Source organism: Pyxicephalus adspersus, chromosome 3, assembly GCF_032062135.1.
Source record: "Pyxicephalus adspersus chromosome 3, UCB_Pads_2.0, whole genome shotgun sequence".
Lineage (NCBI taxonomy): Eukaryota > Metazoa > Chordata > Amphibia > Anura > Pyxicephalidae > Pyxicephalus > Pyxicephalus adspersus.
In genome coordinates, this window is record NC_092860.1 from 20,884,027 (window position 1) to 21,024,023 (window position 139,997).

Sequence of the window (139,997 nt, forward strand, 5' to 3'; positions counted from 1 at the left end):
ATGCTTTTTTAATGGCCTCTTTAAAATTAAAAAAATATATTTTTGTTTATAATTGTGCAGTATTTTATGTGCTATATTAATGTATGGTGCAGCATTAATTATGTATAGTGCCCTATCAGTAATTCATAATTTCATCAGTAATTCTTTACGTTTTTGTTCAGTGAATATTTACTGAGTATTTTTCCATTACAGTAATGCTAATAAGTAGAAGTATAGAACAATGAAGAGGTTATCTACAAGGCTGATATTTTTTTAACATTGTCAATTATACTGTAATGCGTAATACTATTTTTTTGTCTCATCATCTCATTCTGTCTCATTGTATCATCTGCTGCCCCTTCAGCACATTTATTTGGTTGTAGTGCAGCCATTCTCCAGATGGGTTCCTCAAAAGGTTCCCAAGAGTTCCTTAAACCCATTGACCTTCCATTTTTTAGTACGTGCATATTTTTAAGTCTACATGGCATTCAGAAGCTCACTGTAAGGGGCAGGTTCTTCCAAAAAACGAATAGGCTTTTTCCTGGCTTTAGCCGATAGTTACCAAGACCTGCAAATAATTTTAGGGTTCCTCTGGGGTAAAAAGGTTGAGAAAGGCCATTCTAGAGCTTTGTAGAAAAGCCCAGTTTTAAACTAGCCTTGGTAATTATATTGCTTGTAGATTTTCTTGTTAAATAGGAGGATATGTGGTTTTACTTGGCAGGATAAAATGGGATCTGCATACCCATTGTAAGTGTGTTTTGTGCCTTATTTATCCTGATGAGGCAGGGTGACTTGCTCCGATAACTAGAAATATGCATGAGAAATAAGCCAGCCGAGCTAGCAGGGATAAAAAGCATTCAGCTAATCTAGATGCAGATGTGCTGAAGGGGGAGGCCGCCACAGGCGCCGTAATTGGCATGTGTCCTTGAAGATCTTCAGTGAGGGTGGATGTCCCTTCTGCACCTCTCTGTTGGCGCATCACTTGGTTTCCATAGAAACATACTGGAGTCTCCATGCCTCCCCATCTCCCTTTCTACATGGGAATGTTCCCTGAGTACTCGTTCTGTCATTGTGTGCTCAGCACAGAGCAGGAGATAAATAACATAAAGCGTATTATAGCACCGAGCCATCAAAAATATGAGTGGGATTGTGAAATCTCAAAATTTACATTTCCATATATATGGATTTAAATATATTTTGACCTTGAAATATTCAATTTCCAAGACAGATATAGAGCCTGATTTAATAAAGCCCTCAAGGCTGGAGAAGATACACTTTCAACAGTGCAACTAGATGATCCAGCAAACCTGGAACACATCTGGTCCAGGATTAAAAACATTTGTTAACAAAAAGCAAATTACTTTTGGGAAATCCATTCCAGGTTTGCTGGATCATCCAGCTTCACTGATGAAAGTGTATCCTCGCCAGCCTTGGAGAGCATTAGTAAAACAGGTCCCAATTCCCCCATTCATAGGTCTGCAATATTAGAACTTTAGTAGCAAGTCCTGAGGTTAACAACTTCAGAGAAGGCTGATCTTTCAGAAATTTGGGGGCACATCCAAGGGCACCATGATTTATATGAATAAGTCTTGTTACAGGAAGAACATACTGACTATGCATAATTATTATTATCCAGTATTTATATAGTGCCAACATATTACACAACTCTTTACAAAGTCCTCCAAAGAGGCTCACAATCTAATATCCCAACCATAGTCATATGTTATTAACACATTCAAAATTTGGGGGGAAGCCAGTTAACGGCATGTTTGTGGAATGTGCGTGGAAACCAGAGTACCCAGAGGAAACCCACACAAACATGGGAAGAACCAGCAAACTCCATGGAGATAGTGTTCTGGTTAAAATTTGAACCTGGGACCCAGGAAAGGCCAGAGTGCTCATGTTTAATCCAGCATGCTGCTCCTATTACCTGAAGGTGGTATCCATGTGGGTAGGAATGCAGATGACCTAAATGCTAGGGGACTATTATCTGTCCAGCAGCATCACTGAGTGAGCTGTCACTATGTCACTATGTACTTGTATTTGAAAAATATAGTTGGGCTCAGCTAATCCGTGCCCATGCCTGGTTAATTATAAAAAAATTCTTGAGTGATCTAACCATATTATATCTCAGTGGTCACCAACCTTTTCGGACCTGGGGACTATTAAATGCATGGAATCCGGACCATGCATGCACGAGGAGCTGTGTATCACTCAAAGGGGAAGAAACTAGCTCCATAGTGACAGAAACACAACCCGCCCACCACCCTGAGCCTGCGATTCATATGGGGGACGTGGTCCGCGGCTCTGGCCGGTGCACCCTCCAGCGGGGTTTTTCTCCGGACCCTGCTGGAGGGGGGGTGTGCAGGCCAGGGCCCAGACCACCAAAAAACTGGTTGGTGCTGTATATCTGCTGTATATCTGAATGTTTTCATTCCAATCCTCTCTATCCATGACATGATGATCCTTCTCATCCTCCCCCACCTTCCTTCCTATCAACAGCAATGTGGTGGCAAGTTGTATGCACAACATTACCTAAGGCCTAGTAAATTGTGATCAGACAGGTCCTTTAATACAGAATAGATAGACAATATAAAAAGAAGGCAGCAAACAGGCAGGTAAGTATGTTTTGTTGCAGAAGGGACATTGTCTGTGTGCCTGACCTGCCTGATTGTCTTCTGCAAAGAAATAAACTATTTGATGGACTTGTTAGTACACAGGACTGTTGTACCACACAAACAAGAAGCAAAATTAGTCTCTGAGTCTCCTAATGTTGTCCCTATAAATTCTTTATTTTTTTTTAGTTCTTTAGTTTTATTTTTAAACTACAAAAAGGGAACATTTCCTCAAAGTAAGAAGCAAATGTCCTCTTAGATGTTTGTCAGCTGAACATGTGTCCTTATCAGAAGTTTTTCCTCATCTCTTTCTGTAAAAACAATTGTGGCCAAATGTATTGCGATAAAATATATGTGAGAAGTAGGAAAATTCAGTGACAAGTGTCATGAATATCGGCAATTTAGCCAAAGTGCAGTCTATAAATTAAAGGGTTACAGTGATAAAGTACAACTTTCCAGGCACATTATGGGGCGCATTTATCAAAGAGTAACTGATATTTTCCTGGTGAAAAAAGTGATATTTTTCCATGTAAGATTTAAGGTGTTCGTCCAGTATTTTCTGGCAGGATTTCTTCAATGGATGATAGAACATTCACTTGTTCAAATGTTATTAGTTTGAATCTTGCTAGGATTCCTTTTAATAATATAGTAGCAGTTACTGTTATATAGAAGAAATCGATTTTTCTTTTTTTTAATGAGAAAAGAACAGTGCAGGGAGTTTGGAGCCTTGGATTCTTATAGCAAGGGTGCAGCAAACATTCAGCTTATCCTACCTATGTTGATACATGCGCACATCCCCTTCAGCATTAGGGTTGCTTTGAAGGGGTCGCCCCAAAAACACCAAAGCAACCTGGTTCGATGTTAACAATATGGGCTCATTGGTCTCCTGATGACAATATGGGCTCATCGGTCTCCTGATGACAATATGGGCTCATTGGTCTCCTGATGACCAGGAAGGGGTCAAGGGTATTAGTCAGATTGGTGCAATGTGAGACATGAAATGTTGTAGGCTCACCTGGAATATTAGCCAGGCAAACACAATATGATATACAGGACAATCAAGCCTCCTAATATCAGTTAGGCTTATGGTGTCCCAGAGGTAATGACTGTAGATTTGATTAACAAATATAGGCGTCTCTTCTCTACTAATAATATAAACTAAAAGCTCAGTTGTTAGAAATGCTGGGGTATTCACAAAGAGGGATTGGGGTCCACTCCAAAATCCATCCAGGTTTAAAGAACAATTTCAAAACATTTGTAGTTCTTTCTCTGATTATAATGAATAAAATGCATAATAAAGCACAAAGTACTGCCAGCCATGGGGTACACGCATACACCCTGACATCTTTAACTTGTATTGCTATTCAAACAAGCTTATACTTGGTACTGATCGTTGATAAATACTAAATAGCTGGAGGAATTAAGGAAAGCCCCTCTTTCAGTCACTCTTTCAGAGTTACATCCGATGCTCGGCTAAATTATCAATCTAGTTTGCGAGCATTACAAGTTTACTTGCCATTGTATGTTGTATAGAGAAAAATATATAAATGCTACTGCAAAATGTCTACCCAGGATTCACACATTTTTTAATTGAATTAAATTAGAAAAATGTGTAAATCCTGGGTTAAAGCTGTAAATCATATGAAAAATCATTCTATTGCTCACCACAAGAAATGTTTTTTCTTTTTGTTGGGAAAAATTATGCTTAGCAACTAGGTTTTAGGTTCTATTACCTAACTTTTGTATATTATTTGTTTTCTCTATGTAAAAAAGGCTAATAAGGAAACCTTTGTGAAAGACCTTTGTGAAAGAACAATGGTTGAATGGAGCTACCAGGAGCCATTTACAGCACATTAATAAACTTGCTTAATTCTACCACCTTTATTAACTATATTAACTATATTGCAAGTTGTAAAAATTTCTCAATTCACTAAAAAAATGTTTTGCATAAAGAGGAAATTTTCTTTTCCCATACAATGGGTTAGTAAGACTCACACCAAAAAGAAACAATCCTTTAAAGCAGAACTATCTGTAAAAAAACACTTATCTTTATTGGCGGAAAGCCATCATTCCCTCTGCAATCGTAGTCTAATCGGCATTGTCCCATCTTCCTTCTAGCTCAAACTGGACACCATCTTCTTCTTCTTCTTATGGGTTCTTCTTTCGACGTCATCTAATTTCTGAAAATGTAAAAAGAAAGTGCTGATCTCACTGCGCATGCATGAGATCCGCCATTTTTTTTTTATATTAGTGGAAAGCCTCTTCTGTACATGCTCCCAACCTTCTGGGACAGTGGTCTCCAACCTTTTTGGTTCCGCGGACCACTAAAATCACCGGCTTCTGACCGTGCATGCGCAGGGAGCCTGGTGTCAATCAAAGGGGGAGAAACCTCCCCTATAGTGACGTCATCATTGCATACCCCCCCAGGCTGCGATGGGAGAGTGGGTTGTGTCCAGGGACACAGCCCACCCACTTCCTCGAGCCTGGGACTTGTGCGGGGACGTGTTCGGCCAGTGCGTCCTCCCAGTGGGGTCCTTCTCCTGACCCCTCTCGGGGGTGCACCTGCCAGAACCGCAGGACACCAAAATTTTCTCACAGACCACTGGTTGGCGACCACTGTTCTGGGATATGTAATGTATGTATCTCAGAGGGTTGTAGGTTTCCCATTCAGTATTTTCAGCGGCTGCAGTAATGTTTGAAGTGAAGAGGTCTCCCCTTCAAATTCCAAAAAACATTCCAAAATTTCTATATAAAAAAGGGTTATTCACCACTTCATATAAATTAAAAACAATAATAGGTCAGTTTAAAGTAGAAAATAACACACAGAAATCTGCACATTATATACAGTTAATATTTTTCACCACTAGCCAGCCTGGTTTTAATTATGATGAATCGCTAAGTGGCCTGGTTAAAATAATACAAAACTTTGGTAACCACATCAGTACTCATCAGTAATTAGGTCAGCATTTAGATGGATCTGTCATTGATTACAACGTTTGTCAGGGCTCTTTGCTATTTGCCAACATTCCCACTCCATCGTTTTCTCTTGAAGGCAAATACAATAATGAAGAAAACGATTGGGCCCAAATGGATTTGCTGCAGTTTCATCATTGCCCCCAAGAGACTTGCAGCCAGATTGTTCCCTAGCATTTTATTATATGTAAATCAGAACAACCAGCTCTTTCTATAGGAGGTCTGTGCTAACGATCTAATTTCCCAGATGGCTGATCCCATACATGTTAGAGAGTCAACAATAAAAAGAAACCTAAAATAGCTTACATGCTATTCTAAATTCTATTCTAAACATTACAGCAAATACAACTTCATTACAAAATGATACTGAACTTTTGTGTTTTCTCACAAACAGCATACTCCAAAACAGAAGTGGAGTTGTGATTATTAAAAATTATGACTTTAGGTAATAGAAAATAAATATCACAATTTATTTACTATTTTGCTTTTTTAGCACGCAGTCATCTAAATTTTTCTATGAAGTCAAATGTGACTCCCTCGTATCCAGACCAACCATAGCAGCCAAGACCATGGCCATTTCATTGACTTGTATCTCTTAGTTTTTCCTTAATTACAGCTCTGAGGAAGTAGAACAAACAGTTTCTTTATTTTTGTCTTTATGGGTTCCTTTTAAAGAAAACTGATGCTAAGTGAAATCTGTTGGATGCCACCGATGACCTAGATGACTGGCTGATTCAGTGGCCATGATACTTTTTGAACCATTGACTCAAATTAAGTATGCAGATCATATGTGTTAACTTCAAACTGACTTTATCAGCTGTATACTTGTTCTAGGATAGTGACTAAAAATTCCAAATCAAGGCACAGTAAAACAACCACCATTTGTAGGAAGATACCAGTAAAGTCATTTTATAAATATCTCTCAACACTGAATTTCCTAATAGCCCAACTGAACTAAAAAAATAATATTCAGTTAGATCTTGCATTATTAGCTTCTACTTTTATTGTCTTATTTCTGCTTTCCTTTTGTAGCAGTTGTTTAGCGTAACTAAAACGTGAAGTCCAATGTACTGACCCATTCAGACCCACTATGTGTGGTCAGGTACAAGTCTGTGTGAGGATAATTGTGATGAAGGCTATGGCTTGTTACTTATCTATGGCAGCATAGAGCACTGAGGATGTAGGGAAGGAAGCATAATAATAAGGCATCTCCAAATAATATAAAGTTAAAAAAAATCTAAAAATGTGACTTACATAGAGTCTACATAGAGGACAAATGATGCAATCATTGTATTGGGCTTTAAGGAACTCTTTAGAGGCAACACTCAGCCTTCAATAATTTTTTTTTCTAAGCAAATTATATGTAAATATATAATGTTTACCATTTTATAAAAAAATCTTTGCCCATGCTAGGTCCCTGGTTATCCGGCTGATCCAATAGTTTCAATGCTTTGTGAGTGACTAACCAAGAAGAAAAAAAGGCCAATGTACTAAAGTAAAACACTAGGTAGCTAGCAGTTACATACACTATCTGGCCATAAAAAAGTCCCCAAGCCTGTGGAGCTAATGATATGATCTGGGGTTGCTTTAGTTGGTCAGATTTAGGTTCAGCAATGGTATTGCCCCAAAAATTTGATCAACTGACCACCTAAATACTCTGAATGACCAGGTTTTTTTCATCAATGCTTTTTTTTTCTTCCCTGATATGGGCATATTCCAAGATGACAATGCCAGTGACAATGACAATGGAACATGAGACATCATTGTCACACAAAGATTGGCCAGCAAAGAGTCCAGACCTTATCCCAATTGAGCATCTTATGGATCTTTTGGAGAAGACTCCCCCATCATCAATACAAGATCTTGGATCTAAAAAAAATTAATTAAAATCCAGATTAAAATAAATGTTGAGATATAGCTTTTCGAAAAACGATACCATGGAGAATGCAAGCCATAACCAAAGCAAAAGATGATCCATTGAGATATTAGAGTGTGTGCCATGTTTTTGGCTAAGCAGTATATCATTTCTGAAAGGTCTAGTAGAATAAATAGATTATAGCTGCAAATTTTATGTTACATTGTTTTTAAACTTAAGTTTTACAATTTAACAAGAAAGCATAGCGGGTTTGTTGGTTTTGGTCAGGGTGAGGGCACCGCCTACCCTGTCATCTAAAGGAAAAGCTAATGGCGGTCCAACTAAATATTAGAGTCTGTGATTTGTTTTTAGGGCAGACAGTGTATTTAACATGACAAGTAGGCTTTACGTCCCCTTTATTTATTATTCATTTTCTTAAAGGACCAGTGCACTTAAATTGCAATTTAGCCTTTACAATGCATATAATAATATACACAGATGTATTAATGTACCCGGAGCTTCCATTTTTAATTGTGGAATTTCCTTACACATGGCTGGCTGAATTCATTATCCTCTATCGAACAGTTTCCTATTTCTGTCATGGGAAATTGTGTTTTAGTGGGCGATATAGCGACAAATGTAGGGACTCTTAATTATCTCTGTCCCTTCACAGCAGATAAAGTTGTCCCTACATAATTTTATAGCTATATTACTTGTATTTCCAGCTGGGTGCACAAAATATGGTGTCTCGTTCTCTGTGGCTCCCATGAAACAACTCGCAGCTCCTTGTTAATCTGTCGTAATTACCATTATCTGTGTGCGACAATGATTGAACAGCTAATTAGGCTCAATTTATTTGCCCATAAATCCAAGCCATCACCTAAATGATAGCACTTAAGAGGTTTCTAAATAATGACTTGAACCAGAAAAAAATATCAATTAACAATGTTAACTGAGTGCTGTCATGATTGGAACGTTGGACATTACCATTTTTTATGCAGAGGAAAGTTGTTTAATGGGTGTAAATCTTGGCTGGACATAACATATCGTCATGATTAGAATCATTTACAAAGAGCTTTTCACACTGTAGAGTGCTCACCTTCCATTTCATCCAATGCAGTGTCATATCATACGATTTACACTATGTTGGATTAAACATTTACAAGATAAAATTTAGGGAGTCAAGAGAGTCACTGCTAAATACTATCAGTGTTGGAGAAAGTGTGGCGTGACTAAACCAATACATGGCATGAATGCAAAGTTCTATCTGATGGTAATGATACTCAGCAACCTAGAAGCAACTTTCTAAACGTACTGTATGAGTTCATACATAGGGGCAGTTTCTCTATTAGTTTCTTAGGTAGATATAGAGAGAATTGTGGGGTGTATCGCTAGAATGATCACTAGCAGAATGAAGGAGGTCCTGATTATATACAGTATGTAGATAGAATTATGGGATTATTATTATTATTGTTAAACAGGATTTATATAGCACCAACATATTATGCAGCGTTGTACATTAAATAGGGGTTGCAAATGACAGACTAGTACAGACAGTGATACAGGAGGAGAGGACCCTGCCCCAAAGAGCTTACAATCTAGTAGATGTATCACTAGTGGGATCACCAACAGGACACAGAAGGAGAAAGTCCTGATTCCTCTACATAGATAAGATTGTGGGGTTTATAACCAGAGGGATCACCAAGAGGAAGAAGAGGATCCTTTATACCAGTGGTCCTCTACCTTTTGCAGCTAGCGGACCACTAAATTTAGGGACTCTAGGCCGTGCACGCAGCACCCAGAGTGACGTCATGATGCCAGAACCTGCCCACTCTCCACAGACACAACCGGCCCACCATCCTGAGACTTCAATCTGTACAGACATGGTCTGCGGCTCTGGCCAGTGCACCCCCACCAAGCAGTGTCCTTCTCCTGACCCCACTGAGGGTGCACCGGCCGGATCTATGGCCTACCTGTCAGACGGCCTGGGGATTGGTGACCCCTGCTCTATATGAATAGAATTCTGGGATGCATGACCAGAGAGTTTACAAGCAGGATGAAGGAAGTTATAAAACCCTTATTTAGACAGAATTAGGGTACCTATCACCAGCTGGAGCAAAAAGATCCTGATTCTTTATACAGATAGAATTCTAGGGAGTATTAATAGAAGGGCCACGAGCAGGAAGAAGAAGGTCCTCATTTCTCTATATAAATAATAGTGTGGGGAGTATCACTAAAAGGATTACCAGCAAGAAGGAGGGGGTCCTGATTCCTCTATATAGATAAAATTGTTGGGTTATTTCTAAAGGGATCACCAACAGGAAGAAGGAGATCCTCTATATAGATAGAATTATACTGAATTGATGGATCACAAACAGAACGAAGGAGGTCCTGATCCCCCTATATAGACAAAGTTCAGGGGGGAGTTTCTGTTTCCGAGTTTCTGGGATCACCAGCAAGTAGAAGGAGGTTCTGATTCCTTTATATAGATAACATTGTGGGGTTTATTACTAGAGGGATCACCAGCAAATGGAAGGAGGTTCTTATTCCTCTATACAGATAACATTGTGGGGTTTATTACTAGAGTGATCACCCACAAGATGAAGGTGGCCCTGATACTCCTCTTCAGATAGAATTATGGGGTTTATCATTAGAGGGACACCCAACCGAAATAAGGGGATCCTGATTCTCTATATAGAGAGAGTTGTGGGATTTATAACTAGAGGGATCATTAGCAAGATGAAGGGGGTCCTGATTGACCATATAGATAGAATTGTGGGGTTAATCATTAGAACAATACCCAAAATGAGGAAGGAGATCCTGATTCATATATATAGAATTGTGAGGTCTATCACTGGAGGGATCACCTGAAAGAGAAAAACCTTTTTTAGAAGACAAAACAACAACAATGGTGGATGTTCTGAGAGATTAAACATATCAGAAACACTGCAGGGAATTTAAATGGACACAACTAAATACATTATAATGTGATGATTAGGCTCAGGGTGCCAGTATTTTCAGTATGAACTAAGAACAAGAACACCAGAACGTGACCACCAACTGGCAGAAGGAATACCAAAAGCTAACCTTACAAAGTGTTATTTTAAAAAAATGTAGTTAAATCTTGAAACAGATAAAACAGACTTCTGTAAGAGACAGTGAGTTATTCAACAGTAAGTGACTTAACATGCTTCGGGGTAAAAAAACAACGGTTCAATGGACCTGTTGGAATAGACCTTTTTTGCTGTCATAGTTCTGTGGTTCTATTAGTAGTAGTTGGACTATTCCTGGATTGCTGGTATTTGGTATTCCCTTTAGCTTTTCAGTAATGATGTGCCAGATAATGGAACTGGGGTACACATACTACATTTGTACCCTACGTGTCATCAGGTAGTTCATTTGTGCATTGTTTCTATAAATGTATCCTCCTCACTGGCAAAAATGCTGATAGGTTTCATTTTTCTGTAATTTAGACTGCTTCAGAAAATAGAATCAGCCAATTATTTCTAAAAATAGACACTTTAGTGCACTGCTAAGTGAAAAAGTTAACACATTTTAAAACAGACAGGATTAGCTATAGAAACTTAGAATGCAATGGACCTGATTTATGAAAGCTCTCCAAGACTGCAGAAGATAGACTATCATAGGAGAACCTAAGTTATCCAGCAAACCTGGAATGGCCCTGGTCTAGGGCTGAAAGCATTTGCCAAATAATAGGAAATTATATTATAAAATCATATTATAAAATACCTGGTTTGCTGGATTACCCAGGTTCTCCCTATCATCTTTAATAATCAGGCCCAATGTAATAAACCATAATACGATAACCAAAAGCAGAATGATCAATTCTTTTCCACATTTATACATGTGATTGTTTCTTCTATCAATTAATGAAAAATTACAATATATTTTTAGATTCATTTGACAAGAAAAACATAATAAACAAATTAAGCAAATATGACTCATATACGACTAAAAAAAAGAATACACAAGATTCATATGCAAAAAGGAAGGGGGAGGAGGATTTAACCTGCCAAAGGAGTATCTACAGTATATGTACAAATTCTTGATGTCCTTTCTACATTCTAAGCTTACTGACTGGCCAATAAAAGATCAGCAGAATAGTGACTAGGTCATCTCTCTCTGCTACATCCACCTGTCATTTGGTTACACACACTTCTTCCAATCTGATTGCTGCCAGATGGGGGGCTGAAATGAACTCAAATTGATGTACCTGAACTAGCTACCATTAAAAAAATTAATGTAATTATCTATTGATGGATTCAGAGCTGAATTAACTGCCTATATATCGGTCTAGAGTTCATCTTGAAGGCAGGGGTCCCCAACCCCAACCAGCCGTCTGACAGCAGAGTCAGGAGAAGGACCCCGCTTGGTGGGGCGCACCGGCCAGAGCCGCAGACCTGTCTCCTATACGGATTGTAGGCTCAGGGCGGTGGGCAGGTTGTGTCTCAGGCTAAGACCTGCGATGGGAGAGTGTGAGGGTTCTGGCATCATGACGTCATTATCGGGAAAGTTTCTTCCCCTTTGAGTGACACACGGCTCCCAGCGCATGTGCGTTCCAGAGTCGGTGCATTTAGTGGTTTGTGAGCTCCAAAAGGTTGGGGACCACTGCTTTAAGATGTATGAATATTTTAGAAGAAGAAGGTGTTTATGTTATCATATTATTTCCTATTGACTGTCCATTGCCTGCAAAATAAAATAAGAATATGTTTTCCATTTTTCTGTACTGTCTACACTGCAAATGGCTGCTTAATAACTGTAAACCATTCTGTTGCATGTGTTCCCCTCTCCCTGCTCCTGAAATCCATATATTTTAGCTTACTTGTTTGCTAACTGAAGTTAAATCCCAAAGGATCACCTCCTGAAATATGACATATTTAAACTGTTCATTAATGGAAGGCTTCTGGACTTAAGCTCTTTTATTAAATTCTTGAGTAAACAGTTTCCTCTGCAGATGAAGACATTGAGAGAATTAATATCTGGTGACATTGGGAATATCATCCTGGATCTATGGCATCATCAACGTTAATCTTGTTTGGGACCAGATAACATATCACATACATATTCCATTCTAGTGAACGGTAATTATATCTACCTTTGGGATTCAACGGCCCTCCCTAAAATCAACAGAAATGGTTTCATTGCTTAGCACATAGTTGGTCTCTGTTGGGACCTAATTATTTTAACCTATTAAACTGGTGGAATAAATTTAGCCTTTATCGTAATGTAAAACCAGCTCAGCCAGTAGTGTTGATCGGTGGCTCTCTAGGGACAAGATGAAGCTTGAACGTTGAAACAACTGACTCCATCAATACAGAAAGGAGATAAATATATTGTGTGTTGTTGGTCATGCAACAGCTGGCCGTACACAAGGGAGAATGTAGGAGGATATGATGGCCTTTGACCATCATACTTTCTACTTTTTTTAGACATAGGAGGAGGGTTGTTGGCTAAGCAAGTGCAATTTGACCATTCAAGTTGGGTAAGTCAATCTTTATGGAGAGCCAAGGGCAACTTATCACGAAAAAAGGCTTTCCAACTCAACCACATATGGTTCCAAGACCTGAATCCATCTCCCAATCCAGCTAAAAATAGATAGATCAGATGATTGGCATCTCACAATGCTTACAAAAGGAAACCTCAGAAGGATAGCAATTTTTTCAAAAGGAAACAAATGCTGATTTACATTCCCTGTTGTACAAGCAGCTTTCAGTCTCCAGTAGTAGAGCTTTGTTTTTTAGTGTTTGAGTTGCATTTAAGAAAGCCTCCCATTTCAAGACATGACATTTATATTATAATGAACTATGAGTGGTGCTGATGGGTATTTAGAGGTGGCATTAAAAAATGTGCATTGTTTTTGGGAAGGCAGACTGTCCCATTGGAATTGAAATCAGTAGAAAGAACCCAACTAGAGGTGAAATTGTTTTACTTTTGTTTTTTGTTTTATTGTGTTAAATATTTTTTTTAGTTTTTAGTTTAGTTTTAGTTTTTTATACAGAACCTTCAATCAAATTTACTGATTTTATCTAATTTAATGTAACAATGTAGACCTGACTTGAATATTACGTGTCCGTGATGTGCTACCCCATTCATTTCAATAGACAGTGGAAAGCCATCAAAACACAATCTTGACATTTATTACTCTAGTAAGGAAAGTCTAAGAATTACTAAATGCATATGTGTTCAATACAACTATTTTGAGTTATTGGATTGTTTTTGTAGTCTGTTGGTTTCTGATCTTTATAAAGGTTTTTTGCCTAATTAGCTAGCTGTAATGTGTCAACATCTCAGCAAAAAATCAACAGGTAATTATTTCCCCATTAGGCAGTAATTGTAATTAATCATAAAATAATGTGTTGGCGGCTCTCTTGTTTTCGTGTTTGAAATTGTTTACTCCAAGTCATCTGTAAAGTTTTACATATTCACTATGTAATGAGTTTTTAGCGCCCCGTCTGTATGAATGCTTTTGGTTATGGCTGAGGGTGGCAAAAGATTTAAAAAGGACGGTCACAAATGCCGATGGTCATTTTTACTGGGATTAACATAACATAGTGGGTGGGAGGGAGCAGGGTGGAGAACAGTTGTAATTAGGGCCAGCAGTTCTATATAAGGGACCCATCTCTTGGATCATTGTGGTGCATATGTGGTTCAGATGGAATTTGTATGTGATCCAATAGGTTAGAAAAGCTGACAGTGAAAACAGATAACTTCATCATAACTTCATACCAATCATGTGCTTCAACATATTGGGTCTGATTTAATAAAGCTCTCCAAGACTGGAGAAGATTATTATGGGAGAACCTGGGTGATCCAGCAAATCTACAGGATTATTAGCATTTACAAACTAATGATAAAAAAATTAAGAAAGCTATTTGAGGTTTTGGTCCTTGACCCAATCCATTCCCGGTTTGCTTCATCTCCGTGGTTCACCCATGACAGTCTATTTTCTACCGCCTTGGAGAGCATTCTTGAAACAGACCCATTGGGCCAGATTTATTAAAGCTCTGCAAGGCTGGAAAGGATACACTTTCATCAGTGAAGCTGGGTGATACAGCAAACCTGAAATGGATTCTTTAAAAGTCATTTGCTATTTGTTAGCAAATGTTTTCAATCCTGGCCCAGATCCCATGCAGGTTTGCTGGATCACTCATCTTCACCGATAAAAGTGTATCCTCTCCAGCCCTGGAGAGCTTTTATAAATCACACCTATTGTTTCAAATTCACCCAAGTTTAGGGCACTGGGAATTGTGGTTAGCTTGTGAATGATAAAAAATTAGGGATAGGTTGCAGGAGAAAAAGCAACAGGTTCACTTTAGTGGTGGACCCGCCAACAGCTTTTATGTTTCAATGGTTTTTATTAGAGATTTAAAACATTTTCAGAAAAAATATAAAGAACAATCAAATGCAAAAAAAGCAATACGTTGCAGGAATAAACATAGTAAAATGGGTATCTGAAAAAAGAAATACATCGGTTACAACTGTGAAACTCATGCAAAGTTCTGCAGACACATTCACATTATAGAATTCAAAAGAAAAGAAAAGAGAGAGAGCAGAAAAATGGAGTAAAGGTAGGAGAGGGGAAAAGGTGTCCCAACCATCACCTTCTATTGGCCACCCTGCTCCATAATTTAGCCCTCTGGGAGTAATAATCATTACCATTATGTTCAATGAAAGATGTTCCAAGGATATTTATTGGAACATTTTAGCCCAAAGTGCAAACATTGGAACAAAATTAGGTTTCCATATCGGAGAAGTATTTATTAGTAATTAATATTAAAGAAAAATCTACCAGTCACGTCAGGGCAACCTTGGCCTTGTTACGTTTATTATACATATAGATTTTTTTATAGACTACATAAGTCACATATAAGACATATATATAAATTTCCTGTGTGCTTTTATTATATGACTTTACCTCTAGGAACAATATGCCATTTGATAAAGATAAAGATTAGTATAACTTCTTTGCATTTAAGTATAACTTCTAATGCATTATAAGAAAACAATTTTTGTTTAACCGGTTTGCATTAGGCACAGTTAACCTGATTTATTAGTTCTCCAAGGCTGGAGAGGATACACTTTCATCAGTGAAGCTGAGTGATCTAGCAAACCTGGAATGGGTCTGGTCCAGAAATCAAAACATTAGCTAGCAAATAGCAAATTACTCTGAAGAACTCTATTCCAGGTTTGCTGGATCACCCAGCTTCACTGATGAAAGTGTATCCTCTCCAGCCTTGGAGAACTTTACGAAATCAGGCCCAATGTGAGCATTTTATAAATATAATTTAGCTAAAATTGTGGATAGATAGAGCATTTTCAACCTTACTCAGGAGGTCCTTGATAACTGGACTTTTTTCGAGTAAGGATAAACCTCTATCTATCTATCTATCTCCAAGGCATACAGTACATTTTCATGTCCAAGTATTCTGATGGCCTCATTCCAAGGTGTGAAAATTCATACTGTAACAATATCTGCAAGTCATTCACATAACACATAGCTGCATCTGTCACTAAACTGTGAATTAGCATTGTGCAGACTGTGGGAGAATTCATATTTAGAATATCTAATTCCACTCAAACACAAAACAGGGATGTCAATGTGGAAGATAATTACTATATAATTTTAAAGCAAAGACAGAAATCAAGTAATACATTTTAAAACACCATGCTTCTCTTTATTTTTCATCTTACACCATTAGAATTCACATGTTCATACCTTTATGTATACAAATATGTAAATGAGCCATAATGGCGCACCATGTTCATTATTGGCCTGCCCATGCACAGGGCATGCTGTTCTCAGGTCACTGCAGAATGTTACATTACTATAAATATAATGGCTCCATTAGTAAACAAGTGATTTGACCTTGGTAAAGGGCTGATTTAGAGAAGGAAGGCATTTGATGTCTACTTGGGGACATATTACAATTTTACCAGTTTAGGTGGGTCTGGTGGTAGTTCTGGTGGGTAAAAATATAAAGCCAAAATACCACCCACAGACATTAAAGTGGCTGAATTAGGGGACTGTAATAGCACGTGGCTATCCAATGTTGTGTTCAGTTCTTTGGGGGGTTGTAAATGTATTGAGACCTTGGGCCTGATTTATTAAAGCTCCTCAAGGCTGGAGAGAATACACTTTCATCAGCAAAGCTGGGTGATACAGAAAACCTAGAATGCATTTCCTAGAAGTCATTAGCTATTTGTTAGCAAATGTTTTTAATTGTGGACCAGATCCATTCCAGGTTTGCTGGATCGCCCAGCTTCAATGATGAAAGTGTATTCTCTCCAGCCTTGGGGGGCTTTAATAAATCAGGGCCATTTGATCCAAAGCAGAATGACGTGTAATAAAGCAGTAAAGGAGAGAAAACAGAATTACAGGGCAACAACAATTTTCCAATCCAGTATAAATGATGATGTGAAGCGAAACAGTTAATGGGGTGGTTAAAGTAGATTCTAGAGCAAGTTGGTTCTAACTGCAAGGGTCTATTATCAGCCTTCAAGGCCACCCTGTGTTCAGCTTTCACGGTCATCCCATTGACAGTTTCTGCTGCACTCTAAAAATAATCAAACAAAGCAGTAACTATTCTCAACATTTAAAGCGTAAAACAACCCTTCATATAAAAAGTACCTTTTTTTTTTGAGGGGGGGGGTTTAAAAGAAGGGTGAAGCCCTTCCCCTGCTGTCTTTATCGCAGGGACAGACTGGGAGCGCAGAGCCTCTGTTATATATACACGTCATGCATCCCAGGAGGATTCTGGCTGCTTTTTGTTCAATGGGGAAAAAATGGTGCATTGGGATTAGCACTCTTTTTTCCCTATATACCGCAGGCTATGTCACCCAATCTCACGCCTGTGCAGACGGGTACAGATAACCAGGGAGCACGGGACCCAACCTAGGAAACCTCCGCAGGGAATGAGGGATCTATGTTTTTTTTTTAGTTTAGTTCCGACTTCAGTTTATAGCATTCTTTTAAAGCGATATATGGGACCTCTAAAATTACCTCCCAGTTGGTATACTTGGACCCAATAAATTTTATCACAGATCGGAAATGTGCATCCTCTATCAAAAAGTATTACGTATGGATGTTTCACAAGGAGACCCCTTTGAGCATCAGTGACCCAAGTTGACAAAAACTCATAACTATAATAATTAAAGCAAATCCCCAGGTGATGTGCATACACGTGTACAGTTATTTTTGCTCTTAGGACCTGACTTCGCCTGACTGTATGGATAAATGTTGGACACTTGCTCAGTAGACAGGTCAACGAATGTCAGGAGCCTTTAGGGACACACAATAGGCTCGTTTGGCTAAAAATGATAATAAAATCAATCTTAAAAGAAATCCATCTTAAAATGTCTGCTTTTAGGAAGGATGTTTGGTTTTAAAACATTAACAATGGAGTTCAGTTTCACTTTAACCTCCCTAGAGGTAACCCTGAGTGTGACTCTGGGTAGAAAAAAGTTGCTAAAAGTGGTAACCCCGGGTCACACTCGGGGTATGTAAACCTATGAGAAGGTTAGTAAATAGAGCCTTACCTGATCCGCCGGCGTCCCGCACTGTCCATCGCCGCAATCTCCATCTTCTTTCTTCTTCCCCTGGCTGGCTTCTGCAAATGAGTCACCAAGGAGTTCCCGGTGACGCCGGTGCATGTGTACGTTGCCGGCGGGGCGGGGCGGGAAATTCAAAATTAATTTGTATTGCATTCAATACAAAATAACTGTATTGAATGCAATACATTAGATGTATATGTGTAAAAGCAGTGCATTGTATTTCATGCACATTTATTTTACAGCATATATAATAGTATGAGTATATTGTGTATTTTTTTTAAATATATGGATTTTTTAATTTATTCAGTTTATTGTTTTTACATGATTTTGTGTTTCAAACTTTTTTATACTCATACTATTATATTATACTGTAAAAAAAATTTCATGAAAAACTAATGTACTGCTTTTAGACATTAAACCGGAAAGAAATGAACTGCTAGGGAGGTTAAACTGTTGCCAGTAACATCACAGACATGTTTGCTGAAATAATCAATTTTTACTAGACCAGTAATTATCCATCAGGGTTCTGTGACATCCCTAGGTTCCTACAAAAGGTTGCAAGGGGTTCCTAGACCAGAAGCTGATTTCTCTTTCACCTCTTTGGAGGCCAACACCGCATGGCAGTCGCATCTGCATGTCTCTAATTATGTTCTAATTATGTTTAGGTTTAAAGTGGGGCATTAAAAAGACTTTTATTTCTTACTGAGCCTCAAAAACTGTTATAAAGGGTTCCCCAAAACCTGAAAATTATTTCAATGGTTCTTCAGGGTTAAAGTTTGTGAGAGGCTGTATAGATCTGTGCATGTAGCTAGGAAAAGATAAATACAGTCAATACTGGCTGCACAGACAGACACGTTGCTTATAGGAGATCCATGCCTGGGTTTGTAGTAAAACCGATTCCCAAGGTTAGATCAATATAGATACTCCACTGAGTATGGGTGTATGAGGACTTACATATATTGTTCCACAGGGAATCTTTAAGTGAACCCATTACCAACATATGGCCCTGTTTTGTCTGTTGCATAGCTCCTTTAAAAAATGGGGAACATATAGTGAATTTGATCATGAGTCTTTCTACTTTATTTAGGTTCTTTTATCCAGGTGTAGGATCATTTTTTTACATTGACCAGAATAAACATAAGTGATCTGCTCAACAATATTTCTTACAGAATTAAATAGCTGCAGTTTAGATCACACATACAGTCAAAGGAGTGAAAGCTTCCTACCAACACACCGCTTTCCTCTTGTCTCCTCTGTTTAGATGGAACTACATGAACATCAAAATTCAGAAAAGCATTGATAGTGACAAAGGAAGGAACTAAAGCCAGCCCCATGGGTGTATTCATAATCAGATTTACTGTACAATATGAAAAAAGTATTAGAACAATTATAAATTTGTAAACCTTAGGCCTATCTAAATACATACTGCATGATGTTAAAGTAGCTTTAACTTTCTCCATGTTTTTTTCCTTTTTGGTTTTAACATTTGATCATCTGATTTTGAATTAATTTTGAATACTTCCAAGGTAATAATTCACCTTGGTAGATATACAGCCAAATCCACTTTTCTGATATTGAGTTTTGGGATATATTGGCATGTATAGTCGAGTATGTGTATGCTAGTGCTTTCTATGTGCTGTTTTGTTTGTAAAGAAGTATGTTGGCTGCAGGATGAACTGGACTTTATTGCTGATGCACAAGGTTTGATACACTACAGGAGGTTCCAGAGGAATGTGCAATATATGCAAAAATACAAACAGATTTGGAAGAGTTTCAGGAAAATAAAGTAAAATACATCTGTTACATAATATTACAGAACCATCTGCAGATTATGAGTTAGACATGTTTTGTGGCAAGTGTGTCATGTGCTTCCCATTTTTGGCATGGGTGGATGTACATACCTTACCTAATGTACTGTAGATGGCAGAGACAAGCAACACTGGTTGGGTTAAATTGGGGCTGGGACTACCTACAAAGAGGGAAGATGATGGTGAGATGTATATCAATGCTAACGTCATGCAATATTAGTAGATTAATGTATGCCATATATTTTTATGTGTAAGATTGAAAAAAGAATGCCTACCAACCTGGCCACCTGTATAAGATTCGTGAAAGATGTCCTAGTTCCTACTGAAGGACCGTTGAGCTTCTGTAAAAAAAATGATTTTCAACTAAACAAAAAATACATAGATAAACAATTTTATTGTAACCATTGAAATTCAGCCAGATTCTTGTCAATGCAAAAAAGATTTGAGTTACATAGGAAGGAGTAAGTACTGCGTAGAGCAGCCATTCTCACATTCTCAACCAGGGTTCCAAGGTACCCCAGGGTTTCTCTCAACCAGGGTTCTGTGGAACCCTAAGTTTTCTCCAGAGGTGGTATGATTATAGCAGGAGTTCCCTGAAGATTTAAAAGTTACTTCAAGAGGTTCCCCCATTTTAAAAAGATTGAGAAACATGCTCTAGAGTTTACCAGGGGTTCATTGTACTGTTGCTAAATGACCATTTAATTGTAGTATCTAGATTTTGGGGTCAGTGCTACTCGGTGGAGCTAGTTATATTGCAAACACATCCTTTAAGCTGTCTGCAAGGTGGTATTCTGCCCAATACTGTGAATGGGGCATTCTTCCTATTGTCCACCATAACGAAGGGCATTATCTTTCAATGAATTGGTTTTAACAGGGCTTCCCTAACAGCTAAAAATATTTCAAGTGTTCCTCTGGGGTAAAAAGTTTAAGAAAATCTGGTATTTGGTAATCTCGGATCAGATGTCAGGATCCTTTCCTCAGCCAAAATATAGGAATTTATTCCCTACTATCCTTCCTATCATCATCTTCTCTATTTGTAGATGTGCCATATGGTGAAATTTATCTCCAAGTAAGATGCATTTTGTTCATACCAACTCTACCTGGTTTGATTTTATTTCTACATTTTAGTGAGACTACTTACTTGTAAAACCTCAATGGTTTTTGCCAAAGTTCTCTGGATTATTTCAGTTTATTCTAAATGTTGGTTTGTTGCAATATTATCAACCCCCTTTGATTCTCCTAACGAGTTATCTCTTGTAATGTATAATGTGATGTAAGCACCAATATTAGGAACAGTTAGATTCATTTTTAAATCATTCTAGCACTAGATGGATCTGTTTTTTCTGATTACAGCTCAACAACTTTTGATATTAAATTAGCTATTTTAATGTTTATTTTACTATGAATTGTACAACTTTAATCTGTAGAGTTGAATATACGAATAATGTAGCCATTTTTTACTGGTGCACAAGATGCATATAAAATCTGATCTGCAAAATACACACCTTTATTGGTCCTAATAAATAAAAGCAAAGAATTTGGTGATTGTGAAAGAAATGGTTCCTCCAATATACATATTATTGGACATATCTTTGGGTATTCAGGGGTTCGTGGTAGTGCCTTACATTTAGATTAAAGTTCTGTTAAAGGTTTAGGTCATGGACTAACTTTTTATTTAAATGATTAATAAATCAATGGGAAAACTCATTTTCATATAGTGTAGCTTGTCTGGAAACATAGAGTACTGATAACGATAATAATTAATTCATTCATTTACTTTATCTATGTTGTTGTATCCGATGTGTCCCACATAATATTTTCCCACTGCTGCTCTGTTGCATAAACTCACAGCTGAAAGTATTTCACATAGCCATCCATCAAATTCTAATAGCGGAGTATGTCATGCTGGCAATTTTTCTCTAGCATTCAGCTGTCATGTGCTGTAGACAGCAGCTCAAACAAAAGACTGCTGCACAACGTAGTTCCTTTGATATCTTTTTCTCCCTACATCCCAGACAACATACCCTTGAAAAAAATCAAACCACTTTTTCAACACAGGTAGGACGGAAGTATAAAATCTGACCCTAACCATTCTTTTGCCATTTTTCCGTTCATTTGCCATTTTTGTTCCTCTGTATTTAAATTATCTTAAAATTAAAGAGTATCATTTGGCTGGTTTCCAAGTGGAACGGCATCTTATTTATATTATCTATAAGGCAGAACACATTTTAGGATAAACTATGTAGACAAAAGTCACCTCCCAGCCATACGCTTTAGTTTGAATACACTTAGAATGAATGACTTGTCAAAAATGACCACTCGGGCTATGTTTCATGACTCTTTTTAATTGATACTGGCAATTTTAAATAACAAATCCAATACAAAGGAAGTTGGGTACAGGTAGTCCCCGGTTTACGGGATAGAGACTGTAGGTTTGTTTTTTAAGTACATTATTTTAATAAATACAATTAGGACAGATGTTCTGTAAGTGATTTACAAACATAGCAAAAAAAAAATTTATGGAGCCTAGACATTCAATAACTTCTGGAGCAAGCTGTGCTTTGATATTCAAAAATAAACAACTGCAGAGTTTGGCTTTAAAGAGTCACAATATTTTGCAGAAAAGCTTATTGCTTATGGTCACCCACAACCTCAGCTGTGTTTAGCAAAAGATTTTTTCTGCAAGTCATGCAAACCGCCCCCTCCAAGCCTGCCTTTTGCACAGAAGGGATCGGGGAATCCCCGTTCGTATCTAGAAGTCGTCCGTATGTCGGATGTCCTTAACTACCTGTATATGGTTTACTATAGAACATATGGTAGGCAAATGTTACATTTTTATCTCTATCTTTATATTAGACCAAAAGAGGGACATTGGGGATCAAAGAGAAACAAAAACATTTGGTTCCAAAAGAGAGATATTCCTTCCAGACCAGGGAAAGTTGGAATTATGCTCTGATGAGTCTTGACTTTGAGGGCCTTTTTTTCACCTTTAAATGAGAAAATTAACATATGTTTTTCAAAATTTATAATTCATTCATAGCATATTGGGTTGAAACAAGGTGCAATGTAAAACACATATTGCATTTCACCATGTTTCAATGCAATATGCTATGAACGCATTATACATTTTGAAAAAAATATGTTAATTTTCTTCCTGGATACTCATTAGAAATTTGTGACTTGAACATGTTTACAAATAAAATAAATATTGCACTTTTATGTGGTTTCAGGGCAATTTTTATGCATTGCTATTGACTATAAGGACAAAAATTCAAAATGCTATGAACTACCCTATGGCACAATGGGCCTGTAAGTCCCTGGTCATCACCAGTCCTCACTAGACACCAGTCCCTCCAATATAATACCGTAGTATTCACCTTTAGTAAGCCCCCACTCAGCCTCGAGAGACGTCAGCCTCGGTTAGGTCTTCCAGCACTCGGTTTCCCCCAAGATTTGGTGTGTAAGGGATGGCGTCTGGGGATGGGCTGGCAGCAAGCCAGGAGCCCACAGATAAAGCAGTACCAAGATTCCAACAGGGACCAGAATACAGAGCAGAGGTCATACACAGAATATCCATCCACCAAACGAAAGTACACAAGGGCAAAATACAAGCAGAGTCCAGGTAACAGGCAAAGGTCAGTCCAGGCTGCATAAACTCACAAGGTCAGGAACAGGCAAGGCCAGCAACAATAAATCAGATGGAAACACCCTTCAGCACAGATTAGCCCAGCTATACGATAATACAGGCCTTGCTGACTGGGAGCAGAGAGGCTATAAAGTCAGCAGCCAATACCAGTGCAGAAGTCAGGAGCTGATCAGTCTCTAGTATCCCCTTCAGCTGTGCTCAGCCTAACAATGGATGCTGGGGATGCCATAAATCCATCAGGCTTTACTAATAAAGGGAAGCAGGGGCTACTGATATCTTACTTCTCCTGGCTGCTGCAAAAGAGATCGCTGGACAGAATAAACAGTCACCGGACAGATGAGCATCTCCTAATAGGGTCTTATTTATTATTATTATGTAAGTTCTCCAAGACTAGACTACCATGCGTGAACCTAAGTTCTTCAGCAAACCTGGAAAGGATCTGGTCAAGCATTGAAACATTTGCCAACTAATAAATAATGATTTTTAAGAAATCTATTTAAGGTTTGATGGATCTTCTAGGTTCTCCTATGATAGTCTATCATCTCCAGTCTTACTGATCTTTATTAAATTAAGCCCAATGCATTTATTAAAATAGCTTCATGGATTATAATGATAACTATTTTATGAACTTTTATTATGCTGTAATTGTGTGTTGTAGCACACATAAAATATGGAATTGTGAAAGGGGCCCAAAGAAACCTTCTTTCCCTCTAGCCTTGTGGTCTAATATAAAGCCAGACACAAAGTGGGAGGCAGTGTCCTTTCTATGATCAAAGAGCCCCGGTGGCCCTAGCCTTGGGGACTTTAACTATTATCTACAGTCATCGAATAAAGTAAATATAAAGCCAAGCCTTCTATAGATATAAATAGAGTTGGAAAGGGATAGAATCTATTACATATTCCGTAATATATCCAAAACTACCTACAGTAATATGTTGTTCCTTTCTTATGGTGGTGGAAGGAAAAAGGAGTTACCACTTAAATGGTGCCATGGCTTGGATACTAGTTTTGCTCAAAAATCAGTTTAACAGTAAAACTAATCTTTCATATAAAAGTTGAACAAACATACAGATTTTTTTGGATTTGTACTATTTCCCTAAATCAGATAAGCCCTTCAGGTTTTCAGTGAAAATTCAGTGAAAATTCTTGTTAGAATGATTGTACCTTTAGCCAGATTATAAAGCCAGATTATTATTATATGTAATTTAGCCAATTACAGAGTCCCTCCTGTAATTGCTTACAGTAATAAAAAATAAAATTGATGCCGATGCCTTCCTGCCCAGGGAGCAATCAACAGCAAGAAGAGATGAAGGGGAATATTTCATTGCCACTGCAAAAAGTTGCTCAATACGTCCTAAAACCATTAACTTTATCTCGGTTGTTGCTTGCTGGCACCTTATTCTCCGACAATCCCAGTACCTTGTATATTTTAATATGAAAAATAAAAGGCAAGTGAAACGTTTAAATCCTCATAAAAAAAAAGTTCTCTGATTACAGCCGACCTGGAATAACTCCCAAAAGCAAATTTGCTTATCAGCCAAAAACAGATGCAGTTTCTGTATTACCCTGCGATGCCCTGTGCTCTGCAGCTGCCTGCTGGTTAAATATGACAGTGGCTGTTTGGAAGTGAATAATCATTAACCCGCTTATAGCACATTGGATTGCACCAAACTGGCATATCAGAGCTAACAGATGGAGGGGCAAATAAACAATTTCAGGGCAATGTGATTTATGTATTTACATAGGGATTTTACTTATAATACTGAATTTAAGATATTGTAGCATGGACCTTCTTTAAACAAACCTCTGTAAGATAGATGTATATAAAGAAAGACTAAGGCTTTTTTCAGACCTGTGGAAGTCTGTTGCAGACTCAACCATGCACCTAACTGAATGCACCCAAATTCTACATGTGGTTGCAGGTGCTTGCGGTTGTGGTGCAGTTGCGGTGGATTGCAGCAATGGTTTCTGAACGCAACATGTTGCTTCTGGCTGCCCTTGAGTGCCCAGCCACTTTTATTATCTTGAATGCAACCATCTTAAAAAGCAGCTCGGAGCGTTTGGAAAGCAGTTCTAAGCAGTTGTAATTTCTACCTTTCATACATCGACTTTCTGAAAAAAAATTGAACCATGGCAAATGAAAACTACAACTGCACTTAACTGCATGACACAAAAGTTGAGCACAACAATCATGGAGTAAAATCACAAATATACTGATACAGTTTTTCATTATGTCAATGTTTGTGTAACATCTTGTTGCTCCTGCACTCTGTCTTCCATGTTTCCCTGTCCCATTCCTACCCTGTTCCAGAGCTGTTTGGTTGTGTCATCCGACATAGCCTCTATATCTCAATTCATACCTAGTTACTGTAGCATTTAAACTAACACATATATCAATTTTCATTGTTGCTCAACCCTGATGAAGGGGGCAAGGATCATTGAAATGTGTTGGATTTATCTATTTTGTGCAAGAAGATTTACAACCAGCAATGTTTTACCTTCTGAATTCCTGTTAAAAGGAAGACATATCTTGTAAAACATCCTTGGGTCTACCTCGATATTAAATACCAGACAACACGGTTAGATGAACTGCTTGCTCCTCATCATCAACACCTCAGTAGAACAGTATTCCTGCTAGGTGTTTCCCTTGAAACATTTTTAAACCCCTTTTTCTGTAGATTCTTCAACATTAGCTTCAGCAACACTGTTTTTGTTGTTTGTCTCAATATCATTAACCTAGACCTTAAAAGACAATGATTCTGCCTTGATTTATTTTAATAATACCCAGAACAGAAGCACTCTGACTAGGACAGGTGGGATTTAGCACTGCAAGTCAACCAGAAATGTATTTTCATGCATCGTATTGGCAATCAAACAATAAATATGTTTCTAAGGAAGAGCAGAGGGATGACTTCATCATTAATTTACTGCTCTTTCACTATAAAGTAATTGGAGCAGGTCTTGGATCTGGCACTGATGGTTGGCCCTGGTACCTGGACCCCACAAGTCAGGCTGGACATAGCAACATATCTTTTATCAGGTGATATAATTCAGATGCCTGTATTTCAACCATGCACGGTATTTGCTTCAAGTTCATCTTTCATTTCAAACAAAGGAATCCTCAATAGACAAGGCATAAAAAGCTGGCACGCTAAATGAAGCCGTATGCTCCCAAGAGTGCACAGTCTACAGACACGCTAGCACAGAGGAAGCATATAGAAGTCCATGTTTCTTCTATCTCACCAGACTGTGATATCAGGCAGACTAAATATATCATTCATAGAGGCGTTGATTTACTATGCAAAATAGATTGGTGGAAATGAAAGTTTCATGAAAAATACATATCCGTAGGCATCCTCTAGCCTGTATTATTAATGTGACCTTTCCAAGAGCTTTCCCCCTCCCTTCCCTGATATTCTGCCAGTGCATGTAATGAGGAGGTGTGGAACACAGCTGGACTGCACTTCCATGTAGTCTGCACAGACAGGAAGGCACGAGACTACCGCTTAGAGCCATATGACTGCACGCAAAGGTTGTCACTCTCAGAGGGCCAGTAATCCCATCACTGCCTTATGCAAAGGAGCTCCAAATCACATTTAAAAATATATAAATCATGAAAAAATGTGGTTTTAATTAAAAAATATAAAAGTGGGTGCTCAGCTATTAAAAAAAATAATATAGTGTGTATGTCTCAATATCTTAAATAATTGTATTAAATAGAATGTATGATAAAGTATTAAATTGCTTAAACTCTATAAAAAAAAAACTTTAACATGGTAATATAATTTTAAATCTACAGCTTCAAATTAAATCAATACCAGGTTATCCAGCAAATATTTATAGATGCTTGTACAGGATCTTCAGTGTTTCTCAACCTTATTAACCTTAAAATAACTTTCAGGTCTTCAGGAAACCACTACTATAAAATACAGCTTTTAATATTCACAGTATATTGGCTTTGTGGTCATTGGTAACAATGCCTCCTACATTTCTGGCCAATAGGACGGCTTACAACCTTACAGATAACCAAAAACAACACTGAAGAAATCTCTTGAGGATCACTAGGGTTCCCCGGATCCCTAGTTGGGAAACACGGTGTAAGAGAGTAGCAACCCTCTCTATCTCTGTCCAAAAAAAATTCAGCAAATTTGATGGCAGTGGTTGACAGGGATTTTCATGTACAGGTTGACAATCGAAAATCCAGCCATCGATAATCCGGTTCTTTCAGTTTCCCGGCATGAATTTCGGATCGTATTTTCAATACAGGGACAGCAGTACACTATTTTGGCCACTGATGTTTTGATGGCGCTGTTCTGCAGAAACAGCTGTTAGGACTTCTTGCTACACTAAATGCACGTTGAGACGTCCCTGCTCCCTGGAACTGTGCCAGACGTCCACGGGTGCTGCAAGAGGAAAGCTGGCTTGTGTGTGGAGGTAAGTATAAAAAAAAATCCAGAATTTTCCAAAATGCGGCGCACCTCAGGTCCGGAGGTTGCCGAATTTTTGATTGTCAACCTGTATTTTATTTGCAAATGTTGGGTTAGACTTTAATATATGCATGTTAGCATAGAAAAATGATAAAAATAAATAATTGAAAAAAATCTCAAAAATTGAGCACCCTCGATTTATACCGCAGTTACTGTAGCATTTATTCTTACACATGTCAGTTTACATTGTTGAACAGCCCTGATAAAGGGGGTACAGATTGTTGAAACGTGTCAGAATTCTCTCTTTTGCACAAATAGGTTCACAATCAGCAATGTTTTACCTCCTGAATTCTTATTATAGGAAGGAAATATCTTCAAAGGGTCTCCTTTAATGTCAAATATCAGGCAACACCCCCTTTCCCTTTCAATTTGTTAATTAGATTAGGTATACAGTACTTTCTTGATCTTAGGATCTACTGCCAATCACAATGAGCTGACACAACCTGCAAAAATCATCAGTAAGGGTGTTGGTACAATAGCATATGTATATAACTAAACATGGGGGGGATACACTTGCTGATCAAATGAAGAAGCCCTGAGTTGTCGTATAGGAGGGGATATAGGTAGCCATTTTCCCATGGAGCTTTGATCTAAACTCAGTCCTGGGGGGCTGCAAAAGGCATCAATCTTGGTGGTAAGGCACACATTTATTAGTTATGGTGTGCCAGAAGAGTCCCAGATGAGTTCATGCATGCAAACCAGGTTGGGTGAAATTCTGTAAGTATTTAGCTTGTTAGAAAAAAAAATTAGGTTAGGACTGCGGATTGCTTTATGTATGTGATCCCATTTCCATTTTAGTGAATTTCCTGCCAGAGATTGACAACCTTAATAGAAAAAACAGTATGAGAAACTGCCATGTTATAGGGTAGAGTAACTGCATGACAACCCCATATTATAAATGTATGGGATAAGTAGAGGCAAAGGTGGGCATAGAAAGGTGCAAATTGTGCCACTGTATAAGGGCCCCAGACCCTTGTCAGCCAACCAACGGTCCCCGGAGCAGCCAAGTTGTAATGGTGATGGTGGTGAGGCAAAGTCATTTCACACAGGGGCCCATTGATGTGTCCACCACTGCCTAGAAATACTGCCACTGCCTAGTAGAGCTTAATAAGTCATTAGAATTGAATCTATTAGTAGAATCAAAAAAACAAAAATTTATTTATTTATAACAACATGACAAATTTAACTTTTGTCCCTTCTTCAATTTTTTTTAATCTCTTACTTTACCCTATTCTCCTTATGAGCCTGATTTATTAAAGCTATTTAAGGCTGGAGAGGATTCATATTTATCAGTGAAGCTGGGTGATCCAGCAAACCTGGAAGTGATCTGATCCAGGATTCAAAACATTTGCTAGCAAACAGCAAATTACTTTGAATTATTCCAATCACGATTTGCTGGATCACCCAGCTTCATTGATGAAAGTGTATCCTCTTCAAGCCTTGGAGAGCTTTATTAAATCAGGCCCTATGGGTTTATTTCACACATTGTTCTAAACTCCATTTCTTTCATTTGTTTTAGAAATTGAGGCCGAGTGATTGGAGACCATTGCCTCCTGAATTAATCCATAGTGTGAAATTACACTATAATTATTTGGGCTCTTGGAAATGATTTAGAGATGTCCCAAACACATATTTCTTCTTCATGTACAAAGTTTCAATAAGACGCACTCGTATAAATGGGTCTAAATGCTCTATGGATGATTTACCAAAGCTTTTAAAAAGAAATTAGAAGTAAAATAATGACTACTTTAAAATAAATGTATGTTTCATGTGTATAGATAGTAATAAGAACAGAATGATGAGATATAAACTGGATAAGTTGAAATTTGAAAAAAAAGAAATATTGTAAATGGGCAAAAAAGTTATAATTTGAACTTTTTTTTTTGGTATCTTGTTTGTTGTAAAAAATATCCTCGGGGGAAGGATTGGCACTCTTAGTGGGAAATCATTTGAATATATTGCTGAGGACCATATTGGCCAGCTACTTTTTCAAAGTTCACAAAGATATTCCTTACTGAAGAAAAGCGTGCACCTGTATAGTGGGTGAGTGATACGACGGCAGCAAAAACTTTTACCTTTAACTGTGTCCAACACTGTAACTTGTACATATCAAAACTGCAAAACTCTAACAGTTTATATAAATTTGGATTTTATTGTATCATACATGAAGGTCAAAATATCACTATAATCAAAATCATTTTTTTATGTTCTGAATAGAGCAGGAAGAATTCAAAGCAGACTTAACATCAGAATGTCAACATTATTTAAAAGGCTGGCTAAAGGAAAAAGATTGTCCAAGTCACCTAGAGATTATCCAACAGTTTAGAAAATCTAACAGTGAACAGATAACTCAACAACCATCTACTTCCGGTCTGATTCCGGTCTGATTTATTAAAGCTCACCAAGATGGAGAAGATTATGAGAGTAGACTATCAAATGTGAACCTGGGTTATGGAGCAAACCTGGAATAGATCTGGTCCAGTATTAAAAACATTTGCCAAATAATAGCAAATTATTTTTAAAAATGTATTCCAGATTTGCTGGATCACCCAGGTTCTGTATTGATATTCTATCCTCCAGTTCAGAGCTTTAATAAAACAGGTCTATTGGGGATAAAATGAGAGGGTAAGGGTCCTCAAAGTGGACACATACAGAAATAAAGATTTCTGGTAAATGACTTCTGTTTAAATTAATCATCTTAGGACTGGAAGTTCCTGCTGTGTATGGTTCAATATACTCTGTATAGTGTAGTATTGTACATCAATGGTGTACCAAATAATATTAACAATCTATCACTGAAGTGGGGAGAGTAAGCTCCTCTAGGGCAGGAACTAAAGTGGATTGTTTATTTTTTTCTGTAGAATATGTCAGAGCTTTATGAGTAAAAATTACAGGAGAATGCATGACAGACTATGAGCTCCGATGGACTAAAGCAGATGTATGTTCACAGTAAAGAACAGAATATATCACAGCTATATGCATGAATAATAGCAGAGATAGCTCATTAAAAGAAATAAATGTAACAAAATACTCATAAAAGCCAATTACAAATTGTGAAATAAAAGGCAACGGCTGATTCGTTGTTACAACGCTTGTGTTGTTTTTTCTTTTATCAAGTTTCAATGAATCAACCCGTGTGAGTACAACTATAGCTAATGGAAGAGTTCAAATGATGTATTATTTTGTATAAATATTTTTTACAACTTCCCTATACCTCTCTATGGGGGCAACCAAGATTTAGGATTTTTTAGAATTAATTACATTCATTTATTGTTTATCTACTTTAAGTTAAATAATGCAGATCAAAAGAATTCACTATGACTATAAACTATAAAACATTATAGTGTTTTAATGAAAGAGCCATTAATGATGAGTAATATCCACATTAGCTAATATACGGCTAAGGCCAAACAACCAGAATAAGGAAAGAGGAATGAGGAAAGAAAATTGAATTTGTGTCTACTTTAACTACTGATGGGCTATTATGGGCTAAGGAAAAGAAGTTTCCATATATATATGTGACTGTTGTATCAAGGCAACTTTTCTATTTGGTGTCTGTATATGTTTTCACATAAGATTCAATTTACTCAACATTTTTAATGTAACCCAATTAAAAAAAGTTGTGTAAAACATTTTTAAATAGGCCCTTTGGTGTTTTCCCATTGGGGAATGTTATTGATTTGGAGAAAAAAGAAATAGACTTATTGGTCCAATGGTAAATGCTAATTCAAGAGACTGGACAGACTAGGGATCATTGCGTGTCTATTGAATGTATATGGGTAACTCTAGCCCACCTGTTACTTTCTCCCTGGTGTTATTTTGTAGAACTATGTGTGTCCTTTTTAGGGGGTAACTTGATATTAGTACACCCCAAGGTGATTGTACCCATTCACATAACTCCAGGACCTACACCCCCTCTTTTATCTTCAAAGGCTTCCTGACTTAGCCTCCCCAGAACACCAATGCAGATAGCGTATATATATATATAAAGGGATATATAAAAGAATAAGGAAGTTTATAGAAGCCTGCTCTGAATATATACTGAATTAGGCCTAACCCACAGGGGAAAAGAGACGCATGATTGCAAATTTTCAAAGTAGAACTTTAGTTTGCCTTTAAGCTCTCTGTTGCTGAATTAAAAACAAAATAATAATTGTACTTAAAAAGAATTCATGATACATTTAACCTCTCCTTCATTTCCCCTCACTCAGTGCTAAGTAGGAATCATTAAAACTCTGAAAGTCTAAAATAAACCAGAACTTTAGGGAGTATGGATCTTGTGTCCTCTGCTGTGCTCAGTGGTTCTTCCAAATGACCTCCATGTAAGAACTATGACAGCATGGTTGGCAGGAGGAACCACTGAGCACAGTGGACAACCAAAACAATCATTTCCGGTAGTGTTTGTTTCCTTGCAGACTTTGGAGATGAGTCAATGGAGTGGTGCTAGTGGTGTGGGCAGCAGGAGAGCAAAGTATTGACAGTCTCATAAGTAGGTAACAGCTTTATTTTAAATACTAGGGATTGTCTCAAGTGTTTCTTGATCTTTTTAACATAGGGAACCCTTGAAATAACTTTTAGGTCCTTGCTGTAATTGCTATATCCACAGCCCACAGAATTTGGAAGAATGTCACCCTTATAGATAGCCAAAAAGATCATTGGATCACTTAAACTGACCTGAGAGTCACAAATTGTTCATTGTTTAAGGAACCCCTAGAAACCTCTGGAGGAGCCCAAATTGAAAAACACTGCTTTAACCGAACCTTTAAAATTATGCCCCCAACCCCTTGATGTGAAGCCCAATCAAAGCCTAACCTATCTCTTCCCTAAAGCTAGATAACACTTAAATGTTTGTACTCAAGTTATCCCTGCCAAAACCAGTCTCATGCCGAGATGTACTACAGCCAACAATCTGACCACAGCAATTTCCAATAAGATGAATTAGTTCTTGTTTGTTTTGCGGAAAACATAGAACAATTTAAAAGTATTTCAACTTGGCACTAGGTATTGCACTTGGCAATAGGTGGGATACCGCAAAAATGCTGTGCAGTAATACACGTTTTATGAAATATGAAATAATTTCCCTACACTGAAAATCAGTGTAGCTTTCGTGAAATTTGAATACATAAAACTACTCTGCCAAGAAAACCTCATAAATAAAACTGTTACATACAGAGCCTAATTTGTGCAAATCCAGCGTGAGGAGCAATTTGTATTCAGCTGAACTTTTTACACATGGTAGCGTGCATTTGGATCTTGAGCATCCTGCTTATGAAAAATTTAAATAGGCTACAAGGTATTGCAATAGAGCAGTCGGAAGATCTTTCCTGATCCGCAAACCTTCATGGAGATATATATATATATATCACTTTGTTGTTCCGTAATTATGGGGTTCTTAGTGTAGATTATGGGGAAAAAAATAAACATTCGCAAAGAAGAAACCTTCATTTACAAGACCATCCTATCCTATATATCTATAACTATACTAATACTCTTAGGAGTGCATTTATTCTGTTTTGGCATACCATATGAGCGGTTGGAAATTCCAAATTTCTCCAATATTCCATAAAGAAGCTATTTACAAAACTAGGAATTTCAGATGATTCCAACCATGTTGCCACAGTTTGTCACCTAAATGGACTGATAGATATTTTGAAAATGTACAGTATTTATGTTGAATAAATCTCTTGACGTTTTTTGTATACTTGTATGTAAATGTGTTATTTTACCAAAAAAAAAAAAAACACTTTTTCATTAAGACCCGAGTCCGGGCATGGGTCTTTATTCTTTGCTGATGCCAATATATTGGGGTTTGGTTGTTGTAAAATGTTAAATAGCCAATCCTGCATCCTTTCTGCTGTGTAAAAAAAAAATTGAACAAATATACCATCAGGCTACAACATAACAAGATTGAAAAAGTGGAGGGGGTCTGGATACTTTCTGAAGACACTGCATATTTATATATATATATATATATATATATATGAATTAACTCATAGAAAACCCTGGTCTATAAGGGATTCGTAAATGTGAGAGCTAAATAGTTAAATACTTCCCTGCTACTAAACCTCCACATTTTTATCCCCATGAAACTCTATAAATGTATGCATCATTTAAAGCCATAATTAAAAGAGATTTAATTTGTGCCAAAGCAGTATTTACCCTTTTGACTTTTTGCGTTATTTTTTGTTTAATGCAATTTTAGCAATGCATTCCTATGGACGTGAGAGGATTAGTATTAATGTAATAATAATTGTGATAATGTATTTCATCACATTTATTAAAGAATATTATTTTTTTTTTTTTTGGATTTACATTGTTTGTTAAATTGATTGTTTGTTAGCATTATCCATTTAAAAGATAAGTACCCAAAATGTTCCTGGTTTCCTAACTCTTATAACTGTATATCTGCATTGTGAAATCATTTAAGGTGATAAAGACCTGTGCTTGTAAATTCCATGAGATTTGAAGTAAGGCTTGGTGGAATTATTATGGTACTATTCGCTGGAAGCTGAAGAGCCATGATTTCCCAGTTATTTGGCTTATTTCATTCTGCCAATCCTTGCTTTCTAAACCTCAGCTGATGCTGTTTGAATATTGCTCGATCATCAGATCACCAGTCATCAAGGGGTAGCTCTGACAATAGAAAGCAAAGCCATGCCTCTACCAATGTGTCCATTTCTACTTACAGACACAAGCATGGAAAGTCAGTATTGGAGATCAGTTTAGCTGTAGAGAAACCGCATGCAATACTGATGACTATCAAATTACATTCCGCCTTCCATTTTGGGAGCAAAACTTCCACAATTTTTATTAAGTTAAATGAATTTTTATGTAATCTATTTTACACTACCTAATAATTGGATTGTGGGCTTTACTCCATAGGAGCTATGGCTTTCATACAATGATGCCTATAAAAACTAAAACAGCTGTATGTAGTTTCAAATAAATGGCACAATAACAGTGTTTTTCAACCAGGGTTCCGTGCAACCCTAGGTATCCTCCAGTGATTGCTAGGGGTTCTTTGAGCCACAAACAATTTGGACCTCTCAGGTAAGTTACCAGATACCAATGATCTTTCTGGCTATCTGTAAGAGTGACATTCTTCCTCATGGCCAGCAATGTAAGTGATATACTTCCCACTGAACAATGTACTGTGAGCTGTGCATATACAGGTAGTCCCTGGGTTTTATACAAGATAGGGACTGTAGGTTTGTTCTTAGGTTGAATTTGTATGTAATTCAGAACGGGTACATTATTTTAATGATTGCAATTAAGATGTGTGCAGAAGAGATCACCCACAACTTCAGCTGAGTTTAGCAAAAGATTTCTTCTGCAAGTCATGCACACCCCCCCATCAAGCCTCTGTCCTGCACATGAGTGAGCAGGGAAGCCCCGTTCAAATCTAGGAGTGGTCCTTATGTCGGATGTCCTTACCTCAGGAACTACCTGTAGTAATTATAGAAGGGGTTTTCTAAGACCTGAACAGTATTTCATGGGTACCCTTATGTTAAAAAGGTCAAGAAAGGCTGCTCTATATGGTAGTGGTTTTGGAAATACATCTTGCTAATGAGGTATTAGGAAATAATTTCTCTCTAGAAATTAGGCATTATCCTCTAATTATTGGGTTCTGCTATGGAATGAGAAGTATGAAAAGCTTCTGTTTATTGAAGACTTTACTATGCTTTTCACAGTTGTTCAATGAAACTCTTTCTGCTTTCTTTTACCCCTTCACCAAAACTAATTTTTTTGTTCAGTATAGATAAGCACTTGATGTATAAAGCACTATGCCAACAGGATTCTGAATTACTCCTGGTATCTGAGTTTGTTGACCTAAGCCTCTTTTTTTGTTCTTTTTTTCTTTTGGTTTTTCTTTTTTTTTATTTTAGGAAATAAAAAATGTTTCCATATTGATTCTCAAATTTAAACCTCTGGGACTTGAGCTACATAGGAATAAAAAAACAAGTAAAAATGAATAGCCTGTAATCTACAGTCATTATAAAAAAACAGCAATACAAAATATTAGAAAACTGATGCTATTTATACTGATGGTTGGAATAAAAAATGCAATTAAAGAAAATAAATTGAGATCCCATTCTTTGTTATGCTCTGTACTGTCATGCCGCAAAGTGCTGCCATGTCTGGGAATTTGATGGGGTTAATAAGGTCTTTGTGCCCTTTTCTGCTAGTGACTCACCTTGTTGACCTTGCTGCTTGCATAAATGGTGTTTGGATAACAAGCACCATTTCTCATTACAGTTAGAGAATAGAATTGAGTTCCTGGGTTATCAACAGAAGATTGACTGAAATTCTCATTGCTCTAATCAGGATGAAAGTGTATAACATCCGTAATATTAAACTGCTTAACAATCAGAGGGGTCCAGGGGGAAGAGTTAATAAGTCAGTTCTCTAGGCATACAATTGTTAATGGGTGCCAAAAGGGCAATAAAAGGACAGGGAAGTTGTAAATTTACATGTTGTGGGGTTCTGGACAAAAGAACACAATCAGATTGGTATACTAGACAGACTGATAGAAAATTCAGGTTTTTATTTTTTAAAGGGGTGCATAAAGAAAATGTAAAGCATTTCAGAATGCCAATAATGTGTATCAGCATGTATAAAACTTAGAAGAACTTAGAAGAGTTGGGGGGGAGGGGGGAAAGTTTTGAAGTTGTACAACTGTAAAAGCAGAAAGAACAAGGTTGAACAAAGATGGTGATCCTTGTGTATTGATCATGTACAAACACCAAGCTTAGCCTCCACCGGAAACTTTAGTTCATCTCAGCACATGAACATAGATATGCATAGATGCTTTTTTATCCCACAAGCACACACTTCTAGTAATGCTGTACAAAACTTACAGATTCATACACAGTACAAACTTGTAAAGGCGTCTTATGTTGTTCTACACACTTGTATTGCTCATCACTTATTTATACAGTCATTAACATATATACATCTATACCAATGCCCAGCTCAGATCTGCTCACCTACAGCACAGTTCTCCATCCAGTATACAGAGTACTACAACTTCCCCCTGAACTAAAACAAAACTTATTACATTTATGCACTCCCACACACAGTGTGATCCCATACAGATCTTAATAGCTCCATCCACCTTCCCCATTCTGATCCTTGCTGCCTCAGTCCTGCCTAGGCACCCCTGAGATGGACTCTGCCTTTTCCCTCTTTCCTGGCACAGGTCAGTGGAGCAGTTGTGGATGGGCCCAGTTTGCTTTGGATGAACTTATTGGTATCTCAATACTTTAATGTATAGTATATTCCCAAGTTAGTTGGCATTATCCCATAAAAAGTTTACATCCAGAAATTTGACTACAAATGACCCTCCAAATTCAACCAATGGGAAGGTCAACCAACTGTAACCATGGAAGTAGACAGAACAATAGATGCCAGGCTTAAATTTCCCAGCAGTACTGCATTACAGTGGAAACCACGGGCTGGATTTATTAAAGCTCTCCAAAACTGGAGATGATAGACTATATGGGAAAACCTGGGTGATTTAGGAAACCTTGAATAGATTTGGTCCAGAATTAAAAACAATTGCTAACTAATAGCAAATGATTTGTAAAAAAAAATCAATTCCAGGTTCACCTATGATAATCTATCTTCTCCAAATCTTTAATAAATCAGGCTCTATAAACTATACAATGTCTTTGACAGGATCCCTTCCTAGTTTGCTGCTTCCCAGGTTCACTCATGATAGTCTATCTTCTCCAGTCTTGGGGAGCTATCAGGCCCAAAAAATGGAATATCATGAACATAGAACTATACAATACTATATTCGGAAGCTTAAACTTGCTAGAAATTGATCACCTTCCCCTTCACTTACACATAGGCTTTGAAATTGACTTTAAAAGTTGACATCCATAGACTTCCATCATTTTCAGACATGGAAAATCCCGCATTTTGGGACCAGTTCTGAAAAAAGGCAATTTCATTCAACAAAATTTTGTGAAACACTAACATATCATAACATATCTGTAGCAGTTTAAAACTACCAATAATCTCCAGATGGCAATCAGAGAAGCATATACAACCCCAACAACAATCAATCTTCAAAAAAAAAAAACACAAAAGATGTTGATATATGTATGTAACTTGTCATTGTGATACTTTTTTGTATTTTTACATTCCCCAATTCAAGCTAATATTGAACAAACCTTTTATTGTAACATAGTCATGTTGTTAATTGTAACTGATTTTCTTACTATTACTCAATTCTTTCTAAGTTATGGTAAATTTAAAATTACAGCTATCTGATTTCTTGCTACAATAGTATTGATTTTTAGAATGACCTATTTTCAAGTCAACAGTAAATGCATTCAATAATTTCAACTTGAGCTTTGAACACATGGTCATAAAAGCATCTCCAGAAAAAAAATTATAAATATATATTGGGCCAATATATTGGTGTGTTTGGTTTTATTTTCTATAGTTTTAAAGTTTAGAGTAGATATAACTAAGTTGCTACTATTAATTTACGCCACACCTTCTCCTTTGGTCCTATTGATTAAAATGTCTCATGAAAAAACTTTTCCTATAGCAATTAATTGTAGTCTTTAGTTTCTAAACTCTGTGCAGGAAATGCTCCAGACAATAGAAACTTGTCTTCTTTCGGTCACTTTTAGGATTAGCAACTAACAAGAAAATATCCTGCTGTTTACATCAACCAATTAGAGTTCTTTTATTTTCCATTACTCTACAGAAATTATTTGTACGGTGATCATTTACTATAGGCAGCCCCATTTGTTGGTCCCCTTGTTATTTGGGTTTTGGCGATATCCTGGTGAATAAATTGGCTAATAAAATATCATCGTTAGAGCATATGAATGTTTATTTTTATTTTTCCTAATTTAACTTGCTTCATTTGGGGACATGTCCTCATCCATATTCATTACTGATCTTGTCCAAAGGCAGCATTTTACATTTCATCATAGGTGAATGTGTAACGGAAAAAACACATGCATAAGAAGCCTTTGTGCATCATCTAGGAGCAGTCAGCAGGAGCAAATAGACATATTTATGTGTGCAGAGCTTAGCAATCTGCATATTCACAGAGAAGTAGAGAAGTGGAGGGGGGAGTGTGGCGGATGTGTATAAGAGAGACCTGGGGGTGGCATTATTCATGAGAGGAGAAATGTGACAGATTAGCATATTCAGTAATAGAAGAGGCAGAAGCTGGGTTTGTGAGGTGTGAGGAAGGGATGGAAAGAATGGAAACTTATGACAATATATTCATCCGCTGCCAGTTAAATCTTGCAGAAAAAGTAAATTTGTGCAGCATGCAGTATACACACACACACATAGACCTATTTATAAAAAGGGTGAAAATGTTGCTATTTTTGTAGCAGCCAAAGCTAATTACATTTAGTGGCATTTTACAGATCGGTGTTATTGTGGTAATGTGGTAATGCAACATCCATTTTCTTCAAGCTGAACTTCAAGTAGATGTTTATTAATTCATTCTCAGTCCTAACCTTCTTCACTGCGTCTTTCAGGATTCTGTGTGTTGGGGTTCTAAATGTTTGGTGCATCATTTGGTTCCAGTTTTTCCATTTTTTACACACCTAGACCAAAATAATTACATTTTCAAATCAATATTAACATGACATGATCATTTATTGTTTAATGTAACTTCAATACATTCTGTAATATTTCTACTGCATGTAAAAACTAAAATGTGAAGGAACTCTAAGGTTGGTCCTCATTTGACAGCTATCTGAGCAGGGACCCAAAATTGGGAGTACTAAAGGTTGATGTTTAAACCAAATCTTTTATGTTTGTTACCCTAATGTGTTTATTTATAAAAGCTACTTATAGAGGAACTAAAGCCAAAACTGCTTAAAACAAAAAAATACTATTGTATACTATAGTATATCCTCAATCCCACAGGGCAGTCCGATCCATCCGGAGGTCTCTTCTGTCGGGTCCTGCATCATCCCAGCATCCCAGCATCCGTGCGCGAGGCGGCACGACGAGTGCCGCCTTCTTTGTCTCTTTTTCCTGTTCTTTTTCCTACGTCACCCGACCAAGGCGTGAGATCGGGTGACGTAGTTTGGGAAAAAAAAACTTGCCGATCTTACTGCGCATGCGTGAGATTTGCAATTTTTGTTTTCCAAGAAAAGGCTACTTTTCCCAAGAGCACCCAAGAGCCTCCCGGGATGCCTGACGTAGGCTTTGTGCTCCCATTTATTCATTTTATCCATTTATTTATATTAGGGGGCAGTGCTGCACTCTTTTTTTTTAAAGGGTGTTGCACTTACAAAAATACAGAATTTTTACTTAACATAAAAGTGTTGTCTACCGTTTTATGTAAAGTGAAATTTTTAGGTACGCTTCAATGGTAAACAAAACTGCAATATTAGTATAGGCGATGCATTCCCAACCATTTCACCCCAAAGGAACCTTTGAAATATTTTTTAAGTTTCAGGAAACCCCTGCTAAAAGCAATTTATTGGTGGTAAGTTGGGAAAATACTCCTTCATTGGTGGTCAGTTGGAGAAATGTCCCTCCTTACAATGGTGGTCAGAATGCCACCTTTACTGACCTAAAACAAATGTTGGTGTCCTGCAGTGGCATTGACTTTGGAACTGGACAGGCACCATCAAATGGAAGGTAAACCAACTACAAGTCAAAGAATGCCTAGTATCCTCTGGAGGATATCTGGGATTCCACAAATCTAATATTTTAATGTTTTTTAATAAATATGTTTTAATTTTTACTACCATTACCCAGATTTTCTAAATAAGGAGTTAAGGTGAAAGATAATTAGTCAAACAGGGGGTGAAAGGTCCTTTTTTAATGCCAAATTTACTTTTAATATTATTAATTGTTTTGGGCTAAAACCAAACTTAAATACAAACCAAACTTTTTTGTTCAACATATTGGACCATATGGTACACCTACATTTCATTAAATAATGTACATTTTATTCTAGAGTACATGTTAAGGACAAAGGTGATCCAGTAAGATTAAATCTACGCTGAACTGTTATATATAATTGTATGATATATCTTCTTGTAGGAGTTCTAGTGAGGAAGTCAATATTCTGGATAGTCAGTTGTAATATTTTCACTGGAAGATGGTATAACTGCCAACACACTTCACGGGCAGCGTCCACTTCCTCAGTACTACCAATCACAATTCCCTGTTTATCTAGGAAAGGTAAAGCTGCATACACATGTCAGAGAATCTGATAGGAGTACAGTGGTCACCCAACAGTGTTCATCAATCTGTCCTGGCCGATCCATGGACAATGATCAGAACTGACCGCTTGAATTGGCCACTTTCTCGTCCTCCCCTCTCTATAGAACAGAATGAGCATTGTTTGTACACAGCTAGTTCATTTATCTGTCAATGGAAACCATCATGAAACATTTCCAGCAACAATATATCCCGTGTGTGTATGTCCCCTTATTGTTAGCAACAACTCCCCATCTCGTTATCTTCATTTATAAAAGGGGCATTGCTTAGTAGTTCAGACTTGCTGATAACACAGTTTGCAAATGTACAATTTTGTTGCAATTTACAAAGCAAGCATGATTCTATTTGACTTTACTGGTGAGCCTCCTGATCTACACATAGAGCTCCCTGAGTGCTCAGTATTTAATAACAATAATTCCTGCTGTGTCATTCCATTCTACAATGGAAACAAGGCAATGCTATAAGAATTATTTGTAAGTGCAAGAGATGCAGCATGGTACTAAGACAATACAGATGTGATAGCAAGAAACAGCTGCTTTCATAGCAACCATTTCTTTATAAAGCAACTCCTTCAACTTGTATGGAAAGACTTCATCTTGAACCTTGTATGTGTTATTTATAGAATGGCACTGATCAGCTCTGATGTTGCAGATACAAGCATGAATTTAAACCCATACTAAAAATTATTGACCTGGTAACAAGCTAGTGATACTTCATTAAACATTAATAAAAAAAAACTTTTCTCTGGATGCACCACTCCATTCTTTTTCCCTTCTTCTATCTAACTATTCAGTGAAGTACCAACACCCAAATACAAAATCTCATGATATATGACGGGACCATGGTCTTCTCTCTTCCTACAATATCAACAAAAGAAACCTGTAAGGGACATTTGAGGCAGCAAATCACTGTAATCAACTATTTCATTAAAATGAATCATCAAAAGATGAATTTTTAATTTAGACATTTAAAAACCATAAAAAAGGGGGATCACCAGCTTCAGTATGACATGATATACAAACACAGCTCTTTAGATTTTGTTATTCTCTATGCATTTTGCGGCGATTCAATCCACTTGTTTAGAAGATCTGGAAGTCTATAGTTTGTTTGTATTACTACCTCCTTTATCAGAACATACCAAAAGCATCCTCAGATTTGGCCCCAGAGCAAAAGGGAAGACAGAAACATGGGACAATCATTACTGGTAAGATAGCACTATTACCAAACATCATACAGCAGTTCTGGATGGAATCAACCACCCGTCCTTGGTATAGGGATTTACAAGTACTCTGCCACCATTGAGTGAGAGGATTCTTCTTTGGGTGTCCATGACACTACCTAGGCACTAGGTATCATCAGGGTCCCCCAGGCTCTAGAAGAATGAAGAGACTGTTTAATGCAGATATAGACTATAGTGGACACTGAGGGTACAGATAAGGGACCCATAACAGCTGACCCCATGAGCAAAAAGATGGTTCAAAAAGCAGTGAATATTTGGAAGGGAGGTGAATGAAGGATGTTTTTCATGCCTCCAGCTCAATGCTTTCCCATTAGATTAAAAAGGTTGGCTGTTTTGTTCAGAGTCGTCTCTCTTTGATTATTGGTATCCTAAAATGACATTAGTGTACTGATCCTGCCATTATCATGATAACTAATGGAGGTCCATCGTTGTGCTGGCAAAGTTATGGAGCTGCTACTGAAACTAATATTCCCACACATGCGCCGTTGTTCACAAGAATACATGGAGTAGTCTCTTTTAGCTTCCCCTATGCGCCCTTGCTCTCTTTCCAGAGCTCAGGGAGAGCTTCAGCATTAAAAGCAATCACAAATATCCAAAAAGGTGTTTTTTTAATGCCCAGGTAAACCCAAGTCAAATTCCGATAGCAATCAGGTTATTAAGTGAATGTAGTGTATAGAAGTGGTGGAAAGAATATCTGTTTTACGGCTATTTCCTTTTTTTAATCTGTATTCAGCTATAGGAGCAATAATAAGATGTAACTGCCAAAGTAGAGAAAACAAAAGGTGCCAGATTACATATTTCCCAGCATTCCTGCATTTATTATGATGAAATGAATTATGCTGGATGGAGAGCATAACATTTACAAGTCATTTAGGGCCCATTTACACTGAAGTGCTGTACTGGTGCCATGCTGTAAAGGACCACTGCCCTTTAAGTGACTTACCAAACCAGACCCTAATCTGGCCCATGGCAGTACTGCACGGCCATGCCCTAATTCACCTAGCTTGCTTTGCCTTATGCATTCATTCCCTACAGGTACTTGTTCCTTTGCCATCCTCCTCCCTATGAAATAAATAAAATTCCCTGTATTTCTGCATTTCTATCACACTGTGAATAATAAATATGTAAAAATGTGTTGTATATAAAAGCATAGAAGTGCTATGAATGGGCCTGTGCTGCAATCTGATTGGTTGAGCCTGCTTACAGCAGAGGCAGTCATGTCTAGTAATGGAAAGTAATGATTCTGTATCTAGCATTAATGGTGCACTCATCTCTCTACAAATAGCTTTTTAATGGCCTCACTCAGAGTACAGAGGGTGACAGGCAGCTGGGACCCGACTGATCAACGAAGACAGAAAGCAAAGGAATGGAGACTGACAGGGAGGGATTTTTGGGGTTTTTTTGCTGCTGTAAAATGCAGGAGAAGCTGTCACTAGATAGAAATGTTTCATATTTTTCATGTCACTTGTAGTCACGTTTAGGATGCTGCAACCCTTTGCTTTTTCTGGAACTGGAACTGAAAAACTGCTTGGCTGTAGAAGTCTGGTTTTTTTTCATATCACAGGAATTTTATATTGTGTTTTATTGACTTTTATAGCCCCAATATCTTCAACACTGTCATGATTACACACAGAGCCTGTAATAAAAGCATAGCACATACACAAAACATAAACTCAAAGAATTTAAAAGTAACATATGCTAATGCAAATGTCTTCATATTTTAGCCCTTGAATAAGGCTGCAGGTACAGTAAAATACCTGTTGATCCTGACAAAAATCTAGGGCCCTTCTTACTTTCTGTAGTAAGCTGACAACTCTACTTCTGTTGCACTGTAGTGATGTAGTCAGTCCTACTTGAGTCCTTCCCTGCAGACTTATGTTGAAAGGAGAGATGATCTGTAGTTTAGCAGAGAATAGGGCAACACAAGCTTGGTGTTTCAGTGCAGAAGGGTTCAGCTCAAACAGGAAGACCATCAGTGTCCTAGGATTTCAGGAGTAATCAACAGGCAATGTTTTGTACTTGTAATGTCCTCAAGAGATAAGGCACAGAGTAAAAGTGTTTCTGTCTCAGGGAGTCAGTTAGTCTGATTTAATAAAGCTCTCCAAGGCTGAAGAAGGATACACTTTCATCGGTGAAGCTGGGTGATCCAGCAAACCTGGAACGGATTTCTTCAAAGACATTTGCTAGCAAATGTTTTGAATCCAGGACCAGATCCATTCCAGGTTTGCTGGATCACTCAGCTTCACTGATAATGATGGTAGCCAGGTACTTTATGGCAGGTTATGAAGGAGGGAGGAGTGTGAAAAATACTTCTACACTGGTGGTCAGTGGGATGAATGTCCCTTTATACAGTGGTGGTTAGAATGCCACCTTCACTGACAGCTATAACAACCATTGATGTCTTGCAGCTGGTTCTGGCAAGTGGCATTGGCCCTGGAATTAGGCATGAACCATTTAATGGAAGGTCAGTCAGACTGAGGAAGCCCTAGCAACCTCTGGAGGAACCTTCTTTTGAGAATGGGTGCTAAATGGAGTCTATTTATTAAGCAGTGAATTTGACATTCACTAAATATTCTCTAGTGGACAATCGTCTAGGTCCATGTATTGTCAATGGCAGGAATTGATTCTCCTCCAGAAACTGCTTAATAAATGTCACTTTCACCATTTTATAAATTGTTCCCTATAGCTCTCTACCTAAAATATAGAAGATCAACAACTTAAAGATGTAAATGCGATGGCAAAAATAAAAGTAAATATTGCATTATTATTTCTAAATATACAAAACAGTATTTTTTCTTTTAATAATTCCTCATTCACTGGCCTGGAACAAAGACGCAAATCAAGAGCTTCAATTCACTTTGGCTTTACTATCTGCAATATTCTTCCAGGTCAGTTACTTAGAATGTATGGAAGCCATAGACAACCAGGCAACTACCACTCTGAAAAGTTAAAATGCAGCCCAGGGGCAATAAAATGTAAATTTCCGGGGGTGACATTAAATGCACTGAATTAGAAATACCCCAAAGCTGCAGGTGGGAAGGTGGTTGATAAAAATAGATCTTTGGGTAGCACACGCTCTATATTACACATAATAAACCATGTCAGAGACGTTGAACACTTGCAGAAGACAATGAGGTCGGTGTTTCAATATATGACATCTGGCTGATGTGAACAAAACCTTGTGCTGTTTATGGGGCACAATTTTGTCACTTATATACCCCATGACCCACATCTTAAGTAATGTTTCATCTCCAATTGATTTTCTCTTATTTAATATGAACCTGTTAAAAAGATAACAATATTGCTTAATACTGTTCTGTCTACATGTTCCCTTCCCAGCAATTCAGGCAATGGATGTACATTGTTTAGTATTTGGAGCCTATTTAAACTTTTGTGTGCATGCCAAGTCGCTGTGCCATTCAGTTTGAAACCCAACACTTCAGAATTGAAGCGTGCCACAACCCATTGGAATGTGTAGCAGTCTATTCCAATAACATATATGGATCTTGTGCTTTTTTGACATAGTAGGGTCATTGGCAGACAATTCATTATTAATGGACTGCCTTAATGCAATGCACACTAGCATATTACATAATGCATGCTACTGCACATGCATTACTGACCCAAGTTAAGTAAATGGGCTATAGGTGCACTCCCTAAAGAAACTAAGGTTTGGCAGGTGGTTGTAGGAAGGGCTAGCCAGGGTTAATGGACTGCAGCTCAGTAATGTTTGGGCAGAAGCTAAAAAAGATATTTGGTTCTTGTGCTATGTTCAGACTGGTGGTGAGGTTGCAGTGCGGTTACTGCTTCCTTACCCCAGTGAACCGCTGCCTTGGAGGAGATGTTACATGTAGAGTCCACCCATGGCAGTTCAACACAGAATAAATGGGGGTAGCAGTGAGTAGTTCAATCAGCTGACTTGGAGAGGTTACATGTAGTGTTCACCTGTGGCAGTTCAACAAATGAATGGGGGTAGCAGTGAGTAGTTCCGTGAGCTGCCTTGGAGGAGATGTTACATGTAGAGTCCACCTGTGACAGTTCAACAAATGAATGGGGGTAGCAGTGAGTAGTTCCGTGAGCTGCCTTGGAGATGTTACATGTAGAGTCCACCCGTGGCAGTTCAAAACAGAATGAATGGAGGTAGGTGTGAATAGTTCAGTGAGTAGCCTTGGAGGAGATGTTACAAGTAGTCTTCACCTGTGGCAGTCCAACACAGAATGAATGGGGGTAGCAGTGAGTAGTTCAAGACCGCTCATTGATGCTTACTGTCAAATCCGCAAAGGTGCTGTGGTGGGAGCAAAGTGCCAACCACCAGGGGCGGTGCAGGATCGCTTGCCTCTTAGCACAGGTCTGACCCTCCCCTTATATTATTTCAGCCTTTTCTTTTACCCATAAAGAACCTTTTAAGGTGCAGGGGAACCTAAAACCAATTCAGTAAATTGCTAAAACCAGGTCAGAGGATGTCAGTAAAAATAATGCCTAATATATTAGTGGTGTAGGTTTGAATGCCACCCTAAACTTAATAAATAATAAAATGATCTCTGGTTTTCTATTGCTGGCTCTGAAAAGTGGCTTTAGACCAAGAATTATTCAGATGCCAGCAAAATGGAGATCAACCATTCACAACGCAAGGAACCGCTGGCAACCTCTTTAAACCCCTAAGATAACCCCGGCTACAATTACTATATCCACAACAGTACTTTAGTTTGGTGGTCTTGGGGAAGAATGCTTCTTACATTGCTAGCCAGTGAGAAGAATGTCACAGAAAACCAAGATCATTTGTATCAGTTTAATTGACCTGAAAAGCACAAACTGTTCATTACTCAAGGACCCCCCAGTAATCCCCGGAGGAACCCTGGGGCTCCATGAAACCCTGGTTGGAAAACACTGCCCAGGAGTAACCCTAGGGTTGCACAGAACCCCTCTTGTGAACGTCTGTTCTAATCACATGATTATCCTAATGTTATATTAATATTAAAACATATCACTGGCATTAGTGTAGCTATATTATTCCCTTGCCAAAAAAAAACTCCCTGGGAATTGTTGGGAATACCATCATAAAAGCAACATGCTTTCTGTAAGAAGAAATGCAGTAAGGATATCTGGCGTTAACAGAGTACTGTTGCTAAAGAAACTTATCAAAAATCATAAAGGCTGCAATTTGAAATGTCAATGTATTCAACCATTGTTTTTCAACCCTGGCCCAGTTGAACCCTAGATTCCTCCAGGAATCCTGCAGAGGTCGTTAGGGGTTCCTTGAGCAATGAGATTGTCTCAGATCAGATTAAGTGACACTAACAATGTGTAAGGGTGACATTCTTCCCACCGGCCAGCAATGTAAGAGACATTCTTCCTACTGACCATCACACTAATGTACTGTGAGCCTTGGATATAGTAGTTATAGGAGGCGTTCCCTGAGTCCTGAAAGTTATTTCAAGTGTTCCCCCATGTTATAAAGGTTTAAAAAGATTTATTTAGCTAGTGGAATAATAAGATACGACATTAAAAATTCAGCAGACGTTTGTTTTATAAAGTTTGCAGCATGAATGCCGTATGTAAAGCTTAGACATTCTTCAAAAGGCTCCGAGCAATATGCAGCAGCAGCATCATCCTTCTGGAAAAAGGGTTGCTGGAAGAATGCGTTCTTTTATAAGCCAGAGGGAACGGAGCCACGAGCTCCACAAAGTATTTCATAGGAAGTAAAGAGACAGCTGGCAGAACACAAAGAGTATAAAGACAAAATAAAAAGTGCGCTGGGAGTGAGCAATCAGGCACAATGAGGAGCGCATAGAGGAATGCCGCGTGCAAGAACGTGGCGACAAAGAGGTCATCGTCCAATGAGAGAGAATGGAAGAGGATTTGCAGGAATCTGAGGTCGGCAGACGCTTATGGTTCAAAGGACGGGAACGCTTTAGAACGTCTGGCACTGGGTAGCGGCAACCTCCTGGCACAGCAGCCGGATCGGAATTTAAATCTGCTATACAAGAAGCAGGGAGGTGATGGAGCTTCTAAAGCTTTGAAATGCAGAGATGATGTGTTTTGCCGGGGCTGAAATTTCAGTGTTTGTAAATAGAAAAAAACCCAACTCCATATTTGATCCCGCCATGGGAATTTAACATCCATACCTTAAATTTTGATATAGATTACACATCATGGGCCAGTTCAAAGCCCCACTTTAGAGATCAGGCCGGTCATTATTGCAGAAAGAGACAATATCACTCCGGGAATATGTGAAAAAGCTGAGCTGCACATGTGTAACTTCACCTTCCGTTGCTGGGGGAACCGGAGATGAATGAATCCTGCGCGGGACTTATGTAACCCTGGCATTGCCAATCAAGATGGCCGAAGACTGTTGCTGGGCAGAAAAAGAAACAAAGATGGGGGCACCCGGCGAGGGAGAGTGGATAGGTAAGTGCTGCAAGGTTTAGTCCTGCTTTAAGCAGAGCTCAGACTGTGAAAGGATGAGGCAGTACCAGCACCAATACATTTATATGTTGACATAGGAGCATGCTAATAAGGTGAGACATAAGTTTCTCACTATGCTGCTTCTTTTTTCACTATCCAGTCATTGACAGTGGGCTAATGATGCTGGTGGCCAGCTCACCCAGAAGTAGGCTGACATCTAGTGGTGGAAAAAAGGTACTAAGGAGGGTAGCTCTTGTTTTAGGGTGAGATTTATTTTAGCTTTAAAAGTTGAATGTCAGGAATGAGGCAGGCTTTTACTTGTTGCAGCTTCTAATGCATGCTATGTACACGGTGATAGGTTTTCTTTAAAGATTCCCTAAACTCAGAAATTCACTTTACATAAAAGGGTAGACAACACTTTTATGTAAGGTAAAAATTGTTTGTTTAGGTTTTTGTGCTTTTTTTAAAAAAAGAGTGCAGCACTGCCCCCTAATTCTCGATTGCCAAGGTGATCAAGAATGAATGGGAGCACAAAGCCTCCCGGAATACCTACGTCAGGCATCCCAGGAGGCTCTTGGGTTCTCCTTCTGCACATGGCCGAGCATCTTCAGCATGCGCAGATTTTTCGGTAAAAGAAAAAAATTTGCCGATTTCACACATGCGCAGTGAGATCGGCAATTTTTTTTCCAACCGACATAGGTGCGAGATCGGGTGATGCAAGAAGAAGAACGCGGAAGAAGAGGCAAAGATGGCTCGGAGATGGATACCGAGACGACGCGAGACGCAATGAAAGACACCGCTGAACCAATCGACTCTAAAAGGTAAGTGGATTCTTTTTGTTTTAGGCACTTTTGAGTTTAGTTCCTCTTTAGGAAGCTAAGACAAGATCTAGTGTTTGATTTCAAAAGGAAATAACAAAACATACACAAGCACACTTTTCTAAAGCCTTCCTTACGTTTATAAACAATCATTTACAATGGAAACTAGTACAAAACCACAAACAGGTGCTCCCACCGCAACTAGAGCATGCGCGCATGCGCATTGGTCGAATGCATACTATCCAGCCCATCAAATATGTCAATCAAGGCAACCAAAAACAAGCCTTGCTCCGCCCACCGTCGCCAAGGCAACCCTTAGAGGCAGCTAAACCTTGCAGCGTTCTTGTTTGTGCTCCCGCTGCTCGGCTCCTCCCATTCCCTATGCCAATCACCCTGACACGCCCACTCGCGGTTCTCTAATCGGCTGGCATACTTTGCCATTTTCTCCCTTACTCCGCCCTGTTTTCCTGCCCAGCTAGAACTTGCTAGCCAATGCGCGCCTCGGAAAGCTTGGCAGCCCGTAAACTCATTTGCATGTCCGCGCCCCCTCCTTCGCTTCTTGTCAGTTAGCAACAAAATGGCCGCGGCTGCCTCTCTTCTGTCTCCTATCGGCGGTACGGCTGTAGCTTGCTGAAGGGAAGCAAAGAAACGACTGGTTACCCGAGCGGAGAGGAAGGCTTCCCCTCCCCCGCTCACCTCAGCGCCGCCAGGTCCCGCTTACGACGGAAAGAAGCGAGAGCCGCTCTGCGCAGGGAGCCTGGCCGTGTCTCGGGGGGAGAGGCGCCTTCATCTCCTGTCAGCGGCCGAGCGTCTTCTCTCGGTGCGAAACCGTGCGTGGTCCTGGCGCTAAACCTTCGTCACCCGGCCTCCCTGGATCCCCCCCGGGACCCTCGGAGCTCCCTCCTCTGCCTGTGGAGAGACCAGCGGCCGAGTCATAGGAGGGAACCGGCGCCTCCACTACGTACACTGCCACCGAGAGACTGGGGGAGAAGAGACCAGGTACCGGGGGAAGGGGGGAGGGGTGCACGGTGCTTCACACTCATAGGGATCCATTGCATCGCCCACCGTCACTGTCTGTGTCTCCTGGGGACAATGACGTCACAGTGTCAGGGTTCCCAGCTCCGCCCACCTGTGTCATGTTCTCCTCCTGTCATCCTGTTTATAAAGCCTTCAAATAATAATAATTATTAAACAGGATTTATATAGCGCCAACATATTCTGCAGCACTGTACATTAAATAATGAATAAATATCTTATATATGCATTATCATTCTATATAACATCTAGCACATTAGCAGTATATGCTGCTTATTAAGAGAAGAACATGCCTAAAAATAATGTGATTTATACACAAGACAATTTATGGGTCACAGCTGTCAGAGGTTCTGCATTCATATCCTAAAAATCTGAGATATGAGAGCAGAGGGATGGCCTCATCAGTGCTGCTCCTATATTGTCCAATCAGCAGGCTGAGGGGAGGGCCAATGTCATTGAAGCAAATGACACAAATCTAAGCATATAAATGTATTCTTCATCTGTAACTGTGTTGGGTTTTATATGATTTGTCAGTATTTTGGCTGTACTGTGCAGATCTGAGGAACAGATGGACAGAATGACATATTTATGGGCAGGTTAAGGGACTCGTTTGTATGTGTTTTAGATTTGTGCCCTTAATTAGCAGCTCGGGGGGGTTAGAGATGCCGGAAAACTATGGTTAGCTCTGTCCTTCCATAATGCAGCACTGTGGTGATGGGTTGTGCTCAGCAGGGGGTGGTAGGTACCTACCTCAGGGGTATTTGTATAGGATCTATGTAGGAAGTGCAAGAAATGAGCTCATGCCAGCCATCAGACATGGTGCCTGTGTTTGTTTTTGTTATCATTAGATTGTAAGCTCCTCGGGGCAGGGTCCTCTCTTCCTTCTGTGTTACTATTCCACTGTCTTTTGCAACCCCTATCTAATGTACAGCGCTATATAAATCCTGTTTATTAATAATAACAGTAATATCATGCAAATACCCTCTTCTTGCGCCTTTTTGTCAGTATTGCACTCTTTGTACCCATGTAGGGAGCTTTGGTTATTGTACAGGGTGCGTTCACACGATTGCCTTTGATCATCCCCAATCAATGCTGGGTAAATGTAGTTAACAAAAGTCTTTGCTGTCTTCCCAGCACACAGGAAGTGACAAGCACACAATGTTTCTGGCCGGACCAACTTGTATTTTCTGTACTTACTTAGCCAAAAAATATTGCAATGTATTACTTTATTAAAATTTCATATTCACCCGCAATTGACTCTGCAGTGCCCTTTATATAGGTTACATACGTGATAGGGACTGTAGGTTTGTTCTTAAGTTGAATTTGTATGCAAGTCGGTACATTATTTTAATAAATGCAATTAGGACAGATGTTTGTCTCAGCAGATTATTAGGCAGCATGGTGACAGTTACTGTAAAAATAACCTTACTGTAAGTTAATCACAAAAAAGAAAAAAAAACTTTATGGAGCCTAGACATTCAATAACTTCTGGAGCAAACTGTGCTTTGACATGCAAAAAGAAACAACTGCAGTGCAGTTTGTCTTGGTCATTAAAGCGTTACAGGAGCCTTGTCTTTAAAGTTTAGTCCTTAAGTTCACCCTCCACCTCAGCTGTGTTTAGCAAAAGATTTATTCTGCAAGTCATGCAAACTGCCCCCCTCCCCCCATCAAGCCTCTGTCCTGCACACAAGTGAGCAGGGAAACCCCGTAGCTATCTAGAAGTTGTGCATAAGTCGGATGTCCTTAACCCAGGGACTACCTGTACATAATTTAAATCCAGACATGCTATGAAATGGGGAGTGTATGACGTAAATTTTAGTGCACCCATAGATTACCAGAGTCATATGCTGATGTTGGGGCTGTCATCCCATTCCTGGTTGGAGCATATCGCTGAAAAAAGTCATATATTTACATGTAGTAGCAGTGAATATATGTTTCTGTAAACCTTGCTCCCTACTTGATTTTTCTGAGGAAGTAGAATTCTGTGAAACGTGTCGGACAAAATGAACCATGTGATCATGTCTTCCAGTTGTGTATGAAATGTATTCACTGAATAAAAGGCTTTGCAATTTTTAATAAATATTTGTTTCATAATGACCTTGTGTGAATAAAGAAATTCAGTTTCTTAAAAGTCCATAGGTTTTATTAGAAGGTTTGGTTATTATTACACAGTATTTATATAGTGCCAACATATTAAGCAGCGCTGTACCAAGCCCATAGTCATGTCACTAGCTGTCCCTCATAGACCTGAACCTGGGACCTAGCGCTGCAAAGGTCAAAGTGCTAACCTCTGAGCCAGCATGGTTATGGAATAATATGGACGTGGCACAAGTTCAGGTGACAACACAAAATTGTGACACCAGTCTCCAGGACAGAAAAGTCATTAAATCTTCTTAGCAGTGACACAGATGGCAATAAAAGCCTGTGAGGGGTTTAACACCTCGCTCTTCAAGTCATGGATGATGAATTAGAAAGGGGGCTGATTGCCTTTACCGGGGGTGATGATACTTCAGACTCCCTGCGGTGCAGATCCCACAGCAGTGCCAAAGGAGAAAACTTTTATATACTCCACAAAGTCCCCCGAGCAAGTGGCAATTACTGGAGGGAACCAGCATGTTCCTCAGTAATGGTGAGAGTTCAAACCCTCGTGCTTCTCTGTAATTATCTGTCCAAGGTAGGCTCTGTTCCCAAAGCCAGAATGTTTCTAGCATTGCTCTGAGTTCTAGGGATCTTTGCTATCTTTTCTCTCTGTTGTTTAATAGTTATACTATTTTAATATTTGAAACTTTTTGTTTAGTTTCTTAGCATTGGTGGGAAATTTTGCAAAATATTCCTTGTAAATATCTTTGTAATGCTAAATAAATCAAACAAATTTTATTAACTTTAACACATTTTTGTTTGTAACCAAAATTGGTAAAGAGTGCTTAGCAGTATAGAGTAACGTTAAAACTGTGCTGGTTCATGAGGGGGTTTATAGGAGCAAGAGCTGAAGTGTATGTATAGTCAAACTTGATGCAAACTAAATGCATCTTTAGTAAATCATAAAGTGGGTACCATGGGGCAGCACGGGCACTCAGTGGTTATCTCATTGGCCTAGACAGCTCTGGGTTCCAGGTTCCAATTTCGGTCAGGTCACTATCTGCATGGAGTTTGCAGGTTCTTCCTGTGTCTGCGTGTGTTTCCTCCGGGTACTCCGGTTTCCTCATACATCCCAAAATAAACATGGTTAGCTTAATTGGCTACCCCCAAAATTGACCTTAGACTGTAATAAAGACATATGACTATGCTAGGGACATTAGATTGTAAGCTCCTTAGAGAGACAGCTAATGACATGACAATGCACTTTGTACAGCGCTGCATAATATGTTTGCTCTATATAAGTACTGTATAATAATAATTTTAAACATTGGAAGGGCTAATAGGTTCTCCTAAAGCAGAGTTTTAGGCAGTTGGCTAAACACATACAAATACATGTAATCTGTTTTTTTTGGGGGGGCAATGAACTGGTGATTCTGTCAATGTCATAATTTGCTACTTTCCTACCATTTCGATATGTCCTTATTAAGCACATGCTTACCAATGTAGGGACAGTTGTAAACTAAATGGTAACATTGATGTAATACTAAGAGCTATCATTATCCTCTGGTGATTTATTTACAGCAATCCCTTTTTAGAAGCAAATTTGTCCTAAGGAAATCTTGGTCGGGGTCTATGAACTTGACAACTTTTTAATTTTTAGCAGTTTGTAGCTCACTCAGTGAATGCATTTTGAGCTGATTTCATTCACATGAAATGATTGCCAATGACTTGTGGCAAAACATACACACAGATTGTGTTGTCTTTTGATAATAATGTACAGTATACATTTACTTTATCAACACAAAGCTTCTGACACATGCCAATTACTATTTCTAATCTAGCTTCTTTGATAAGAAATAGTCAGAACTGTCACCCTTTGGCTGGCCTAAAGCAACTCAAATGTATGTTTAAGCTCAACAATTAAACATTTTTGGCTATTGACCAGTAATTTCTTATTGTGAAAGACATGTTTTTAGGATCCAGGACCCATTTTTTTGTCAGGTGGATTTCATCTTTTTGGACTCGCATTAGCAGTACAGTCTGTGGCCAAGCATGGCTTACAGGTCTCAGAGGTGCTGGTAAGGAAATGGCTGGCATGTTGTGACCACCACAAACCTCAGTTGTAAAACCAGACGGTGGAGATTGGATTCTGTAGACGCATGGTATAAATGGTATAAAAGTGATGTCGGTGTTCCTTTCCATCAGAGGCCATTGATGATCAATGCAGCCTTGCTGGGCTTGTCTGTACATCTCAGATAAGAGCCAGGAGAGCCGACTAATACCTAGATATTTTTAGATTTTAGTATGGATTGTTCTGAATCAGAGATTTCCTTTTTTCTTTTAATTCTTAGGTTTCTTAGTTGTAGGAGCTCCTAATATTGCTCTATTCTTGGGCTCTGCACTGTTATTTAAATGGTGGAAACCAGCTAAATTTTATATTGGTTTTGCAGCTAATTCAGGCTCTGCCAAAACATTACATTGTACTTGATTTGTGTCAGTTTTGAGGTGTTGAAATCTGTGTCCAAGTGGTTATTTCTTGGTGACTGTTTCATAATTATGAATTTGGTGCCAGGCCAGCTTTCCTTTGATCACATGGAAAATTTAACACATTTTACAAAGCAACCCTTCTCCTCAATTCTTAAGTTAAAAAGAAATCCAAAACTTTTCCTTTTTATTTTGAGCCAATGAATGATTAATGTGCCCCCATTTTTCCCTTTGCGGAGATTTCCTTTGACTTACCAGTGCGGGAAAATGTCATCTTGGATGTTTATCATTGGAACTGGTGACAACTTGGAAGAGCTGTGAGCCGGAGGTCAATTTTAATTGTTTCCCTGATGAAAGATGCATAGTGGAACTGAATAAACAAATCCTTAACAGAGGACTGTACCATCCTGACCTCTGCCTACAGCTGTGGTTGTCATGATGCTACATATGAGATAAATATACCTCCAGCTACATGATGGCTTGGAAGTATAATAGATGACAAAATGCAACTGCAACAGGTGTTACTGGAGACCTGCCTTGTATGTAACCCATCAGCAAAGTGTTAAATCAGTGGCTTCAGTTTTGCTGTAATCTCTTATTGGCAGTATCCTTGTTTGCAACAGCCTGAAATCCTTGTGCTAATAATTGTATAACTGTCAATAGGTAATAAATTATATCTCTTAGCACTTCAAAGATGTATATCCCGTATACCCCTAGCCTTATATTCTACAAGGTTATCATGGATTCAAGATTGAAAACCCTTACAGACAGTCAGCTGATGCAGGAGTCTACAATGAGAGTTCACCTTATCATACTAGGACATTGTATGAGGGGGTGCTGAGAAGTTCCTGGCTTTGTCCAGAAAGAGAGCCAGAGTTATGAAATAAAACATTTATTCAACATATTCCCCCTGAGACTGATGTATTTGGTACAGCGTAGTTGCAGCTTTGCTAGACTGTCCAAATAAAAGTCCTTTGGTTTGGCCGCAAACCAGTTCTCAGCAGCATCCTTGACTTCAGAAATGTCCTCAAAATGTTGCCCCTTCAGGTGTTTCTTCAAATTCAGGAAGAAATAGTAGTCCGAAGGGGCCAGGGCAGGTGAGTAGGGGGGATGGTGGACCAATTCGAAACCCAGGGTGTTCAATTTGGCAGCCACAACGTTGCACGTGTGCGCAGGTGCATTGTCGTGCAAAAAAATAATCCCTTTGGTCAACTTTCCGCAGCATTGTGTCTTAATTGCCTCCTTCAGCTGGTCCAGGAGGTTAGCATAATACAGTCCGGTGATACTAGAGCCCTGAGGTAGGTAGTCCACCAACAGAATACCGTCTTAGTCCCAGAAAACAAACACCATCACTTTTTTGGCCAATTTCTGGTTTTGGAACTTTTTTGGCCGCAGGGACCCGTTGTGGCACCATTCCTTTGACTGTTCCTTGGTTTCAGGATCATAGATGTGGAGTTAGGTTTCATCCTCAGTCACTAACCTAGCCAAAAAGTCCTGTGCAGCTTCAAAATGGGCCAAAGCGGCTTTGGATGCTTCAACACGTTCCTTCTTCTGATCCCTGTTCAAACATTTCAACCAGCTGGCATCTGCGGCCCTTGGTGTGTGAACTTGGGGATGCGAGGCAAGGGGACGCAGGTGTGCAGTCCGAGGGTGTGGCTGGGGGCCAGGACCAGGCGGGAAATTTAAAATGATAATTATGATAATATTTAAATGTACTGTTCTGACATTTAAAAATACTTATTATTCAGACCGCCAGGGAGGTTAAGCAGTGCAGGTTACAATTCAGAGACTGGTTTGACCTGTTTTGCGTTGTTGCACTGCATCTCTTTAGATGCAGCATGTCCTGTTAAGGTGTTTAAACACTTCCTTTTCTTGTTTGACATTCAAATGCAGCATTTTTGTTTTAACAGCTATTCAAACAAAAATGCGTTTTTGCAAATTAAATAGGTTGTAATGCAAAGACGCCTACCTAAAAAGTGGGTATAAGTGGAATTAACCATTCACAAAAGAGGAGTGGGATCAGGAGCTGTTTTGGACAAGTGGGAAAAAAAGACTCTACATTATGATCCCAATCAAATATTAAAACAGTAAATGGAACATCAAATACTTGTATGCAATTACAACAATTGGTTAGGTTGATCAAGAATACCAGAGAAAATTGCATTGTGTCTTCCTAGCTTGGTCACTTTAGGAAAGGAAATATGCAACTGGCAAAATCATTGGGTAGAAACTCCGCCTCACACGTGTGATTGTTTCTTTTATGGCTAGTGGTATATTACTGCCTGTCATGCTGGGAATTGTATAATTGTGATCCTTTATTCTGCTTGGATGGACTGAATAGCAAAACTGCTGACTGTCCATCAGCGTAAGAGATCTTTTTGGCTGTTGAATGGCATACATATTTATTGATGGATATTCCAGGAAAATGGCTGCAGAGACTAGTACAATTTTACTTGCAGCATGCTTCATCTATCTTTGTATTTACAATGAAGGATTGTAGTGAGGGATGGGATTAGGAGCCTTGGTTTTTTTGTGGTTTACAAGACTCAAGGGCTCTTGAGAACTGGAGAAAGCTATCTGAGCTGCTGCATGCCATTTTTATGGCTCTCTGCCCAGATTGGATTCCCCTTATACAGCACTGTAGTGTCTTCATTACGCTTGAGGGTTGCACGAGGTGCAGCATATTTCTTAACCTTTATCAGAAGGAAATAGAACAAACTAACTGCAAGCTGCCTGTGTCACATTTGTGCTTTGGTTTTGGGCTGGGTTTTTTTTTTTTTTTTTGAAGTCATAAAGACGTTACTCTCTTTTAATTAAATGTGTTGATTTTTGTATCTGTAGATATAATGTGGTCCATGTTAAATTATTTAAAAAGGTTTCAAATTACAAAAATTACCCAAACAAGGACATACCAGCGGTCTGCCATATTGAGTAAGTGCTTTATTCATATTCCAACTTGGGATTCAAATAGGCAAGATAAATTCCCAGTTATTTATTATTTTATGCAAGCTGTACTTGCTCGATGCATCTAGTTCTGTTTAATGTAATGATACAGGAGGCCAAGTGTTATCAGCTTTATGCAACTGCTGCTTTTTCTCCTGGAGATAAGATGGCTTTAGAGGTATCTGTCTATGCCACCTCTTCTTTGATCCATTCCTATAAACACATGAACTCGGCTGATTTCAGTAAATGTGTAGACATATGGCAGGCTTCCAATAGACAAGCCTTCAGCCGGCTGTGTTTCTAACAGAGCAATGGTATGGTGGACAGGACAGTTCCTCTAATTTGGCTGAGGATGTCAGGTAATTTTTATTGTTGACTGGAATGGTGATCCATTCATGGAGTACCCACATTTCTATTACCTTTGGTAGAGAAGGCCTTAGATTAATACTATTATTAAACAGGATTTATATAGGGTCAACATATTATGCGGACAATGACACAGGAGGAGAGAGCCCTGAGGCCCCGAAGAGTTTACTAGATTGTTTTTCTCTTCATTTACTAAACACACTTTTGTGTTGGGGAAGAGAGACCTGTTAATGGTAGAATAAATATCATGTAGATATACTCCCATAAATCTCCTTCCACCATGACTATCAGTTTAATTTTCTCTGGATCACAAGTCTGTGTGGTCAGAACACAAATCAATTCCTGACATCTGTAGTGATCTTCTAACTGCATCGTTTCCTTCTAATCGATTTTGATCTGTTCTATATTGGAATTCGTGACCTACTTTAACTAGGAAGCTGCTGGGCTTTTTGTCTCACTATATTATATTACACATTGACAGAAATATTTAGAATATTTATGGGTTTTTTTAGGATCCCAACATACTTGAATGTAGGAATAATAAAAGCTTAGAATGATGCTTCCATAGCAGGGCTGCTGCTTAACTGTAAAAAAAAACAAAATATTTTGAAAAGCAAAAAAGTATTTGATTTAAGGCTGATAAAGGGAGCCAGTTTGAAAGTTAGGGGCTAAGCAGACCCAGTTACCCAGCTATTTTTCCAACTTCTGCAGGATGTACTACCGACTATGCCATCCATACCTTAGCTGCTTTTGGTCTTTTCATCTTTATCTGCTAAAACTAAAGGCCCAAATCCTTATCAGGTTCTCAGTTCACTTTGGTGCAATCATAGGACCAGTTGCTGTGTTCTGATCCCACTAGCTGATTAGGGTTTCGGATTGCAGTCAAGAGACTGTGCATGGGAGACCTGTAACCTACACTAAAGAAATGTAATGCAGCTTTCATATATGTGTTTTTATGGCGATTACAATTGTCCGAGGTATTGAGGCAGTTTTTTTTTCTGTAGGCCTTGAACTTATAATTCAGTTATGGCCTCTTTTTTTTTTTTATCTGTCTGGGATTCCACCAACAAAGTGCAATTAAAGGGGTCATTCCGCCCTAATCAGGGATTGTATCTGTGGCTACTAGTCTGGGTCAGTCTGACTTCTGAGGTCTCTTCGGGGATTCCAGCAGCCAGATTTTCCTGTTGTATATTCACCCTTTCATCTTGGAGGCTCTGGTGATCCCAGCCCTGCTGTCACTTTCGTCATAATATAAAAATAGGTGAATAAATATAGTGGTGAGTGTGGGACCCCTTGTAATGACTGAAGCAGATGTGCAGATTGGAAAACACAAGCTAAGGAATTTTACCAGGCTTCCTGAGAGCGTTTTAGAGATATTCGAGCTGGTTTAGCTCTCAAGTATTCGTAAACTAAGGTGTAGGATATACCAAACTTTTCAAGAAGTGGTTTTAAACCCTAAATTAATAAAATGTAATTTGCTAAAGCAATGTCTATCGTAGACCATTGCCATTTCATTTTTAATTCCATTTTTACCTTTCTTGTAATCCTTGGTTGCATATTTCTGCTGGTAATCTTTCACAGTCTCTTTGCAGGCCCCTTCATGTCTACATGCAGCCTATTACTGTGCATGACCTATGTGTGCTTTTGTTTTTAGGGCTGGTTATTCTGATATTTAGTGATTTATGCTGAAGCTGACATTGGTGGTCTTTATTGGAAGCCGAAGTGACATGGGGAGATTCAGGGAAAATTCACTGTACAACTGGCCAGCACAAAGACCCTTGCGTCACGATCACCTGTAATTTTAGTCATAGCTGCTGATTTCAAGATATTGAATAATATATCTCAAAGCTTTATGTATTTTTATTGGGTGTGTGTGTGTATGTGTATATATATATATATATGTGTATATATATAAATTGTAATGACCATAAGAAGATACTTGGGGTACACAGACTTAGTAGCAGGAATAAAATATTGCGGTATTGTGGAATTTTGGGACATAGTATGAATGATTTTTTTTTGCTTTGTTTCTTTAGGGACATAGAGCCAGAGTCTCAAAAAGAGGAACATTTGATGGAAGAAAAGAAAAAGAAAAAGCAAGAAGAAAAGAAGAAGAAGGAAAGTACTCAGAAAAAGGTCAGTGCTCACTTCTTGTTTGCATTCTTTCTATTTGGCTAGATTTTCATCTCATTAAAACCCCAGATTAGCCCTTAGATGAATTAATTCCCACAAACATCCATGGGAAAGCTCTGGCATTGTTTCTTGTACGATACCTTGAACCTCTGAAGTTCTGAATACACAAAGTGGAATGGGGGCAATTAGTTGTAAAGTGGCTATTATATGCACTACATGGTAGGAGGTCTTTTTTTTTTTTTTCTTTAATAATTCCATTTTGTCTTATCACCTTTTAATTAAACCTGTTTCTTTTTTTTCCATTGCAGGCTGCTGAACAAAAAAACAAAGGTTAGTGAGAATCTGCTTTTTATATTATGCATTTTGAAGCTTTGCGAGTTCCCTAGCTGCTGGCTGTCAATCTTTACTGCTTGTGTCCGACACGGCTGAGGACAGGGTCCCTGTTCTCATTGAAATTCAGGACCTGTAGACAGTCGGTGAGGCTGCCTGCAGCCTTCATGCTTGTATGAATGCCATTTACTTGTGCATCAGGCCATCCATCTTCCTACATGTTTCATTCACAAAGAACTAGCAGTGTAACTAGACAAAAATGTTTTTTGCTTGTGCTTTATATTGACATGGAAAATAAATATTCCAACCATGGACTAAATCGACCTTAAGGAACCCTGAAAATATTTTAAAGATCTTGGAGAACCCCTGCTAAAAATATTTGTCTACAATTCCCAGTATATTAGCGTGACCACTGAAGTATAAAATAGAAATAATATAAAAACTTGTGACACACCAGACAGATTATTTTGATACTGCCCTGTGCTGTACAGCAGCATTTTAGTAACCATTTTGAAATGAAAAAAAATAATTAAACAATTTCAATAAAATTTTTTGCCATCATTGTAGTCATGACCACTTTCATTGGTAAGCAGTGTGTTAGAACATTGGTCCCTAACCTTTTGGGCGTCACGCACCACTAATTTTACAGACTCCGCACTGCGCATGCACAGGGAGCCGTGTGTCATTCAAAAGAGAAGAACCTTCCCCCCAGAGTGACATCATGATGCCAGAACCGGCCCACTCTCCAATCACAGGTCCAAACCTTCGATTGGAGAGTAGGGGGGGTTGTGTCCAGAGACTAAACCCGCCCACCGCTCTGAGCCTGTGATCCTTACGGGAGACTTGGTCCACGGCTCTGGCTAGTGCGCCCAAGCTGCAGACCACCAAAATTTTATTGCGGACCACCGGTTGGTGACCGCTGTATTAAAGAGATAAATTTGCCATTAGTCAAGGAGCCCATTGCAACTTTTAGGAAACACCAGGGTTTTACTGTGCTTTAAGTTTGATAAAGACTAAATTGTTTATTTTATGCTTTGTAGAAAATATTGGTTAAAATGCAGCCTGATCAGCGAGTGGTATTAGGATTTTACATTTAATTACTGTTAATGACCCTATGCAATTGAATTAAATAAGCATTTACTAATGTCCACAATATGCTTATATTACAGTGGGTTTTTTCTCTTATGTGAGCAGCTTTAGTTATACATTACAAAGGGATTAGCAAAGGGGGCTGTCAGATTTCCTATTAGCTGCTGAATTATTGACAGCAGTGTTTTCTCCTGCTATACTACTATATATATTTTATTATTTTGGCACACTCCGTTTCTGTAGACATTTCGACTGCATGTCAAGTGGATTCTGGAAGTGGAACATCCTAAATTACATACACTTTTACTGAATTAGTATGTGTCTCTTTTGTTGCAAAGGACTGATGATAAATGATGTTCAATACATTTTAGTAGCATTGACAGATGCTTGCACACACTAGATCATACCCAGGCCAATCCTAATAGAGTGACCATATCCATATGTGCTCTCTGTTACTCATACATACAAGCAATACAAGTCTAACAATTTTACTAGTTCATAGAATATTTTTGCCCAGAAATGCTTTTCATCAACCAAAGCATTTAAAGGTAAAATATTGGTCATTGCGGTGCTTGAAGGAGGTAAGCTTATCCAATCTAAATTGGAAGAAAAAAAGTTTACTGAAAGGGGAAAAAATAGGTGTTTGTTGGGGATAACCCACAGTTACAAATTGTAGTTATCTGCTTAGGATGTGGACTGGGAGGAGGAGGGGGACTGGATAGTCCAATATTCCTTGCTAACAGATGTGCGATAGTTTGTCAAATATTTGACAGGCTTAGAGTTGTACATATTGGCAGCATGTGAGCTTACGTGTTGATTTTCAGCCACTTGCATAAGACAGCCATAATTCAGAAGGAACATCTTCTGAATGTTGGTTCTGCTGTCAGATAGGTAGGGAAAGAGTGTGTTCTTTCTTAAACTTGAGTTTAGCTTCTTTCTTATTCTAAGAAAACAGGTAAAAGTAATTATTTGATGTCTTAAGTTTAGCATCTCCACTGGTTCTTTTTTTTATCTCTTTGGTTGTTTTAGAGTCAGTTTAGTAGCCAAAGATTAGTATTAGGTGAAGGACAGAAATAGGTGCTCCTTTTATTTTTCTAAACTGCAGATCTTTATAGGGCATCTTTGAGGGTGCTGAATGGATTATGTAAATCCAGTCCCTTTGTGGCATCTTTGGTGCTTGGCTGTAAACAGTTTCTGTACTGCTTTAGTACTCACTGTATGCACTGTATGGCCAGAATAGTCTCTTCTGCCTTTGTCATCATAGAATAATTATGTGTTTACTTTTGTATTATGAAATTGAACATTTCTCATTGATCACTGGATTTCAGCATTCTTCTGGTGCTAATAACCATTGAATTACAAATTAAATTAAAGAGTATTTGAAAAGAATGTTGGCTCTTCTGCTTTTGTGGACTGTTGCGATCAAGGTGTAGTGAATGATAGACTATTGTATTTTAGAATGAAAGATTCAAATGCATAAGAAAGACATGCAGAGTTTACAAATGTACAGTACAATACATAGCAGAAACAATAATTTAACATTGCTCTATATTATCCATATCAAATGTTCCAAAAGACATTTCAATTGAATGTCAGTTGTATGTACAGTATATGCACATGTTCCTAAACCCTGTAGAGAAACCCATCATTTCAGGTTTACGTTTTGGCACCGCCTGAAAAGTCTGATATCTTTGTCCAACCATTAACATTTTACATTCCAGTCTAATAGAGACACCCATTTTAATGAGAAATGTCCAAGGGTTTGTCACTCACTTTGAAATCTCTCCTAACTTAGTGATATGTCTACAGTACAGAAAATGAAGGTAATTGGTTAATTAGGATACAAATGGCTTTTTTTAACTATTCTTTACTCTTATTAAAAATAAAATGAGGATACATTTTAATTGTTCTGCTACAGACAGAAATGATAACTAAATGTCATTGGTATTCCAGTTCTGGTGTGAGTACTTATTAGGTGTTGTACAGCTTGCAAGGGTAACCTTTAAGATAAATGGTGGGTGCATTTATTGTTTTGCATAACTAGTCTGTGGTTTGATCTTGTTGTTGAACATGGATATAGTACAGACTGAACTAGGTGTTCTGACATATCAATGAAAAAGGTATTTATTATTGCAGTGGAGCAGAATAAATCAGGAACACAGGGAGTCTCGTGTCACGCATTCATTCCAGGAAGGTGATTGTACTAGTAATACACTTCCTGTACTTAGGGTGACAACACTCTCACGGCTGTAAGGAGAGGCAGTTTTGTTGGAACACTTATCCTCTTCTCAGTGACCTAGGCAGAAGTGTTAGATGTGAGAGCAATGTTAACTGATGAGTCTGCAAAGAGCAAAATAATCTATCATTTTTCTAAATTTCAGGAAAAAAAAACTTTTTTTTTTCAACTTAATAAATGCCAATGACAAAATTCATTGAATGGTATACCTGACAGGCTGTTGGAGGGAGAGGTTTGTTGGGGGTTAATGTACAGTTTGTTTCAAATTGTATTTTTTTTGTCTGAGCTGAAAGCAGGGAAGGGGGGGACTGGACAGTTGATATCACTTGCTAACAGATGTGCAATAATTTGTCAAATGTCTGACAGTCCTAATCATGCATATTGGCAACATGTAAGCTTGCGTGTTGATTTTCAGCCATTACTCCATGTGTAGCATAACAATAGAACCTCTGTGGTTTGAGTTTGGAAAAGGAAAAATCTCCTCAACTAAAAGAAGGCATAACTGGAAAATGGCTTACTATAAAATTATGTCATGGAAGACATGATATATTAGAACACGTCAAATACCCACCAAGCATCAGAAGCACCTATTGCAGACAAAAAGTGTCTGCCATATTGGAAAATTTCTGTTAACTAATCACCAATTACACTTTTTTCTCAAGATGAGGAAAAGAAACCTGTGAACCACAGTGATGTGCAGTTCAAACAGAAATAAACTCATTGGTGTTGGTGAGCGTTTGCTATAATGCCGAATGTAGTCCGGGATCCTGTAACCACTGCCATATTCGCTGCCGACTCTTCTGAGACCACCGCGATCCCTTTCAGCCATTGGGCAGCCATTGATAATTTAACTACTGTCTTTGCACAGAATAAAGCTGGGTTCCACATTGCATGGTGCATTTGCTGCATGCTTTCACCCAACAACAGAAAGCCACCAGAAGTGGGCAAAAAGTTTTTGTTTTTTTTTTAAAGTGACTTGGCACGTCTTTCTTTCAAAAAACTGATTTGAGTATACTTTCACTATCCACACAATAATAGGCTTACCCCTCAGTGTATGTTGAGTAAGATCTGGCCACTCCTATGATTAAAAAGATACAGAGGCAATTCTTCCATGATCTTACAATGTCCCAATTGAGCTGAGCATTCTATGAACAGGCTTAAGGTTCCTCAGATGTCTTCCTGTGCCATTCAATTTATGGGCATTGGATAAAGCAGCCCAAAATGCGTAGTCATATTTTCCAAGGAAACATAACTTAGGGCCTCACACTTTCGAGCTGAACCCAAGATAAACTTGTATCCTCTTTATGCAAACTATTTTAAAAACTTTTTTTTTCCCTTATATGTGTGGAATGCTGGATCTCAGATTAAACAGCTTATACTGCCAGGTTAAAAAGCTTATTACGGCCATTTAGATTCTCCTTTTCAATGTTTCAAGGGCAAGAAAAGGAGAATCCTAACAGAAAAAAAGCAACTCTTGTCCCATATCCCAAAATCACATGCAGGCCATGTTGTGTCACAAATAAAGGAATTATTATTATTAGTAATCTTTTCATGTCCATTTGCAGTTTTTTTTTTTTTTTTTTTTTTAAAGTCTGATTTTCTAGGAATTTTTTTTTTTTTTTTTTTTTTTTAATGGATTTCCTTTTTTAAAATTTTTTTTTTTTTTTTTTTTTTTTTACTGCAATTTATAGATGTCAGTCGGTTAGACGTTGGCACAGGCGAATTACCCTTGTGCAGTTTTTTCTCATTGGTGACACGCCATAGGTTCATTTAGCTTTTCTCCTGTGGAAGGATTTGTGATTGGTGGCTCAGAGGTTGCCATAGAGACGTCTGACGAACAAGCGCTGTCATGCAAAGCCTGAAAACGCTGAAGCTCTGCAGAGGGTTAGAAAGGCTGTCACCGACAGATGGCTCTTGTTTGTCTGATGTCTGTATGCTTGCTGGCCATTGCCATCTGAAGACTCTTTCATCAGTCTGGATAGCTGTGTGTTATTTAGCAGGAGGCCCTCACATTGACACAAGTATCCAAAGATCTTCCTTTTCCTGAGATGGTCTGTGCATCAGGCATTACTATTTCTCTGTGATGACCAAATTACTTCAACAAGGAAAACTTCACTTTTATAAAAAAAAGAAAAGTACTTTATAGGATCAACATCAGACAGAACAAATAAAGCGGTTTTCACTTGTCAATGTACCACTTCTAACATGAACAATGTACTGATGAGTATGGCAGTATGTTCTTGGTCATTATTAAGCTTGCAAACACATTTATTTTATCACTTTAATTTCCTGTAGAGAGTTTATTCTTAATAAATACGAACAGAAATGATGAAAAAAAATATATTCTATAAAACGGTTTGCTCTAGAACAAACAAAAAAAATGTTATTTGTTAAAAATTTGGGGGATATACCATATTAGATAGCAAAAGTAGTTCAGCGTTTTATGCTACACCATGCATATCATCAACCTATGTCTATCTTTGTACATCTAGTGTTGGGTGAATCAATGTAGTGTTGGGTGAATCAATTGATTGGAGTGTACCTGACATTTTAAGAGACTGCTTGGTTGCCTGAAAAACATACTTTTTTTGCAAATAAATGTTACTGATAATATATTATTGAGGGGTTTCAGTCGATTGTTAAATCTACAGTTTTGCTTGGGCATGGTGTTTTGTTTTTTACCTTCCTAGTGCACTAATATGGAATAAATCTTATGTTATCATTAATAGTTGGCCCATCTATACTTAGATATGAACTAGGTTATACTGATATATAAATATTATACTATATATTATAATTAATAATAAACCCTTTTTTTGATCTTTGTGTCAGTGTGGAAATAAGGAAGCGACTGGCCTACTTGGTAGCAGCAGTGCTTTGTTTACTCGTCAGATCGGTTTCCTCCACGATAACTGGTAGGGGGATATTCAAGAAGTCAGGAGATCGCAGGAAGCACAGTTTGAATAAAGTAGGGGCAGATAGATACTTGTGTTCTCAGATACAATTCCCTCTTCAAGGAGAATGGGAAATGGAGTAGTAGTGAGCAGTTTTCCTAAGACCAGCTGAAAGAGGCCACAGTGACTTTTCTGATCTTCTACTGCAGATATACAGCTGTGAAGCCCAAAGCACAGGAAGCTAAAGAACTTTGAGATCAATTACATTTTTTATACTATTTCTTGTAAATAGCTTCTAAAATCCAACTGTAGACTTTCCTTTTTATACATTTATGATGGTAAGAAAATGAAGAATGGTATGAGAAATGATAAATATCCAACAAACATCAGTTCTCTGGGTAAAAATGCCTTGTTAATGCCAGAGGTCAGAATAGAATCTTTAGGCTGGTTTGAGGTGATAGAAAATCATTAGTAATTCAAGATTAAAGGTATATATGGTATATTCTGTCCACCTCAACAGACACTTCTTTCCATTGAGCTTCATTGTTTGGTAATGGCCAGAGGTGCACCATCTCTTCAGTAAATACATCACTTCCTTCACTTGTGTATATGCACAACAGCTGGACCACTAAAGACTGCCATGAGTATGATTTACCCATAGGGTGATTAGGCCATGCGTTTGCAGTAACATACATACAAAGAACTTGCAACCTGCATTTGCAGCACTAGTCTTTTAGTCCCCGGCAGAAGCTCATATATAGGTGAAAAACACTTTTAATTACTCCAATGAATATTATTCTTCGATTGTAATATATATATACTTAGGGGATGGGATGTATAGCAAGATATTTATAGGTGCAGCATGTGTTTCTGCAATATCCCTGTACATGGCAGTAGATGTCCTTGTTTACATTAAAATGCATGAGCCTCTTCCAAGGACAAAAGAAAGCAATTTGACACATACCTTAAGGTAATATAACGCAATGGAATGGTGACTTGGAAAGGCAATAGTTGTCTGTGTCTCTAACCCCTATCTATAAAATAAATTTGCTACAATGTGCATTTTGTGAGCGGGATAAAGATCTGGTGCAATTTATTAATATGAATTAATTGATTTTGTGGTATGTGGCAAAACAATGAAAGGAGAAGAGAACCTATTCCTGCCTTTAAGTAATAACAAGATATTGTTTTTTTCCATAGATGCCTATATATTTTGTTAAGGGTAGAATATGTGTATTTCTGTTCTCAAGATGAGCCACATAAGGAATGGTTTGTAGTCCCACAGTCTAAGAAAACAATGTATTTGCCCCTAGTCATAGCAGATCATTCATGCATTATTGATTTCCTCGACTGTCTGCATGTCAGACTTGGCTGATGTAAAAGGTAATTGCAGAATTAATGCTCTGCAGACTTTTCCAAGGTTCGAGCTCCATACTTTTTATGTCCATAAATCATTTGCATTTGTGCTAAGTGTTTACATGTGTAAATATGTGTGTGTATTACAGGGGTACCTACCTTCCTACCCAGTTTCTGTGTACCCTGGTGTTTTTGTAGCACTTTTCAATAGACTGGACAAAGTGGTGACTGGGCATAGGTACTCAGACTTAAGTAGTTAAGTAGACACAAGAACTCACAATTGTATCTCAAAGTTTATATTGCCGATAAGCAAAAAATATTTCCACTTTATTAATGGCTTCCCTGATCAGTAATGAGCATGAATCCCCACTGGCAATTCACTTTTACAAGTGAAGGAAGGACATTTGAGTTCAGAGTAAGACCAACTTCATATTGGCAACTTTTGTGCCTCATGTTATTGGTTTTTCAGTTGTTCCTCTGAAAATTTATTGGGATTTTCTTAGACCGTTTAGGTATTGGTGTCTTCTGAATTTCTTCTTTATCTCCTGCTTTCTTGTTGGACTTAAGTATAATTTTAGAATCATTACCTGTTTTCTATGAAATAAAATAATGACTCCCAAGAACATTGATGGAACCTCCTTGGACAACCTGCTGACCCCAGAACAAAGTGCAGATTCAGTGGTTTTGAAAAATATTTTATAATTTATACTTCAGCTTTTCCTTTTTTGCTAATATTTCCTTTTAGAATACCCCGCTATAGCTGTTGGATATGTAGAGAACCTTTTGAATGCTTTAGTTAGCTTTTTTCTATATGCCTAGCTTGACAGAATTTTACCCATCGATGTAACACCTTGCTGGGAAACTAAAAGAAACAGGTCTATATCCAGAAATATGGAGGCTGCTGTTTCTGACTTCTATATGTTAAATAGTTAGTTGCCCTCTTCTTTCAGTACTTGATCAATGAGCTGAAACAAGTTTAACTTTTGTAGTTTCATGTGATAGTGGAGTGTAGTGAGAAAATGTTGAAGGGTACATAAATATCACCATTGTCACTCCTCATTATCAAACCTGTAGCTTCTGGCTACTGCCTCTGTTGCTGAAACCTTGCCACTGTGAGCTGCAGTGTCTGGGGAGGGAGGGAGTGAGGCAGAGATGAAGGACAACTTGGTTCATTCAAGGAAAGTGAAGTGTTTTGCTGACTTTTATAAGACTTGAACATCTTACAATAATTGTAGACTTCCATGAATGAGTTTTTAGTTTTTAGTTGTACTTTTATTTAAGAATACATTCACACCCTGAATTTTACAAGTTAGTAGCTAGTTTTGTTAACCCTCCTAGCGTTCTAATTCTGTCCATCTTTCCATGCAAAAAGTGTATTTTATTATGCATGGAAATTTATTTTACATTGTGGGCCCAAAATTCTTGGACATAACTTACCGAAATAGGTCCAATATTTATTATATATATTTAAAGATTTCTTTGTATTGAACTCAATACAGCTTTTTTGTATTGAGTCCACTACTAAATTATTTGAATTTCCTGCTGCTCCTCCCGCCCACACCGATGTCACCAGGAAACCCCGGAGATCGTCTCTGCAGTCGCCGGCTGGAGATCAGAGGAAAAAGACATGTCTCGAGGACCTGCAGGGAGCAGCAGGAGGCCGCGTGTGCGACCCCGAGTGTGACTTGGGATTACCGCTTTTTGCATGGAAAATCCACTCTGAGTCACACTCAGGATTACCGCTAGAGGGGTTAATGTTCTCTTCAGTTGTATATTCAACCTTCACTTGCTGTCCTGGGAAGCAGCACAAAAATAACTTGCAGCACTTGGTGGCAAACCATCTAGAAAGTCTAAATATAACCTGAACTGCCAGCGAAAGCCTTGGATTCTTAGTGGGTGCTTTTACCACCTATCCTTCATTAAAGCTTCATCGCAGCCACAGATTTATAAATGTTATCATTACCTATATCCAGTTAGCAGTGAACCCCAGAAAGTGATCACACCTCTGTTTCCCCACTTTCTGTTCTGAAGACATGATAGAAAGTAAGTAGGAAACTTCTCAAAGTGAGAACAAATAGCAAGAACAGGATTTGCCTTTGGAAGTTGGATTATGCTTATAATACCTTTTAAACGTTTTAGATTTTTTTATTGGAGGTATTTGTCTTGAACATATTACAAATATATTACTCATATGGCATAGTCTAAAATGTGACAATACAGAAAATGCTATTGTTCATTATTATCCAGTATTTGTAAAGTGCTGTGTAATATGTTGGCGCTAAATAAAGTCCATAGTCATATAACTAGCTGTCCCATAACTCACAATCTGATGTCCCTACCATAATCATATGTCTGTAATACAGTCTAAAGTCACAATTTTTGGGGGGCCATTTAACCTAACCTCATGTTACCGCAGACCATTTGAACAGTTGAGTGGATGAAATCTGTTACTCCAGGTGTATATGTAGAAGCTTTAAAATCTGTTTTTTTTCTTTTGGTTTTGCTAGTACTTTTGCATATATACATTTCGCAAAAAAATGAATAATACCTATGATCCATTAATAGACTCCTTGGGCATAATAAACCCTCCATCTTTACCTGCACCAAAATATTGTAGAGTCTCTAGTATCACTCAATTAAAATATATTTGAATATTCAGAATACTGATAATGTTTTTTTGTATCAATGTATGTTCACTTAAGTAAAAAAACATTTGTTCTGTTTTTATTTTAAAGTGCCAGATCCAGTCAAGATCAGTTCCAACCAGCCCCAAACTGCCACGCCCAGTACTTCCACCAGCACTGTCCCAAATAATGGCAAGCGTGCATCTGCCAACGGCCAGCAAGCAGCGGCCTCCCGTTATCTGCCACGTGAGGTGCCTCCACGTTTTCGCCAGCAAGAACAGAAGCAACTTCTGAAGAGAGGACAGCCACTGCCTTCTGGGACATTGACCAGTGCTAATACAGGACAAGATACTGGGCAAACTGGGGCAAGCCCACCTCCACAGCAAGGGGCTGGTGGAGCTCACCACCCCACAAAGACTCACTCTGGTAAGAAAATACTTTCTTTGAAGGCATTTGTGTAACCAGATAGGTGATAGGTTGGGCAGAGTTTTGATTTCTCTTTCTAGTCGAGCTATTACTCTGCCCCTTTCTGATTTAGTTAGATTTCTTACTAGAATTTGTCTTTTCCCAAATTTGATTACCAACCCCTATAGACTGCCATTTACCCGTCCATTTGGAGTGTGTTTCCTAGCCACTCTAATATGACACTAGGATGGCAGTTTTTTAGGTATTGGCCCCCAGACTTGGTAGTGGAGGCTTGTCTTCACACAAGTAGACCACTATGGTTTAGTAAAATAATGTAAAAGGACCCTGTTACTGAAAAAAAAAAGAAAAAAAAAACTCCTTGACACAACCCCTTAGGTTGTGTTGGGTCTGCTAACATCAAAGCCAGGATAGTGACATCCAACAGCAGGACTTTTGACAGTCCAGGATTTAATTAAATAACATAACCTACGTTAAATGCACCAATGTTCATATGAGAAGATATTTGTAGCAATGAATATTGGGGTGACGGGGTGCTTGATCTTTCAGTAGTAGGTACATTGTAATGTTTGCAGCTATTAGAAAAGATCGGAACCATAAACATTTTTTTTATTGTAGCATAACGTGTTAAATTCTGTGGTTTTACATACTGTGCTTTGAATTGAAACTGTTTGCATTGCATGTATTAAATATTAAATACTCTAAATTCTGTTCTGTTTTTGTATTTAAAATAGATGTACAAAGTGCTGATGTGTTTTGCTGTTTTGTTAGTATTTAATTTCATCTGCTGACATGGTCATGACTTAATGCATGGCGGTTAATATGGTAGGAAGATGAGGGGGAGGGCTGTGCGGCTTGTATAGTCTTACTAACTGCTGATGCTGGTGAAATTGAAATCTGTAACTAGGGAAGGCTGTAAGCTTGGCCAGAATGCAGAGCCATGGTTATTTAAAAAGTTACAGCCTCCAATTTGGAACCTTTGTCCTCTTTTATACGGAACAGAGGATTGCTGTGACTATTCTTTCTAGTATTCTTAGCTTTTATATATAACCCAGGACTTTCCTAGTTACATCTGTAAAAACTAATTTGTTATTTTGGATTCAATTTCTCTCCCACTCCCCAGAACCTGTTTACATACATCCAATACTAAACTAGTTGTAATAAACCTGATATGGTTATGAATAGTTTGATTGAAAAATAAGACGTTGATGGCAGGCATCTGGACAGAACCTTTTCACTCTACTTTAAGCTTTACTTTAGATGATATTTAAACATTTGACAGCAGTTTTGTGTTTAAAAAAAAAAAGGAATGAAATTCTAAAAAGCTACCAGCATGATTTAACTTTATTCTTTATTCTTTATTTAATTTTATTCTCTTATCCCGCATACAGCAGCATTCCTACTAGCAGGTGGGGATAGCACTGGGAGTTATTCAAATGTCTTTTACTTACATATAGCGGCTAGGAAGTTGGTGACAGCAAAAAGCAGAAGGATGACTTCATCAGTAGGTTGCTGCCTCCTCACCTTCAGGTTGTAGACCAATGGCTGATCCAGTGCTAATGATCCAGCAAAGAAAAGATGGGTCCCTAGGTTAGCTGTGGTGTCTGGCAGTGTGGGTATTTTAGATAAGAGCAGAAGTGCCAATCCTAGGCAAGCTAGACAACTCCAACGTATGTGTTTTTACTGTGTATACATAGTACCTAGAGTTTATCCAAAAAGCTGCTAAAATACATAGAACTATTTTGTAATTGGATTGAGCCAGTCTAATCTTTTAGATTTAGCAGACAACATAGCCAGGTTAGCAACCCTTCCTTTTCTACACTTTAGTTAAACCATACAGGAAAGCAAGGGAAAAGAAGTGGCACACACATAGGTCATCACTCTGCTCTCTATAAATATATTTTCAACATGGGGGTGGGGATACTTCAAATAACTTTAAAAGTTCCATCTATAATTACTATATTCACAGTGCTTTGGTTTCGGTCGTAAGTGGATAAAATGGGGCTTATGTTGCTGGCCAGTAGGAAGAGTGTCACCCTTATAGATTGCCAAAAAGAATGAATGTTGTCAGTTAAACTAACCTGAAAGGTTCATTGCTCTAGGAAGCCCTCTGCATGAACCCTGGTGGAGAAACACTGTATCATTTTGCTTTACTGCTGGTTTCAACAGCTTTAAAACAAACCCTGACCCCTGTAGCTGCAAGCATTGTAAAGCAATTCTCAAAGTTCAGCAGAAGTCTTGAAGCTGTTCATGTTCTTCAGTCAGCAACTTAGCTTACCCTGCTCCCTTTGGCTGTGCCTGCTTAAATATAACTGTGAAAGTAGGCTTAAAATATTTACCTTCGCTTTTCTTAGCATGTGCTGCCTAAATAAAAACTTATTTCAGACCAAAACTTGACAATCTTCACTTCACACTAATATATATTTTTTTTGTTTTTTTATATATATGTTTTAGTTATAATTAAGCTATTTGATCCCAGGCCTCGTTTAGACCTGTGCCCTAGGGGTATGCTAAAAATGTATACAAGGATGTCAATGTTAAATGGAATCTGGGTACACATTAAAAGCATGCTACAAGTCTTAATGCAGTTTGACCTTTTATACTATAGACCTAGGAAGTACTAAACTTGTAAAAAGGCATTTTGAGCAGCACAGCCACTCACGCACAAACAAATTTTATTTAAACGTCACAGATTCCTTGACATACATACACAGAGGCTCAATAAAAATAAATTATTTTGTGTCCATTAGGAGACCCAGGAATCTGATGCCTTTGAATTATACTGCCACCTTCAGGATGTTTGGACACTGGCAACTGAATGACTTGTAAACCAGCCTAGTTTACCACCACTGACCTCAATCATGCTTCCATTTTTTCCCTTTTTATCTCCTATTTCTGTGCAATAGTTTGCTCTAAAGAAGTATTTTTTGAAGCTTTGTGCTGTGAAAACTGGTCTGTTCTTGCAGCTTTCTGAACAACCATCAACTACAACTTACAATCACGGTATCCAGGCCCTGCTGGACTAGACTGCATAATAACCTAGGCTCACGCTACAACCTAGATATTACCCTTGGGTATTGGGCTCTGTATATAGGAATTGGCAAAACCTTGCTTAGGCCTGAGTGCTTCCCAGGTCCAGAGCAATTTGGTATTGTTGCTGCATTTGCCCTGTATCTAAAGACTCATTTAGCTAAAGAAAAAAAGCTACCTTGTTTGGCTGTAGCTTTGAGAGCTACTTTAAGTTATTAGTGTCCTTTTTACATTCCTCTTTTTTTTCCCTTTAGTAAAGTGTTTTCCAGTATGTAGTTGTATAATTTTAGTAGATTGTTATTATGCAGTCCCCTTCTTTAGTAGCAGAAATTGAGGGGAAACTAGAAGCTATTCTGTAGATTCAGTTTAGGTTAGTGGGCCCTGCTAGGCTTGCCTGACACAGTACAGTCCCAGACTTTGCAGAGAAGGTTAATATGGAAATGTATTTATGGCCAATCAATCACTTGGTACTGCTTGCTGAGAAATGGAGGCATGCTTAGTAGTAGGACAAGGTATATCAGACTGGTCCACGGGCTTTAGAAATGTTTTTCCTGCTGTATTTGGCTTTGTCCTGTGCTCCTAAAAGTGAAAGCATAGCATGAGTATAATAATGTTCTTTAATAGACTCCAGGAAAAGTATTTTACATTATGTTCTCACAAATATCTACTTTCACTATTAGGTTTTGAAAAAAATATTAATATTCCAGGTCTTTTACTTTTTCTGATTTTGGATTGCGGAGGGGGATGAAAGAGTTTGTGATTTCCTGGGATTGTATTTGGCACCAAACTTGCTACGTTAATCCTGATCACAAGGCTTTTATTATTAAAGGAAATAGTTGACTTTCCCACATTTTCTAAAGTGGCTGAAAAAAAAACAGAAATGTTGATAGGGCTGCAGACAATATACAGTAGAAGGTTTTATTAGAAAGATTCACTCCAGCAGCAGAGCAGAAAGGAAAACTGCTTCATCTGCAGCAAATTTTGCAAGTTTATTGCCAGATTATTTTATTGTACATGAGATTGTCTACAAATTGAACTAGTACTTATATACATAGTATTGAGAGTGATTGTATTTTGCATAGTTTTTAGAATACCTCGCTATGCATGTGCATGTTACATGGATGTCAGATCTGAGATGCGTATTGATTACCTTTACTAAAATATTTCCATTTCTAAAACGTGCAAATACAGAAGTATTATTATATTCTACCCTTTAAGCTATTTTATACTACCCCTGCATGCTACGGTATGGAGAGAAAAGACACAGGAAGAACAGAGGTCAGACTTTGTGGAGGAATGGATAAATAATATTAATAATAATACTATCTGGAACAGACTAGAGCAGATTTTTTTTTTTTGGATGTTCTTTTTGGTTCATTTTGGATAGTGGTTTCTGTAAACATTGGTAAAGAGCTGCTATGGGGGGGGGGCGCTGATCATCTTTTTGCCTAATGTTGAATACTAAAAACCCCTGGGAAAAAACGGCATGAATGCACATTTGCATTTCACATGAAAGCCTATTACCATGTTTACATTCATGCATGTTTGCTCTGAAGCCTTTCCATTGGTTTTATTGGAAAATGCATCTGAAAAAATCCCCAGTTAGCTTCTTAGACTTCAGGGGTGGAGTTAGGAATGGCTAGCTTGCAAAAATGCAAAAGACTACTGATGGCAGTAGGTTTTATTTCTTATCCTACCCATGATTTTGTACGTCTTGATAACTAAATCCTGACACTATGAAATCCTGTTAACTGACTTGTTTCTTGTTTTTATAAAGTGCGGTGCTGTTCTGATAACTGTGCCCCTGGCAGAAGCATTGAGAATGCTGTCTGAGAAATATTTTTTCAGTCTCCTGTCCCCCACTGATTAGTTTGGGTTTGTGTCAGTGAAGAAATGCAGCTTTCCACATGTGTTCTGTTGTAAATGCTTTTGAGATTTACAATTAATTCACTAGTATTTTTTTGATACAATTAGAGACTGCAGAGGAATGACCTGCCGTTTAAAATTTAGTGCTAGCACCTTTTTAAGAGTCTTCAATTTTACCGAATCTAGTCTGCTGCTCTACCTTTTTCTTTTATAAAGCTTCAATTTAGGAAGGTTACTAAATGGATACATATTAACCTGCCAAATAAATCTTATTTCTACCTATGCATTCTCATCAGAATGCACAGCTAGGCTTCTGATCTGACTTTGTCATACAGCCTGGTCACCGTCCTAAACCCAGCCCTTGATCTGGCATTGAAGCAGCAGATTACTGTTCTTTGTCATTTCATTTACATGCAGCATACCTGCTTGGTTCCTCATTCCTTTCCTTCTACTGTAAAGCACAGTACAAAAGGCTGTTACCAATTTGTATTCAGGTGGTTTACAATATTTGCTATTAGCTATTGTATCTGGCAGCTGCTCCTTGTTTTTTTTTGTTACCCTTTCTGATTTGGTTTACCTTTTAACATTTTTAGTTCATACATGGGAAACAAAATTTGTATAAGGTGCAGATAAAATTGTCACATATAGCAAAAAAATGTCTTAGGACAGTTTATCCAAAATCTGTCCATGCCATCAAGGTCTGTAGCTGAAGAATACATTTCTGTGAACTATTCAATTGCCCTTCTTGATGAAGAATGAGGGATTATCCATGGATAATCCAGGCACCTCCGTTATCCTTTTACCTTCAATAAGTATTAAAAATAGATTTATATCCAAATTTGTCAATGTCTGTTTCACAGTTTGAGACCTAAAGCTGAATATTGAACAAGGCAAAATCTAATATTAAACAGGCTGCAAATGCAATAAAAGCAGTGTAAATAAATTTGTATCATGGTCCAAATGTGCTTGCACACTGCATTAACTATTTCCTCATATCTCCAAAACTCAACCAATGGAAGGTCAATCAATTGTAACCATGTGTCACTCACAGTAGGAAGAAAAGTAAAGGCCTGGATTAAATTTCCCAGCAGTACTGCATTACAGTGTAAACCATGGGGCTGATTTTTTTTTAAAAAACTCCTCAGGACTGGAGAAGATAGACTACTATGGGAGAACCTGGGTGATCCAGCAAGGTTCAGGACTGAAAACATTTGCCAACTAATAGCAAATGATTTTTAAAAAGCCATTCCAGGTTTGCTGGATTACCTAGGTTCTACCATAAGTGTATCCTCTCCAGTTTTGGAAAGCTTTAATAAATCGGGCCCATGGTTTCCACTGTAATGCAGTACTGCTGGGAAATTTAGGCCCGGCATCTATTGTTCTTCCTACCTTGAGTGACACATGGTTACAGTTGATTGACCTTGCCATTGGTTGTAGTTGGGGGGTCATTTGTAGGACATCAGTCTCTCAAAATAAAATATGTAATAGGCACACAGCTACACAGTGGGCTTTTAAATTTTAAATCACCATGATTGCTTGAAGAATTTGCCTTGTTCAGTGTTGGAATTTATTAACTACCGGCCCCCGTCTACATTGGTCATCATACATTTTCTGGGCTCTTGGTTGAAATGACTTCACCTTGCCTGTCAGATACCAAAAAATAATAGTGTGCAGGCCAAGTTTTTTGTTTTTGTCCAGGTTTATCAATTTTAGTGATGGGTTATATACAGTGTTCTCCCCAGACCCTTTTAGCTGGGTGCACCCACCCAGCACTTTACAGTAACCACCCGGCTGTTTTTGGAAGGTTACTGAAGAGTTGGGACAAAATATAGGGGCTGCCAACCACCTACAATTTCTTCCCACCCAAAAAAAGGTCTGGGTTGAACACTCATACGTGTTTGTGTTTTTATCCCAATAGCTGTGCAACGCTAACAGTCGTCTTTCCACATCAGTCAGAATTAGGAATAGTTCATAAATATTCTGCAAGTTTTCTTTTGAGGTTAAGGAAACTTTGTGACCTATTATAACAGGAAGCGGTCAGCTCTGATGTATTTAATAAATATTTATCGGAATATTATTTCTAGATACCTAATATCTAAACAAGAATGTCCAAGGCTAGGTACACACGTTCAATAATTGTCGTCAGAAAGAATCTTTCACGATCATTTCCAACTATAAAGACTGCATGAGTGCTGTACATACAGCGCCGTTCTGCTCCATGGAGGGGGGAGAACGGTGGAGCTGCGCTCTCCCCCCTTCACTTGTATTATGATCGTTCATTTGTAGATCCAAATGAACGACGTCAGACGAGCGCTGTTCACACACCAGATTCTCACCTTGAGGCGATTATCGGGCGAGATTCATCAGTTGTGTGTACATAGCCTAAATTTGCAGAGCAAAATATCTATGTAATTATATATATTGCACCAACATTTTCCCCATGTTTATGTTAACCAAAATACTACAAAAGGCTGGCTAGCTTTTATAGATAGAATATTGCCTTTTTTTTTTTTTAATATTAAAAAAAAAGTGGTTGGTTACCATATGAATTCCAATAAACCTATTATTATTTTAAAGCTGTGTTTTTGTGATGGTTTCTGACACATTGCAGTCAGATGCATTTGTACTTCCAGCTCTCTCCTTCAAACAGCCTAATCTCTGTTGTATTGTTTTTATGTATTCTCTTCTGCACATGTGTAAACAACCCTGGCTTTGATTAATGTTCTTCTGTATGGTTCTGAGATGGAGGATGGGAAGTAATTAGGTGGTTGGCGAGCGGCCAATGTGCGTATACATGTGGGCCTTGTTCTGAATGTTAAAGCTATGGTTGGTATGTCTGACTCCGGGGCTGTTTGTAAAAGGAAGCATATGAAGAAGGGGGGATTTGGGACTGTAATGGGGGAGATGAAGCCAAGCAAGAAACACGTTAGCATGCAGCCGATCGTTGGCGTGCCCCTGTTGTTTTGGCTGACTTTCAAAAACGGGGAAGAAAAGAAGCTCTGGAGTTAATTGTAACAGGGTCTTCAAGTGAGAATGTTTTGTGACAGTTGAAAGAATTTAAAAGGAAGGAAGATCGGTTTAGTGTCAGATGCAATTACATAATCAAAGCCTAAAGAGTCTGAGGCTGTTGATACCTTCACCCAATCTGGGGGGAGGAGGGACTGTCGAAGAGAGAGCAGGGGGGAGAGAAGGGGGATCCTCCCTGTGCTGTAAGGGCATTTCCAAATCCAGTGCACCAAAAGGCCCAAATGAGCTTGCAGGTTGTCCGGTCACCGTCTTGCATAGAGGTTTTCCTGGCAGAGCTACAGGATGAGACGTACGCTTTGCACAAACGACATTGTGAAGCTGAAAGCCTAGATGCAGAGGGAGACTGTTCTGCACACAATGTAGCGTTTCCTAGGATGGTTGGGCGTCACCTTTTCTCAGGTATTTCACTCCGTCAGCCCTCCCCAACTCTCCTCCCTTCGTTTCCCCTGAGGCCAGAAAAATATTGTTAGCAAATCGCTTTAGCTTTGCTTTAAATCTTCATATTACATAATGTCTCTCGCAGGCAGCGCGCTCAGAGCTTTTTTGGCTCTAGTTCAGGTTTTAGAAAATGGCGTCCTCACAGCCTGAGCTCCTTTTCACTCAGGCACAGGGAGAACCAGAAATAAAAACCAAGAGCTTGCTTACTGCGTGAGCTTTGTATGCTTGTTATGTTTTCCATGCCAGTCACATGGGTTACAGTCCACCGGTTTAATTTTTTATCACAAAATCCTGCCGAACGCTTATTTCCCATACCCCCAGCAAAAACTTCAATCGTAACTAAAAGTTTTGTCTTTGGTGTTCTATTTTTATTTGAAGTCCTCAAAGGAAAGGAATGTGGGGAACAAGTTCCTGAAAACCTCATTTTCCTGACTCCTTTGCAGTTCAAGATGTCACCTATGAAATGTACTTTTTTCTATGCAAATTTTTCTTATTGTTGTACTATTGATGATTTATGTTGATTTTTACAAAAAGGATATTTAGAGATTTGGTAGAAAGTTAGTTTTGTCCACAGTTTACGGGTAAATTCATACCAATATGAATACAAAATCAAACAACTGTTACAGTGAGGGAACTTTAAAAGGATGTCATATTTTCTTCACTTTGTCAGCGAGCATTTTTACTGCTCTGTGATCCAATGGTGGGTGTGAACGTTTTTTAAAGTTACAGTCACAACTGCTAATACACAGCTAATCATATTGGTGTATTTAGATGTAGAGAATTAATGATATGCTGTGATACGCATTGTGTTTGGTCTGTTAGGTGGAATGTGTTGCTTGTGTGCACTTTTTTGCACGCTCAATTCACCTAATGCACTAATATATGATGAAGGAATGACACATTTCAAGCTGAATGTTTGCTCAGATCTTCATATAGTACAACACATTGTCTGAAGAAGGGATAAACAAAACAATGCTGGCGTGCTAGTAGCCATAAAAATTTTGTGTTTGTATTTGAAATTTTGTTTGTATATAAGTGCTGTAAAATACACAACAAAACACAAATGTTATGTGTGAGCCTTCATGGACAAAGTGGCGTGTAAATTATGCATACATATTTGTGATACTTGATTTGTTCACCTTCTTTCTTTCACTTGCCAGTATAAGCTGCCTGATAATCTATTGTAATTCTTCTATAGTTTGTTGATCAACAGAGGTTTCCAGTGTTGACACTTTGGAGATTAGTGACAAGGGCATTTACAGGGTCTCTATCGCATTTGCCTTCCAGTCAATAGGAAATTGGTGATCATATTCAGAGATTCTAGTCCCTATAATTTCTGGCTGGTATACAGATGCATTTAATATTATAATAAACTACTGCCTTATACAAATACTCTTTTATGACTTCTGGCTCATATATTATTTTCTCAGATAATACCTGGTTGAGTCTGTACCACATTTTTAATCACTATTATTATAGCCCAAATTATCTGATTATCATGCAGACGATGTATTACATACTTTGCCTATATTCAGCATTATGAAGGGAGCTTATTCTCTTATTGAAATGGGAATGGTCAGGCAGGTATAGACCAGTCTTTCTCAACCTTTTTAACTTGAAGGAGCCCCTTGAAATAACTTTGAGGTCTTCAAGGAACCTCTGCAATATTTTCTATATCCACAACTTACAGGACATTGTGGTGTTCACTGGGAAAATGCCTCCAACATTGGTGGTCATTGGGAAGTATATCACCCTTACAGATAGCCAGAAAGCTCTTTGGTATTTGTTAAACTGACCTGAAAGTCTCAACCCCTACAGTTCTATTTATTTTTATTTTTCTTTTGTCTTTTAGATCTCGGTTTCAGTGGTCTTGGAGACCATTATGAAAATTCCTATTGGGGGCCGCAGCCTTCTCTCAGAGGTGAAACCAGTTATAGCTGGGATAAAGTGATAATAGACAGGACTGACAAGGAAGCGTGGCCTTCCATTACAGGAACTGAGACTGAATCTGCCTCAGAATGTACTACAGACACTGATTCCGCCTCCAACTGTGGCTCAGAGAAAAGTAGCATGGCTACAACTAGTGCCCAAGGCACCTTCACTGGACATACAAAGAAATCGAATGGCAATAATGGCACCAATGGAGCACTCATCCAAAGCACTTCTAACCAGAGTGCCCTTGGAGCTGGTGGAGCAAACGGGAATGGAAACTTATCCAGAGTTTGGGGTGCACCTTCAGGCCCCAACTCCGGCAATGCTCACTGCTCCTCCAGTAGTGGTGATGGAAAGGTGGACAATATGATTGGAGAGAGTAGGAGTCAGAACTGCTGGGGTACTTCCAACTCTAATGCTGGCATTAATCTTAACCCTAATGCCAACCCAGCTGCCTGGCCTGTCCTTGGACATGAAGGAACTTTAAATGGAGGTAATCCTTCCAACATCTGCAGTCCAGTCAGTGCCATAGGCCAGAATATCGGTAACCAGAATGGAAATGCTGCAGGTACCTTAGGTGCTTGGAGAAATTTGCAGTCACAAGAGAGCACAGAACCACAAACGTCCACTTCTCAGAATGTGTCTTTCAGCATACAACCTCAGAACCTTAACACTGATGGACCAAATAACACTAACCCCATGAATTCTTCACCAAACCCCATTAATGCAATGCAGGCAAATGGACTGCCTAACTGGGGAATGGCTGTTGGAATGGGGAGCATCATCCCACCCCACCTACAAAGCCTTCCTGGTGCTAATGGTTCAGTATCTCAAGTCAGTGGGGTTGGTGACAGCACGGGCAGTTCAGTGTGGGGATTATCCCCTGGTGGTCCTGCTCCTGGAAATGGCAGTTCTGGGTTCAGTCAGGAAACTGGAGATACTTCTAGCACAGCTGTAAGTGCTAAACAAAATGGAGGGCAAAAAGATGGAACTGTGGTGAATGCATGGGATTCAGGACCACCTACAAGTCCAGGGGTCTTAGCATGGGGTAGGGGTAGAAGTAATGGTGGAAATATGCATTCTGGACCTTGGGGTCAGCCAGGTCGTGGCACAAGTAACAGCATGAATGGTGAATGGGGAAAGTCTCAAAACCAGCATTCCAGTAATGACATCAGTGGAAAAGTGTCAACAGGGTGGGACAGTTCGAGTATTACCATTCAGAATTCTCCACAGCAGGGAAGTGATCAAATTATTTCTAGGGCCAAATCCGCACTATCTAATGACAGAGGCAATGACAATGCTGGAAATCCAAATGAAGGTGGTGACAAGGGAACGGCAGATCAGGGGCAGATGCAATTGCCAAGACAAGATCTTGATCCAAGGGTTCTCTCCAACACAGGTTGGGGACAAGTTCCAGTTAAACAAAACATTGCATGGGAATTTGATGAATTTCAGAGGCCTGAACGAAAGAATATTGGGACAGAAGCTTGGGGATGTACAAACTCACAGCCTTTAAACTCAGGGGGGAAGAGTGAAGGGTCCATCATGAACAGTACAAATACCTCTTCAGTATCAGGATGGGTCAACTCCCAACCTTTACCTGCTTCTGTAAATGCAGGTTGGGTGGAAAATAAAGCGCCAAATGGTCCAGGGGGATGGGGAGATCCTGCAAGCTCTACTGTTGTCAATGCTGCTGCCAAAAGTGGTCACGCTTGGAGCGGGTCTGCTAATCAGGAGGAGAAATCTCCAACATGGAGTGAGTCTCATAAATCCAAACCCCAAGGCTGGCTAGATGGGCAGAAACCGAATTCGAGCTGGACTTCAGGTGGTGGAGACTGGACTGATATGCCACCTGTTTCAGCACATGTTACTGATGGAAAGAAAAATGGAACGGGGTGGGACACTGATGGAAAGTCTTCAACAGGGTGGAATGAGAATTCACGGTCTGGGACCAGTGGGTGGGGCAATGGCACAAGCACCAAGGCTAATTCGGGTACAGGTTGGGGGGAACCTGTAAAATCTCCTCCGCAGAACTGGGCCAACAAACCCCAGGATATGAGTGGTTGGGGAGGAGCTGCATCTGTAAAGCAGACTGGATCAGGTTGGGGTGGAGGACCAGTGCCTGCACCTCCACCTCCACCTCAAGCTAAACAGAAGGACATAAACTCTGAGCCCAGTGGTTGGGAAGAACCTTCACCACCGTCCATTCGACGAAAAATGGAAATTGATGATGGTACCTCAGCTTGGGGAGACCCAAGCAATTACAACAGCAAAACTGTAAACCTGTGGGATAAGAACAACACAGTCGTTCAAACTATTCCTTCAGCTAACAACAACGCCACCACCCCCACCACCCCAATCACTCCCTCAAATACCAGTTTGGTTGAACCTCAGCCACCTCATCAGTCAAGTGCCCAACAGAATCGATCCCCACTACTTGGTCCAGGTAAGGCCTTCTTTTTTTTTTTTCTTTTTTTTTTCCCTGTACTCCAATTAAAATCTTTTTGTTTTTCCCACATTAGCTGTATATTTTACCATTGTTTTAGACCTAAGCATTCATCGAATTACCTATGTTCATATAACTATACTGTAGAACTACTTTTAAATATTAACATTGTATCCACATATGAAAGTGAAATTATGGGTGCTTCCATCTTCCTTCTTTTCCTCTTCCTCCTTACAAATCTTCAGCCATCTTAATTGACTGTACTGGGATGACAACCTTCGCTGGAGCCTAATAATTCCCAACATGCGGAAAATAAGCTAGGATTGCTGGGTTTCCCTGGCAACCATCTCTGAACTGCGCATGCGCATCACAGAAGATTTGATATTTGGGTGGCAATCATGCAAATAGGAACAGCTATTGCAGAAGGAACATCTCCTGTCACTTTCTACAAAACCCACCTGCCTGATGTGCATTTTTTAAAGCGGCACTTTAGTTACTCTTGGATATCATTCTCATGTATTATGTATACTTCAGGCATTCAAAATGATGCAGTTAAATAATAATAAAAAAAAATCATCAAGTTTAATTGTTAATATTTGTTCTTCCAGATGTCTGACTGTAATAATCTAGGCCATACTCTCCCCTTAATAAAATATATTTCCTATATTTAGGTTTTGCTTGTAAAATTTTTGAAGAATCTGTCACTTATGTTGTCAAACAGATTTGATACGCAATTGTTGGCATCAAAGTTAACTTCCTCCTTTCAGGCTAAGAATGGCACACACACAACTGTTAGTAAAGCAAAATTAGCATGCCAGGACTTGAAGCTTCTTTAAATTAGTCAATGAGACTATTTGAAGCTCTAATGAAGTTTCTGTATAAAGTTTCTTTAAATATTCTATAAACTCACAGTGAACCAAGCCATACCCTCTCAATGTCTCACCGTTTTGTGTGTCCACTGAACCATCGGGAATATCTGTACCCTTGCAGTAGGCTGCCAGTAAAAAAAACTGTGTTTCTTTTCTGTTTAATTCTGGTTTATGCAGTGAGGTATTGTACATAATACACTATAGTAATGGATTGTGTGCATTAACATTTGCTTTGTTAGTGTATCTATACGAAAAACATTTTTTAAGTTCTGGACAGAATAGGGAAAGTTTAAAATCCTTCTCAGGTATTCATGCAATCTGAGGCTCAGTTACAGATTTCTGATCCAACCTAAAACAGGCAATGGACATATATAAAACTCTCTCTGTCTTGCTGTCCCTGAAGTAACAACTCGGAAACACTCCATTCGGAGCACTTCCAGGTTCAGAGCTGTCAAACCTCAGTGAATGTAGCTTGGATAAAATCCAATTGAGCAGTCTGCTCAAACGACTTCAGCAGCTGTGACATTTGGGGCTAATATATCTTTTGAGGCTTGTAATACAATTCTTGTGGGGACATTACAGATTAGGTTTACAATATGACGTGTTTTGTAATTGCAGTGCATTCCTTCAGGTATGGGCTAAATGTATATATTCAAGTAGTATCAGATGCCCTACTATTTGTTATTTATACCCCAGATTATATATTTCAGTGTTAAAGCACTGAGCACAGCTCACTCTGTGTAATACAATTTGTTTCACAACTTCCTTACAAATATTGAATACTGAAATTGTTTTCAGTGTGTATTATAGGGTACACAAAGTCAGGGAACCCTCCTTAAATCTTGGCTAGAAAGCATCCTGCATTACATAGTCCTAACTGCCCCTAACCCTTCCTAATAATTCTTTGAATTGAAGCGATTTCAGTATTGAAGGGTCTGCATCTCCAGCGGGCTTTAACTGGGTCGGTGGTGCTTAAAAGGCTGACTTCATCAGACTGACAGACATCCATCAATGCATTTTTATTCTTGCAGACCGTCTCCCAGGAGCCAGCCCACTGCTTGTTTCATGGCCCCTAGGAGGACTTATTTGTGACCAGATTTAATAAAATACAGCTCTCTGGGTTGGTGTTCTACTTTTTATACCTTCTGAATAACTGGCCCAGAATGAGTAAACAGGGCAGGTGTTCAGCTGAGTGTCACAGTTATCTCCATGCTTGTTTCCGCATGCAATCCGCATTCTATAACATGAGTTAGCCAATGGCAGTTTACATAATCTGTCAGTATATTTAAAATATAACTGGTATGTCATTGTGACACCGGCTTCAGGTGCCACCCAAACTACACCTCTGCATTAGACTGACAGCATGTTTTTAATCATATTAACCTGCAGGCAGCTGGGTTGTCCAATAAGAAAAGAAGCCAACCTAGACATACTGACAGGCCCCTGCTATAAAAATTGTTTTTTTTGCATAGTTGATAATCAGATGGTTGGAGGCAGCAATGTTTTCCCAGCACTTATAGGCTCTACTTTCCAGTGCAATACAATAGTCTTTTCCGCTACTTCTCAAAGTACAAGTCTATGATTCCGCTGACTCCTAAAAACACAACTATCTCTATGCGGTCTATACTCGGACAGAGTGAATGAATGATCTAAATAATTCTGGTAAGTATTCTACAAATCTCTATTTAAAAAAAAAAATACTAAAGAACATTTATTATGTGAATTATTAAGATCACATTAACATATAAGCACTCATCAATAACCAACCATAAATGCTGCAATGAAAATGTTTTCCTCCTATATATAAAAGTCCCTCTTTTCAGAAAAAAAAAATAGTTTTAGCTTTTAAGCCGTTAGTGGCCAGATGAGCATGGTATCAATGTCACCTACATGGTGACAGCGGCACTGGCCAGGATTAAAGAAAGATAGATCTGCTTATAATGATGCTACCTCTTTATTCTTAGTCAGCTTAAGTGTCCTTCCAAAGCTTTCTAAAATGGGAATTGTATTATAATTATGGTTTCAGTACGTGTGTATATTATATCACGTTTTCACATCGCTTGAAGGACAGCCACTTTATTAGGGATTGTCACATTTCTGCAGGAATTAGAAACCTTCCCTGGTTAATTTATTAATGCAAAGAAAAATAGAAACTATTCAGAAACCAATTATATTACCCTAATCTGGGGAATGATTATTGGTTATAGGTTATTGCCGTGCACACATTTCTGGTCTTTGCTGCTCTATTAATGGAAAACATTAGCAGTGGCGTTTATTCTTTTCTTCTTCTGATACCCTGTATAATATTGCAAGTCTGTACTGGTGATTTAAGCTCTGCTATTATTTCACTTGCAATATGTTTTTTATAAAAATGTGCACCCAAACGCCAGGAACCAATTCAATCTTCTTACTTACTGGGAGAGTTTTCTGCAATAAATTGATATCTGTTTGAAATGTTAGAAGAACTGAACTAAGCAGAAACCAAGTCAATTCCTAATAATACATTTTCATAAAATACAAATATCGTTTATTTGCTAGTGATCTTTTCTGATGCTTACAGCATAGAAATTGTGCAATTATTGTCACACCAAAGGCTTTGTACATACTAAGCTTCATTAATACTGCAATGTGAAGGACCATAAATATGTGTAAGTTGCAGTATTGAGCATAAACCAATTTTAGTTGACTGGTTGAGTTGAAGTTGTTCCTATGGTTTATCAGTGTTCTCTTGGGAAATTTTGTAAGCTGGGTAAGAAGAACCATATGTAATGATTTAGTCCACAAATGCAAATCATCTGGAAGGTAAAGCTCTGCCTATGACAAATTTAGTGTTCACAATTGTTGTCGCCGTAAGAATCCAGTAACCCCAAGTTTTCTACCCCCCCTGCTAAATTTGTTCCAACTTTCTGATGTCACCCTTTTAGTATGGCCTATTTTTCTATCCTGTGTATTATACCTCCAACTGTCCAGTGTCTGAAATTTAGTGTATTGTGACCCATCTGTTTAGTAACCACACAAAAAGTGCCGGGGGGGGGGCGCCCAGCTTGGAAAAAACCCTGGGTTGCTGTATTTTTGCATTATAAGGAACATGGAAAAAGGAAAAACATGCACCTATTATAGTGTGTCTCCATTCTTATTACAAAATACATTTAAATTATTACATTTAGGAATACATTTTTTATACATTGTCCTAAATTCAAAAAGGTATTCATTGGAGATATTTTACTAATGCCCCCCTTCCCCCCAAGCATGTGTATTTCAGGATCTCATACAGTTAAAAAATCTGAGCTTGCCAATTCCAGGAACATGTAAAACCTTGTGCCTATGTAAGCCAAGGAACATAATGTACCACTTGTACTACACTGAAAACCTTGTCATCTCTGTCCTTTATACTTATGTTTTGCTTTCTACTGTTTGCGCACATTAGTATTCAAGCGGTAGTTCAAAAAAAAAACATTTATTTGCTCGGCAGCTTTTGTTGAATGTCACACTCGGTTACATAGTTGACAAATGCATAACAATATATACAGCAAAGTGCACAGCAAGTTATTTTGCTGATATCATAATTTTGTAGAAGTATTGTACCATTACATAACATCTTGTGCTGTGTCTCCCTATTATTAGAACCCTTGTTATATCGTTTTTTAAAAAAAAAGGGGGCTCTCCAGGCAGATATCTAAATACACAGCTGAAATGAAAATAAGGTAGCTTTACCTTCCAGATCATTTGCATTTGTGTTCATTTAGTCCTGAGATTTTTACAGCTCTGCTACACAGCACTGCCAAGGTGTTTGGCACTACTTTTGTGGTTACAGTTATGAATACCATAGTGTCATCTCCTCACCCATAAGGGCAGCAGAAGACTTATGAGGTCAGTACATGCTCTCTCTTCCTACTAGCGTGTTCCATGTCCGCACATTTGCTTGCAGTACATCTGATTCATTCCTAGTGCTGCTTATCCCTCCCCCAGTCTGAGTGCTGCTGATCAGAGGATTGTACGACCAAGGTATCAAATCAAATTCATCTGCAAAACTGTAAGATATTAATGTCTAAATTTTATTATTTTCAATTTTGCAACTTTCATTCAAACTATTCCTAGTGTACCTGCCAATAATCCTATTCAAGCTCTTATTGTTACCTGGTGGCCATAATCTGTCCACCAATTTTACTCCTGCATTGTCACCCATGGCATGGGATGGAGGAAACCGGAGTACCCACAGGAAACCCAAGTAAACATGGGGAGAACCTGCAAACTCTTTCCTGGCTGAGATTAGAACCTGGGACCCGGTGCAGCAAAGGCCAGAGTGCTATCTTCTGAGCCACCGAGCTGCCCATATATATCAATTATTGAATGAAGGGCTAAATTTGTATATATATCTGCCTTTCAGCTTTATTTCCAGACAATGAAGCATGCTTGGCTTATGTCATTCAAGGTATTTCATTAGTAATAAAACAAAGGTACACGTGTATTTAAATATGAATCCCCTGACTATTTTATGTGCCTTCCTTGTCTCAAGTTTAGAGGAGTTTGTAATAATTTAATGATCTCATGTTTATTCAAATTAACAGGACTCGGTCTGTGTTCATGCTCAGATCAGCCCTATACAGCTTTCTAGGAGTGTTTAGAAAATCTGTAAAATATATACATTTAGGTCAGTTTATGATGGAGTTTTTGTGATACCTTGGATATGATTTCAAGAATGTAATCCCATATACTGACTTTAAAAACTCCTATCATTTACAACTATTTATTGGACAGCACCACCATGCTTTTAATACAGAGCTATAATATGTACAGAGCCTTCAGAAGAACTTTATCTATGGGGAGAAGATTGAAACATGGGGGCTGTAACACCTGCTTAGGCTTTAAATGCCGGACATGACTTTAAAAAGTCAGGTATAGAAATTCTGATTGCATTCTGTACGTTGGATAACGATTACGGATTTCCTTGCAAATCACTTTGCAACTACTTTACAAAATTCATTACCGATTATGCAATCTCTTAAAACACGTGGAATGGTTCTGGGGCTTGTACAGCACTCGTCGTCCAAACGACCATCCTGACGGATTTATAAACAATGAACAATAGTAATGCAAGTGAAGGGGAGAGAGCACAGCTGGGTGCCGCTCTGTCCTTCTCCTCTCTCCATACAGCAGATTGTTTTTTGTATGTACAGCACTCGTTCATGCATCGTGCAGTCTTTTGTTATTGTAAAGGATTGTGAAAGATCCTTTTCAATGACAATTGCACGTGTGTCTTCGTATCCTAATTCTACATTCCATATGAGTAAAATGTTTAAACTCGCTCACTGTCCCTCAATCAACATTGCTGGACATTTTCTAATCTTTACAAATCAACCACATTGTGAAAATTGTAGAAGTGGAACTGAAATCAAAAAGTGAATATTTACTATGTTATGGGGAACACTGGATTTTCTTGATGGGAGCTAAACTTTTAATTTATTTGATCCGACGAGACAAATAAATGTGGCAAAGAAGGCATAGAATGGTAAATTACCCCAAAACTGACCATAAATGCTTGAAAACGACCAAAAAACTATAAATAGTATCGTCAAACATGGGGGTTTAAATAGCGAGGAAACAGTCCTTGTGGACTTAGAATAACATTGTCATCCATGCCATCATCTTTGCAGTGTTCAGATGTCCATTGGTAATGAACATTGTTTTGGGTTCCGTTATTATTATTATTTATTTATTTTGCCAGATTTTTGATGGCAGCCGGACGATATATAGTATATAGAAAATTTAGCAGTTATGCTCAAGCCATCAACTAAAAAGAAAAAAGAACATTGATCCCTATATCAGTCCTATTCAGATAATAAATATGAAAAAATAATGGCCAGATACATGAAAGTTTATAACCGCTTTCAAGCTTCGCCCCAGTTAGGTTGTCTAAAGTCTTGCTGTATTGTACATCTCTAGCCATTTCTTTATTTATATCTAGATTGTTTTTAAGTCATAGCTGCGTGATGGGCAAACAACCCCAGGGCAGTGTCATACAGCAGTGGGCTTTGTTACAAGCATTGATTATTTGGGACCCCAGCTATGGTAGCATTGTGTTGTGTGCAGTTGGAAGCTTTGATTTCTGTTGTTTAGGTAACTGTGCCAAGCTGTGTCTGCAAGTTGAAAACAAGATCATATCCACAACAGACTTTTTCATAGAGAATGATGGGGAGCCTTAAGGCAGAACTCTACACTTTTTCTTTAGCTTGTATGCACAGCCAATATCTGTAAGCAGAACATCTGCACTGAAGACAATCATAAAAAACAAAACAAAAAGTACACCAATTAAAAACCTGAATTTCTACAACCCTAAAGCCATGGTTGATCCAGAGTTAGGAAAACATTCTTATGAGGCATAAACCAGTTTGCTCCAAAAGAGGAAAAAAATAGTTCTTTCACGGCTGTAATTATTGCAAATAGCAGTAATGAAAATGATGGTCATTACCCACAACAACGTTTCTGCTTTTCTACCTAACCTTTTAAATTGATATTATGCTGAGATTTGTGGTTATAGTTGCAGGAAATGTTGAAAAGTACTGGCAAAAAAAATGCAAAAAAGGAACTTCTGGCTGTAGTATTTCCTTTCTCAAATGGTTGTGTGCACTTAGTAAACCATATGATGTGAATATTAGGGAATTAACTCTAAGTAGCCTTCTTTTCTCACAAGTTCAAAGGTCATTGCAGGTGAGAAAAAAATTGTTTATGGAAAGGAAACTATGCAAGCATTTAAAGTACTTGATTTTATAATGCCAGCTTTGTCGGTGACAGGGTCTCTTGGCAGGAGGACGAATTACCCTAAGTCAATTATTCAGCCGTTAATGTTGCTTTTTTCCCCTGATTGTTTACCAGCAGATACCCCATCACTTACCATGATGTCATCCTTGCATACAGATGCTAGATTTTTGTCAACAGTATTCTGCACTGTCTAATCCGTAAACCACCAACAGAAAAGATAGCTTTTGTTTTCCAGTGGTGAGGACACAGCAGGGTACCTTCCACTCCCCTACCCTCTCTATAGAACAGACAGGAACCAAGCAGCTCCTATACAGCCCATTGTGTGTTAACGTCAACTTCTGTGTGCTTGGGTTGTGTCTAGTCTTGTATTTGACATTTTGGCTTGTCTGCACAACAGAAGAGCATTATTTGTGCTGCCTGACCACAGGTTTGCCAGTATACAAATTCTCCTGGTATCAGGATTTGCAGATATACAAATTCTTTTGGTACCCTTGTATTTTTTCAGCTTGGTATTGCAAGCATAATAGTAAAAGCAAAGAGGTGAATTGTGCAGTCTGTAAAATAGCCATGCACAATTTCAGTTTGTACATCTGAAACGGCATCAATGTTTATACTTTTGCTATTGAAAGTTTATCTGTATTCTGTTGATGCCGTCTTTCATGCTTTTGTCCGAGACCTGTATTGCGAGACAACTGATATATTTGTATTTTAGGGTATTCTAAATCTCTGACAACCTGACTGCAGCTTCATCCACCTCTAGATCTAGTTGTCATAACTGGTAAATGTGATTTACATTGCTGTACCCACAAAATTACAATTTTTTCAAATCGGTCATAGAACATATCCACTGCATTTTATTTTCAAAAGGTTGATTTTAAAAGACTATATTGGTATATGTGTAAGATGAAATGTTATGTTCTATTAGGTAAATATATATTGTGTACTTTTTTGCAGGCTGGGGAGATATGCCTCCTGTCCACTCAAAGGCTGAAAACCCCTGGGGAGAACCCCCATCTCCATCTGCTTCAGTTGACAATGGCACTTCTGCATGGGGGAAGCCCCCTAATAGTGGTTCAGGATGGGTGGATGGCACTGCAGAATCATCTGGAAATTTTGGCAGGACAAATGCTCCAGCTGCTGCCCCTGCGCTGTGCAAACCAGGTGTGTATATAAGAACTTATATCTTCCGTTTTACTTTTATTCAATGCCATCCATGGAAGTTATCATTTGAATTGTTGTTTTAAAGTGAGATCTATAACATTACTGGAGAGGCCTCTCTCAAACAAATCTTTCACATATTTGGCACTTGTCATAAAAAAGCTGTACAGCTTACAGTTAACAGTTACAATGTTGTAAATGAGTGCAAATCAAGGGCATAGAATGAAAAAAAAAATGCCTAAAGCCACCCATCCTCTTCTATTTAGAATTGAAAGAGTAAAAGGGTTAAGCTGGAGTTCCACTTATGTTTTCTGTTCCTATCTTATTTTTCATTTTTACCTAAAAAGGGGGGGCTGTCTTATTTGATGGCCCTGCCTTATCATCGGGGAAACACGGTAGTACAGGGCTGTGACAGACACTCTTTAAAGCCCTACCAAACACAATTATACTTCTCTTTACTGTACTCCCTAGCTGCTACTTCCTTCATTGCAGCTGCAGAAAATACCTGGTGCATTTAGTGGGTGATACCATGTTGACTTCCACCCATGATACATTGCTCAGGCCTAGGTGCCAAACATAGTCATGTGATGAACAAGGTGATGTCTTTGTTCCTGCAAGCTCTGACATTTGTTTTTTTTTTTTACTACAGCTATGGTGGAGGAAGAATAGCAGTAAGGTGACAGGGTCTCCAAGTGTGTAAATACCAGACGTATGTACTTGTATGTAAAACTTTGGTTAGTTTAAAACTAAAAAAAAAAAATATTTCCTATACAAAAAGTATTTATTGTAGAAGTATATAAAGTTTTACATACAAAGACTTACACATGGAGTGGTAGTATGGATGGTGGGGAAGTTACCCTGTCCGCTTGTACCTCAGTCTAAATAGGTGTCAAACAATGGCTGAATGAAGAGGTAAAACTCACGTACGTCAATGAAAATTCTCTGAAAGCTGTATTTTCTTTGCCTTCATTTACACTGTTGTGAAAATAGTAGGGCCTTCATTTTTTTATACACTCATGTATATTTTTTCTTTTTCTAAGCTCAAAAATCTATGCAAGAAGGCTGGAGTAGTGGAGGAGAAGAAGTTGGCCTCAGCCAATGGGAGGATGAAGAAAGTGATATGTGGAATAATGCTGCTTCCCAAGATAGTAACTCTTCTTGTAATTCTTGGGGCAATGGCCCCAAGAAAGGACTTTCCAAGGTACTTAAAATGATCTTTTCCCATACACATGATACATTAAAACTGAACTCCAGACTAATATTAAATACACATTTTACTACAGTTACAGTAAGAAATAATTATCTGAACTGTAATATGTGTAAATAAAGCTGTAACTGCCACTGGGTAAATATTACTGAAAGCCAGTATAACATTAAACCCACTCAGGTGGGGTTGAGGGGGGGCCAGCAGTGTAAACCAGTCTACAGCGAAAGAGCAATAAGATAACCTAATCGGTACACTGCTGCTACTTCACTCAGGGAAGTCATACCACTGCATTGCTTACACAGTAAAATAAAGATTGGCAATCAACTGGCTTTGCAGTGTGGTAGCATTATACAAATTAAAGCAAGCATTTTTGCAGGCAAAACGATACACATTCATGTTTTATTTTTCTTATAGAAAAGCTATAAATTATGAGAAGCCAGAATTTACTTAAATTGTTACAATAAAGAAGACCCTTTACTTTAGCTTCCTCAGTTTTCATTATGTTTTTTTTTACAAAGTAGATATACATGGGTATCCATAAAAGCCTTTGTGCAAAATGTTTTGAAGCTCACTCAGAGTCTTTGATGTACGTGCATGCTAGCACTGCCTGAATGATTGGCAACGGTGGCAAGTGGCCGTCTACAATTTCATGCTATGTTGGAGGAATTGTGAAATTCATTTTATAGCTGACATTTTTTTTCCAAGGCTTATGTGACAATAATTATATATTACAAAGTGGCTCCACTTTTGAGTGTGTGATTTTGTTTCAGAATTCCATTTTAATTTAATAGATTGCTGTAATCACATGTGACACAATGCCCTTTAAAATACCCTTTGTAAATTGTGTTTTCTCATAACACAGGGCATGAAGACTCCAAACAAGTCTGATGAGGCCTGGATCATGACTCGACTGACTAAACAGCTCACTGACATGGGCTTCCCGGTGAGTTGATTGTGGCTGTATGAGTTGTTTTCCTTTCAAGCTATGATAACCTACTGCCTACTTTGTTTTCTAAATGTAATGATTTATAGCATAGCTATGCACAACTGGTGTACCAAATATTACAATTTTTACTGCCATTTAACCAACAGCAAGATAGTAAATAGTTATCCTAGAGACTTTGGACCGTTTCATGAAGAAAATATATAATGGTAACCCTGTATCCCAGATTCCTACACATTATAGTTGCAAACCTGAAACTTGTAACCCAAACTCTCACAACCTCACAAGAATTTTATTTTTTATGATGTCATAAATAGTAATATGTGAAAATGTATTCCCAGCATTAGTAGTTGATTCGGTCTGTATAATTTTGTTCTAACTAGCTCTATTCAGTTAAACAGCAATAAATGTATCTTAATGTGTGATCTAAGGAACTTTATTTTATTGAATCAACTGTATTTCAAGTAATCTTTTCTGTTTATTGAACAGCAGTATTCCTGTCCATGAGTTAGCTAATGGGTTCCATTTTTTTAGTTTTCCACATTTTTTATTTTGTTTTCTCATTACAGAAAGAGCCTGCTGAAGAGGCCTTGAAAAGTAACAATATGAATCTGGACCAGGCCATGAGTAAGTGTTTAAGTGAAAGGCCAGATATTTTAACCTGTTTTTTTATAAAGGAACCCTTAATACAAAAGGTCCCTTTTTTGAAGAATAACCAGATCACTAGTTTGCTTTTAAAATCTCTACTGACTCTCACTCCAGTTAGACAATGATTTCCTTTGTTTTCTGGTTATACACCACATTTCCTGCAGTCTTCTAGCTGGTCTGAATGATGTCTCTGCAGCTTTCTCCTCTTTACCCAGCATGGAACTGTTTACTGATTTTGTTGGTACCAAAAATATGTAGGACAGTCTGCCAATACTGTCCTTTATATTTTTACCACAAGCAGTAAAACATTTATATAATAGTAAAGTAATGCAGTACTTTACCAACTGTACTACTGTTTTGCAGTACAAATAATTTTGTAGCTATTTGTAATGTGTGGCAAATAATGCAAGTTTGGAATGTTTCTTAGTATATATATATTGTATACTGTGTAGGTGCTCTACTGGAAAAGAAGGTGGAAATGGACAAGCGTGGATTGGGAATGGCGGACTACAATGCAGTTGTCGCCAAGCCCTTGAGCTGCCGCCCACCACCAATCTCCAAAGAGTCTTCCATGGACCGCCCCACTTTCTTAGACAAGGTAAAAAAATAATTTGACTCTTGATGATGCCTTACACTATTTTATTGTCTTGAAGGGTAAATGCTTAGGTTTTCTAGTTTGGTTGGTTCTTTAGCATTGGTCATTAAGTGATATTTTCTTCTAGCAGTCATTCGGGTAGATAATGCTTAATATCTGCTATGTAATAAAGTATTGCTTGAAGGTGATCAATTCATTATGAACGTGGCACACATTTAAATACTGTCACAGTACATAATACACAAAAGTAGGAACATTATTGATCTTGAATGATCAAGTGCATGTGGTGGTAGATTACACAGTCCCTGCTTCAGCAATAATGGATTGCGTACACAGGAAGTACTATCCAGTGTACTACAACTCCCTAACGTTGGTTGATTTCGCCCAGCAAATGTTAAGATGATTTTATTGGAAAGTGCCTGAGGTAACGTGAACCTTTTATTAGTGAAAGCATTTAAACCAAACTCATCATTTATCTCTGTTTCTATAAACTTTATGAAGAAAAATAGTTTTCAAAGTTCACATCACTGGCAATAAAAAGTCATACCCCTGCTGTGCTTTGGTTTAAAGCAGATTTTCCAGGGTAGCAGCACAGCACAGTATACCGGGAAGGTGTGCACAGCTCCAACATGCATTACTATAGCTCAGCGAATGTGATTGGGCTCTCAGAATAGATCCTGACAAACTGCTAGCCTTCCAATGTAAATACCTGGAAGACTTTTCTAAGCACTGAAATGTGACCTGAATGTTCCTGTTTTCCTTTGTCCTGATCTTTAAGAATCAATATTTTTTAATTAAATGCAACCAGATAGATCTCGGGTATCTTGTTTTAAAATGTTTCCTTTTTACTGCTTGTTAATCATATGTTTAATTGTTCAATGTCTGAGCACAGGTTCAATTTTAAGATTGTAAAGATGTTACATTTACCACAGGCAATTGATTATCACACCAAAATGTGTAGATCGCCTCTGTTAAGATTATCTTTGTTTTCTTTTAACATTCGCTAAATATGTATACACTGGTTGTTTGTGAATGTAGTGAGTGTTGGGGATAATGTTAGCTAGGCATGTTTTGCACATTTGGCTGCGTTTCAGCTACTTGACTTTCTGTACAGTCTGATAAGACTTCATGTCTGCTGTCCAGCAGAATCTAGGTTGTGGGGGTGAAGCAAAAGGATTAATGTTCTCCAGAATGAACAGCTGAGCTATAGAGAGACACAGACTTCTGGCCATGTGCTTGTCTTCTCCTAAATGTCAGCAAAGCTATTAGGTCATGAGAAATCCTTGCCATCAGGACTCTGTCTGACTTCCCAGTTTAAAGATAACTATTTGCTGTCCTGAGCAGATGGTATCCTTACATTTTGACTAATAAAGGTACATGTCTGTCAGTCTTTAAATATTTAGCATGTTACCATGTACATAGAGACACTGCCCAGCGCTGCTGTTATTCTTTTATTGCATATATATATATGGAACCACTCTGCATTGTCAAATTCTGTGCTCCCAAAACCAAGCCTTGTGAATCTCACTCATTGTCAGTCATATGTTGTTGATAAACATTTGTGCAACTTTATTGGGCCCTTCAAAATCTACAGGATCATCTTTTAATTTTATGTGACTTCTCCAGAATTATGACTGCCACTTTCTTTTAAAATACTGGTCCAGCAATTAGAAATGGACATCATTATGGTGGCTATACTTTATACCAATCTACAAATGATGTACAAATGGTCACCAATGCGGGGGTTAAACAAGGTTCTTCAGTGGTCATAAATTGATTACAACAGTCAATCTTTCTTTTCAATCAGGATGGCGGCCTAGTGGAAGAGCCCACTACTTCACCATTTTTGCCTTCACCAAGCCTGAAGCTCCCCCATCCAAACAGTGCACTCCCTAATCAAGCCCTTGGTGGCATGACACCAGGTCTAAACATGCAGAACTTGAATTCCTCTAGACAGGTAAGACAAACTAAGGAAAATGTTTTCCAAACTGCAGTAAGCAAAATCCCACTTTTTAGCGTGCTCGCAGTAGCCTGTGAGTATTGTTTATTACATTTTGCAGGAATGAATATAATTGGTTTCAAGGAAGATTTATAGGGTTTAGGAAAGTTTGGCCTCTTGTCATGGAGTATCATTTAGGCTGGCATATGTGGAAAGTGTATTGCAAAAAATTGCAACACTATAAGAGGTCACAGGCTGGTCTTTATGTCTTTAGTTTCTTATGTAAATATTCAGATAGTAAATAGAGAGTGTAAGATTTCAGGACATGTTATACAGTTACCAGAAGTGTTGTACAGAACTGTTCATAGGAATTTGTGAGGTGTAAGGAAGGTCATTTAGGAGGATGCATATTAAAAATCCAAACTTTTTAACCATATTTCCTTCATACAGATACAGAGTGGCAATCTGGGTATGTTTGGCAATAGTGGAGCAGTACAAGCCAGGTCCATGCAACAGCCACAGCAGCCACCAGTGCAACCTCTCAACTCATCCCAGCCTAGTCTTCGTGCTCAAGTGCCTCAGTTTTTATCCCCTCAGGTTAGTCTCTGAACCTCTTATATCCTACATGGCATGGAATGTGTAATGAGGAAAAGGAATGGAGTCTGTAACCTAATTCTAGACTTTGCTAGAGTCCAAAGTACGGGTATAGAAGCTTAAAACTCTCCAAAACGATAACAGACTTGTGGGTATCACTTTTTTAACATTTCTATACATTAATGTCCATACAGCAAAAGGAAGGATCTAGTCATTGGGCAGAACGATCTAACCATTGGGCAGAAGACTAATACGCTCACCTCTTTCCCTCTGTCACTTTTTATGAGGGTTCTTATTCTTACATTTGTAAAAACACTGGTATATTATTAATTTTCACTTCCAGTATAGTAAAACTAATAAAACGGAGGTGGATCTAAAACGAAATTGACAGGTTTGATTTCAAACAACAGTTTTTTTCATGTTATATTTACCAAATTCAGATTTCTGATCACTTTTCTATGCATGAGAAACAGTCAAGCATAATATCATACGTATGTTTTGGAATTTCTGACCGGCTGTGCAGTGCTTTAGGACTTGATTACCAATCAAAATTTTTTAGTATAAGTTGGCACATCAGGGTGGGCTTTGGAGCAGTATTTTAGGTCTTTAGAAGAACAGTAATTTGAGTTAGATCTAACTACCAAGGTGGAATGCAGAAACGGAAAAAAAGTAACAGATGGTAGGAACTTGCATTGCTGGTGATCCTCTTTACAGCTAGCTTGTAATCTCTTCAGCTCCAACCATATACATAGCTCCTGTATAGCAGATGTCATACTGTTCCTACCTGCAGAATAGCACATCACTCTGTGTGAAGCTGAAGACTTTCTAAAAAGACTATTCAAACATTTTTAATAAGGTTGTCTTCTTGACAATAGACTTGCCCACACCCTTATCACAGGTGTGGAAATGGATTGTTTGGCAGTGCAGTCTGGGAGGTTGGGGCATCAGTGTAAACTTATACCTTTGTTTGTATAAGTCCTGTACTTTGTTACAGGGAACCTATACCAGGAGGTTATACAAGATGTCATTTCTGACCTGATTCTAAAAATAGTTTGCCTGGTTGGTGTCCTGATCCTCTGCTTTTAATACTTTTTTAATACCCTACCTATATGAAGTATGCAGCTCAGATGTTCATTTAGATGTCCTAGTTGTCTGCATGCTTGTTTTAGGTAGGACCCAAAAAAAAACCCTCAGTATAGGTCCTCTCTTATTCTAAGGAGATAATCGATCCGATTGACTTTAAAGTCTGACACAGAGTTTGTAACAAGTTTATTACCAAGTGCAGGCAAACATGAGGTTCTGTGAGCATGGTCATGTCATACCTTCTCTGGTTTCCTGTTCTATTCTAGGTTCAAGCACAGCTTTTGCAGTTTGCAGCAAAAAACATTGGTCTCAACCCTGCACTATTAACCTCGCCAATTAATCCTCAGCATATGACCATGTTGAACCAGCTCTATCAGCTGCAGTTGGTAAGCAGCAATCGTAATCATTTTGTCTGTCTCTGTAACATATCTGTTGCCAATAATAATATAAATGTTATAAATATAAATAAAATAAATTCTTATATTTTGAATATGACTGGAGGTTTGATGATGTGCCAGGGAGACATGTATTTATTTTCTTAGTTTATAACAAAATGACAGTCCGTTCTATATTATACAATCTGTCTACAGTTGTGCTCATTTAGGTAGCGTAATACCTCAATACCTGAAATGATGCATCCAATAAAAACCTAAGGATATGAAAGCTGCTGATATTATGTAGTTTTTCTTATTGTTTAGTAAATTCTTTTCTCTCATTAGGTCATATTCATTGGTGACACTCTAGCCCTACAGCTAAACTGAAATACACTTAATATTTATTGCAATTACATGCCTAAAGTAGACAATTGTATCTTAGGTAAACCATTTTAAACAATAATATTAATGCTAAAAAGCCAGTTAAATGTTTTCATCTCCCAGTTTGTCATTTGTTATATATTGGGGCATTTTAGTCTAATAGTTTCATTGTCTTCAGCCTCTCTGACCCACTTCTACTTACACCTGCAGGCGTATCAGCGTTTACAACTCCAGCAGCAGATGTTACAGGCTCAGCGTAATGTTTCCGGACCCATGAGACAACAGGAGCAGCAAGTAGGTCAAACCTGCTTATCTGGTGCGCACAGCTCTGTCCACAAACATAGTGTTAATGTAGATTGCCTTCTGTACTGTGGTGTATGCTATGCAGTGAAAGCCTGCTTAATGCGCTTCCTGTGTATATGAAATGTAAAGAATTCAAAGTGTACACATAATTTATATCATAAATAAATTGATACATTTTTATTTTTAACAAATAATAAATACACCTATTGAAAATGTTTAATGTCTAAACATCAGGCAGAAATTTAAAATAGAAATAAAAAATAAGTACTTTTTATTTGGGGGGGGGGGGGATTTTATATGAGAGATTCAAATACTCATTTCATCAATTTTTACATTAGCTTTTAGTAATTATCTGAATAAAGCAGAAGGGGTTAGGTAAGCCTTCTGACCCTTGCAGGGCATGATTTCAAAGAACATGTTTACAGGAGAACAGCATCAGTGTGCTGCTGCTTCTTCCTCAGTCATTGCCAGGCTCCATAGAAAAAAATAAATAAATTGAAAACCAAAAAATAAAAGGACCAAGTCACTGACAATAAGGTTGAGAAAAAGATCTAGATTCTGGACACCTTTCAGCCAACAAAAGAGGTGCACTTCATTAGATTTGTTTCAGCTTCTAATACACACTATGGGAAGCTCACAGTGTGCAATGGGATCAGTTGCAACTTTACAGCAGCTCCTGTAGTGTGTTCTGTTTCGCAGGAGTTTGCAAAGCTCCAGAGATCCGTTAGTTTCTGTATTTCATATCATCCAAAAGATTAGCTCTAAAATAAAGATAAAAATGCATTCTAACATTTCTGCTTTGTTCCCTCTGCAGGTTGCACGTACAATCAATAACATGCAGCAGCAGATACAGCAACATCAGCGCCAGCTGGCCCAGGCTCTACTTTTGAAGCAACAGACCCCCCCTCCACATGCACCAATGCATCCTCCGGCAGGCAAGTCAGCACTGGACAGCTTCTCACCCCATACACCCGGTCCAAGTCTGACTGACCTGCACACCAAAGAACAGCAGTCTTCTTCAAATACGTTCTCTCCTTACCCAATTGGTATGTTGGAAGCTCTCTGTTTTTATTAGTACCCGTGTTATTTGGACTGAAAGTTATTATAGAGTTATAAATAACTCCTGGAATTTGGTTGCTATGGCCAGTGCAAATATTTTTTTTCTAAATTTTTTTTTTTTTTTTTTTTTTGCAATTTGCTTTAACACTGATGATCCACTGTTCTTGGCCAACTTGATATTCTTCATATGAAAAGGCACATAGAATATTTGACGTTACTTTATTACAGTTCCTTGCATGTTGATATATTTTTGTTAGATTTTCACTAAACAATATTTACATATTGTGCAGTAAAAAATATATATTCATATTTATTATTGCATTTTAAACAGGGATCTGAACTAGATAAGATAGAAGACGGCACATGGCTAGTCACCTGTATTGCCATTAGGCTCCCTGTAGATGTTTTTTTTCTCATTAATTACTTAAAATATCTTTTTTCATTTTATAAATCCCGTCTTGGTAGAGAAAGGGATGTCTGGGCTACACCCACCCTCTCCAACCAGTCTAAAGACTTTGTGGGGTAATGTTTAAGAAAACAGTAAGAAAAAAACATATCATTATAGAACATGTAGAACAGAAGTGACGTTCATAATCTGGCAATCGCATATCAAGAACTACATTGCTGTTTTTCAGGATGTACACAAGTTAAAGATTTGGATAAGATGGCAAATTCTCAGATCTTTTTAATGTAGACTGAGGTGCATGACGGTGAAAAGAATTCGCTCCAGCACAGTTTAATTAAAAGAAAGTGCTTTGGAGCAGCCGTTCTGTTGATAACCATAAATTTTATAGGTTATAAACCGGAACCAGTGGTTATGCAGTCTGTATCTAATTGGACAATTTCATTTTAAACAGAAACATTTTTTCTGTATTAATGGAATGTATGGTAATTTTGAAGGTTGGACGACTGCCTTGAAATTAGATGGATTGGAATTGTCAAGTCATTCACTGCTTTCTGATAGATCAAATAGGAAACCGTGTGTACTTTGTAGCTAAGTTTCAATAACTATTTCCTTTCCTTTTTAATACAGTTCCTGGATTAAACCCTTCTATGAATGTAGGCAGCATTGACATGGCTGGTGGTTTGTCAGTGAAGGATACATCCCAGTCACAGTCTCGTCTGCCGCAATGGACTCATCCCAATTCAATAGATAGCCTGGCAAATTCTGCTTCTCTTGATCCTAGCCCTGGCAAGTCAAGTAAGTCATAATTTGTATTCCATTTAGGGGTTTAAAGTCATTTTTTTGTTCTGCAATTTTTGCCATATAATTTATTGCAGGTATAGCATTTTCTTGTATCACCACATCATTGTACTCTGTGACAGTCATAGCTCTGTCATGATTTACCTGATTTTATTTGTTGCAGCTGCTCTTCCAGGAGGTCTTGGCATCGGTGGTCCTTCAAAACCCAATATAGATGACTCTTACAATCGGTACGACCTTCTCCCAAACAGCGAATCACCTACAAGTCCTCCTGTTCCAGACAGCTGGTCACGTGCCAAATCTGAGAATGATAAAATCTCCAACGGGTCCAGTATCAACTGGCCTCCTGGTTAGTGCCCAAACTGTGTACTTCTAGTTTAAAAGCTGAAGCATTGAGGTTGTTTGACTAATGATTGTGTACCTGACTACAGAATTTCACCCGGGGGTGCCTTGGAAAGGACTTCAAAATATTGACCCAGAAAATGATCCTGATGTGACTCCAGGAAGTGTTCCAACTGGGCCTACCATTAACACCACGATCCAGGATGTCAACCGTTATCTACTCAAAAGTGGAGGTATCCTGATAAGAACCAAATTGTCTATTTTATCTGTCATCAAAATGATTGTGTACAATTTGCTAAAAATTGTTATTTACTAAAAATAATTATTTGTTTCAGAACTCTGGTGTAAAAAGACATTTATGAATTAATAATTTTTTTTTGCATGTTTTAAAAGACAGTAAAGACAGTTTAAAGTAACAAAATGTAAAGGTTTCTGGACATAGGGGTCAGATTGGCACATTAGATCATCATCTGACACTGGTGTTGTCTAGGAATATGGTTTTTCTATATTATATCAAGGTAAACCAGGAATTGAACACACTGAATGATCATAGTATACCCACCTTATTACTAGCTGGAATGAAAAATTATTATAAACTGCAACTATGTTGGCTGATGTTAGCATAGGGTATTGCTTTCCTGTATATGCAAAATGCTATGGGAAATTACAATTTCTTGGTAAGAAACATGGAGTGTAATTTGTTAAAGAAAAAAAGAAAGTTGTTTGAAATGCTGTTTTATTTTTTCTATTTTTTTTTTTAAGCTAAACTGTCTGATATAAAGTCCACTTGGTCATCAAGTCCTATCTCCCACACTCAAGCATCCTTGTCTCATGAGCTGTGGAAGGTACCAAGAAACACTACAGCCCCAGCTAGACCACCACCTGGGCTTACCAATGCCAAACCTTCCTCTGCTTGGGGCTCAAACCAGCTGGGCTGGACAAGCTCCTACTCAACAGGTATGACTGTATTTTATATAGGGCTGCATCTGTAAGATGGGCACCTAGGTATTTCATGTATTACCTTTTCAAATTCTAATGTTCTGTTTTCCTAGATTCTTATTTCAGTTATCTTTTCAGGTTCCACCTGGAGTACAGATAGTTCAGGAAGAACAAGTAGCTGGCTGGTCCTGCGTAACCTCACACCTCAGGTAGGGGAACATTTTGTGGAATACACCTTCTTAAAGTGGATATGTGATTTTCCTGTTTAACTCAAAGTAACGGTTTCACTTAAATGCTGGTTAAAATACAAACACTTGTGTTACCTTATTCCTTCATTGGTGCTTTTGCTAGAAGGAACAAAAAGCTCTGTATATGCTCCAAGCTGTGATTTGGACATACAGAAAGAAAGGACTTACCATCATTATGTGACAACTCTGGGTGCCTGAATGGCCAGTGGCTGGTCACATGAAAATGTAGCTGGATTAATCAAATTCTCCCCCATACCCAGAAATCTTAGGCAATGCTCTTTAATGGTGGCAGCTGAATGGCTCTGAAAAGTTGTTTATGGGAAAGGGCATACATTTAACCTATTTTTTTGTCCTAAATGGCAAAACACAAACTCATTATGAGTAATAATAATAATAATAATAGTAGTAATAATAATAATAATAATTTTAAAATATTAAATCCATGTTTTGGTTCAGTACGCAAATAACACTTTGTTTGATGATTTCAACAGTCTTGGCCTCTATTATTTATATAAAAGGGTAAATTTTAACTTTTCATTGTTATTTTTTATTTAATTTAGTGTGTCCAGTGTAGAATGTAATGTAGGTTTTTGGCATTTTTATCTAGTAGCCATAGCCAAAATGGGGTAACTATTTGCTTTTTTGAGTAGGAAGTGTAAATTCTATTAGATACAATCAGTTCCCCCTACAAAATGGGTATATTCCATTTTTGTTATTCACTGAGACATAGAAATCTATCCCAGGATAATGGATGGGATGGATGAATGTCTTCCCTGCAGGGACTACTCTGCTGTTAGGAGGATGTTCCCATTTTTTATTTTTCGTAGTGTGTGTGTAACCTTGCCTGGCATGCCTAACGAAGAACAGCCCTGAAAGTACCCTTGGGTGCTGAGTCCAGCTTAAAGATGCTTTCTGTGCAGCTTGGAATCATTAGAATCTAGGCTGTCTTTGGAATCCTCCGTAGCTCCAGCTGTACCCCTCTCCTCCACCCTGTCAAGTTTTACTACAGTGATGCATAACTGCATGGGCCAGCTCATTTAATCAGTTACCTTGATGGCAGAGGTCACAAGCACATTTCAACACTTTCTCAGGCAAAATGTGTTGTTGATCTTCATGCTCCCATTGCTTTTGAGCAATTGCTTGCAGAGACAGTGTCTATCTGACAGATGAGCCTGATTTATTACAGCTCTCCAAGGCTGGAGAAGATACTTTCTCCAATGAAGCTGAGTGATCCAGCAAACCTGTAATGGATCTGGTGCAGGATTGAAAACATTTGCTAACAAATAGCAAATTACTTTTGAGAAATCAGTTCCAGGTTTGCTGGATCACCCAGTCTACACAGAAGTGTATACTCTCCAGCCTTGGAGAGCTTTAATAAATCAGGCCCAATAAATCACTTTACCCCTGAGTATGGTCTTGTCCCTGAGGACTCTTCGCCAAAAAAGCTCATTTTGGCTTTCCTTGATGTGCTGCACACCATTTTAAATCTTCCTGCTGCTTCCACCCCCACATTCTGCAGTGTTTGGTCTTTAGGATTCCCTAAGAAAGCAAGGACTGTCCTTTCCTCTGGTGTTAAAACATTTTCCTTTATAGAGATTTGGAAAAAAAACTGTTTATACCTCCCAAATTACATAGATTCCTTGTTTCTTCCCTTTGACCATCAAGGATTCTAAAACAGCCAGTTAGTCCATTTAACACTAAATCCACCTTTGACTGGGGTAAAAAGCCAAGGGTAGTGGGAAACTAGCGAACCACCCTGGAACCACTGTGGCCAACAGCTTGAGCTATGAACATTAGCTTTACTTCAGATAGGGCTCAGACTTGGGTAAAGTGTTTTTTTTACTTTACCTAAAATAGAACTCCGGGCACAAAAACATTTATTTAAATATTTATTTCCCAATATATACAACCTGGTAAATACTGATCATGTAATCAATGTGCTGTCCATGGCCTGTGCAGAGAGCAGACTGTGGTCAGGACCCAACAGGTCCACCTACTACATCTGTCTGCAAAAAACTTCAGGTTGGTCGATGCGAACCATCCTTCCCTAAAGGAAGGACAGTGACCTGTCATTTATAACGGGAAACTCTTGCACCAATATAAAGTGCAGGAGTTCAGTTCTGAATTACTGCACAATACATATGGCTTTTATATGTTTACATTTTTATTACATATTTATACGTTGGGGCAGTTTTAATCTGCAATTGTATTATTCGTACATTTATTTAACAGATTGATGGCTCCACCTTGAGAACACTGTGTCTTCAACATGGTCCACTGATAACATTCCATCTGAACCTTACTCAAGGCAATGCAGTGGTCAGGTACAGCTCAAAAGAGGAGGCTGCCAAGGCACAAAAGTCTCTACATATGTAAGTGTTATGTTCATTAGGCAGGCATATCTTTTTTTGAAATTTCTATGTATATCTTGCATAGTGAATCATTATGCATGTGATGTTTTAGAGGGTTTTTTTATTTGGTGTGGGTATTTGGTTTGTGTTCTCTGTTATAGCTTGTCTTTGCTGTGAAATTTCACCCACCCATTTTCTTTAATTAATTTTGTTATTAATTGAACCCAAGTTAAAACCACCTTAGGAAGCAAAAATTAATATACTTTTTCTTTAAAATGTTCTTAGGTTTAAAATTCTTTTTACCCGTGATCTTTTAAGCTGGACATTTAGTATGCCTTTGATTTATTTGCTCACCTTTTTATTTTTGTGTTTCATACAGGTGTGTCCTAGGTAACACTACTATTCTGGCAGAATTCGCTGGCGAAGAAGAAGTGAACCGTTTCCTGGCACAAGGGCAACCTATGCCCCCCACTTCCAGTTGGCAGTCTAACACTGGGAATAGTCAGCCCCGGCTTGGTGGCAATGGGGGCTCACACACCTTGGTTCGCAATGATGCTGCTCACTGGAATCCTCCTTGTTTGAGTGCCAAAGGAGGCAATGATCTGCTGTGGGGTGGAGTCCCGCAGTATTCCAGCAGCTTGTGGGGCCCACCTGGATCCGATGACGCCAGGATAATTCGAAGTCCAACACCTCTCAATACTTTGTTACCCGGAGATTTGCTAAGTGGGGAATCTATTTGAAAAAAAGGACATCGGTCCTCTAAATTTATTAATCATCAGCACTAACTGAAAAACTTCAAGACAAATAATATCCAATCTTTCCAGTCCATGCTCTGTGAGGAATTCAGCTTCTTCAGGCCCCGTGTCTTCTCTCCATGCAGTATCTTTTCCTGGTCATCCTCCCTACTGTACCCTTGAGAACTGTTCAAGTAACAGTATGGGATTGTGGGAGGGATAGGAAAGGAGGGGTTGAGGAGAGAGGGGAAGAGTCACTTAGTACACTTGGTCAAGCTTTTTTTTTTATGTTTATAAAGTGTTCAAAGAGTAAAAAAAAAAAAAAGAGAAAAAAAAAAAAAAAGATCAACGCTGCTTCTGCTGGGACTAGAACGCAAGGGCACTTTCATTTGACAGAACTGAAGGGTTAGTTTGGGGGCAAGGGGAATAGGGGATGGGAGTAAAATAAATAGCCTATTTTGAAGTAAGCCTTGGACTTATATGCACATCAGACAGAGCCCATCAAATGGAGAGCAGCAGCCAGCTCTGCGTATTCCGGCAGTTCTGTATACACACTTATTCGGCATTAGTATTGATACAGAAATAAAGGAAGGATGGCTCTTGTTTGATCACCCCATGGATTTGCCTATGCACATAACTTTTTTTTTTCCAGAGCTTCTGCTCCTGTCATATTTCTTTTCCATTTTTATCTCTTATTTTCTATCTTCTCTAAATATCTGGATCTCTCAAAAAGGCTCACAAGCATCATATCAGCTGTTTGGTATACTTGAATACAGCAGATCTACTGGAGAATCCTTCAGAATATTGGCTTGTTTCCAATCCAGATGTTTCAAGTGTTTATGCAATTGCAGAGAGACACAAATTGTATTCCTCGAGAAGAGGCAGAAATTATAGGAAAATGCACAGGAATATTCGTTATGAAATGAAGTCTTTCCTTTTTTTTTTTCTCAGTTACTCCTTATGCCTTTAGAAAGCCTCTAAAGTCAATCCGTGTGTGCGTGCACACAAGCACCCACACACACCCACAAATACAGACATTTTTCTCTTACTTTTTAAGTACCTTACTTCCTTTTTATTGCATTTTTGTCCTTCTCTTTTTAACTTTGCACTGAAATTTTGACTCCTCATCCAGACCTTGCAGTTAACCCAACTGAAGAGAAATTTTGAAAGAAATGTATGAAGAGAGGGAGTGCTAACACATATCTATGTTTACTCAAGGACTTATTTGTGAAGAAAAAAAAAAACATTTACATTGTGCTTATGTCTGAAAGAAAAAAAAAGATAACTTACAAATGTTTGTCTACCTTTCCACTGATACACCATGGAAAGTCATGCATATTACTGGAGACTATTTGTGGTAGCTTGCTGTAGCTCATGGACTATACAAGCTGGGCAATTGCCACAAGCAGAACCCATAAGGCAACACTGCATACTCTGCAGGTTTTGAACTGCGTCTAATAGCAGATGCCAGTCTTGGCTCTAACCTGTTTACAAAACGTTTTATTTCAAAAATCTTCTGCTTTTCTCCAAAAATAAGTAAAAACATCAAAAATATTTAAAAAAAATTAAAAAAAGGAAAACAAAACCTGAAAAAAAAAAACTTCCATCAAAATAAAAAAAAAATCTATTTTCAAATTTAGAAATTCCTTTACACCTCGGGGAAAGTACCAGTGTTTTATTAAAGAAAAAAATTAGCCATTGTTGTGCAACATTTTAATTTTTTCCCTTTTTTTTATATTTTACATTTTTGTCAAATGTTTTTTTTTTCCATCAATGAGCAAAAAGTATAACTTTTTTTTCACAATCTTGCACATCGTGGATATCTTTCTCAGGAAAATTTGACATTTCCAGAGGAGTACAATGCCACACAAACCATTTCATTGTATTTTTAAGAAAAAGAAAAAAAAGAAAAAAATTAACTGAAAAGAGATTATCCAACTCCAGGCACTGAAAACTTAAGGGGGAAGAACTGAAAACGTAACAGAGGAAGACAAACAATTCCTGTTTGTAGCAGTTACATATTTACCAAATAATGGACTTGAAATGTTTCAAGAGTGCTTTATATGTTATAAAAGAAAAAGAAATCTTGCTTTATGTTGAAACACAAACCATGATTTTCCTGGGTCTCTGTTAAGGAAATAATCAGAACAAGATACCTTTCGCAGATTGATTGGATGAACATTGTTCAGACAGACATCGCCTGTAACGTCAAAGAATCCATAGATTTCCTGTTCCTTCTTGACTTTGTGGGGTGCATCCTGGTCTTAATGAAAGAAAAGGGCAGGATAGACTTGCAGGGGGGGGGGATAGGTGTTGAAGTTTTATCATGTGTGGGTTGGATCTCTGCTTCAGCTGGTGTCGGACCTCTCTGCTAGAATGGCCCATGAATTGTTCTGCCTTGTGGGTTGTTGCAGCAGAGATGGTGTTAAATGCCTTCTGTACCAGCTGGGCCTCAATCCTTTTGAGGTACTGGAGCAAATTTTTTGGATCCTGATCTATGCACAAGCCAAGTCTGAGACAGGAGCTACAAATCGCTTTGGTGTATTGGGTTTTTGAAACAAGAATGAATTTTTCCTTTACAAATATAGAAAACACCCTTCTCTCGCTCTTTTGGTAAAGCAGACAGGGGGAAAATTACGACCTGTGTATTTGAACTCCAGTTTCTGTGTGTTGAGGGGAGGGGTCTTTTAATCAATAATATTTTATGTGTTACTTCATAATGCTACCTCTGTCTGCCATACACTGCCCTTGGATGGGCAGGAAAACAGACTGTGACATTGGAGGGCCACAGCCCCTCTTTCATCTTCAAAGTTAGAATTTGTCTGTTACAGGCACTGGGACAATCCTTAATATTTGGGCACTCCAAGTGGGTCATTGGTTTTGTGTTTAGTTTTATTTTTTATTTCTTTTTGTCTGAGTGACCAGTAACACATGTGCATTATGTTGCTGATATTTTTAGCACATAGCTGTGCGCTTATTTTATTTTTTTTCTTTTTTTTTTTTCTTTTTTGCACGCCAGATGGAGGAACAGTTATCAAGGTTTACAAAATAATGAGTAGAGACTGACAAGGTTTCTTTCTGTGAAGAATGTTTTCATTCACTTCTTTTGGATGCAAAATTGTCCCAAAGATATAATATATAAAAAAATGAAAAAAAAAATCTGCTCAAATATTTGCCCTTTAACTCTCTAGCTGCAAAAGAGATCATTGTTAATACATATGTTCTACTGTACAGGGCAAACATCAAGATGTAAGCACACCAGGGGCTGTCCATCATACTGATTGTGTCGGAGCAAAAATATGACATGAACCTGCAGTTCCTCTGTAATTTGCAAACATCTGCAGGAATTATTTAGAAAAAGCAGTACATTAGATATTTTTTTCTATGCTGTACTCTGATAGGAGCAGGTGTTGTAAAGCTATCCATTTTTCTGGCAGTGTTCTACAAGAGTGTTTCTCCAGTCTTTGGTGGCTGCCGACAGTGCTCATGTTTCAGATCTCTTTACAACAATGCTACCCATACAGGTATCAATGCATGAGCAATCACCTATTGGATTGTTCTAAATTTCTCAACAAAGGTCACTGTGATCAAAATCAATTTTTATATTCAAAACAATTGTTTCTTAATAACGAATCGCCAAATTACAAGATTCTCGAGGTCTCTGAAAGATATGATTCAGAACGTCTATTAAATGTTTGAGCATCATACGTGAGCTTCTTTTAATCTGTTACATAATTTTAAAACTGTACTTTTCTGAAAGATGAGTATCATTGGCACCTCCCAGGGAACGTAAATGGAAAAACACTGAGCTACAACCTTCTTGTTAGATTGCCTCCCGACAGGAGAGATGTTTAATAGCACTTTTGTCATATATTATTGGGAGGAAAAATAAGAATGCAAAAATGCCACTTCACAGCGGTTTCCCCTTCAGAAGAGTACGTGGTTTGACACCTTCAGATGCTCATGGAGCATTATTGATACTTCTTACTGAATGGGGGAGAGGTCTGTGTGTAGTCAACATATGAACATTTCTTCCACGTAAAAAAGATTTCTATAAATATATATATATAAAGTATATATATATGGTATTGAAGGACGCAGGCATCTCTCCAAATATGCTATTGAATAAAATGTGTTTTTTGTGGTGTGTTTTTTTATTTTGTTTTTATTATGTTGGCATTTTACAATGTCTGAAACTAAAATTTAAAGACAAGAAAATGTTGTGGCTTATTATGTTTTATTTTTTTTTTTTTCCTCTCTCCTAGAATGTGTTTGTTAATGAATTGCACCAAAAGACGCTTTGAAAATGTTGAAGCTTCTTTAAAACTTAATAAACTGCGGTTTTGTTTGTATTTGCTTGTTGGAAGATGATGTGCTGTAGAGTGTATTATAATCTTTGAAATGTCGCCCTGGATGTGTAAGAGGTTGGGATATGCTGTGGCTATGAATAGTAATAAGTCTCTTTACCTGAACTCTGAGCAGTATAGGGAAAAAAAAGCAGTGACTTGTCCACCGCTATTGTTTTTGGTGATTATTGCAGAAAGTCTTGCCTGGTAAGACTTCCTACATAGGGTGCAATGCCCCAGCTCCCACTAACCCATGTTCCAGTATGAGTACCCTTTGTAAAGAACCATTGTGATTATACCTATTGTTTGAGGAAATCACAAATTCAAGGTCATTGATCTATCTACACCAACTGGGTGCACAGCGAACTGCCACACAGCAAATAAATGAAATGCACTGCTCATCAAACCACCAAACTCATTTTACAACATGCCCCATTGACATCTGTTCAGTTCTTGTGAAAATACAAAGCCTCCTCTGTTTCTCCAAGTTGGGATTAGGTTTAGGATTAAAGCCTTTATTCTTGTTTTGGTGACAACTTCAAATGTTTGACAATATTTCCCATTATTTTCAGTCCTTGGTCAAATGGTAACCAGGAGTTAGGAGTAAATCTTTCAGTAAGAACATAGCAAATAAAATTGTAGCAGAGCTGCTAATTCTTCACTATTCATACTCCATTTAAACGTTTTTGGATTTAGGAAACATTTCCCTATGTTACCACAAAGGGCTAAATCAGAAGAATATTTCTTGCATCCATAGGCACCTGCAATGGGAACAGCTTCTTGTCTTTTTTTCTGCTTAGTTGTCTTGCACACTCATCATACTGTTTGCATTTTTCTAATTCCAGCCTACATTTGTCTTTAAAAGTTTGGGTCAAACTGTATTTATTTATTTTTCAATATTAACAGGGTACCAATCAAAACATCACCTATTTGTGCAAAAAGCTTGGTTAGGAGGAAGTGTAAGTAAGTGTTATGCTACCTAAATAATCAGTGTAGAATGAAAGCAAATCAATAAACTGGTATTAAAAATTTTTTTTATCAAAATATAATTGCAAAATTTGGGAAATTTGTCCCATTAATCTAACTTTCTTTTATTAGCTATTAAAGTAAACCAATCTGATTCTTGGAACCTCTGAATTAACGACAATCAAGCTTCTATGCTAAAGTTTCTCAACCAAGCTTCTGTGAAATCCTAGGGCTCCTTCGGAAGTTGCTAGGGATACCATGAGCAATGAGCAAATTGTTCCTCTCAGGTCAGTTACTACCAATATCAATGATCTTTTTGGCTATTTTAAGGTCTTGTTCAGACCCAAAAATGATTGCATAAAACAGGTAAGGTTGGACTGAATAGGTCTGTTTATTATTCTTTTAGTCAAGGCCCGGGAGGCACCAGCAGCATTTCCATGTGGTTTTCTGAAGGCTCAGTGTAGTGTCTAGTATATGGTAGGTGTCCAGGAAGGAAAATCCCAGTGGCTCCTGGCCAGTGGTAAAAGGCATTCTTCCCACTGACCATCAAATTAATGTACATTGATTGATCTGGGGATATTGTTGTCAGGGTTTCTTTAAGACCTGAAAATTATTTCAAGAGTTCCCCCTTGTTAAAAAGCGACTGCTTTACAGCTGACTCGAGATTTAAAAATTAACATTAAAAACCCTTACAAAACAGAGTGTAATACCAAAATGCTTCCTGGGTGCATTTTCCACATTTTTAAATTGTCTAAAAGAATCATTTTGAAATGCATCACAGCTGTAATCAATGCCTTTTCCCCTCCATAGTAAAGGATATCTGTTAGGCTATGTTCATACCTGTGCACTGTGCTGATGCATATTATGCATTTGTGATACATAAGTACATTATAGTAATAATTTTGATTTATTGCCAATTCTTACCAGTTTCCATGTGATATTAAACATAGATAAGTGTTTCTTTCCTGAACTAGACCAGAATAATATTGTGCTGCAACATGAGCTAGCCAAACCCCACCAATATTTTAGGAAGGAGGAGCCATTTCTCAAAAACTGGTAATTTGCTTCCTTACGTTCTTGTGCTCTTTCAGCAAAAATGGCACAGGTTTCATTTTCAGCTCGTTGTGGTGCATTGCATCTCACAAACTGAACAGGCACAGTCAGGTGAAAAAAGGAGAGTATTAAGGATTTTTTTTTTTTTTTTAGCATTCTTTGGACTGCTGATAAATGTTAGTTGTATTGTATCTTCCATAAATATTCATTAAAACAAAAAGGTATAGATGCAAACATATCTTGTATACTAGACAAGATAAGTAGATGGACCTTTACTAAGTGGAAAACAAAATGTTTTTAGAGAATAGCTATCCATGATCCATTTCTAGTATCCAATACAGCAAAGCACAAGAATCAAAAGGGCACCTTCAGACCCTGACCTGGTCTATCCTAAAATGTGACTGGCCTCTACATAATGAAAAACATGGTTAGGAAGGCTTCCTTTCCAGGGTTAATTTTTATCTAAATTTTTATCTAAATACACTACAAGAAGTGACACGGAGGACACATACAAATATTAAAGTAGACATAAATGTACAAAAAAAAAAAAACACTGAGCTGGCTGGTTATGTATTGCAGAAGGACTAGTAATGTATTTTCTACAATAAAACAAACTTGCCCACCTGTTTGCATGGTATGTACATACGTACAAGGCTGGCTATTCCATTATACCCTAGGGCATGGCTCCCATACGTATGTGAGGGAATTACGTCATTCCAAGCTGGACAATCAATATGTCTGAAGATTCTGGAAGAGGACCAAATGAAGAGGGCAGTAGACAGGTTAGTGTATTTTAAAAAAAATTGCCATCAGCCTGCTAAGTTTATTGCAGAAGGGGCATCACATGTCTCCTTCTGCTGTAACCTCAAAGACTGTAATGGTTAAACAGTAAAGAATATTGGAGTAAAGGGTCTGTTGAACTAAGGTCTCATTTGCAATTTGTGCTATATTAAGACATTTGCTTACTATTCATTAATTTGGCCCAATTACTTTAATGCAGAGAACAATGTCCTTCAGCAGCAAACAGAAAAAAATATAACACACAGTGATTTTATAGCTGGCTTATATTAGAATCAGTTTTATAACCATAGATACATTTCATTTCATCAAAACCAAAAACAAAAGGATTGCAAGAACCCTCAGACTAACCAAACAAAAAAATTGTAGTTAACAATGTAACTCCAGTTCTTAAAGCTGAAATGTTCTTAGTTCAAATTGTTGATTCTACACATTCGCAGTATTGATTCCACTGCTTTTTCAAAAAGGGAGGTTCATAAATAATGGTTAGCAGGTCTTTTACCGTTCATAATAGATATTTATGCATTTCAATGTATTAGGGAAAAAACATGGAATCTAAAGGGCTTGCCTAATGTGGTCTGTCCAATAGAGGAATACATGGACACACTAACAAACCGCAACAATCCTGAACTTTAGAATCTTTTTGTCTCCCAATACATTGAACTTTGACTGAGGTCAAGTAATTTGATCCACCTCATTTGTCATCAAAGAATTGTTGTCCAGAAAGATACGAAACCCTGGATACCCCCAAATTTATTTGCCAAATGAACACCTTTGTATGGCTTTTTACGCCATCACTGTCTAAAGTAAAACAAAATCTGTGCCCAGGGTTTTCAGAAACAGCTAGTTGAGGCCTTAGATGTAGACCTTTAGACATTGACAAATGTGAAAAGAGTGCAAGCAAGTTTATAAACCTCAAAAATAAACATTAAAAATATTTAATAAAATAGGAATAGAACCACTCTGGGAAGAAGTGAGTATGTGGCTCTTAGTTCAGAAACATGAAACAACAGATTTTATTTATAATAATACTATAAAAAAAGTAGGGTTTATTCAAAAGGTTTATAGGAAACCATCCAGTCAGGAACTTCCATGTATTAGAGGCTGGATATAAGGGATGCAGAATTAAAATTTGCTTTGAGGTAAGGACGGAAAATGCAATGAAGAAGTAAAAGAGGAGATGTGTTTATGTACACATTGGTATTATGGGGATTGAGGGTCAGAGTGTTGATCTGTATTTACGCTGCAATGGAGTACCAAGAAAGATCTTTATTTCTTGACAGATAAATATATAATGGATAATAAACAAATCACTACTGGGCAGCCATGTTTATAGATCCCTAAAGTGCAAAATGAATACATTTGTGAAAGGAAATGAAACTAAGATAATATTGAGCTAGCCTGTTTGAACAAAAAAGTACCAATGCTATGGATGAAGATAAGGGTCTCTCTGTCCTTCATGCTTATCACTCAACAAAAGCACTGCCAATACTAACAAATAGTATCAACAGGTGTCACAGTGTCTTACACATAACTGTCATTTCTTCAGGTGAGATGGCAGAACAAAGGCATAGGCTGTGGCCGGAAAAGATGCTGATTGCTTTCTGCAGTCCTCCCGCGGAAAAGGAGGGTGGTAAATATTTGATTCACTGCCAGTTCTTACCAGTTTCCCTGTGATATTAAACATATTTAGGAAACAAATTATTTCCTGAACTGGACCATAATGGTATTGCTAATTAATATTTTAAGTTAAACCCCCACCAATAATTTAGCAAGAAGGAGCCATGGATAAATTCTATTTTCTATTCTTGACTGTTCAAGCCAATAGAACTTATAACACACTACATGACATAATGATCTCATAAGTCCTATTTCAGGCATCGCCCTGCAATAGCAATCATTTCATTTTTTGTCATATTCTACCTAAAGCTGTATTCACAAATTTGTGGGTTTATGCATGGTGTTGCATTTTTAAGTGCTTACTATTAAAACTGCTTTTTATTTGAAAAGGCTGCTTTAGTCAGCAAAACAGGTACATGCTAGCATGCTATAATGCAATTATGTTGGGCTGACAGGAATGAATAGCACTGTAGCACACCATGGCTAATGCAGAGCAACAATATGAACCCAGATGAAAGTGGAACTTAAGTCAGCTCCCCTGACTCCTTAGGACAGCCGTCTTTTTATGGTCCTTTTCTGGGTTCTGGATCTTCAGTCCTCCTAAATGGCCAGGTCCAAATGACATATTGCATGAGCATGGAAGCTAATTCATTTCTGGAGGTATACAGAAGATTGCAATCAGAGAGGTAAATTTGTTTTATTGCAGAAAATACATAATGTAAACAGAGTGGATTTTTTATTTTTAGGTTTAGTTTCGCTTTAAGGCTCATTATCTGCTAAAGGATGCATGCACTGCAAGGTTTTTCGGATAAACCCAGGTGGCTCAGATGGCTTTAATGAGAGCTGACCCTTGTATTCAGTGATTAGTCAAAGAAAAGGGCATGGAGAAACAAACAGGAATTTCTTCAGAAAAAAAAGGTAGGTATCTGCATGTTTAAAGACACCCTTGTAAGATAAGTAGTTTATATAGGAGTTAAACTTTTTAACTAAAAACAAAATAATTCATTAAACATAACACACAGTAAATGTAATCATATGATTTAATATCAAGAAGCATATGAGCTGGTCAATGGAATTTAAATGTGAAACAAAAGACACACCATGGAAATGTTCAGATCTGTTTTTGGAGTCCAGGTTAATCAACGCCTAATCTTTACATCTTGGTCCAGATCAATGATTTCATGTATCAAATCTAATAAATCAGCACGACAGGCAAACAATAAGCATTTGCAGAATAAGTCAGAAATGCAGACCATTTTATCACTGCAGTTTCATTTAATCATGTTTTTGTTAGTTTGAGCAACATCGCTCTATATATTCCAAAACCCTGGGACCTGTGCAGATGTAATCCATTGTCACTTTATTTACCTTCTTCTATTTATAAATTTAGGAAAAAGGGTATGGGGGAGGATGGTACAGGTGAACAAGCAAATAAAAATACCTAACATGAATTGCAGTTAACTGAATAGATAGGGGAGGGGGAAAGCCAGCAGGGTAGAAGCAGTCAGGTGTACAGATCACAATAGTCCAGTGTGTTCAACAATTGCAAGATATTATGTAAAGTAATTATCAGAATAATTAGAGTTTGTGAGAAGCCATATGCATGTTATTTGGCAATGGTAGATACAATTGCAAGGCATTTGTCCGCACTTAGCCAAATACCTGGCAGTTATGGTAAACTGTGGTGATGGTGTGGCTTGCGGGTGAATATAGGACCGAATAACTAGCTTTAGCTGGGGTTGGCCACCTTTCGGGCCATATCCAAATACAACTTAGTAGAACCAAATCCATTGCCCCTTTTTTCTTGAAGTTTATGCAATACAAAACTGGCTAGGTGGACATACAGTTGTTCGTTTTGGTGCAGCATAGAAAATGAAAAAAAGGTTGCTTTGAACAATGCAAAAGGTACCGTATTTCCCCATGTATAAGATGCACTTTGTTTCGAAAAATGTTGGGTCTAAAAACAGGGTGCGGCTATTACAATGGTAGATTTTTTTTTTGCAAATCACGCTTTATTGCGCTTGTTGTATTCACAATATTTTTTTTATTGGGGTTATACAGCTACGGATACCTACGCAGCACAAGCGCTACAAAGGTAATAAAGCCATGGCTCAAAAAAGATTTGCATACAGTGCTAAATACAAATTAAATGTTATCCAGTTTGCAAAAGAGAATGGAAATCTTGCTGCTAAATGTAATTTTGGTCTTCCTCCAACTGAGAAAACAATCAGAGACTAGCTACGGGAAGAAGGGACCTTACTGAAGATGCCATGGAAGAAGAAGGCTATGAAAGGCAAGTCAGCAAAAAGGCCTGATTTGGAGAGGGAATTAAAGATATGGATTGAAGAGCAAAGGGCAATCGGAATTCCTGTGTCTACAAGGATGGTTCAGCATGAGGCAAGAATTGCTGGTGAACAGAAAAATACTGAATTCAAAGGAAGACACAATTGGTGCTTCAGGTTCATGCGTACACGCACCAGACTTGCCCAAAAGATGCCTGAAAGCTATCAGCAGAAGGTCTTTGAATTTCATCGTTTTGTCATTCAAAGTCGGAAAACACACCAGTTTGAGTTTGGATAGATTGCAAATATGGACGGGGTCCCCCTTCAATTTGATGTACCAAGTAACAGAACTATTGATAAGAAGGGGTTGAAGACTGTAACTGTGAAGACATGAAAGGAGCCATTATACAGTTGTTCTAGCTTGTTGTGCCGATGAAAGTAAGCTTCCTCCTATGCTGATTTTTAAACCCAAAACAATGCCAAAAGAAGACATTCCTTGAGGAGTGATTTCCATGTTCATGACAAGGGTTGGATGGATCAGGATGGGATGAAGATCTGGTTTGAGAAAGTTTGGAGCAGAAGACCGGGTGAACTCTTTTGCAAACCTGCTCTATTGGTGCTTGATCAGTTCAGGGTACACATAACAGAAAACACAAAGAAGATTGCTGCAGAGAAGTAAACAAAACTTGCCGTTATACCTGGAGGCTTGACGTCCCAGGTAACCACCTAATGTCAGCATTAACAAATCCTTCAAAGCTGCCATGAGAGAAGAATGGACCCAATGGATGAAGGCTTCTGGGGACAAATTGACACCAGCAGGAAGAGTGAAGAAACCAACTATAGGAGAAGTTTGTACCTGGGTGAAAAGATCCTGGGATAGTGTGAAGATTGAGATTGTTGTCATTTAAGAAGTGTGGCATTTCAAACGCCATAGATGGAACTGAGGAGGCAATATATGATTCGTCAGACACAGATGAGGACAAGTCAAAGAACTATCATATGGATGAGAGTTTTGACAGTGATGAGGGGTTGTATGAATTCTATGAAGAATAAAGTTCAATACGGTAAGTTGATTTTTTTTTCAAATTCCGGGTCCCAAAATCAAAGTGTGTCCTATACATGGGAGCGTCTTATACATAGGGAAATACGGTACTTTATTTAAATACTTTGATAAATAATGAATGTCAAATATATTAAGTTAATGTAACTGAGTATTTATTACAGTATTGTATATATAATTTATTACCCTGATTTTAGTTTGATCTAAAAATATTGGCTATTGGTAAAATGATGCAGCATGGTGGCTCAGAGCCTAGCACTTTTTTGCCTTTGCAGTGCAAATCTCAGCCAGGACACTATCTGCATGGAACTTGCACATGTTTGCATGTGTTTTCTGCAGGTACTCTGATTTCCTTCACAATCCAAAAATATGCAGTTAGGTGTTTGGCTTCCCCCCAAAAAATTGACCTTAGGTTGTGTTTACTGTGTGACTATGGTAGAGACATTAGATTGTGAGCTCCTTTGAGGGACAGCTAGTGACATGACTATGGACTGTGTAATATGTGTAATATGTCAGCACCATACAAATACTGTATAATAATTATGATCATGATGAATTTTACAGCATGTTATTGACAAGTTCCCATTCCTTACTCCATTCAGAAGACCTGACCAGCTGGTGGCAGTAGATCCACATCACACAATGAAGGATTTTGTGTTCAGTACTCTATAACCCCCTGCTTTTTATTTCTTAGATTTGCTTCTTTCTTCTCTCTCTTCCAATTATTTGTAAGGATTTGTGAAGCTCTATGGAATACTGTTACTGTCATAGGGTTCTGTTTGTAATTGGTGCTTCTATTTTTCTGGTGCTATTTGTTAGTTTCTTTCATTTTGGTGCAGCAGATTTCAGCATTATTTTTATGGATGTATATGAATCTGACATGTTTATACAAAAGAAAAAATGATTTTGAAATCCAAAAAGTTTTATAATTACCAACCTACTTTTTTCCTAATTCTTGCCTTAACCCCTTGGATCCCCAAAGCTTTTGCTTTGCATGGACTCACCCCTAAATCTTAAATTTAGGCAAAGGCAGGGAACCTATAAGCATGCTTACAGAAGAAAAAAATGTTTTGGGGGGTTACTGGAGTACAAACTCAAACCAGATCATCCCCAGATAACTATTTGTTTGCTATGAGCAAAAACAGCATGTAAGGATATACAATGCTTGTAAACTAGGATCTTAGTGTTGCCTCTATCAATCACTATTAAATGTACCCTTCACTCGTTCCTCCAAAAAAAACACACAAAAGATTGAGGTTTGTGTTTTAGTTAGGATTTTGGTTCAAATATGTAAGCTCACCATCTGCACCAAGGATGCAGGGCCTGTTTACACACTCCTAAATCCACATTGTGTCACAGGTTAATCTGCTGCAAAAAGACAGCCCATTTGTTTTAAATGGACTTCCGTAAATTCGGAATGACAAAAAAAATTGTGCATTCTTTCCAACTCATTGTATGGTGGTGCAGTACTGCATGTTGTATCGTTCTACAACATATGTGCAGCAGAGAACAGAGATTGTTTGATGGGTCCCTGACCAAAGTATAGCACATAATCAGACTGTCAGAGACTGCAAACATGTTGTAGGATCTTGTAAATGTTACATCATATGGCTAGAGATTGGTGCTTTTTCCCTTTATCTTACTTCTTTAAATTAGGGGTCCCCAACCCTTGGTCCATCTGACAGGTGGACCACGGCTCTGGCCGGTGCACCCCCCGGCAAGGTCAAAAGAAGGACCCCGCTTGGGGGGGGGGCGCACCGGCCAGAGCCACAGACTATTTCTCCCATACATATCGCAGGCTCAGGGCGGTGGGCTCAGACCTGCAACCTGCAGGTTTTGGCATCATGATGTCACTATGGGGGATGTTTATTCCCCTTTGAGTGACACATGGCTCCCCGCACATGCGCGGTCCTGAGTCCATGTATTTAGTGGTTTGTGAGCTCCAAAAGGTTGGGGACCATTGCTTTAAATTACTTGTGTTACCATGAATTTTCCTTCCAGCAGGATCATTCCAAAATATAACTGGGAAAAAAAGAAAAAAGTAAGATTGCAAGTAAGAAAAAGCAACCAAGTTATGTAACTATTGGAAGCCAGTCTAAAGAATGTTTTCCTTTAATTGCATGAGTAAAGAAAAACAGCCTTCTGTCTGCAAAGGGCCACACAGTGAGTGCCAAAAAGTCTTACGAGGGCACTGGGTCACAGTTTGGGCACCAGAGTTGAAAACAGAAGCTGCCACAGAAGCCTTGTTTTCTCATTAATAAGAAATATCATCTCTTCAATTCAGCAAGAAAACAAAAATTCTTTATCATGTCAGATCAAGAGATTTTTGAGGCACCCACATAATGCCCCTCCAGCCCCTACAGTCTCACATTGCTTCTGTGGGGAGAACAAACCCTTCATGAGAACCCACAGGGTGACTATGCAGAAACTTTAACTATGTTCTTGTAGCAGCGTGGCACATTACATATATTTTCCTTTTCTGTGTAGTTCTGAGTGTAGTATGTGGTGGCAGAGTCTCTTTAACCCTTAGCTTTACACTATCCTTATGGAGTTTGCAGGTTCCTCCTGTATTTGCATGGGTTTCCTCCTACATTCTAAAAACATGCAGTTAGATTAATTTGTTTCCCCCTAAATTGGCTGTATTAATGACATATGACTATGGTAGGGACATTAGATGGTGAGCCCCTTTGTTGGACAGCTAGTGACATGACTATGGTGTTTGTACAGCGCTGCATAATATGTCGGTGCTATATAAATACTGGATAACAAAAAAAATAATGCTGAATCAATTGATTTTTTTCTTCCCTGATGGCACACGTATTCCAGGATGACAATGCTAGCATCCTTTGGGCTCATATTATGAAATTGGCCACCAAAGAGTCCAGACTTTAACTTATTGAGAATCTTTGGGATGTGCTGGAGAAGACTTTACACAGAGGTCCTACTTCCATCATTAATACAAGATCATGGCAAAAAATGAATGCAAATTTGGATGGGAATAAATGTGACATTGTATGTGATTTTTGAATTGATACCAGGACAAATGCATGCGATAAAGCTAAAGGTGGACCAAAAAAATATAAGAGTGTGTGACAGCACAAAATCATTTTTATATCCTGGCAACTTGCATTCTTTACAAAGAGTAGAGCAATCAGCTTACATATTCTCTTTAAATCCTCCCTAAAACTGAACTCTTGGTGTGAAAAACTGTAAATCTATTCTTCAATAGCCACAAAGAATATAAATCCACTTAATGTGCACCAAACGCGTTTGCCTAATCCAGTTATTGCATTGTAAAAGTAGCAGTGACAATGCAATGACTGGTCTTGAATATAGGAAGTTACACATAAAGTCCTCTACAAAACAAAGCAAACATTTGTTAGAGTTTAGTTCTTCTTTAGCTTAACCCTTTGACCCTTACCTGCCTTATTCCATTATTTTTCATAATATATATTGAGATGTGCAGGTATAGCTGTGTGTACAGTTGCAGCAGAGCTGCTTGCCAGGAATTAATAAATAAATCAATGCACATGTGCAACAGTCACTCCACCCTGGCCAATCAAGGTGACCAGAGATCCAGAACCCAGTAGAGGCCCAGGTGGGGATACTTCCGATTGGTCAAGAGTGTACTTAAAAAAGTAATGATCAGGCAGGTAGGTGTATCATCACCCACCCTTTCTGACACATTGGGCCTGATTAAAAAAAAAAAGCTCTCCAAGACTAGAGAAGATATTTTTTTTACCAGTCAACCTGGTTGATCCAGCAAATTTGGAATGGATCTGGACCAGGTTTGAAAACATTTGTGAACAAATAGCAAATGAGTTTTAAGAAATCCATTCCAGGTTTGCTGGATCACCTAGGTTGACTGATGAACGTGTATATTTTCTAGACTTGAAAAGCTTTGTTAAATCAGGCCCAATGAACTTTCACATTGCATTTAGATGTAAGGGCCCATGTAACAAATGTAAGGACTACAGTATGACTGCAGTAAGACAGATTTCTGAACTGTAAACCAGAAGATCTGAGTTGGTTAACAGAGCAACAAAGGGAGGATTTGTACAGCTCAAATCACTCTATAAACGAGGAATACATTTCTTATTTTTGTGAAGGAAGTGCAAGAATTTCCATTAGTTTCTAAGCTAAATTCCAATTAGATAATACAAGTCACAACTCCGTACTCTGCAATATATAATGGTATTATTCAAATGATAGCAATGTATCTACCTATATACTATATAATATCAGCCTCTTGCAATCCTTGTGCAGCAGAGCTCAGAAAGAATAGGTGGAAACAGAACAAAAAGCCAGTTTAGTGTACTGCAGTGCAAAGAGCATGCTAATAGAAGGACACAGAAATCAAAAACATTAACTGCTCCTCCTTTCACTGTTGTGTCATGGTGGAGGGTGGGGACCTGTAAGTGAAACTATACCAAAGAATTATCAGGTCCCCTATCCCACCGGGCAGGACTTTGTGGCTGAGATTGGTGACAACCACCATTAGCCAAAGGCAAGGTAAGCAACCGGCTAAAAGACCATAGTAACCATTTTAATAGTTGTTATTTGCAATGGATTGCAAAATCCTAAATTTTTCATTGAACTTTCATCTTTTATATAATGGCACAGATATGAGAGGAACATCTGAATTAAAAGGAGCCATGTGCTGTATGTGCAGACTGAAGTAGAGAGCAAAGTGAGAAGAAGAAGAATGACCTCATGGATACTGTTTCTTCAATGTCCAGTCACCCGGGTACAGGTGGAGAAATGACACCACGAAAAATGTGAAGATGGTAAATCTGTCATTAGGATAACAAGAGGTCTGAATTTTACATGTAGAGCTGATGATGAAACTTGTCTTCTAAGTCCTAAACTTTGTGCAAGTTGCATATCTATGGGCACCATCCCATTAAAAACCAATCTGAAACAACAACTTTATTACAGTATACAGGTTTTCTCGGTGGTTTGGCTGACCTTGGATTTTTATCTACTCATTGGTGGCGTCACATTTCCCTTCTTCTACAGCTAATTCATTTCTGCTGGGTGGATCACCATCAGTCTGATTCTGTACTTGTAGCTCCACTGATCTAGACACCAATGGTAAAAGTTTGCCCTGAATGCCAGAATTTGGCAGTCAGCACCAATGCTGCAGTTCCCGTAAAACATTAGAGGAAATTCAGTGTTTTTTGGATTGTTTTGTTCAGATATTTAGTATCCAGTTCTGTTTGCCTTATATTTCCTATCTCTTTTGTTATCTCTATCTCTATCTCCAACCATTTTCTAAGAAGTCAGCAAAGACATTTTACTAGACATTTGTAATACAATAAATCCATATCTATATTTCTTATCTTTTATTTAGTATGTACTTCTCTTTGACTGGTTCAGGCTTCTTTAAGGATACATGTGACCAATCTAAAATTGTGTGTGATTTGTATGAAAAACAGGTCACTTGGGAGCTAATTCATTAAAGGGACCTGATTCATTAAAGCTCTCCAAGGTCTATCATGGCAGAATCTGGGTGATTCAGCCACCCTGGAGTGCATTTATTAAAAATCATTTGCTATTATTTGGTAAATGTTTTCAATCCTGGACCAGATCTATTCCAGGTTTTTCTGGATCACCCAGGTTTTTCTATGATCGTCTATCTTCTGAGAGCAAGAAAATATGTTTGCTGAAGTGTTTTTCAAATTGCTGTTTTACCATAAAAAAAGGCTTCCCACAATAATAAGGTCCCGTACCCCTTTTTATGGAGGAAGAGAATTTTTATTATCTATTTAGATAAAATAATTTGCAGCAAGTAAAGAAAATAAAATAACTTTTTTTTAGTGTTACATTACAGTGCTTCAATCACAAGCTCTCTCTTTTTGTCTCTCATTCTCCCCATCTCTCCATTTCTCTTTTACTCCTCTCTCTTTTCTCCCATCTCTTTGCTTGTTTTCTCATTTTCTCTCTTTCATTGCTTCCCTCCTTCTTTCCCAATTCTATATCTCTTTTTCTTTTGTTCTCTTTTTCTCTCTCTTTCTCATCTCTTCCTTCTCTCTTTGTCACTATCCATTTCTCTTCTGTCTTTCTCTTTTTCTCCTTTTCTGTCTACTCCAATCTCTTCTCTGTCTTTCTGTATTCCTCTCTATCACAATCTCTTCTCCCCCTCCTTTTCTTTCTCTCTCTCTCTCTCTCTCTCTCTCTCTCTCTCTCTCTCTCTCCTTACCTCCATCTCTTCTCTCTTTCTTTCTATCTCTCTCTCCCTCATCTCTTCTCTCTCTCTTTATCTCCCATGCCTTCCCTCTTTTTCCTCTTCCTTTCTCTTTCTCTCTCTCTTCTCTCTCTACTATCTCTTCTCTCTTTTACACTCTCTTTTCAGAGAAGTCAGCAGGGATATTTTGACAGACATTTGTAATATAATAGTTCCATAATATAGTATAGTGTTATAGTTCACATTATAATATGATAATGATAATTTGCTGGATCTTGCTAGAAGAAAAAAAATAAACTATAAATAGGAAATGCACTTTTTCAATCTGGCTGTACACATCATTACATTTAATGAAAAAATACACAAGATAACATTACGCTTTGAATGTAGAATCGTTTTTATTAGCATTTTATTATTTAGCATTTTTATTATCAAACACAACAGTAGTTTTGATAACGTAGTACTGGTATAGTGCAAATTAAAAATGTATTCGGTGTGTATGTGTGTGTATGTATATATATAGTATATATATATATATATATATATATATATATATATATATGCAAAATATTTTGTTTTTTTTATAAAATTTGGTTTCATGCTTAACAATTTTTCAAAGCAATGTATTGAAACTTGCCAGTAGCAGTGTTTTCTGTTGCAAGCTGACAACTCCAATCCACTGCCCTGCAATTAGCAGCAGTGTTGTCAGCTTTCTATACATCCTATCAGAAAGGCAGCCCAACTAAAGGAACTCACACACAGACTGCAAAGCAACAGTTTAGTGTTGTCAGCCTGCAAGATGGAAGTGTTGTTACTGGCAGGATTTCTAAGTCAAAAATATTCATATTTATGGCAAACAATTTCTGCACACACTTTACATCCACATTAATGCTGATGAAGCAGTTGGCTAATGTAGCATGATGATATTTCATTATGACACAGCTACAGGTGTTATACAATGCTTACTCTTTATTGTGTGATTCCTGAGCAAAAACTGGGGAACAACATGTTTATAAAACACAATAAGTAACAACATAGTCAGGTAACATTAACTTCAGCAAAGCTTTCACATGGCAGTTTGCAAGGGTTCTGCACTTCAAACCCTGTCATGGAGAACATAAAGTATTTTATGTTGTAAAAATGATACATATCTGTTATTTTGATATTGGATAACAGTTCCAACTTTATGCTAATCTGGAGTAAACCTCACCATGTACACCACTGTAGTCACCCAAAAGTTCAGCCATACCATCAAGTCACAGAACATTGTCTCTTAGTCATGCTTGTGTTTCAGCACATCATAACCTCCTTGTAGACTTCCATATAATATTTACAGAACAGTTTCTTTTGTTGGGGATCTTTAATGTGCTCTAATGGTCCTTTCCATATGGTATGAACCCCCCATTATAATTGGTCTGAAGGGTGGTCAGATATCAACAGATGCTGCAGCTGTTTGTCTTGTTCATTGGAGGTTTACGGTTCTGTTCATTGGGAATCGTCTCCCTTCTCTTCCTTAACGCCGGACTTAAACGACAGGGCAGGTTGACCTCTCTTAGCAATTCCCGGAATACTTCGGTCACGTTTAAATTTTCCTTTGCTGATGTCTCCAGCAAACGACAGTTCCACTCCAGTTCCACCATTCCCATCAAGTCGTCCCAAAAGACCTTTTGGGCATTGCTGTCATCTTTCTTATTACCAACCACCACCATTGGTGGGCTTTTGTCCTCCTTTACATCCAGAATCTCTTCCCTCAACCTTTGCACAATTTCAAAGGATTCTGGGTTATCCACAGAGTACACCAGAGCAAACGCATCTCCGCAACGCATACTGAGCTTCCTCATGGCTGGAAATTCATAGCTTCCAGTGGTGTCCAGGATTTCAATAGTCACTTGAGTACCTTCAGCAGTTTCATATTCTGTGCTGTGTAACTCTTCCACAGTTCTCCGGTGCTTTGGATCAAAAGTGTCCTGTAGAAAGCGATGGATCAGAGCTGTTTTACCCACACCTGCTGCTCCTAAAAACACCAGCCTGATATGATTTTTCTCCTTCACAGATAATGACATTGTCAGAGCTGGTTGCTTGGGCTCTCCAGATAGTATAGAACAGCTTGATGCTTCTCAGCTAAGTCCAGAGTGCATTGATTCTCTTTACCTCTGACAATTTATTCATATTTTCCTTGGTGAGGTAGCTGTGCCTTTATCCAATCAGACTCAGCTGCTTGGAGATGGATTGTAGGGGAGGGGGACCTGACATGCTGTATAACTTCTAGCATGTCTGTGTATATTGCATGTGTGTGTGTTTCACAAGCTGGTCTTAACCATTTCACCACAAGAAACGTTCCACGTTGCTTGCTGCAATTTTCATTTTCTAAAAAAGTCATGGTTTCTCATGCAGTGAGTTCATTTTGACTGAATGGTCCTTTCCGTACACTATATACATGCAGTGATAAATGTTCATAAGGGTGCAATCCAATCATCCATCAAAATATGGAATGGCAAATTATTATATCTAATCGTGAGCTGTGATCTACAATGAAAAGTAGTTGTATAGCTTTTACAGCAATATAATAAAAAATAATGTTCAGACAAAAATATACATGAAGTATCAAATGTGTGTGTCCTGTAACAGAATGGACATAAAAAAGTTTACCATAGGATGGCCGTACATTTAGGAAAAGTGAGGTCTGATGTTCAGGCACCACAATGCATTTTCTCAAGAAGGACCTGAGGGTGTACAAAATGTTTTCCTGCCTGTATGGTCATTTGCTCCATCCTTCCCACCGCTCCTCTTCTGCTGCATCTCTTTGCAGATTTCTCCATTGGCTTCCATTTCACCTTAGAATGAAATACAAGCTCCTGTGCTTTGCCTTCATATCCCTCCACAGTTATTGCCCCACTTACATTTCTGACTTGGTAAAAAAATACTCCCCCTGCTGCTCTCTCCGCTCTACCAATGACCTACTAATGACTTCCTCACTCATAACCTCATCACACACACGGATACAAGACTTCTCTATAGCTGCCCCAACTCTCTGGAATGGTCTTCCTCGCCCTATTCGGCTTGCTCCTACTTTCTGTTCATTTAAAAGAGCGCTCAAAACCCATTTTTTAAAACTTGCCTACCCATCTTCTTCTGCCTTTCAAAACCGTCACTACTTCCCTCCACTACATATCTCCCATCCTATTGTGTGTGAAATTCCCCCACCTACTAGATTGTAAGCTCTCCGGGGCAGGGTCCTCTCCTCCTGTATCACTGTCTGTACTACTCTTTCATTTGCAACCCCTATTTAATGAACAGTGCTGCGTAATATGTTGGCGCCATATAAATCCTGTTTATTAATAATAATAATAATAATAATATGTATGGATGGGTACTATTCACCTACTATGTGTTTTTATGTGTTTTAATGTAATTTGGTTGATTGCAGGTATGATTGAGGTGCTATTCTTCCTACAGAGGGGGAAAAGCAACCACGCATCAAGAAGCAACTTGACAATCCCCAGCAGCCACATGTGTGCAAACTCACACACAAAATATTTCCAATTTAATGGGAATGGTTGGGTCGCATTCGTGTCTGTGATAGAACACTGCGGTGGACTACAATTGTGAAATAGATTTGCAGCATGTTGAACAATGTATGTGCCTCTGAACTTGCTCTAGGAAGAGTCTATTCCCTAGCAAAACTCTCCTCTTGCTTGCACATCATAGTCCTCTCCTCATATTCAAACTTTCCTAATTTAATCCGGGATCTTGACCCCTCTCCTTGTTTCCATACATAAACTTTTAGGTAGTTGCCAGAGGAAGAGCAAAGGGAAATTCTTTGCACACTTGTGACCGCTTTAAATTTTCTGGAGCTGCTAACATTACATGCCAACAAGATGGTGGCACCCACCAGCAGTATCAGGGCTTTCAGATGAAAACAGTAGTATAGAAAAATATTATGCATAACAATGTACATTTATTCCTATGGGAAGATTGTTGTTTAATTGAATATCCTGACAATAGAATTCTACTTTGTAAGTAAGGTGCTAGGAAGGGGCAAGAGAGCTAGTCACTATGAAAAAGTGTACTTTATTCTGACTTTAAAGTATTTCTTGTTCTTGTGGATAAACATGATTTTTTTTAACACCAATGTAAACATTTTATAAACATTTGGAATCGGTTGCATATTGAAGCCCGACATGCCCCCTAAAAATGTCTCCTAAAACTGTGCTTACGTGATGTCCCAATTCTTCTTCCACACAAAGGAGACTAGGTCCTCCTTCAGATGCCCGTATCACCATCTGTATATAGTTACATGGTAAGTCAGATTGAAAATAGACATAAGTCTATCAAGTTCAACCCCTAGGGAAATATACATATCCCAGAGATAAAACCCTATGGACATAGTTGATGATGGGGACACTTCCTCTTGTCTGTCCAACAGCAGGGTCCTACTAGGATTCAAAAATTGGTGTAATGATGCTGGCACAAGGGGACTAGCATGGGCAAGCTGGTGCAAATAGATCTGCAGGATCACCGGTGCCCAGCACCCGGACACAACACCAGTAAATGACAAACATTGGACTGTCTATCAGACAGTGGGGAGTATCAAAAATTCCATATGTTATTAAAAAAACAATATTGAGTGGGTTAAGTAAATTTGTCTTTAAGAATATCAAATATTTTTCAAGCAAAGTTCAGTTAAAATTAGGGGAAACTTAGGACAAAGTCAACCGCACTCCAAAGTACAGGAGTACGTTCAAGTCCCTTCCTCAAAGCAATAGTGACCCTGTGCAGCTCCAAACATTTGGCTTTTCAATATTTTGTGACATTTTATTAATAAAACAAGAATCCTGTACTTTGAGTGCTGTTCTCTTTCCATGAGTTCTACACAGTGCCCTCTGTGGATTTGATTTTTGGTACCCTTCCTCTATTACAAGGTCTGTTTGGATTAAGGAGTGCATTCCTTTCACAGACATTGCAGATAATAATCTTATTATTATTAATAAACAGGATTTATATAGTGCCAACATATTACGCAGCGCTGTCCATTAAATAGGGATTGCAAATGACAGACGAATATAAACCGTGACATAGGAGGAGGAGAGGACCCTGCCCCAAAGAGCTTACATTCTAGGAGTTAGAAATACCATTTTCATTGAATTATTTTCTTTTAAAAATGTTTTTTTTTCTTTTATAACATACTATCGATACTCAAAGATACTGTTGTATACTTAGCGTATTGAAATGGGGGGGCTTTCCATGTAACATTTTTTGATTCTCTAAAACATTTGCCTATTAGTCTGCTCAATCGGCAGAGAATTGTGCAGCTCCCTAATCCCCATAGAATTCATGACAAACCTTATTCCCTGCAGATTTGGCACGTCCAGTTTCAGAGAATCAGAGACATGATATGTTTGGAAAGTGACCCACTTGCTGGATCTGCCTTATTATGCCCAATCTCATGCCAATCAATTTGCTCACTAACCTTCACTTGCTTCTTCTATCACTCAGGAATCTAGAAGTGCCATTTCCTTGCTTCATTCCAGCATATGTCCCCTGCTGCCATCATTATAATTTTGTCACACTGCCACACCAGTCTCTATTAATTCTCATATTCATGAAGGTTCTAGTGGGAAATAGAACACATTTTCAGAGTTGTATAATGACCATGAGAGAGAAGACTGTTGGCTAGGAGTCCTTCTTTTTAAAATAACATTAGGAATAACTCTGTGTACTAATATATATATAGTATAAAATATGTGCATCTGGTGCCTGTAAATTGTAGGTGATTTCTTATTCTTAGAACAGTTTATCAAGCTTTATGGACTGTAAGAGGATTTCAAGGCAAATTGTAGAATCACATATAATCCAGTTACGTACTGCAAAATGGCAATCACCATTATTATATATTTGGAATTTAAGATTTGCTGAATATTTGGAATGAGTGTTAACTTAAAGTAATAAAAAAGCAGGATTTCAGTATGACTTAGATCCCTTAGTTGGTTATCTCGAAGATATCCAAGTCATCCACTGAGCTTGAATTTCTTAAGGCTAAACTCAGACAGGTGGTGGAATGGCCATTCCTGGGTGGCTCCAAGCTTTACACTGGGAAAAGGCAATATTACCCCAATACTGGAAAAGCTTGAACAAAGACCTTCATGGCAGAGGTACTAGGTATTATTTTAAAAAAAGATTGCAAATTTATCTATACAATCTATACTCTTGAATTTACATGGCATGTCAAAGCATTTATATGGAATTTTAGTGATTTAAATATTTTGTTGCACTCTAGGAAATGTTACAATTGTGACTCTATATTAGTCTTCTCAATCAGGTTTCTTCCAGAGATTGCCAAGGGTTCCTTGATTTATGGCTGAATGTCCTCCCACCTGATAATGCCTGCATGGTTCAGAGACTAACGCCATTTTGCAAAGCATAGTCATGATTCCAATAATATTTTTATCTATCTTTATCTGTTCAAGGCTGGACAGGATACACTTTTATCAGTAAAGCTGGGTGATCCAGCAAACCTGTAATGTATTCCTACTTGTTAGCAAATGTTTTCAGTTCTGGATCAGATCCATTTCAGGTTTACTGGATCAACCAGATTCACTGATGAAAGTGTATTCTCTCCAGCCTTGGGGAGCTTTAACAAATCAGGACCATAGTAAGGGAAATACATTGGTACACAGGTGAATGGCTCACCAAGTATGTTTTACTAAGAGGTAGATTGGAGATCTATGAATGCAAAGAAACCACTCCATACAGCTTACATTCTACTTGTACTCATTCAGCTATTGACCTGATTGAAGAAAGGGTGAAACCTGCTCAGATGATGTAAGTAAGTGCCATTCATTCTGCTATCAGTCAGCATAATACTATAGACACAAAATATTTGAAGGTGCCAAGTACAAGTCTGCAGGTTAGTACCATAAAGTGTTCATTCAGTGACTATTACTGAATCCCATAGTTTTTTATTTTAAAATTTTCCCTATTTTTTTAAATTAAAGCTAAAGTTGTTCTTTAAATACGGGAGCCAAAAAAATAAGGATAAAAGAGCTCCCTACCATCACTGCTTTTCCAATATGTAATTAAACTGGTTTGCTCCCTGGGATGAATTTTGATCCATTAGATAAAGGCGAAAGGAAATGGTACAGAATGCTTCTATAATTTTGCTCATCTGTTTATACACAGGAGCAGCAATAACATTGCTGCTTGTTATCTGTCTGCACATGGGGGAGCGATAAGGATTTATCTGACACAAGCCTGCAGCTGCCTCATTATCTGCCACATCCCTTGAGAACATTGGGATGCCCCTGATGAAAGCCAGGAGGGGCTGCCCAGCACAACATGAAGATTACATATTAATAAATTGAACTGTGTTTCTACATCAAGACATAATCATCAAGAATAAAATGTAATCATGCTCACCTGTACCATTGCATATTCTGTTCTTCCTAGCCTACACATATCCAAGATAAAATAGCTGCCTGGTATTATTCTAATACAAAGTATTTTATTCCACCCACTCAAGGATCCCACTTCCTTCCCAACCTAGTTACCCATTACTGGGATGTTCTGAATACCACCCATAAAGACAGCTAAAAGTATCTGTTTCTGTGTCTTTCTGCTGCCTATGCGGTAGTGTTGGTCCATGTTATATGCAGCCACCATAGCTCGGGACCTGTAGGTACTTCTAGGGCAGAGGTCGCCAACCAGTACTCTACAGAAAAATTTGGACAATATTTGCAATTTTTATGTTTTATTAATAATAAAACAAAAATAAATTCTTATATTCTGAATGACAATTTTCGCCTTTATATTTCACTAAATTCATGAACTGTATTAGAGACGAAAAAACAAGGAAGGCGCAGCGTGACGTCAGTGTAGTATTAAGTTGTATGAGGGAACCGTTACCGAGCCCTACGTTTCAGTATTGTTTCCACCATTACAACAGTCACTCCGCTCCACCAATACCGATTCTCATCCGATTGGTTTATTTTATTTGTTTATTTCTCAGATGCAATTTTAGGTAATTATGACCTTAGTTGTGTATTTTCTTTAAATGTTATATTTAATAGCATCAAATAGTTTGACTTTGATAACTATCATTTCTTGTTTGGTCTTAGATTCAAATGAAATAAACCCATAATGAGTGAGAAAAGGAAACAAATATTTTACATTTCTGTAGTAATACCAAAGATAATACAACTAATGATAATAGTAACAATAGTAATACTTCACCTAACCATGAGCTGATCAATAAATCAGAGCCTCCACAGTCCTTGTCAGACACCATTAGGAAGATCATTATTCTACAAATGTATTTATCTTTTTTAAAAAATTCATATTAATGGTTCGTGGGGTTTAACATTATAAATTTAGTGGTCCGTGAGGTCTGAAAGGTTGGCGACTACTGTTCTAGGCAAACCTCTATGATTTTAACAGACATCTGGTTGAGAATGGCTACTTTAAATTAAAGCTGTGACTAAGGTATAGATGTTCATTTTTTTTATACTCATTTTTAACAAGCAGTAAGTGCAGTTTAAAACAATTTTGACTTGCTTATGCCTCCCAGAGAATATACCTTGTGTTTAAATTAGAGAAGGGTGCATGGCTGCCAAATCACTGCTGAGAGGGTGATCAGGGTAAACTGAAGGGCTGAGTCGTATGATGTCACTGCTTCAGTTGTTAATTTTGAGGATGTATTTCTCCATAGTGTCTGAAGCTACAGGAGTCAGTAAGGGCTTGTTTACGTTTTCATTGAGAATATGCTAAACTCATAGCCTGACTACAAGCCACAGATTAGGCATACAATCTCTGAGTTAAATGACATGTCACAAAATGTATCTGTGTCTCTATGTTGCCCTAAAGCATTTTAAATGTGCACCTCAAGGATCATTCGTTTTGAGGAAGAATCAGGATCCTTCATTAAGTGCGCCTCCTTATCACAGGCTGTGGCCATTATATCTCTGTGTATATACATAGGCACTGTCTGTCATTTTAATTTTATTTCATCATCATTGCATTGGCAAACTGACTGAACACACACAGGAACACTCCTGCTGATTTACGTACATAGGGGATAATATGTAAGACTTGTTTAAAACAAGAGGCCCAGAACTCTGGAAGCTGTGCTTTAGAGCAGGAAAGCAGGGGACAAAAACGGGTCAGCAGTATAAGCTCCTAACAGCTGATCAATAATCTTACCGAATCCTTTTCTATTTTGTGTCTCTGTGTAGAGGTGGTCATCATGGTAAAGAAACAGATCTTTGCTTCCTAATGATAGAGAGGAATGGTTATTTAATGACTGATGAAGTGGTTGAGAAAGTGGTCCACAAAAAATGGAGATCCTTTCACTATATATCTTCAGGTACAGATTTCACTCCAGCAAGCAGCACAGTAGTCCCATTACCAGATCTAACCCCAAAAACAGTGAGGCTAGTCGTCAGAGGCAGCAGTACCTTCAGTGATTTCACAGCACAGATATACAGATATGGGTTTTCAGGTACAGAAAGTGCTCTGCTGTTGTACAGTAGGAAGTCAAAAGATACTTCTAAGGCACAGTAAAGTTGGACTAAACCCTACTCATACCGACTTGTCCCCATTCCATGGTGGGCGCTGCCATCTTCTTCCTTCCCTTCCTCATTCTGATTTTTAGTCATCTTGATTTGTTGGGCCGGGATGACATGACTCCTGTACAAATGTGCAGAAGTTAATTCAGCCCCGGAATCCGCAAACAAAGCTGGGATGTGCCAGGTTGAGCGGTTTCCGTCCAATATTCGGCACAGGGCTGATATTGGGTGAAAATCTTGCGTGTGTACAGTGCTTGTCATCCATCGTCCAAACGACCATCCTGGTGGAACCATAGACGATGGATGACAAACGAACATAATGAAAGTGAAGGGGAGAGAGCACACTGGGGTGCTGTTCCCTCATTCTCCCTTTAACCTCTCCATAGATCAGAATGCTGCTGTATGTACAGGGCTTGTTCATGTATCGTGCAGTTGTATGTAATTTGAAAGGATTGTGAAAGATCCTTTCCAACGACACTTATTTCATGTGTGTACCTAGCCTAAGGTATACCTCTCTGATGTCAAATGATAAGGTTTGGGTGGTTTCTGTAATCTGCCAATTTCTTTGCTGTTTTCTCATATTTCCACACAAGTTTTAGGGCATACATCCGCAAAATGATTGCCAATTGTTCTGTGAAGGTTCTCATTTTGCCTTTGGGTTTAAAAGAACCATCCGGAAACGTGTTCATTTCAAACAAAAAAGCTGCTTGTATTAGATCTGTGTTTCTCAGTGTGCTCTACTTGAGTTTCTTCAGATTCTCTTTTGGCAAAAAATCATTATGCTCGGTTAATAAAATATATTCCTTTCCCTTATGTATTGCATATAAAAACCATGTTTTTCAACAGTATTGATGGATACATTCCTATACTTGAAAACCATAATTTGTAACATATTTAAAGATCTTGGGCCAGGTTAAACAGCATGCAGGTGCTTAGAAAGCTGCATCCCGCCATTTGTGACCCCTGCCATGTGTCCCTCTTGGATGCTTTCAACTTCCTTAGAAAGTACTGAAATGGAGAGTGTTAGGAAATTGGAGAACTGATCCTCCTTCTGTAGAATTTCCTTCTAATTTGCTGATCCTCCTTCCGAAGAATAAACCAGGAAGCATTCAGCTGTCAAAGCTAGTGTGGATTACAGAGCCTCACTTATCTATTACAAAGAAAGGGTGTAGTTCTGTAGACCTAAGAGACACCTAAGAACAATATACCTGTAATGAGTTCAACAGAAGCAGAGAGCCCAGGAAGTTATCAGTTTGCAAGTTTTCTGATAAGATAGGCAAGAATTTTTTTTTTTAATTTTAACTTCTCCAAAAGATACAAATCAGAAAAGAAAAATAATTGTCAGGGTTATTATACATTTTAATGTTCATCATCGTTCTTATGTTGGAGGTGAGCTTGTACTAGGCCCTGATATATAACCTGTGTGTGTTCCACCCTATTTTGCTTTGGTCTGCCATCTGTGAGCACCTTTGCGGGGTAGGTTTGTCTATTATACCTGGTCTCCAGGTAATTAGACAGATTTCAATTGTTTTTTTTCACCCCTGCAATGCCTAATAACTGCCATGCCGGACTACAATAATGTTATTCAAACATGGAAGCAGCAGCATTAGGAATTAGCAATTAAAAAAAAGTGCTCAGTGCAATATTCATGGAAGGCAATGCAGAAAACCACATACAAATGTGCCTTGGAATCACTAAAAAAAGAAGCAGTTTGCTTGAGGTTCTCTTGCTGTAGAAGGGTATTCTCAACTTTATAAAATGTCTAAACCCACAATAGCAAAGATATGTATCTTGCCACTAAAAAACTGTTTCCTTAACCCTACTGGAGACCAGGACTCGGAGTATATCTGGGTTTATGTAGGTCACTGCTTGCCTATCAGTGTATGCTGGTCAGTGCAAGTCTGTATAATAAATATTAAAGGACAGATTATTGTTTTTGGGGAAGGCTGTCATTCAGACATGAATATAATTAGGGATGATTGTGGTTATTTTCAAGTCATATGGATCACTCTGGATAAAGTTTCAGTTCTCTTCTAACAGAACTTTACAGTGTTGATGACATTAGTTAGGAATGGTCAATTGGAAAAAAAATTGAGGATTCCGATAAGGTTCAGCAATGGTACATGACTTCCTGAATATACTCAATGACCAGGGTTTTCCATCAATGGATTTTTTTTTCCTGGTGACATAGGCGTATTCTAGAATGACTGCCTGGATTCATATTGTGAAAGAATGGTTCAGGGAACATGGCTCATAATTTTCAATTTTTATGAATTTGCCCCCACAGAGTCCAGACCTGAACCCCATTAAGAATCTTACGAATATAGTGGAGAAGACAGCAGTCCGACCATCATAATACAGAATCTTGACGAAAAAGGAATGCAAATTCTTTGGAAATGAATGTGACATTGCATAAGCCTATCGAACCTATAACACGGTGAATGTGTGCCATAAGCAAAATATTCTTGGACAAACCTCTAAATTTCTTCTAGTCAGCAAATTGGCTTATGTCCCCACTTTTATTATCATATTCAACAACTTTCATGTTCAGATCATTCCCAGAACATTCATTTTTAAACTGGAGCTTGCCAGAGCGCTCCATACTTCTTACAGACATCACACCGAAACACAGGAGAACTCGCATCAGAGGAATCATTTTATTCCCAGGAAAAAAAGAAATATATTCAGCTTATTTTGAATAAAATATGAGAAGTTAGCAAGGACTTATTCTGTGATAATTCTTTTATGTACCATCAGTCTCTGGCTAGAGCCATAGTCGTCACTTTCTATCCCACTAATGATGTGCATATCAGATACACAGATTATCTGGAGGAAGTATGTCCCAGATACATGATCTCTTATTATCGGTACTGGCTGACTGTTCTCTGAAATGTTTTATCAGCAGCTAGAAGATGTAGGAATTCACAAGGAGGACATGGTGTATAACTGTTGTAATTGCTGATGGCTACAGATTGGATTTATTGGATAAAAGCGTTCATTACTCTATTGTTACCCTGAAACCACATATTGAATACCAAGTACACATGTAGGTATTTGTAGAACAGATCACTTACGTATCACAAAAAGATAACAAAGCTGGCACACTTGGACACATAAATAATAAATTACCCATGCAGGTAATAGAGACAGGATCTCTGCAAAGCCCCCTGACCCCCTGTGCTCCCCTGCTGTTCTTTATAGCGTACCTAAAGTCACAATTTTTACTTTACATAAAGGGTAGACAACCCCTTTATGCAAGGTAAAACTTATATTTGTTTGATTTTTTTAAGTGCAACATTTTTTTTTTAAAAACGTGCAGCATTTTGAGATTGAGAATGGATGGGAGCACAAAGCCTCTTGGGTGCATCTTGTGCATGCGCAGAAGGAGCCATTTTGTCAAAAGGAAAAAAAATTGCCGATCTTACCCATGCTCAGTGAGATTGGCAAGTTTTTTCCGATCTACGTCACCCGATCTCGCGTCTGTGTAAGGTGATGTAGGAAGAAGAACCCGGAAGAAGAGGAGACAATGTCGGCGTCTAGAGCTCCTGCCCGAAACCGATGCCAGGACGACGCAGGACCTGATAGAAGAGACTTTCGGACTGATCGACTGCTCTGCTGGTTCGAATGGAAGTGGATTTTTTTTGTTTTGGTTGAGGTTTGAGTTTACTTCCTCATTAAGTCATCACAGCCAGCAATAGGATCAGTGGTGATTCGGGGGAGCAGACCACCTTCTCATGTCAAACTATATACTGGAGCCTGGTACAAAAGTAGCCCTTGGCCCTTCACCTCCCTGGCCGCTGATCCCACCTACCAAGGAGTAGTGCTAGCTGCAATGAAGGGAGTCTTGAGTCCACGTTGTCCTGGACTTTCCCCTGTTTATGAGTGGACAGTGAAGGGAGAAGCAGCACAGTGATTAGTTTATCTCTTTGTTATTCTGTTCTCTTCCTATCGGCATGCTTCACGTCAGCACATTTTGCTCTAAGTCAGGCACTGCAGCCTAAGCTGTTTATTGTTTATAGGGACCCATACTTTTCAGAATATTAGC

General features: G+C 38.3%; 1 protein-coding gene and 1 pseudogene across 2 annotated transcripts; one reads left to right on the forward strand and one right to left on the reverse strand.

Moving 5' to 3' along the window:
* The first annotated feature begins 50,166 nt into the window (after positions 1-50,166).
* Positions 50,167-112,432, forward strand: TNRC6C (trinucleotide repeat containing adaptor 6C). 2 transcript variants are annotated; one of them, XM_072403815.1, is made up of 22 exons: positions 50,167-50,618; positions 60,563-60,662; positions 60,968-60,989; positions 71,300-71,614; positions 81,825-84,350; positions 92,933-93,139; positions 94,177-94,337; positions 95,206-95,286; positions 95,856-95,913; positions 96,387-96,532; positions 98,337-98,486; positions 98,919-99,065; positions 100,412-100,531; positions 101,111-101,194; positions 102,018-102,249; positions 103,296-103,463; positions 103,630-103,815; positions 103,898-104,041; positions 104,571-104,765; positions 104,886-104,956; positions 107,228-107,367; positions 107,726-112,432. In XM_072403815.1, exons 2-22 carry the CDS (start codon positions 60,600-60,602, stop codon positions 108,084-108,086), a joined length of 5,577 nt encoding a protein of 1,858 aa, XP_072259916.1. In that variant the 5' UTR covers positions 50,167-50,618; positions 60,563-60,599; the 3' UTR covers positions 108,087-112,432. The 2 variants fall into 2 exon arrangements, with proteins under 2 accessions (XP_072259916.1, XP_072259917.1); XM_072403816.1 differs by lacking the exons at positions 50,167-50,618; positions 60,563-60,662; positions 60,968-60,989; positions 71,300-71,614 and adding an exon at positions 79,695-79,933.
* A 14,453-nt stretch (positions 112,433-126,885) lies between these two features.
* Positions 126,886-128,542, reverse strand: LOC140327669 (ras-related protein Rap-1b pseudogene; annotated as a pseudogene).
* Positions 128,543-139,997: the final 11,455 nt, after the last annotated feature.

Excerpts from the sequence above, each read along its gene's own strand:
- TNRC6C (XM_072403815.1), top strand. The coding sequence starts at position 60,600 with ATGGAAGAAAAGAAAAAGAAAAAGCAAGAAGAAAAGAAGAAGAAGGAA. Across the intron at positions 103,816-103,897 it reads CAGTATCAACTGGCCTCCTG|AATTTCACCCGGGGGTGCCT; the intron begins GTTAGTGCCCAA and ends ACCTGACTACAG. Across the intron at positions 104,042-104,570 it reads TTATCTACTCAAAAGTGGAG|CTAAACTGTCTGATATAAAG; the intron begins GTATCCTGATAA and ends TTTTTTTTTAAG.